The sequence below is a fragment of the Typha latifolia genome, chromosome 6 (assembly GCF_019914945.1).
Source record: "Typha latifolia isolate L0001 chromosome 6, TyphaL0001v2, whole genome shotgun sequence".
Taxonomy (NCBI): Eukaryota; Viridiplantae; Streptophyta; class Magnoliopsida; order Poales; family Typhaceae; genus Typha; species Typha latifolia.
Window position 1 is genome coordinate 8,234,046 of NC_133091.1, and position 104,606 is coordinate 8,338,651.

The following is a 104,606-nucleotide window of genomic DNA, read 5'->3' on the forward strand; positions in this document are numbered from 1 at the left end:
ATATTGAGAAATTACTCGATAAATTTGATAAAGATAATAACAATCTAGCTAGAACACCTATAAATGTGACTCTTTATCTCACAAAGAATATGTTATGAACTTACCTCAGCTACTCGATCAAACTCGGATGTAGTGAAGCAATCTGCGTAGTTAGAGAAAAATATTCGTTAAATATTCTCCTATAGCTAGAAAATTACAAAACAAGATGGATTCGTTTCGTATCTTCCTGATCTACATGTCGGATATTCATGATCTTGGCAGATTCGAACTGCAGCTAGGGCAAAAATAGGCAAAGTTATGGTGGAGGTGGAAGTGGAGATGACAGGTGGTGGTGATAGAATAGTTGCACAGGGTGCTATTGGGTTAAGGAAGAGGGCGGAGAAGGTGGTCGGGATCCCAAGGAGTAGGTAGGGTCAGACAGTCGATGGAGGCTAAGGGTAACCGGCGTCGAGGTGGCACACAGCTAGGGTTTGAGCGAGGAGGGAGAAGTTTTAGAATAGAGGAAGAAGAAAGGTTAACTCAATATTCGTTGATTATTCCAATAAGGTATCCTTCCACACATTAAGAGGCTAACCTAAACAACCAAAACTAATAAATGATAAATCTAGAAATAGTGCATTCTCGCCGAGCATGTTAGAATGGGGTCAAGCACATTTGAATGGGTAAGTTACGTTCTTTGTATGTGTGAAGGTATATAGGCATTCAGACGGCCCGTTCGAACGGGCATTTTCCGTTCTCTATATTTGCGAATGTATGCAAGAATTTGAACTGGGCATTCGAACACGATCTTCCTACATTCGAACGCAATAGCCAGAATTCTTATTTGTCAAGAAAACTAAGAAACCAAAACATGAAAGGGGTCCATAGGTCGTATCCATGCACGAGATGACTCAGTGTGGTTTGAATCACATCATAATATAGGTGAATGTATATCTCAGTTAGAATATTCTCGAATAGTAGGCAGTTTGATGTATGTCATGAATTGCATTCGTCCGAATATTGCATACTCTGAGTAAACCAAGTAGATATACAAATAATTCAAAAAATGATCACCAGAAGGCGGTAGTTCGGATACTCAAATATTCGAGATACACCACTAACTATGGATTGCATTATTCAAGATATCCAACAATACTTGAAGGATAAAGTGATGAAATTAAAAAAAATAAAAAAATAAAAAATAAAAAATAAAATAAAAATTTGGTGTTGCATGGCACGATCTCGTGCTATGCAAATGGTGGGCGCACGTTGAGGGCGCCATGTGCGCCCACAACTGCCAGGTCGGGCAAGCTGGCTGCGGTATGCCCTGCCGCCGCTGCAGCTGCCGCCCTTCCCCTCTTTCACCACCTCTCCCTCTCTCCCTCTAAATCTCTTTCCCTCTCTTTCAATATCTTGCTCTCACATATTCTCTATCTCTCTCTCTCTCTCTCTCTCTCTCTCTCTCTCTCTCTCGTCAGCGTCGGCCTACCGTCGCTGTCGCTGCCACCACCGCTGCACCTCCCCTCTCATCGCCTCTCTCTCTCTCCCTCTTTATAGGTCTCTCTCCAACTCTCTCTAACTCTCTCGCACTCTCTCTCTTACCCTCCTCTCTTTCTCAATAACCTCTCTCTCTCTCTCTCTCTCTCTCTCTCTTTCTCTCCTCTTATCGACACCGGCCTGCCGCTGTCTCCGTCGTCGCCATTGCCGCCGCCGCCGCTACGGCCGAGGTGAGCCTCCCTCCCTTCCTTATGTTATTTAGTTAATCTAAATTAGATTTTTAGTTTAATTTTTCAAGAATAGATATATTTAGTAACATGGTAAGTGTAATTAGTATAATTTCAGTTAATTATAATTATAAATATTTGTACATAAATATATTTTTAACTTCATATATTTTTATTAGATTAATACAAATCTTTATAATTAGGTATATATATATATATATATATACAACTTATTATACATTATTAAGCATGTAATATAATAGTAGGCTTACTTATTATCATATTACATGATTAAGTAAAGATTATTTTATATGCAACTCTTAATTTGTTTAGTAAGGGTAGTAGTGACAAAATAATTAAAGTATAATTATATAATATTATATAATATAGGTGCTTGTATTTTAAATTATATTATTGTATATGAAGCTCTTTTATGTTTTTTTATCAAAAGAGATTGACTATTATATACTTAATATATAATTAGCAAACTATGGTTTTATAAATAAACCTACAATTAGAATAATAACATACTGATATTATTATAATTAAATATATGATATAGATCAAATTATTTAATAAAAACAAAAGAAGAAATTTTAAACCTAATAAATCATCATATGTTATATATTATGTACTTGCATGTTTGGCCTCTGGCATGATTATATAACTTTATCTAGAGATGATTATAGTCGAGCATATTTTTATCATGCATCTAATTAGACTGATCTTGGATATGAGTATGATGATGATAAATAGGGATTATGAGAGATGATTATACTGTTATAATGTTATGTCTAGTTGATCTGTAGCATGAGTATGCATGTGTTGACTACATGATCGGAGACTATATTGCATTGTTTTTCTCCTGATTTCTATTCCACCTAAATTCCTATTATGCATTGACTTGTTATTGTACTAGATATATGCATATGATCTGTTATTTAGAAGGAAAGCATGAAATATGATTGATAGGATAGTTGATAGAAAGCGTGAGGATACCCGAGTGGGCGCGAGGGTTAGGACGCGCTTGGTGGATGATTGATCGCTCAACATAGTCGCGATCTTATGACCTTACGTCTAAGGTCGTTAGTCTATTTGCGCAGCAGACATTCGGACACATGCCGTTCTCTAGGGCATATGTGGCAAGTTATCCTCACGAGATTTCTATCAACTAGAAGGGTGCTCGGTCTAGATAGATGTTGATACCCTTAGCGGATGGCAGGGTATGGTTATATTTGAGATACTTCCTGTGGATGGCAGAGTATGCTCTGAGCCTTCAAGCATGATGTTGAGACCGGGTACCGGTGTTGATTGTGCACAAGTGGTCTAGTATGATGATGACATATAGAGCTGACATTGATGACTAAGATGGTGAGAATTGCATATGATTTTATTCTAATCTGTATACCTGATTATCAAATGGTCAATTTACATCATATATGGTTGCATTTGATATCATAGCATAGTCATAGACAGCATGCATCATGTGTCATATTTGAGAGAGAGTTATGATGATACTATGACATGGAGATTATTTATACATTGTCGAGGATTATATATTTTATCAGTTATGACATGTTATCTACTTTTCATTTATATATTATTGATAAAACATTCATATACTCATTCATGACATCATGCTCTTTCTGATTCATATTATCTAGTACATGATTTACTCTCTATTTGACATTACTAATTCGGGGTAAGGTCTATTCACTAAGCCTTTTGCTCATGACTTTCTTATTTCTTTTCTAACCCCCTTAGATATGTGGTACGTGATAGCGATTTGAGATATCTTGAGGAGATATTTTAGAGCGAGGATGAGGTGAGCTATAGACGTGAGATGGTATAGAAGATAGTTTGACCAGATATTGAATTGTATCATTATTTGATATTTATATTTTATGTATCAGACGGTGATTTGTATAATACATGTCAGATTATAGTGTACTTGTGTATTAGTTGTTTAGTTGTATCTTGATGGTTTGTTGTGGCCTGTGTGGGTCCTGTCAGATTATGTAGTGGTTTAGTGTATATTATTGTGGGCTTGGATATTCATATGTTAATAAGTTTATTTGGTTGATAGTATGATTTATTTGGTGTTGGATTATGTGAGCATTGATATGTTAGTAGGTAGTATTTTATGATGTCATGATTGCATGTGTAGAGGAATGTATTTGCGTATGACGGGCCCGCCAGTCTTGTCACGTGCACCGTGTGTGCCATGTGGGCGCGTGGGCGTGCACGTGCTTGTGCCGGGCGGGGGCGTTATAATAACATCGTGGATCTATTAACAAAGGGCTTAATAAGAGATCAAGTGTATTATTCATCGAGGGGAATGGGTTTAAAACCTACCACCTAGAATAATAACATAACAGCAACTCAACAAAGTTGACTAGAGATCCTAAGATCTAGGTTTAAAGGCACAACTGAGTTGTGGGAGCATTCTTTGAAATCATTAAGGAATTATCCTATATCTTTTCCTATGATGACATAGTAATAAACTTGTACTAAGTGTTAGGATAAGCAATACTCTTAATAAGGCCACCTATGTGAGTGTGAAGTGGGCTCACTTCTATGAGATGACTAGGCTAAATATCTAGAGCACCCAAAGAATTATTGGGCGCATCCAAGGCTAAAACAGACACAACATATAGAATCGACCTATATTGAAAAGAAGTCATGTGAGTATTATTGTCTTAGTTTCTATAAAAGCTGAATAATTCAAGACATCATGTTTAATGGTTAGTGAATAAATTTGATAATACTTCACTAGGGAAAGTTCAAAGCTAAAAACTACCTATACTGATATGGTAACTTTCAATCAAGCTTGCATTTCAAATGCATTTACGACCAATTCATTCATGTGGGGGATTGTTAGAAATCTCATGTATTTGACATGAATATTTATAAACTTTGAGCTAAGTTTTAAGTGGGGACCACACATTATTAATGATAGATTAATGGTGGAATTAATTTAGCTCAAAGAGTACTTTATTGTCATATATTCACTTATTCAAATCTATGAAGAGAAGTAAATAAAATTAGCTCTAAAGCGGGTATCATGGTAATATAAATTAAAGAGAAATGAGTTTAGTACCATATTGGATATTTCATAAATTTTCTTAATTTCTTTACGTCCAGATCGGTCCAGATCTAGTTTGTAATATTGGTATTATAGCGGAAGTTCCTCGGACAATAGTTAACACGCGATCCAAGACGAATAAGGAGTTATCAACCATGGAGGACCAGGAACTGAGCTCCATTCTTGTGGGGGTTTCCTCGGCGCCACCACCACTACTAGCAACTACTAGCACTGAGCCACTTGTGTGGGTGAAGGCATTGATAGAGTCCATCGACTCGTTGAGAGAATCGTTGAAGGAAAACTTGAAGGAGATCCAAATCGCCATCAAGGATTCGATCTAGGCCTTAATGGTGGTACTCATAGCCCAGCACAACCATCTAGCGTCGTCGGCCATGGCGAAAATCAACCCCCACGGCAAGAATAATCCAAACCATGAGGGAGGGGATGGGCTGGCCCAAACTGTGGCCTTGACCCTTCTTAGGCAACTAGGGAGGTACCTCAACCACTACAAACACAGCCGTAGCGATGCTAGAGCAACCAGTCGAGATGAGTTCTAGGTCATCTTCCCCGCCCACGGTGGAAGCTCAACCAATGGACTTGCCATGGCCATCGCTGCACCAGCTCAAGCTTGAGATTGAGTTTAGCCTTCCACTATCGCTTGCCACTGCTCTACTATAGCGTGGACTTGCCAGATAGCGACTATCGCTGGCCACCTACCCTGCCCAGCCACCATCAAGGCTATAGCAGCCTATGGCGGCGCCCCTAGGTCGAAATCTAATTTTAGGCCTAGGGTTAGGGCTAGGGCAAGAGCATCAAGGTGATGAAGTGCACGATTTTTGAGGTAGGCTAGATTTTTGTGAACTGATTCAACCACCTCGTGCAAACTAGTTTGGAACCTATAACAAGACCCTAAGCATGAGTGTGAGCCCGAGGATGATTGGTGGAATGACTAGGTGAGCTTGTGCCATCGGATTGAGATGAATCTACATGCAGCTTGGGCGCGACATGAGCCGGATCGCGGGCCCATGTCCCACGTGACTAGTCTCAACCATGAGGTCACTTGGCTCGTGATGATAGACCACACTTTGGGATCCAAGCTTGGACCATCAAGCTTGATTTCATAAAATTCTCTAAAGGAGACTCTATAGAATGGATCTATCTAGTATAGTAGTTTTTTATGTACCATGGCACGCCCAACCACTGAAAGGTCAAGCTAGCTTCATTCCACTTGGAGGGCCTCATGATTAGGTGGTACCAATTGGCTGAGTAGACTCAACCATTCAAGTCTTGGCAGGATTTTACAAATGCAATTTGTGCTTGGTTCGATTTGACCTAGTACGAGGACTTTTAGGCCATGTTGACTAAGTAGACTCAGTCAACAATAGTTTGAGCTTATCAAGAGGAGTTCGAGCAGATGTGCAACCGGGTTACTAACTGGTTTGACTTAGCCATGAAGAAAGAGTACCTTCATTAGTGGGCTCAGGCCTGACATTCATGCTGAGGTCAAGGCTTTGAGGCCCACTACTTTTGACAAGGCCTTCTCCTTAGGTGTTCTGATAGAGTTCAAGATGGATTAGTTGAACCAGATCCGAAAGGAGGAGAGAAGAAAGACGGCCCAAGCCCACGACCCACTAAAGACTACATCTACCCCGACTCAGTCTACGTAGTTGGCTCAGCCTAACTGCCAAATGATCTTGTTTCGCTTTGTACCCAATGACTTAGAGAGGAAAGGCTTGTGTTATCATTATGATGATCGATTTAACCTCGGCCATAAATGCAAGCGCTAGCTAGCCCATGTTATGTTCTTAGGTAGACTCAAAGATGATACAGCTAAGTCGGCTGATTAGCATGACAAGCTATATGAGTACAAGAAAGTGCGAGATTAGTCACCTTGAAGACAAGGTGTTAGAAGCATGGTGGATTGTTATGATCCGACCACGTGGGTTAGGTTAGTCGAGTCGGTTAAGTCGAGTCGAGTCAATTTGAGTTAGTTAGTTTTATTATATTATTTTAAATTTCAAATAAATCGGATAATACGCATGTGGATTCAATTCGCTAGGATTTTATCCTATAAAGAGGAGAGAATATGTGTTGATAATTATCATTGAATGAATCTGAGTTTAGCCACATTATTATTTTTAATTTTATCTTTTACTATAGCCGTTAGATCACCTTTATCTTTCAAGGAATAGATCATAGCCGTAGAAATATTCCAATCTTCCAAACCCTAGCCATCTTCCTCCACTAGTAGCCACCCTACCTTACGGCCATCCACTACCACCCTTAGTCATCCTCACCCTCCGACAACCGCCTAATGTCAGATATTTACCATTTTGCCCTATTCTGACTTTGCTCCACTTTTTAATCATATTTTTTCATCTAGATGTCCAATTGACGTGAAACTAAAGCTAGTAGAACCTTATCTCATGAGGCTACCACTATCTAAATTTTTATAATTTTCTTACATCAGGATCAATCTAGATCTAGTTCGTAACATATATAGTAGCTATGTAGTGGTAATGTAGTGTGTGGCAATGTAGTAACAATATAGTGCGTGGCAATGTGTGGTTATACAGTGTGTGGCAATCCAATGGCTATGCATTGCATCGCTATACAGTGGCAGCATAGTGGTTTATGTAGTGCGTGGTAATGTGTGGCAATACGTGGCTTTGCTATAGCAATGAATTGGTTATATAGTGCGTGATGGTGTATGACAATGTAGTAACAATGCAGTGGCCATGTAATGACTACGTAATGGCAGTGTGTGGCAATGTGTTACTAGAAAGTGGTTATGCAATAGCTATGGAGTGGCAATGCGTTGTAGTACATGACATTACAGATATTTATTTGACACGATTGTTTTTCAAAAATAAAGGAAAGAGGAGAGATAGAAGGAATCTCAATTGTAGTTGACATGATGTGTAATTAAGTGATATCTAATCTACGGACAATATATTAATTATATGTTATTATTAAATTATTTTTTAGAAAAATTGTATGGAATAAGGTGAGAGAATAATAAATTACTATATCAAAATAAGCTAAGATATTGTTTAGTTACTACACTAGAATAAGAATACTTATTCTTGAATAAGACTTTTTATTTCACAAGTGAATGGGAGCATAAAGAAATCAAGTTCAAATAGTCGAGCGAGGTCGGGGCGTAAATAAATCAAGTTCCAATATTTAGGAACTATGAGCTTGTTTTGGCTTGCTTTAGTGATGTCCTTTTAATATATTCTAAACTTTATGTTTAGTATTCATCACAGAGTAGATGTTTGGATTTGTAAGCTTCATCCGACAGGGATAGCTACCTCCAAAATTGCTTACTGCTTTATGCGTAATCCCCTCAGGCTTGGGGATAACTAGGATTGTTGGAAAACATTTGGTATCTTCGTATCCCTTCCAAAATCAAAATGATTTTGTGGAAATTTGCTTGGGCTAAGTTGCCCACCTAGTACTAGCTAAATGCAATTAGGCTGGGACTAATGTTAATTGTACTTTTGTTCCCTTGAAGCTGAAACCAAATCCCATTTATGTTTCCACGGTCAGGTGGCCACCACCATGTTGGATCTTGTGAGGTACCATTTTTCGGTTAACCTTAATTTTTGTATTAATTGGGATTCTGGTCTATGGTTTGACGAGGGAGCCAGGATGTTAGCTAAGTCGAGAGCTTGGTTGAACTCTACTTGCTCTTATCATATGGCAAATTTTAGAATTGGCAACAACGTTATTTTTAATAATTGTTCGTTTGGACTCACTCTCTTTACGAACGAAGACTTTGAGAACCAGTATGTCTGCCTACTGAAACCTAACCCTCTAAATCCTATCTGCTGGGAACCTCCACCTCACAACTGGATGAAAGTTAATTTTGATGGCTCTTTTGTAAGCCGGGAGCTTGGAGGGCGGGTTTTGTGGTCCAACAGATTAATCTCATAACCATATCCACATATGGGTATAGTTGTACATGAAGTGAACATGATTATGTTCTAGAACTATGAACATGACTCCATGGATAATTCATTAAACATAAAACTGAGGTCCAACTACTGCATTTGCAAACAATTCCATGTAGTGAACAAGCTCTCCTTTTCATATCCAGGTAATGTCATCTACTGATAGGTTTTATTTATCATTATAAGCACAACTCAGTACAAGAGAATACTAATGACACGAAGAACAACCACATTGCAAGAGATCTAAGAGAATGGCTTCAGACGTAAAACCCTTGGGGAGAATGAATTTATTTAGTCAGTCAACATTATATATAATTAGTACATACCTCCAATGTGAGGTTAATAGTATAGATCCTTTGAAGGACCAGCCCAAGAGAGGATTGCAAATTTTAACTGAAAGATGTGTTTAGTTCAGCAACTTATGCTTCTCTGCATCTTGAAACAATCAGCATAAGTATTTTATGAACAATGATTTAGATATGGCTAAAGCATCTCCTACAGCTTCAACAGGATAGCGATCTTTGTCAATCTGCCAATTGTTAGAATAGGATATCCAATTTTTCCTCCATTCTTCTAGTTGGAAATCTTTTTTCTCTTGAAGACTGTGTGTCAGATAACTGAAATAGAGCGAAGCCCTTGGAAGGTAATAATCCTTTAGCAGCCCACTCCAGAACTTGTTAGCTGATTGTGAGATGCAACGAAAAAGAAGCAAAATAAAATAAAAATGGTAAGCCATCTCAATGCAATTAATTATAATTGGCAATTATTAAAATGGTGTATTATTACCATAATCATGAAGTTTACTCTGATTTGTCCTTGTGTTATCATACCACATAGTCACTTGTGTTCTTGCGTTCCACTCATACTGAAAAACTGAATCCAGTTATGAACCTTCTACACATGTAGTAATGTCAAATGCATGTAGAAGAAAAGGAAACTCACTTGTCTTCTCTCATTCTGATTTACTGCAAGTCTTTTTGCACTCTCTAACCATGTTCCCAAGAGAAAGTTGTCATCAGAAGCTAAAAGTGTGTCAATATCCTCAATAAGGTTGATAAATTTTTGGCAATGAATATGCAAACTAGATGCGTCATTTCCTTGGTAGGCTCTCATTGCATCTAAATAAACTTGGTTTGCTAATTTTGACAGAGCTTGTCTCGTCAAGTCAACTAGATCATATCTGGCAGCAGTCACAATTAGAATTCAGTAAATATTATCTCACATCCAGTTACCGGTAAACATTAAGCAAACATGACTGATTGCAACACTTGAAATAGTTGATTATAGACATATCATCATTTTTTTTTGGATTACTAATCCTATCATGAAACATTCCAGAGTAGCAAAATCTGAAACTTCAGATGCTATGACATGAAAGGCAGGCTATGCAACTATATAGGTAACTATCAAGATTTAAATGTGCATACATGATAATATTCTTGAAATCAGGGAGTTGGTGAAATTTTACCTATATGTTGAAGTTTCTGAAAGATCATTTCCTGCATCAAGAAATAACTGAAGAGCATTGATTACTTCCTCTGTTGAATACCAGATATGTGGGTGTGGCAGATCAGACGAAGTCTCTCTTAAAGAGATTCTAAATTTGTTTTCCACAATTGGTAGATCTTGGATCTGTCTTTTAGATGGTTTAAAACTCCTTACGAAAGGACTGGTGTCTGGAAATTCGACTATGTAGTCTTTATTATGGTCCTGCATCAAACATATATGAGGTAAGAATTAAACAAATTAGAAAGCTTTTATTATAACAAACTACTTCCCGAGTCAAAGAGGACACATTTTCATGGAGGATAACAAATCTTAAATAAATGTTATAAACTAGGTTCTATATGATCATAGATCATATTAACCCTGATGTATAATTAGAATCATTGATATCATATGGTTTTGTAGATGTGTTAGACTAGAAATTGCAGACCTGTTTAGACATTGATCAGAGTTTGATTGATGCAATACTAAGTAAAAGACTTTGTGAAGTATGGCCACTATAAATCTATAATACGCACCTATTTTGGCCTTAGGTGACGTTATTACTTGATTTACTGTTCTAAAAGAGACTGTCTATTTAGAGAGGCTTAAATATCACACTTTTGAACTCAATAATGTGATTGGTTCATATTCCAGCAGTTTGTAGTTCATATATTACTTTTTCTATTGCTTTGAATTTCCTTTAGTAATTATACAAAGCTTAAGGTATTAAATTATATTAGTTTAATTTATCAATACTTAGCCAAAATAGAGGAAAACATTGTCTCATGAGGTCCAATGTTTTTTCAGTTTGCTTAATGTGTCTGCAAGCAATACCAGTACATATGTATTTTTCATTTTAAATTGCCAAATATACTGTATAAATATGAAAGATGAATTAACGCATCATGTGACTTATAGGTCAGCTTGCAGACAAATGCATAGTGACACAGACTGTTACAAGGACACATGTGGAAAGGAAGTTTTAAGTAGCCTAAAGATAGTGGTGATTTTCTTTATAAGGGAATTTTACAAATCATACCCTATATTTTATCTATTTATTGTAGTCCAACTTTCTTTTTCTTTATAATTCTCATTTAACACCCTCTGGTAATTTAAATAGTACCAGCAAAAGAATATTCCGTTATAATATATAAATAGATAAATTACCCATACCTTTTTTAAAGGAGGGGCAGAGAGGACGAAAAATAGTAGTGAGAGTATTTTAGTAATTTGATCGATATTAATTAGTCAAAATAACGTCATAGTGTTAAATGAGAATTATAGAGAAAAAGGAAGAGTTGGGTTACAAAATCGTCAAAAATAGAGTGTGAATCACAAAATAAGTAAAAGGTAATGTGTAATTTGTAAAATACCTTCTTTATAAAACCATACAACCCTTTTTTCTACATCAAATTTGATACCAAATCATAGGTTTCCCACCATGTCTTACAAAATGGTTATAAGATTAGGATAAAGGATACTTTGTAGGCGCTCGATAAATGTCTACTTGAGAGTTAGCTTGTAATATTATGGAGGCAATATTTGTTTGAACCCTTGCATGTTTAAGGTATATAACTGTATTTGGTTTCCAACACTCTACAAATGTTGCAAATTGTAATATATGAATTGTTCAATATATTTGTATTTCCTGAACAGCACATCTTATGCATAAAATTTGTAATAAAGAAACTAACACTTTGTGAGTCGGTAGATAAGTGCAATCATCAGTTTTAAGTTATTAAATGTCTTTGGATCTGAGATCTAGGAGGTTGCAATGCAGGTGGAACATGAGGAATGTAAGAACAGAAAAAAAAGGGTCGCACGTGTTAGAGAGTTGCAGATTCATCTTCAAGAGTTGTTCGATTTGAGTTTTATTTGTCCGAGTATCACCTTGGGTGCACCAATTTTGTTTGTAAAAAAGAAATATGGATTGATATGTCTTTGCATTGATTACTGTGAGTTAAATAAAATCACAGTGAAGAATAGGTATCCACTACCCCAAATCGATGATCTTTTTGATCATCTGTAAGGCTCTCAGGTCTTCTCTAAGATTGATCTGAGATCTAGTTATCACTAATTGAAGATCAAAAGTGATGACATTGCAAAGGCAACATTTAGGACTCGCTATGGCCATTATGGGTCCTTAATGATGTCTTTCGATCTCCCTAATGCACCTACAACTTTTATGGACTTCATGAACCAGGTCTTTAGACCCTTCTTAGATTAGTTTGTTGTGGTCTTCATCGATGATATACTAATCTACTCCAAGAGCAGAGAAAAGCATGCGGAATGTTTGAGGATAATACTTTAAACTCTTTGGGAGAAAAAGCTTTATGCAAAGTTTAAGAAGTGTGGATTTTGGCTGGATGAGGTTTTCTTGGGACATTATTGGCAAAGATGGAGTCAAGGTGAATCAACAAAAGATAGAGGCTATCAGCAAATGGCCGAGACCTATTTCAGTATCTGAGGTACGCAATTTTTTTGGATTAGTAGGCTACTACAAAAAGTTTGTGGAGGGATTTTCACGAATTGCTTTGCCACTTACTCACTTCACCAAGAAAGGGGTAAGATTTAAGTGGATGGGTGATTGTGAAAATAGCTTCCAAGAGCTTAAGCAGAGATTGATCTCAGCTCTTATCCTTTCACTTCTAACAGAGGGCGATAACTTTGTGATTTATAGTGATGCATCCTACCAAGGTCTAAGTTGTGTTTTGATGCAGCAAAGAGGGTGATAGCTTATGCATCCGACAGCTTTAAGGTTTACGAGAATAACTACCTTACTCATGACCTTGAGTTGGCTGCGGTAGTTTTTGCACTGAAGATTTGGTGTCACTAACTTTATGGCGAATCATGAGTTTACAATAAACACAAGATTCTCAAGTATATCTTTATTCAGAAGGAGCTTAACTAGAGGCAGCATAGGTGGCTAGAAATGATCAAGGATTATAATGCCAGCATCAATTACCATCTAGGGAAGGCAAATGTGGTAACTGATACCTTGAATAGAAAATCATTAGAGGAACATTTGGCAACACCCATGCTTCGAGATAAAGGTGACATCGTATCAGGAGGGAGCGGTCATATGTAGCCAGCTAGTAGTCAGACCTACATTTTTGGATCGCATCCAGACTGCGCAATTAAAGGATGCCAACCTCAAGAAAATCCTGGAAGAATTAGAGAAAGGAGAAGCTTCCGGCTATTCAAGATCAGATGGAGGATTAGTCAAGTACCAGAATGTTTTTGTGTCCTAATCTCCCTCAAAGTCTGAGGTGACTCTAATCTCCCTCAAAGTTTAGTAAAAGAGATAGAGTGCGTTTATCACATAGTGACATCTCCTAATGACTCTAATCGGATCAGCTACGAGGAAAAAACTTGAGTGCTATTTCAAGATGACTTCTAGTTGACGTGAATCCAAAGAGTATAGACTCAATTGAGACAAATTTTCAGTATGTTGGAACTGAGCATGTTATGAGATATGATTTTTTACCTTTCTATTCTTTTGGTTTTTATATTTTAGACTATTTGTTAATTCAATTTGTTTAGAGACACATTAGTGATGACATTGGTTATTTTCATTATTATTAGGTTGAATTATATAAATCAAATTCTTGTTTTCGTTCATTCTTGTCATTGTGTACTTAGAAAGTATTAGTAAGGTCTTGTGTAACTCAAGCGTATTGAGGTACATGGCTGGTGATGATTCGAATTTTGGGTCATAACAAGGAATAGAAAAATGGTCCCTCATTCTTCATCAATAATGTTAGAATTAATGCTTACAACTTATTCTAGATATAAAACAACAGAACCTAAGAATTTTTCGGTAATTCAAAAGATTGACAATGAAAGGACAAAAATCACTCAACCATAATAAGAAGAGAAGAGGCAGTAGGAAGTTGAATAAGAATGTTTTCTACTGCAAAAATGGCCGATAAACAAAAGGATGGATCATATTTCATTTGGGAAATTTGCTCTTAGCAATACACATTTGCCAATATATGAAAGCAACTTTGAATCACTGTTGCATAATACTAGAAAATTTCTACACTCTAGTGTGATATAAACTTTGGCTTCTAAACATATAGCAAAATCGAAATTGATTAGTTAAGTAATTTTGAAATCTTCCAAGTACACACTAAGAGCAATGATGGCCATGTTGATGGTGGCATGGCACCTGACACGGGACAGAATGTGCCAATGACACTATTGCGAATTGAATCATGCCAATTGGCACAGGTCACGTGAGGTTCGAAATGAATATTATTAATCGAAGCAGATCCATTAGAGTAATAAATCTAAAATATTCTATAAGGTCTTTTTTTATCATGTGACAAACATAATATGGCATGCGGGGTCATTTTTTTTAACTTTTTTCTATTTCAATCATATTATAGAGTATTAAATTATATTATGGAGTAGTCAATCATTAATAATATTTTTAATGAATATATTCAATCATTTTATATGTTGAATAATGTTTCTATTTAACTATTGCAATATCTTTAATAAAATAGATTATTTACAAAAAGGATCTAGAAATAAAAGACTCTAATGTAGGCTATAATACATATATTTAAATAAAAAACTAAAGATTGACATACAGGAGACTCAAAAACATCTTAAAATACCCTAAATTTTTATTAAAAATATGCCAAAGATGTGCTAGTGGCATGAAGAGGCGTGCTGAAAGCATGCCGACTAGGGATTGGCACGACATGTGCCTTCTACACTGCCATCATTGATCAAGTTAAATTCATTGTGAATCCTATGATTAACCCTTTTCAAAGTACCGACATGATATTTTAATACATTTTAGATGGCAAATGGGGAGAAGTTACAAAAACATAATCCAAGCAAATGGTGATGAACAAAAATATCAGAATGTGTGGTCAGAGGTAAACTAGTCCAAAGGTCATTTATTGCAGATTTGCAGTACATGTTTGTATTCTACTCTTAATAGTTAAAGCTAGTAATATTTATCTCTATCTTCAATCAAAGATATTTTGACATGTTAACTAGAAATACAGAGTATAGAAATAATAAATCTCATGATAGCTGTTAAAGTGTTATATAGCGTATGCTTTTGAAGTAGCAGTTATCTAAAATTGTGAAGGTAGGAAGTTCCGAATTCAGATCTGACATACCAATCTGCCCCATTTAACACTTCAAGATATTATTTGAAGTCTTGAACATTCCCACTAGTCGTATTGAAAGTCTTGAGCTTATGCAGAAGGGTAAAATGTAAGAAATAGTAATCTACCATCCATTAATATATCATGATGTTGATGTAATGGATAGTAAATGATTATTATTCATGACAATCCATATGGATGATCAGCATGATAGACCATGGCTTTCCTTTTCCGTAGGGCATAAATAAGGACAGGCATGAAACTTAACGCGCTAACAATGCCATGCAAGCACATTGCAATGTAAATCACAATCATTATTGATGATGAATATGTGCAGATTGACTGGAATGAATTTAACGAAATGGTAAAATACCAGATGATATGAAGATGACAGAAAAATATCAGTGACATGAAATTAGTCATCTATGTAACCATTTTACTCGTACTAGGGAAAAGGAAAATTTGCATACTGCTGTAAAGGAAATTGTCATGAGTAATACTCATACCGCAATGCCATCTGTGCAATTGTATATTGTATGGTACAGAATTTTCCAAACTTTCTGGATGTCAAGATTGGCTTGACCATATCGCCTATTTGAGTAGTTTTTCAGCCACTCCTACAAGATCAGGAATAAACTTTTGTCTGTTACCTGTACTGTCAGAGTATGCTGTCCCTCGCAAATTTAGTGAACAAAGATTAGAGTAAGATCACAATGTTGAGGGTTGAAGGACAAATTTATTGTCGTTATATATTGATGTACATCTACTCAAAAGTTTATCATTAATTTGTGATTTAAATGCACTTATAAGTATTATAGAATTACACAATAAACAAGTCTCACCTTGTCCACGAGAAACTTCTTTTATTAATCAATCCATTAATGATATATAAGACTGGACTATGGCGATTTCAGTGAATACTAAAAAATATAAAAAAAAACCAAGCAACATCCTGTTTCAGTGAATTTCTTGGAATACTAGATTAGATCTATTATATTATTCAGCCCTATAATGACCTTTTATAGAAAACCCTAAGCTGCTCTCTAAGTGAACTAACCTAAGTTGCTCTGTAGAAAACTAGTTAAACTGAAGCATTGCGTGACATCCCGTGCTGATACTTTGTTGACACATCACATGCCAGTTCAGCACATTGGCATGTCTTCATTTGCTGGCATAAGACTAATACGAAAATGCTACATCAAATACTGTCAATAATCTTCAAAGTTCAAAATTATAAAATCTGGATTCAAACCAACTCATAGAGTTAATTTAACGTAACACTACACCAATTTTGACCTTTCTTTTTTCGGTAAGATATCTATCCGACACTTTGCTAGGGGTTTTTACAAGGTTTTGAGTTTTGACCGATCCTAAATAGGATTGGCCAAAACAGCTTGGGATTGGCCAAGCCGATCCCGATCATGGCCAGGGTATACCGGATCCATTTCGGTGGTCGATCCCAGCCGAAAAGGGTGGGAACGGGTCGGATCCAACCCCGAGCACATCAATAATTGATGTCCCCCCTGCCTCTCTTTCTCCCTTTTCTCTCTCTCTTCTTTCTTTTTCTCTTTCTCTCTTTCTCACCGGCGACCTCAACTCCAGCAACCTCGGGTGAGTTTTTTCTTTCAGTTTCTAATTCCTCTCATTCCCTCTCTCTTTCTCCTCATGCAGTGAAGCAATAGTAAGTGTTGTTGCTGCTGGGGTGAAGCAGCAATAGTTGGTGTTGCTACGGTGAAATTAAAAATGCAAAGAAACACATTAGTAGGGCTATTTCTAAATTTTTTTTCTACAACCATATTTTTTCAATGTAGCCGATAGTACTTATTATCATACGATGGTGGATGCTATACAATCAGTAGGGCATGCGTTTCGTTTCCTAGTTTAAATGATATTATTACTAAATATCTTGACTCAAAGGTAGATGAGTTTCGTACTTATATTGAGATATTCAAACAGTATTGAAATGAATTTGGTTGTACATTGATATATAATGAGTAGAGTACACAAAATAGAAAAAATATAATTTATTTCTTAGTGTCTTCTGGCATGGGGACAATATTTTTCAAGTCTGTGAATGCTACTGCTCATTTAAAAAATACTAATTATATTTGTCAATTAATAGATAAGGTGGTACAAGAAATTAGTGATAAAAGAGTAGTCCAAATAGTTACTAATAATGGGGCCAATTATAAAGCTACTAAAAATTTAATTATGATAAAAATACCTTATTTATATTAGACACAATGTATTGATCTAATGTTAGAGGATATTGCAAAAGAGTTTAAAATTGACATAAACATAAATGAAGATCAGAGGTTGATAAATTTTATATATAACCATGGTTGGGTTCTTTACTTAGGCAAATGACTGGTGGCAGGGAGATCATTAGACCCAACGTCACTAGATTTGTTACTCATTTTTTAGCTTTTCAGAGCATTATGTGCAACAAGAATAATATTGTAAATGCTTACATCACAGGAGTCGTCTATAAAAATTAAGAATATGATCTAAAACTAAATCTTTAGGTGAAACTTTAACAAATATGGTTCTTAGAAATGCATTTTGGAATGATATTATAATTGTCACCGTAGTATTTGAGCCTCTTGTAAAAGTATTACGATTTGTAGACAGTGATAATAAGTTTAAGATGGGTTTCTTACATGAGGCAATAGACATAGCAAAAGAATCAATTAAAAAAAATGTGGGCCAAAGTTATATGGAGTGGTGGAAGATGACTGATTTTAGATGGAATAGACAACTACATAGAGATATACATGCTGCTGGTAGTCATGCTTTTAATTTGTATTTACTAATTTACTTTTATTTATGAATATTTAAAAATTTGAATACTTACAAATTTTAAATTTCTACAAATCTAAGATTTCAATTCTCTACTAATGTCAATAATAATAGTGAAGTCTTGTTGGGAGTTAAGAAGGTAATCAGTAGGCTTGAGCTCCATATTCATAAACAAATCATTTGCAATAAAGAAGTGAGTAATGATTCACTTAAATTTTTTAATTATTATTTGTTTCAAGTTTTTAACTTTCAATATAATTAGTATGTAGTAATATATTTCTGATTTCAGATGGATAGATAGATTGAGAACGGAGCAATTCGGTATTGCTAAAGTTGCTGCAACTATATCTCATAAAACTCTAAATGAATGGTGGTCTATAGATGGGAGAAGGCATCAAATTTGATACTAATAGTAAAGAAGATTTTAAGTCAAGTTGTCTTCATCGCAGTATGAAAGAAATTGGACTATTTTCTCCTTAATCCACACTAAAGTATGCAACCGATTAATAATGGAAAAATTGGAAAATTTAATTTTTTGTCATTATAATATGAGATTGAGATAAAAATTTAAGAATAAAGGTAGAAAATGAATAACTGATTGATTTAAATCATATTTTTTATAAGGAAGATCCGTTAACTCTATGGATCAAAGAAATGGTGTCAGAACTGAAAAAAAGATTTGATTTTGGGTTGGGCCTTGGCCAAGCCCAATTAGTAAGAGAAGAGAAGGTGGGTTGCGGGCCAGCTGCAGTCCAACCTAATCCAATGGGTTTTATTCAACCCATTTTAGCCATTTAATTTAGTTTTAAAATTCAGAAATTTTATTAGAGATAGATTAAAATTTATGTTATTTCTTTATTATTTAAAGGTGGTGATTTTAGCACGTGGACTAGAGATTAGAGATTTCATTTGTCTTATCTAGACTCAGGTGAGTGGATTTACTCACATATTTGTTCATTATTTCATACCTTTTATTAGACCATATAATTCTTTGTGTGCAAATTTATTTATTACATTTTTTGTGTGCAATTTAATTATTATAATTCAATGTACTGCCATACTTTATGCAAATTGCAAATTTTTATGGGCAAAAATATAACTAATATTGCTATGACTTAGAGAACAGTCTCAGTATAGATCGCTTGCGACTTTCCCTAGTGACTTAAGTCTAACTGAAAGTCCAAGGGAAAGTCCTATTTCAGATTACAACGGTAACTTTTTTAGGTGACTCTAGCAGGGTTACAGAACAGTCCCAAGATAGATCGAAAGATTTCCTGAGATGACTCTAATCTCTCTTAATAGTTAGTAGAAAAGATAGAGTGTGCTTATCATATAGTGACATCTCTCGATGACCCTAACCGGATCAGTTATAAGGAAAAAACCTAAGCATCATCTCGAGATGACTTCTAGCTAATATAAATCCAGAGAGTATAAACCCATTAAAGACTATTATTTTTGAGAAAAAATTTAATATGTTGAAACTGAGTAATGTTATGCATAGGGACCCCACCTTCACTTAGGACCTACCCCTTTATCTTTCCGTTCCTTTGGTCTTATGATTTAGACTATTTGTTAATTCAATTCATTTAGAGACATTAATCATGACATTGATTATTTTCATTACAATTAATTTAAATCAAATAAAGCAAATTCTCTTCTTTTATTTATTCTTGCCATTGTACACCTAGGAAGTATTAGTAAGGCTTTGTGTATCACAAGCGTATTGAGGTACATGGTCGGTCATGATTCTGATTTCGAATCTTGACATAAAGAATAGGTTATTAGATAATAGAAATAACCCATAGTTAAATGAGATATTAGAGGAGACCACAACAAGGGCAGAGACTGGTATAAGTCGTTCAACAGCGAGAGATAGTATACCTACCAATATTAGTCATAATCCTGATGATATACCTGGTGGTTAGATCATCTCATCTACATTTGCTAAGAAAAATTAAGGAGACATAAGGATTGAAGATAGAAAAACTGAGGATATATATACATATTAACGACGTCGTTATAAAAATGTTGCTTCTTATGATTATGATACATAGCATTTATTATTTAGAGCTATCACAAGATCCATATGCTAGTTATTATAAAATATTAAAAGCTATTATTCTATAATAGATTACGCTTTTAAAGCAATTGGTGAGTTGACACTATTTTGGCTAGGAAAGGTCTTGCTCCTAGTCTTGATTACTAGGTCCTTCTCTCCCTCATTGTATCTTTCTCCTCTTCTTTACCTTCTTAGACATCAATTGCACCTCATTGTCGATGCTTGGTGTGGTGAGGCGTAGGGTACACGGAGCTCACTCTTTTTCATAGGGAGCTCAAGCTCTACTCATTCCTCCTTGTTGGTTTTAGCCACGACGAGGCAGGCTCTAGGTGGAGGGTGAGGTTTTCGATGGTTTGAGGGATTTAGGGAAGTTATGCTTCCGTCGCCAGTTTGCCTTTAAGCAAATTGTTGTTTAGTTCACTTAGTTATCTTTTGCAAGTTGACTGTCGGTGACAGTAATCAGTGTTGGTGTTGGTGGTCTCGCTACACCTTCCTCTTGATGCCTTTTGCGCCTGTCGCACCATTTGAGCTGTGTCTTGTATTATTTTCTTTGTTTCTTTTGAGTTTGATACAATATATCAATGTATCTCTTTATTATGTTGTTGGTGATTACCAAGTTATAGGGTGTGTTCATGAGTCATTGCACGATCTTCTCCTTTTCTATTATGTGTCAAGCTTGTATTAGTTTCATTAGTATTAATGAAGTTCTTCAATGTACTTTTCCCTAAAAAAATGCCAATTTTGATCCAAATTGAATGAATTTCACATATTAATGAAGTTCTTCGCCTACTAGCTTTTCCCTATATTTTAACTAGTACATTTCATAAATTCAGCACCAAAAAGCTAGGTCTATGTAGAATGATTCCTACAAATGAAAGCTAGATCTATTATTTATACAACCCAAATTAATTTGTAAAGTGTAAAAGTAAAGAAATTATTAGAATGAAAGGAAAGTCCAATCTCATGGAAAACCTTTTTTGCTCCATTTCAGTTAATTTAGGTGATTCCTTAAACATGTATTCTTTATGTTTTAGGCATGCGCCAATCCCAATCAATTTCAATTGATGTGGATTATTATCAACCAAAACTCTGAACCATGATTTTCAACCATAAATAGTAATTTATTGTTGAAATTGTGCAGTTGTATGTAAGAAAGATATGGTTTTCTCAAACATTTTTGCCCTAAAATAAAACTAAATCTGAGAAAGGAAATTCTTACATTATTTGAGAAGATCTCTACCTTTTAACTTTTACTTTTGACCGCTGTTGTGCCTTCAACTCGTTTTCATATGTCCAACAAAATTAGATGTGTGATAGTAACATTGATATCATATGACTAAAGACCTCTATTTATGCACAATAACAGGCTCTAAAGAGCCTTAAGTATCTAATTATGTGTGTCAAGGCACCAGCAGCACGCCATAGTGTACCTACATTTAGTATGAACATATAGCATGACTGAGCAAGCATCAAGTCATCAAAGGCCCAAAATATAAAAAGCATGTTCCTTGGAGATGTAGAAACATCATATATTGTTCATGAAAAGCATGTACTGGTTACTGAAATTGCAGAACTAAAAAGAGAGATTCGTAAATTAACTATGTGAACTATAACTGTTGATTAGTTGGATATCTAGGAACAAATTGTGGATAACGACACTGGAAATGGAAATAATTATGATTAAAAAAGAGAATGATCATACCCTAGTGCCAGTGGATGCTTAAAATTTACCTCAACTTGAACTTTTTGTCTACGAAATGCCATCTCAGACATAAGCTCATATACAACTGGATTCTGCTCTATCCCTTCCATGCACATGCCAACACCAACCTTCAGAATGTACAACAAAAACTAAAATAAAATAAAATAAACCATATAGTATGTAGGAAGAAGACCAATAAGGACATGTAATAGAAAAATTATAGAATTTTATAAGAACTTTAAAGTCTAAATTCTATAACTTATGGAATTTGCATTTGATTTGAAGTAATGGATACTATCTATAAACTATAAATGTCACTAGTACAGGATAATGTTTTCAACCAATTAAATTTTTTTTTTTTTTAAGAAAAGTGGGAACTTTATAATGTCTCAATTAAACTGATGCCGTTGAGATTCGAACTCGGGAGCACTCATATACAATTGTGCACTGCACATGCGCACCCGTCACCTTTCTCTTTCACCGTCATGCAATGAGGAGGCCGCAAGTTTTTCGGCCGAATCCAAATCGAAATCAAAATTCAATCTCTCTATAAATAAAACCCTAATTTAACATTCTCCCCTAATTGTAGCTGCTCTCTCCTCATCCCTCCTCTTATCTTCTCCTTCTTTTATTTACCGTTGGAACCACTTTGTGGGATTGGATCGAGCACCACCGGATTACCGCCGGAGCAATTGGAGACCACTCTTCTCTCTAATAAGTCCTCTCCCACCCCTCAAAGTTAACTAAAGTTTAATAGGTTAGATTATAAATACCTAAAATTTTTGGGTGTTGTGGCTTAGTTGGCAAATCGGGTTGGCCAACAGAATTGGGTTGTTGCCATTCATGTTCCAAAGCTTTGCACCGTTGTCCTCATGCCGTAGGCGTACTTCTTTTGAGCCCTCTTGGCTCAGTTTGTTATAGAAGACAATTCCATGGGTGCTGGCCATGGAATTGGGCCGTCGGTTATTGACAACGGCTTCTCCTCCACCTTGTGTGGTCGACTTGGTTGGGTGCGTGGCAGGGAGCTTGCGGTGTGGCCGATGGACTGCTGATGGCTGTGATCGCCGATGGTTTCTACCTCTCATTCTCTCTCCTCTTCTCGAGGAAAAATATAAGGTTAGGAGGAAGAAGATATGGTTGGGCTTGGGCTCAAACCGAGCCAGCCTAATTATTTCGAGTTCGGATCTGGATTTCTGATCCAACAGACTTGAACCAAATCAATAAGTCATGGACTGCAGACTAAATCCCAGCATAGTCCATGTATATTAGTGGGTTTAAGCCTTAAGCCCAAACTATTTATTAGTTGTTGTGTGGGTTGTAGGCAAACCACAGCTCGGCCCAACCATTCGAGCTTAATCTAGCCTATTTGAATAATCTAATAAGTTTTAAATTTCAAAAAGCATGACATTGATTAAATTAAAATATGTTATTCATGTATTATTAAAGGTAGTAGATCCGCAACTTGAGTTTTTATTCAAAATCGACCCAATGACCCGACCCACTCGAGTCGTCTTCCTCCTCAAGCCAGCAAGGGCTAGGGCATCCATGTCGCGATCGGCGAACTCGAGCACGATGAGCGATGGTGAGATCGGTGATGGCGACAACGACGACGACAATGACGAAGCGCTACTAGTCTCCTCTTTTTCTCTCCCTCTTGCGGCACGTGCCGTCCATGATACAACATAATATAAAAAGATGATAATACATGGAGTATAATACTACATGAATAATAATACAAAGGAATCATTGTATGAAATACGAGATGATATTATATGAGTAAATTCACTCACCTAGGGTCCATGTGGAATAGCTCAACTCAATAAGTAAAAACTCTTTATATACAATTTGTTTGGTGTTATTTGCTTACTTTGGCTACTCTCCAATGATCAACTCTGACAATGGTAGCTCCAACGAGATAAGGATGTAACGAAAATAAATTTAGATGAGGAAATAGGAGATGATGAACTTCTCATCTAGGTACTGAAGAAGTGATACAATACAGTTGCTACAGTGCCTTCGCTACAGCCTAGTTTATTTTGTCAGTACTGTCGCTATCGCACTGTTATAGTACTACCGCCCAAAAACTTTCTTTTAAGGTTTTCCTTTTTTTTCTCTCAGCCTCCCTTTTAATAGATCAGAGATATAAGAGTACTACTAGGATAACAATTCTAATCTATTTTCTTACTTAAAGATAACCTAATAAAAAAATATTAATTCGATTTAATCTAAATCCTAAAATATAATGGATAATACTAAGTTCGTCATTATCTAAATGATTATCTCTAATTTCTTATTTATTTATTTTCCAAATTCTGGGTTGTTACAGTTTCTCTCCCACAGTTATTTTTGCGTTTTAGAAATTCATATTAAGATTTAGGGGTTTCAAAATGAAGTTATTGCTTCATTAAGATCTGAGGCCTCCTTATGGAAAAAAAGCTATTGCTTCATTATGATCTGAGGCCTCCTTGTTGCAGTTACCTTTGCACCTTATAGCTATAAAGGCATTTGAGGATAAAAGCAACACGTTGTCAGGCTACTCTCTGAATTATTATAAACAGGAAGCAGGAAAATATGTTTTCTCAAGTATTGAGTTGTTATTTATCATTTGGAAACTACTGTTTTATATCTTACTTGTAAACTCATAGCTGGGTTATGACAACTGAAGTTTCTAGTGAGAAGATAAACGGAAACACAATTTCGTAAATTCTTTTCAGCCTTTATAATACACTATTAAGTATTAACTGAAGTAACAAATACACTAACATTTCCTTTGGTGAAGTAACACAACAGCATACCATTGTTGAATTCCCGCTCATACGAGCATCAATAGGGCCAGATGAAATTGCGTCAAGTATGCCATACATTTCAATATTACCACCAAAGTTGTGTAACATACACCTGATAAGTGAAGTAATTCGATTAAGAAAATTTTGAAAACGCATTCAGTGTAAAGATGAAAGATATTAGATTTCTGATATATGCCAAAAAGGAAAGGAAAAAATATTAAAATACGATCTAGACGTTCTACTATAAGCACCTAATTGTTCAGTTAATAAGGATACATAACACTAAGAAGCAGGATGTACCAAACATATGGAACACCGTAGAACTGAGAAGATCTTTTCCATATGGGTTTGACATCAGCAAACAAGTCCAGGACTATCATCTTACCGATAGGAACTGAATGCAGAAGTGCCTGCAAAATTGAAAAAAAGGAAAATATTATCATTTAAATGGAAGTCTCATTCATATTCAAGTGTAACCAAGGTTTCCAGTTTCGGCCAATCCCATTCAGGATCGGCCGTTTCGATCCGGGGGACATCAATAATTGATCCTGTCAAAACTAGAAAAAAAAAATTTTGGGGTTGAGAGAGGAGGGTGCACGTGCAGCCCCTCCCCTCTCCCTCTCCGGCACGTGACTAGGCGCAGAGAGAAATCGCGCCTAATCCGGATTGGATTAGGTCTGGATTTCCCTTCTAATCTATAATTAAACCCTAATCCTCTCTCTCTCTCCTCAAACCCCCCCCCCAGCCTCCTTCTTCTTCTCCTTTGTTTTCTTATTTGCTCTCACCGTCGGAGTTGTTGCTGTGGAATCGGATCACCGGAGCATCGCCGGAGGAAATTAGGACCACCACATCCCTCTAGTTTAAATTTAAAGAGATAGATTAGAAATACCTAATTTGAGGAATTCGGCCTCGTCGGCAAATCAAGCCGGCCGGCGGCTTCGGGTCGCAATCGCATCGTCACCGGAGGCTTCGTGCTCCAAGCCAGTGTCGGTGATGTTTTCTAGGGAGCCCTCGTGGCTCCAATCGACGCCGACCCTCGGCGTCGGCCGTCGGTGGTGAGTTTTCCTCCACCTCGTGAGGACGATGAAGAGAGAGAGAGAGGGAGAGGAGAGGTTGAAAGTGGTCGAGAATGGGTCGCCGGTGAGGGGTCGCTGGTGGTCACCCTCTCCCTCAGTCCTCTTCTCGCGTCGGTCGCAAAGGGGAAGAAAGGGGTTGGCTGGGCTCGGGTTAAATCGGAGCCAACCCCTTTTTCCTTTTAAGTCGGGTTCGATTCGGGTTTGGATTTCGGATCCGCAAACTCGACCCGAACCGAACCACTTATTTGGTGGGCTGCGATTTAGCCCGAGCCCAATTCAATTAATTTGGCTGGGCCTCGGCCCAACTCGATTTAATTGTTTTTTTTGATCGGGGACGGCCAACAAGAGCCACTCCAATCCAATGGGTGGGTTAAACCCATTTTAGTTTTTCTTTTACTTTTTTTTAAATCTTAGAAATGTTGTTATTATTCAAATTAAAATTTTGATTATTATTTATTATTTAAGGTGGTGATTTTTAGTACGTGAGCTAGAGATTTGAGATTTCGGTTGTCTTACCTAGACTCAGGTGAGTGGGTTCACTCACATGTTTATTTTATTGTATTTTGTATCTTAGTCAAACTATGTAAATTTTCTGTGTGCAATTTATTTATTTCACCCTTACGTGTAAAAAAATTAAATTGTTGCAATTTTTGTGTGCAAATCTATTTATTTCATCCGTACATGCGAAAATGTAATTGTTCTATTTTCTGTGTGCATTTAATTATTATATTCAGTGCATCACCATACTTCGTGCAAATATTAAAATTGTGAAAAGAAAAATGAGACTAGTATTGGTACGACTTAGAGAACAGTCCTGATATAAATCGCTTGCGATTTTCCGTGGTGACTCAAGTCTATCTGGAAGTCCAGGGAAAAGTCCTAAATTAGATCACTATGGTGACTTTCTTAGGTGACTCGGCGGAAAAGAGAACAAGTCCTAGGACGAATGAGAAAATTTCCTAGGTGACTCACTTCTCTCAACGGTTAGAGGAAAAGACAGAGTGTGTTGATCACAAGATACCCTTTGATGACCCTAACCGGATCAGCTATGAAGAAAAGTCCCGAGCGTCATCTCGAGGTGACTTCTAGTTGATGTGGATCCACAAGGTTTAGACCTATTGAGACATATGACAGCATAAATATTGAAAAGATATTAATATGTTGAAACCGTGCAAGGTTACAAGTTGTGACATCTCTCCATTGTTATTATTGTTATTATTTAGAGAGTATGCCTATTGCATATCGTCGTGGATATTGTTGCTTTTAGTTTAATTTATTCAGCATTAATATGATTTAAAATTATTTGGTTAGTGAGTGGATTCCACTCACTGAGCTATAGTTGTTGGCTCATGGGTTCTATTGTTTTTGTATTTGTTTATCTATTTCAAGTAATAATCAGCGGGGCGACTGAGCGAGATATACCCGGACTCCACCTCCACTTAGGATTCACCTATTTACCTTTCTGCTCTTTTAGATTTTATGCTTTAGATTAGAAGTTTTATTTATTTAGTTTAGAGACTCAAAAACTTTAACATTGTTTTATCTTTATTGCAATTAGTTATACAATTTAATAAAGCACATTCTTATTTTGTTTATTTATTTTGCTATCGTACACGTAGAGTATTAATAAGGCTTCGTGCATCTCAAGCATATTGAGATGCATGGCCGGTCATGATTCCTATTTTGGGTCGTGACAGATCCCCCCACCCACCTGCCTCTCTCTCCCTTTTCTCTCTTTCTCTTTTCTTTTTTTCTCTCTTTCTCTCTTTTCTTTTTTTCTCTCTTTCTCTCTTTTCTTTCTCTCTCTTTCTCACCGGCGACTGAGTAGATCTCCGGTGACCTCGACCTCCGGCGACATTCTCCAATGAAGATTCGATGACCTTGATCTCCGATGGCATTAGGTGAGTTTTTTTTTCAATTTCTAATTCTTTTTTTTTATTGTGCACACTGCATTTGCAGTAGGTGCTACTGCACACCTACAGCAGCACCAGCAGTGGTGCTGCAGCAGCACAACACCAGCACCTGCTGCAGCAGCAGCACCTGCTACTGTTTATGCAGTTATGTTGCTCAGCACTTGCTGCTGCAGGTGCTGCTGCTGCTTATGCTGCTTAGCACCTGCAGCAGCAACACTACTGGGTCTAGTGTTCCGCCTCATAAATTTTAAATTAGTTAAAATATCAATGACTCCAAAAGAGAAGTCATATGATACTGATATTAGATGGCAACATTGCAGCACTAATGGGTAAGATAAAAGACATGTTAAATGCAACTGGTATGGAAATAAAATGAGTGGTGGTGTCAGTCGTTTAAAAAAACATTTAGTTGAAAGATAAGGAAATGTAGCAGCTTGCACTCAAATGTTCTTAGAAGTTAGAAAGCAGATGTTGGCTCATTTAATTGGCAAAAAGAAGGATAAAACAATCTACACAACAAAAAGAGTCAATGGTTCGTGAAAATGTGATGCATAATCCTATATACATTGATAATGATAGCAGTGAACAAAATGAGGATGAGGAGGAGAGACACATAAGGAGGGCATTGAAAGAGAGCAGAAATATGTAAAGAGAAAAAGTCATGCATAATCCTATATACATTGATGATGAGAGACAGATGAGGAGAAAAATAAAAGAGAGCAGAAATATGTATAGAGAAGAGCAAGAGATGAGAAGAAGCACTAGTGGTAACTTTCAAAAATCTAGATCAATTAATATACGAGGAGAAAGACAATATGGGGGCAACAGTTTTACTCATAGGACTCCTAGTGTTACAGCAAAAGTCTGAAAATATTGGACCAATGGATACATATCTTCAAAATAAAACGGGCGGTACACATACTTCCATCAAGACAGCTCTCAAAGAAATTAAAAATGCAAAGAAACACATTGATAGGGCTATCTCTAAATTTTTCTTCTACAACCATATTCCTTTCAATATAGCTAATAGTCCTTACTATCACACTATGGTGGATGCTACTAAATATCTTGACTCAGAGGTAGATTAACTTCATACTTATATTGAGACATTTAAACGGTATTGGGAAGAATTTGATTGTACACTAATGTGTGATGGGTGGAGTACACAAAACAAAAGAAATATAATTAATTTCTTAGTGTACTCTGGCATGGGGACAATATTTTTGAAGTCTGTGGATGTTACTGCTTATTTCAAAAATGCAAATTATATTTGTCAGTTGATGGATGAGGTGGTACAAGAAATTGGTGAAAAAAGAATAATCCAATTAGTTACTGATAATAGAGCAAATTATAAAGCTACTAAAAATTTACTTATGATAAAAAGACCTCATTTATATTAGACACCATATGCTGCATATTGTATTGATCTAATGCTATAGGATATTGCAAAAGAGCTTAAAATTGACATGGTCATACATGAAGGTTAGATGTTAACAAATTTTATATATAACCATGGTTGGGTTCTTAATATACTCAGGCAGATAACTGGTGGTAGGGAGATCATCAGACCCGGCGTCACTAGATTTGTCACTCACTTTGTAGCCTTGGAGAGCATCATGTGCTACAAGAATGATATTATGCGGATGTTTATATCACAGGAGTGATCTATAAAAATTAAGAATATGAAACCTAAAGATAAATCTTTAAGTGAAATGCATTTTAGGATAATATTACAATTGCCACCACAGTATTTGAGCCTCTTGTCAAAATATTAAGACTTGTAGACAGTGATGATAAGTCTAAGATGGGTTTCTTATATGAGGCAATAGACATAGCAAAAGAAACAATAAAAAAATATGGGTCAAAGTTATAGGAAGTGGTGGAAGATGATTGATTCTAGATGGAACAAATAATTACATAGAGATATACACGCTACTGATAGGCATGCTTTTAAGTTTTAAGTTTTAATTTACTAATTCATTTTTATTTATGAATATTTAAAAACTTGATTGCTTACAAATTTTAAATTTCTACAGGGTATTTTCTTAATCCAAGATATCAATTCTCTACAAATGTAAATAATGATAGTGAAGTGTTGTTGGGGTTATGAAGGTAATCAGCAAGCTTGAGCCCGATATTCATAAACAAATCCTTTGCGATAAAGAAGTGAATTATGATTCAATTAAATAATTTTCTTATTATTTGTTTTAAGTTTTAACATTCAATATAATTAGTATACAATAAGCCAATAATATATTTCTAATTTTAAATGGAGAGATATAGATTGAGAGCTGGGCAATTCAGTACTGCTAAAGTTGCTGCAGCTATTTCTCATAACACTTCAGCTGAACGGTGGTCTATCTATAGATAGGAGAAGGCACCAAATTTGACGACAATAGCAAAGAAGATTTTAAGTCAAACTGTGTATTCATCACAGTGTGAAAGAAATTAGCAAGGATTCGAGTTTCGGCCGATCCCGATCCAGGCCGAAACCACTCGCTTCTTTGCAGCAGCGGCGGCGCTGCGGCCACCTCGCAGCAGATGACCATCTGCTGTCACTGTCATTCTTCCGACAAAGAAGAATGACAACTACTGCCGGCGCCGCCAGCCAGCTAGAGAGAGAGAGAGAGAGAGAGGAAGGGAGAGTGAGGGAGAGAAAAGGAGAGAGAGAGGGAAAAAGCAAGAGAGAGTGAGAGAGAGAGAGAAAATGAAAGAGAGAGTGAGGGAGAAGGAAAGATTAAAAAAAAGGGTATGAGAGAGAGGAAAAAGGAAGAGAGAGTGAGAGAGAGGAAAAAAAGAAGAGAGAGAGAGAAAATGGAAGAGAGAGTGAGGGAGAAGGAAAGATTAAAAAAAAAAAGGTATGAGAGAGAGGAAAAAGGAAGAGAGAGTGAGGAGAAGGAAAGATTAAAAAAAGTTGAGAAAGAGAGAGAAAAGATAAAAAAAAAAAAATGTGGGAGAAAATAGATACTTTAGACTAACAATTAGAGGGATAGAAAAGAAGAGAGGAGAAAAAGAGATTTTTACTTTTTAGGCTTTATATGTGAGTAATTATTATTTCTTATTTTTTTATAATTTTTTCTAAATTTTTAGAAATTTCTCTAATATTTTTAATAATATTTAGAATTTTATTTAATTAAAATAGTCCGATCCGATACAGGCGGCTGATACGGCCGATACGGCCGATACAGCCGATACGTATCGTTTTTTCGGACGGCCGATCCCGATCCCGATACCGATTTTTGGAACCTTGGAAATTAGACTACTTTCTCCTTAATCCACACAAAAACACGCAACCGATTAACAATGTAAAAATTGGAGAAGTTAGTTTTTTGTCATTATAATATGAGATTGAGGGAGAGAAATTTAAGAAAAAAGGTAGAAAATGAACAACTGATTAATTTAAATCATGTTTTGATGAAGAAGACCCCTTGACTCCATGGATCAAAGAAATATATGACAGGTTATTAAATGACAGAGATAACCCATGGTTAGATGAGATATTAGGAGAGACCACAACGAGGGCAAAGGCTATAGAAATTTACAAAAACCAGCTCGGTATACATCAAAATTTTAAGTTTTTAGACTTCATATGTGAGTAATTTTTGTTTTCTTATTTTTCTATCATTTTTTCTAAATTTTTCTGTATTTATTAAAAAATTTAGAATTTTATATAATTAAAAAATAATCCAATCCAATACGGCCGATACGTATCATTTTTCTGGTCGGCCGATACCGATCCCGATCCTGATACTGGGAACCTTAAGTGTAACTAGAACAAAGGGATCCTAAAATCCATCATAATGAAGAGATCTGCTGCAATCCATCCATTCCAAGGTGACGAGCACAATGAGAAGTGAGAACAGGTATTTACTAAATCCTTCTGAAATTTCAATATTGTTCTTATTTTTTAGTATTTTCACTCTTCATATTATTATTTGAGATTTTAGAAATTTTCTACACTTTATATCACTTTTAAGAATTTAAGCAATTAAAAGATAGTCCAAAACTGAAATGGCCAGTTCAGTGGCGAACTGATATGGCCAAAATGAATCATATTTTTCCACTGACTGATACCAATATTCAGAACTTTGGAAAAATCCATCAGGGATGCATATATGAGTAGAATTAACTTTTAGAAAATTGATCACATTGATGTAAGCATTCAAATAACATTACAGATAATTACCGCCTCCGTATGAAACTTAAATGTAACTGCAGTTGCAGGCATATAAGAATGAAAAGCAAGTCATAAAATCAATGCTCACTAAAAGTTACATTATCTGAAAATGCATCATCTTTGTTTCATATTTTCTGGCAAGTAGGGCAATCAAATTATCAAAATGCTATTAAATAATTTTACAAGGTGATGGCTAGTCATGCTAATCAACATATTAGCCACATAACAGGCCACATGTGTGTAGGCATGATGATCCATAAAATGTAATAATCTGAACTGAGGTAGGAGTGAGTAGGATGATATGGCTCTGTTACTATAAACTGATGTAGGACGGATTTAGGAGAAAAGATTGAAGGAAGATGACAGGTAAAAGAAAAGAAAATATAGATTTCAGTAGTGAAACAGCTATTAGACTAGAAAAAAGAGAAATGAACAAACAGAAAAAGGTTTCAGATCTAAAATCTGATAAGAAAAGGTTGAAAGTTGCTACAGTTTTTGATGGTACTAACTGCTATAACTTCAAAACTAAACTAAGCCCTTTTTCTGGTTTTTATAATGATCTTAAAACAGAAACAAGCAAGAGACGAAATTAACAGAAAAGGGAGACAGATGAGAGAATTGATGAGAAAAGGTCAAAAATCCATAATCACTGGGGTAGGGCTTCATACCCACAGAATTTGCCACCACACCAATCTACAGTTCAAACGAAGGATGAAGAAAGAAAACATCTCTTCTCTTTATATCTTTAAAACAAAACTGTGGCTTTGTTACCAAAGACCTCCCTCCTGTTTTTTTAGTAAAGGATGGATAAGAAACCGCGAACATACTCAAATTCCTAATTGCATTAGGTCAAAACAGACCTTATATATATAGGTATCAATAAAACCTAACAAAATATTGAATATTTGACTCAAAAGGCCTCAAATTGGGACTGCTATCGGCGCACCCCCTGCTATGTACTGACCTAACATCGGCAAAGTAACTATCAGACAGCAAGCCTTATGTTGATCAGCACGACAATCCATGATTATGATTACTAGCATGGTTGGAAAAGTCATATCTATTAGCAAAGATTACAGCATTTGATAACAAGGACAGCATTTTACTAACTTTATCACTGGTGTGAAACCTAAAAGGAATAGTTTCAATTTGGATTACATGGGTCACATACTCTCATTTGAGGTGGCTCCCAAAAAGCTGCATTGGAGGAAAATAGCCAACCCTGCAAGTAAGAAAGTGAGTTGGAAAGTAATAATATATCAAAACTTTATCTACGTTCCACAAAATGAAAAATGAACATATTTAATATTGTTTATTTTGCATGTCCTGATGAAAAAACAATGCATCTTGAATTTGGCATTTTGAATCTTTTAATAACCTGGAGACCAATATAATCATGGAAAAGTGATTGATTGTTTACAGTATTTTCACAACACTTAATTTAGAAGTGGATAAGTTCTACACGCTCCAATAAGAACTTATTGCTTCAAGCATTTATTGAATACATACTCATTTTGCATTTTCAAACCTTTGAATCATCGTGGCAAAGAAGACTATTTTTGAAATATGATATTTTTAACATTGCTATTATGTTTCCTTTGCATTTTTGTAGTGTGTCATTTCAATTTTTCACGAGATTACAAAATTTAATTTTAGGCAAAAATTCAGATGCAAAATTGAGTAAATTCATTAGAAATAAACCATTAAATAATATTCACATTCAACAATTCCCTCGAACTAGTTCATTTATACTATTTTGCATATTTCCTGAATTTTCCAAATGTAAGCTCAAACTTGCCAAATAACAAATTATTCAAGAAGCAAACAGGACCCTTCCTGGATCAGATTGAATTGTAAATTGAATGTGTGGTCTCATGTATACTACTAGTCTGCATGAGCAAATACTGTTTATCTTTTTCTTTTAGAGAAAGTGGACCAACCCAATTTGGTTTCATCAAGAATCACGAAAGGTAGTATTATACTATAAGAAAGAGCAGAGAGAAGGGCAGGGCTAGGAGAAAGCAAAAGCAGCAGAAGCTGCCACAAATTAACAGAGAAAGTGAAAACCTCAAAAGGCATGTGAGAGGAAGAAGGGAAGAATGCAAGAACCAAAAATTAAAAAAAAAAAATCTAGTTTAGATTTTGAGAGAGGAGGGTACACGTGCTCTGCACGTGCGACCCCCTCCCCTCTCCCTCTCCGACACGTGACGAGCCAGTTGCAGATATCTCGCCGAATCCAAATCTAGTTTAGATTTTGATTTTTGCTCTAGAAATTAAATCATAAATCCTCTCTCTTCTTTACCCCAGCCTCCTTTCCCTTCTCTTCTTCTCCTTCGTTTTCTTATCGTCGGAGTCACGGCATGAGTTCGAACCACCGGAGCATTGCCGGAGTAATAGGGGTCCACCACACGACTCGTCGATAAGCCCTCTCCCATCCCTCAAATTAAATTTAAGTTTAATAGATTAAAATAAAAATACCTAATTTGTGGGATTTCGGCTTCGCCGGTGACTCACGCCGATCGGCGGCTTCAGGTCGCTGTCTCTCCTCCACTGGAAACCTCTAGTCGTTGGTCTCGTGCGATGGGTGTTCGCCATGGAGCCCTCGTGACTCCAGTTGTCGTCGGCTTTTGAGTCGGTCGTTTGCAGTGGGTTCTCCTCCACCTCGTGAGGACGACGAAGTCGCGAGAAAAAGAGAGAGAGGGAGTCGAGGGGCTTGAGGTGTGGTCGTTGAACCATTGTCGGCGGGGTCGCTGGCGGTCACTCTCTCCCTCAATTCTTCTCTTCCTCGTGTCGATCGCAGAAAGAAAGGGATTTGGTTGGGCTTGGGTTTAACCCGAGCCAACCTTTTTCTTACGAGTTTCGAGTTCGGGTTCGGGTTTGGATTTTGGATCCAAAGACCCGACCCGAACCACTTAAATTGGATGGGCTGCGGGTTAGCCCATAGCCTAATCCATTATTTTGGCTGGGCTAAGAGTTTTATTTTTTGGAGTGGGTCGGGCCAGCAGTAGCCCAGCCCAATCCAATGGGTAATTTAACCCATTTTAGTTCTTTTTAGTTTTTAAATTTTAGAAATATTGATATTATTCAAATTAAAAAATTTATTATTATGTATTATTAAAGGTGGTGATTTTTAGCATGTGAGCGAGAGATTTGAGATTTCAGTTGTCTTGCCTAGACTCAGGTGAGTGGGTTTACTCACGTATTTATTTTTATTATACTTCGTGCCTTTATCCGACCATGTAATTTACTATTTGCAAATTATTTATTTCATCCTTACGTGCAAATTTAATTGTTACATTTTTTGTATGCATTTAATCATTATACTCAGTGCATCGCCATACCTTGTGCAAATATTAAATTTTAGTGAAAAAAAATGACTAGTATTGGTACGACTTAGAGAACAGTCCTGGTATAAATCGCTTGCGGTTTTCCGTGGTGATTCAAATTTATCTAGAAGTCCAAGGGAAAGTCCTAAATCAGATCACTACGGTGACTTTCTTAGGTGACTCTGGCGGAGTTAGGGAACAGTCCTAGAATGAATAAGAAATTTTCTAGGTGACTCTAACTTCTCTAAACGGTTAGTGAAAAAGACAAGATGTGTTGATCACATAGTGATACCATTTGATGACCCTAACTAGATCAGCTATGAAGAAAAGTTTCGAGCATCATATCGATGTGACTTCTAGTTGATGTGGATCCACAGGGTATAGACTCATTGAGACATATGACAATATAAATATTGGAAAGATGTTAATATGTTAAAACTGTGCAAGGTTTCAAGTTATGACTCTATTGTTATCATTGTCATTATTTAAAGAGCATACCTATTGCAAAATTGTTATGTATATTGTTGATTTTAGTATTTTTATTCAACATTAATAAAATTTAGAATTTCTTTGGTTTTCGAGTGGATTCCACTTACTGAGCTATGGTTGTTGGCTCATAGATTTCTTTTTTTTATTTATTTATTTATCTATCTCAGGTAATAGTCAGCGTGGCGACTGAGCGAGACATACTCAGACTCCACCTCCACTTAGGATCCACCTATTTATTTTTTCACTCTTTTGGATTTTATGCTTTAGATTAGAAGTTAAATTTATTTCGTTTAGAAACTCAAAAACAATGACATTATTTTATAATTATTGTAATTAGTTTAAATTTAATAAAGCAGATCTTCTTCGTTTATTTATTTTTGTCATCGTACACTTAGGAAATATTAATAAGGCTTCATGTATCTCAAGTATATTGAGGTGCATGGCCGGTCATAATTCCTATTTCGGGTCGTGACAAATAATGTTTGCTCACTATACCCAAATGCTAGAAAGGGGTTCAGCTACCACAAATTAACAGAGAAAATGAAAACCTCAAAACACATGTGAGAGGAAGAAGGGAAGAATATTTGACCACTATACCCAAATGCTGGAAAGGGAAAGGATGAAACCCGAGGGAGTATGCGCTGATCTCTTTATCTGCAGTTTCTCGCTTTCCAAATCATCCACCAGCACATGGCAAGTGTGTTGTCCCACATTTTTCTGTGACCTCCTGGAAGTAGGAGTTCCTTAATTGAGCCAGTAGTCCTAAAAGGAATGATGTTTGACTATTGAGGACGGATCACTAGGACCTCCAAGGATGTGTTTGCATGGTAGGAAGAAAATATGCCTGATGTATTCAGAGTCCCTTGTTGGACAAGGGCAGATTAGACAACCATCTGTCCCCTTAAAACTCAGGATGTCTCTTGTGTGGATTTTGCCAAGGGTACCCAACCATAGGATCACCCTTATGTACAGAGAACACTAGTTACCCACAGCCAGCTTGCCTATTGACACAAGGTAGCCCCAACCCTTGGGATCATGGCGAGAGAGTTACAGGAAAAATCCTCATTCAAGGTTAACCTCCACTTAATGGAGTAGGAACTATCCGGAGAGAGACCGACTAAATCAATCAGTTGATTTCCTTGAATTCTTGCACTTGACCTGATAAGTGAATCTCCTCGGCCAGCACATGGAGCACATCTCTATCACCATGATGTCCTTTTGGCTAGAAAAAGGATCTGCGATCATAAACAGGAAATGCATCTGTCTAACCAAAATCTAGTACAGGCCCCTCTCCTGCAGAGGTGCTCAATGCCAATTGAGTAAGTTTTGCTGTTTAGAGAGCACTACTTACAAGATTGAGCAACCAGAAGGAATTTCCTGCAATAGGTAGAAACTAGAAAAACCCCTTTCCATGGATTCTTGAATTTTGCTTATGTTGCCACCACCAGTGCCACTTAAAGTCCTACTTGCTTACCTTTCTTTGTTTTGTGCAAAGCTAGAGTTAGCCTCAAATATTCACAGAAAATTGAGCATAGAGCTGGATTATCACAGCCTCCTAGAAGAATGCTATTGAAACCCATTGACCATTGTGTATACCCACATTAGTAGTTCTAAGAACTCCATTCTACAATGCCAATTTCCTGGGTTACCTTATCTCTCAATTTTTATGCATTTCGATGCTATGGAAATTGTAATTAACTTGAAACCTTTTTAGATTTAAATTTTAGATAAAGAGAATCCATCATTGGACAAAACTTGTCCGCACTCATTAGGCACCTGAACCAAAAATATATTAGCATTATCTCTAGTGATATTCACTTAGTTTTTATATTAAATGTACTAATTGTTAACTCAAATAAATCTCTATTTTGTTCCTAATGGTAATTACTCTATTTCGAGGATGAAACTTATTTTAACGGTGATAGCATGTGGAGACTGTTAATCTTTGATAAATCATAGCTTTATGTCTTGTGGTATACACTGAGTTACTCATCTCATTTAGATTTTAAACAAGAGAGTGTATAATTCTACTTGTTCTAATTTCATTATTAAGCTCTAAGCGAACTAGTTAAACTTGAAAATTATAATGCTAATAGTTCCAACTCTTTCTCTTTGTATTGCTTCTTTCACTAAGAGAAAAAAATAAATTCTTTTAAGTATGAAATCACATTATTATATCTAAAGGAAGTAGTTAAGCATGACAAAAATCAAAAGAATTGTTTTATTTTCTAAAGGAGATCATACTATGGCAAACTAGATTTCTTGAATTAATGACTAGATTAGCACTAATGATTTGATTAGTGAGTTAATTGAGTTTAACTTCTATGGTTAATTGAGTTATCAAAGTGAGTGTTTCATTAATTTAGGACTCTATTCTTGTTAGGTTTTAGTGTAATTCAACAAAACTAGGTTGCTTAATTGCTTACCATTTTAGGTGACACTTGGTATGTGAAATAATGAACACCTTACGCTATTTTGCTTGGGAGAGAATAAGAACATTTAGGCAGCTGATACGAACCGACTTGGGGTCAATCTGAATCGCAGTTAGTTCTACACAGTTGAGGGAGAATATTCGCCGAATATTTTTTGGAAATCAAAAAATTACGAAACTAATTGGAATAGTTTCGTAACTTCCAAATCTAGTTTTTGATATTCAGACCCTTCTCATATTAGGATGATATTAGGGCCTAATCTGGACGACAAACCGACAGTGGTATAAGTGGACGAGGGAGATTAGAAGCTGGACGATACCGTTCCGACAAGAGAGGCGGCGTTGGTTGGTAAAGAGGGAGGAGGGAGATTGAGGTCGGCAGCCAAGTTGAGAGGGAAGATACTAAGATGCAAGACAAAAGCCAATTAACCTTTCATTCATGCATATCTCAGATACAAATCATAAGATCTTATTTATAGAGATTAAATCTAAACAGTCCTAAACAACTTAATTAAACTAGTATTTCTTATCTATCTCGGATAAGTCCATCATTTCGTTGCCGATAGATTCCGAATTTGGAGAAGTAGTGAATACCAAAGATGGCAATCTTATCCAGCTGGTTTGATATTATTTGGATGTATGTAGAATATTCTACGAATATTTTTCCGAAACTACGTAGAGCTGGATTTAGCTAATTAAATAAAATCCTAATATATTTAGACTCTAACTAAATCAAATAAGCAAATACGATAACAAGACTCAATCCATTGAGCCCAATGCCCCCTTGATGTGATCCAGGCTAACCCGATTCGCATCAATTTACCACGCTTCCGACCACCTTGTCTTCAAGGTGTCCATGGTGGTTTCCAAACCTTTTGTGATTGTCGAATCCTTTCTTCCAATATTTGAGCGAAGTCCGAGTTCATCTTCTCTAACCCGGGCTTGAACACATTCAGTCCTTGCAAGTGGTTACTCTAGGTCTAAAACACAATGAAAGTTTGGAGACAAATTTATAATTAAGTTGATCGAATCAACTTGGCTTGAGTCCGTCTCATGCTAGAGATTAAGGCGACGTTGTGGCTAGTCCTATCCCTTTCTACTATAGTGTAGTAGTAGCGGGGAATGTGACAATTATTCTTTAAGTCATGACACTAAAGATACGAACTTTTCAAGTGCTAAACAACAATATTCGAAAATTAGTTGACAGCATAAAAAGATTTGCCTTTTATCATTGTAATATAAAAGTTATCAAGCATTTCAAGTGCTAAAGAATGATATCCTAAAATTAGTTGAAAGCATAAAAAATGTCACCTTTTAGTAATTGTAATGTTACAATTATGCAAGCATTACCAGTAAAGAAATTGTTTTGCTAAAATTATTTGATAAGTAAATTTGATGGACAAGTATTTAATCCAAGTATTTTGCAAACAACTTTAACTAATGTAAAGATGGAAAACAATATTAAAGGCACTACACCTGCATTAACCATATAGCATCCTTGTCACCCTTTGACATAGCCTCATAGACAGCAGCACCAAGAGATGAGATATATGTTGGATCATTAGTAGGTGGGGAGTTCTCATTAAATGTGTCACTGTAAATGAAGTTGTTAATTAAAGTTATACATAAAAAAAATGTTTACACCAAGCAATACAAACATCACTCAGAAGTAGAAAATCATAGAACCAACAACTAAATCATGATGTAACATAGTTTTCTTGGATTTGAGTCTGTTCTCTTTTTACATTCTTTGTATTTGTATCTTCCTGTTTTTTCTTTTAGAACCACCCTCCTGTAGTTTGCTTCTTGATGCAGTCATTGGTGTGTTTAATCTAGAGAAGTCTGAGATATACCTTTCTTTAATCCAGGTTCTGTGATGCTTAAGTTTAAGAAGTTCTTAGCCGTGGGGTTCAAAGTATCTACAGCTTGAGCCCACCACGTATCCTTCATAGAGTCAAAACCCTCCTTGGAAATCTAGACCTTTCAAACCGGAGAAGCTTTCTTGTGGCAGGAATACAAAAGGGAATTCAAACATATAATGGTATCAATTGGCATGAGATTGGAAGAACAGGCACAACAGAATTGAGGCACTTATCTCCTGAATCTAAAACAAAAGATCTATCATGTAATAACTGGAAAAAAGAAAAAGAACAAAAGAAATCAAGTGCATTGCATGTGATCCACCTCCCTCTCCTCTTGCCCATTATGCAACGAGGAGAGCATGGTCACATAATCTGATAGGTACGGAACATCCTCTTTGATATCTGGATCGGTTGCAGAAAAGCAGTCCACGCAACTGAGGGAAACTATTCACCAGATATTCTCCCACAGTTAGAAAATTACGAAACCAAGGGTGATCGATTCATAACTTCCTGATCTACATTTTTGGTATTTACGCCCTTCGCAGATTCGGACTGCAACTAGGACGAAAATACGCAAGAGTGGGGTAATAGTGGTGGTGACGGGTGGAGGTGATGATAAGGTCATGGATGATAATGGAGATTAGGGTGGATGGTTGATATAGTTTAAAGGATAAAGATGAAGGGGAAGAAGTGGCCGAGATTCCAAGGAGGAGGAAGGACTCGACATATGAAGGAGATTAGAAGATAGATGAGACCTTGCCAACGGTAAAGGTGGCTAGTTGGTGAAGAGGGAGGAGGGAGATTAGAGTAGAGAGATAAGAGAGAGGATAGAAGAGGATAGAAATCAAGATTCATTCATCATAATAATTTTGATTGCCATCCACACCTTTTAAGAGGCTATCCAATAAGCCAGAATAATAATTATTAACCCTAAAATTAGAGAACTCTCGCCAATTGCGTTCGAACGCGGTCGAATTTGATTGCCATCCACACCTTTTAAGAGGCTATCCAACAAGCCAAAATAATAATTATTAACCCTAAAATTAGAGAATTCTCACCGATCGCGTTCGAACGCAACAATTGCGTTCTCTGTCAATGCGAACTGATGCAGGCGTTCGAATGTGCCCCCTCTCGTGTTCGAACGCGACGTACAGAAACTTATTTTTTTGAAAATAAACAACTAATACAATAAGAGAAGACTCCAGCAAAATGTATCAACCCACCACGCTTTCCCTACCTTGTCCTTAAAGTGCAAAGTCGGGGAAACGCTCCAAGTTGTCCGTCTCCAGCTCCCATGTCGCCTCGTCAAATGGTTTGCCAAGCCACTCGACTAGGACCTCCATCTCCAATCTGGTACAATGACGTCATCGGCGCCTCGCAAGTACACGAACTGGCTCCACAATTACTGTCTCCTCCAATGGCTCCGGTAAAACCGATCCAACAACCTGGTGATCTCCAATCCGCTCCCTCAGCAATGAAACATTGAAGACCGGATGCACTCTCAACCCCTCAGGCAGCTCCAAGCGATATGCAACCGGATCGATACCGGACCGAAGTAGCGATGTGCTAACTTCTAGTTTCGCATCGGGCGCAAGATCACCTATCGGTACGGTTACACCCTCACGAACACTCAACTGTCGATGTCGAACTCCTGCTCCTGATGGCTGCGATCATAAACTTGCTTCATGCAGTTTTGAGCAAGTTTAAGATGGGCACACAACCTCCTAAATGTGGCGTCTCTATTCATCAATGCTAAATCCACCTCCGTCCGATCCGTAAATGTCACAGGGTCATAGGCGCGTAATGTCGGAGCCGTACGCCCATACACCATCTCGAACGGAGTCATGCCAATACTGCTGTGGTGGGTAGTGTTATAAGATCTCTCCCATAAAGCACCACAAATACTACTCAATGCCTCGATTGACCACCTCGGTTTGGCCGTCCGTCTGTGGATGGTAGACCGAACTGAAGTTCAATTGAGTCCCCTGCAATCTGAAAAACTTCATCCAAAAGTCGCTCAAAAATACACGATCACGATCGGAGACAATCGTGCGTGGTATGCCATACAACCTAGCAACATCTCTCACAAAAATTAACAACCGACTTGGCTGAGAATGGATGCGACAATGCAGAAAAATGCGCATACTTGCTCAATCTGTCAACCACCACAAAAATAACGGAGTAGCTAATGTGGTTACTTTTGCCCTTTGACTTCACAAGCACGGACAAAACTCCTCACATCTCATCTTAGTCCTAGCCACGTGCAACTCTATGATAGCCACTATAAGTCCTCAAGACACCCTCATGACCGGCCTATGGAGTTTGGTGGAAGTGCTCCAACAATTTCTATCGCATTCCGTCATTTGCGAGCACCCGGATACACCCGCGGTCCAGCAACTCCTCTATGACCGGAATAGGATACTAGTCCTTGATGGTGATAACATTTAGTGCCCGATAGTCGACACAAAAATGCCCCGACCCATCCTTCTTTTGCACCAATAATACGGGCGATGAGTAAGAGCTATGGCTTGGTTGTATGAGGCCTTGCTCTAACATCTTGGCCACCATCTTGGAGATAACTTCCTTCTGCACATGTGGATATTGATACGGTCTCATGTTCGCTGGTGCAGCCCCGGGCACAATCTCTATGCAATGGTCCGTCGTTCGCTTCAGCGACAACTTCTTTGGCTCCTCAAACAGTCCAACAAATTTATCCAATAAATTAGACAAATTAATTGTAATACCTAGACTCATTTGAGGCTCATCTCCTATTAGTCCTAACTGAAGAAGGTAGGCCCAATCACTCGCACAAGGTAACCCCACCATCTGCTACATTGCTGGAATCGGCAGGGACCGAACGCCATCAAGCCGCACCTCTTTGTTTCCTTGCTAAAATTTTATCAACATACTCCGAAAATCAAATGTGCCGGGTCCCAATCTCTGCAACCACTAAGTGCTAAGGACAATGTCCACTCCTCGCAGCGCCAACGGATACAAATCCACAATGATGTTATGTTCTGCCCAAAGCTTCATGCCATCTCAAATGGCGACCTCAAACCCTGTGGTCGGTTTAGCGTCCAAGCCCATCTTCCTCACCAATCTCTCGTCTAGAAAGTTGTGTGTACTCTCGTAATCGATAAGAATGTGCACACAATGTTTTCTAACGAGTCCGTCCACCCGCAATGTCCTCGGCGCGGAAGTACCCGAATATCTATGCATCGATATCTCAGTTTAGATATCTTCCTCCGTGCCCTCCTCCACGTCCTCCCCATGGACCTCCCATGTATACACTCCATCACCAACCACCTCATCGTCCCCTTCGAGACCATCAATAAGCATTACACTCCTAATCGATTTGAAACACCGATGACCGAGGGTGAAACGTTCATCACATCGAAAGCAAAGCCCCTTCACTCTTCGCTACTCCACTTGGACAGATGTGAGCGTTTGAAAATGGGGTCTTATGCCTTCTCTAACATCGGAAGAGGGTCTCAAGGGTGGTCGTGCCCCAGTACTAGCAGTCGCTACTTTTGAAATCGTAGAATTTTCAGCCGGCATTCTCGTCGCAAATTGCCCATCTCGGTGCCTTCGTTACTATTTTAAGACCCTTGTGTTTTTGCTCCATCCTCACAGCCTTCTCAAAAGTCTCCTCCAGGATGGTAGGACAAAGAGCACGAACATCCCCCTGAATCTCCTCCTGTAGCCCTAAAAGTAAATATGCTCATCAATGTCGATTCGGGTCAAGGTGGCTCGCAATGACTACTAACTTTTTCAAATTCTACTTGATACTGCAACACAGTTGTCCTTTGAACCATCTTGCTTTATATGGCAGCAAAATCTTCATACACCGCTGTCCCAAATCTGCGTGTAATCCTCCTATAAAATTCTGCCCAACCGGTAAATCCTTCAACTCGAATGGCCGATCGATACTAATGCAACGCCGTTCCTTGGAGGTGAAAGCTTGCCATTGTCACTTTTGAGTCCTTCGCTGTCCTTTAACAATCAAAATACTGCTCCACTTGAAACACCCAATCCGTCGGATCCCTGCCTTGGAATTCTGGGAAGTCCAAGCGTGCGGTTCTCCCCCGGATAACGTTGTCGGGCTCACGAAAGATCCTTAATTCAAGTTTGAACTGCTGTGCTTATTGCTCTCCTTCTTTGAATCCTCGAACACGCCCAACACCATCACCGAAGGGATCGATATCATCGTCAAAATGCCAATCTTCTTCACCGCCGAAGTGCACCGGTGTCGCACGCCTCTCAGGTTCCACCACCGTTGGCCTCGGGTTGTGTATCAGAGGTGGGGGATATTGTGTAGGAATAGGTAAAAGAGGCTCATTGACATTAACATGTCGTGCTTGGACCTATGGGGTGTCGGCTCGGTGTGGTTCCACCGCTGGTCCTTCTTGCGGCACCGATCTTCGTCGAGGAGATGACAAAGCCAATCGGTTCATGACATATTCCTTCAAGCATTATGATCATTCCGCATTGCGTCCACCCGATGCAGCAATGTTTGGAACATGCTCCTAAGTTCATCCGCCAAGCCCATCTTCACACCCATGAACGTCGATTGTTTCGGTCCTACCGTGGCCGCACCAACTGAATCGGCTTCTCGGTTAGGGTTTTCATGGGTTGAGTCTTCCATTGTCGGTGTGCCCTCTATTAATCTCCTTGATGATGCTATCTTCCTTGTCTCCCCCATTAATGAAGGTTCGTGGTTCACCGGGCTTTGACACCAATGATAGGTACGGAATGTCCTCTTCAATATATGGATCGGTTGCAGGAAAGTAGTCCACACAACCGAGGAAAAATATTCACCGGATATTCTCCCGTAGTCAGAAAATTACGAAACCAAGGGTGATCGATCTATAACTTTTTTATCTACGGTTTTGGTATTTACACCTTTCGCAAATTCGGATTGCAACTGGGACGAAAATATGCAAAAGTGGCGTAATTGTGGTGTTGATGGGTGGAGGTGATGATAAAGTTATGGATGATAATGAAGATGATGGTGTATGGTTGATATAGTTTAAGGGATAAAGATGAAGGGGGAGAAGTGGCCGAGATCCCAAGGAGGGAGGACTCGACAGACGAGGAAGATTAGAAAATAAATGAGACATTATCAACGATAGAGGTGGCTGGATCGTGAAGAGGGAGGAGAGAGATTAGGGTAGAGAGGTTAGAGAGTGGATAGAGAAGGATAGAAATCAAGATTCATTCATCATAATGATTTTGGTTGCCATCCATATCTTTTAAGAGGCTAACCAACAAGCCAAAACAATAATTATTAACCCTAAAATTAGATAACTCTCGTCGATCGCGTTCGAAATACTAGATCCCCTTCCTTCTCACACCCCATCCTCCTTTTTCTCTTCTTCTTTTCTTTCCCTTCGAAGCTTGCATCGTGGGATCAAAGTGTCATAACACTATCGGAGCAAAAGGAGACCACCACGCAACTCAACGATTAGTCCTTTCCCACCCCTCATATTTAAATTAAAATTTTGAAAGAGTAACTTATAAAAACCTAATTTTGTTGTTCAGGGCTTTGTCGGCAAAATATGCCTTTGGTCTCATATCGTAGATGCATTCCATTAGAGCTCTCGTCGCTTAGATTGCCGTCAAAGGGAAAATTCTCAACCGTTGGAGTTGGAAGGCTTCAATCATCGCCATCGACCTTCTCTCTCTTTGAGCAGGTGACTGCGATGGCGAGAGACCTTCAAGTGCAATCAGTGGAGCACCAATGGCATATCTTCCCATCCATATCTCGTTCATTGAGAACTGAAAAAAAAAGATTTAAGAGAGAAGAGCGTGCAATTGAGCTGCACGTGCAACCCCCTCCCCTCTCCGTCTCTGGCACGCTATGAGGCGGCCGCAGAAATATCTGCGAATCCAAATCCAATTTAGATTTGAATTTTTACTCTATAAATTAAACCTTAATTCTCTCTCTCTCTCCTTAACTCCCCCGAATAGTATTGTCGGGTTTGTGAAAGATCCTTGGTTCAGGTTTGAACCTTTGTGCATGTTGATCTCCTTCTCTAAATCCTCGAACACGTCCATCACCATCTCCGAAGGGATCAACCTCATCCTCAAAGTGCCAAGCCTTCTCATCAACGAAGCGCACCGGTGCCGCACGCCTCTCGGGATCCACCACCGCTGGTCTTGGGTTTTGTATTGGATGTGGGGGGTGATGTGTAGGCATAGGTAAAAAAGGATCATTGACACTCACATGTCACACCTGGACCTATGGGGTATCGGTTCGATGTGGTCCCACCGCTGGTCCTTCTTGAGGCACCGATCTTTGTCGAGATGACGAAGCCAATCAGTTTATGACATATTCCTTTAAAGCATTATGATCATTCTGTATTGCTTCAACTTTATGCAGCAATGTTTGGAACATGCCCCTAAGTTCATCCGTCAAGCCCATGTTCACACCCATGGACGTTGGTTGACTCAGTCCTGCCGTGGTCGCTCAAAGAGAATCGGCTCATGGTTAGGATTATCGTGGATTGAGTTTTCCCTTGTCGGTGTGCTCTCCATTGTTCTCCTTGTTGATGTCATCATTTTGTTTCCACCATTAATGGAGTTCTGAGGTTCGCCTGGCTATGATACTAATGATAGGGTCTACAATACCAATTTGATAGGCTCTGATACCAATGATAGACTACGAAACAATTCCCTTAAGATCTGGATTATTTGCAGAAAGCATGTCTGCGCAACCGAGGGAAAATATTCACCAAATATTACGAAACCAAGTGGAATCGATCCATAAATCCCTGATCTACGTTATTCGTATTTACGCCCTTCGCAGATTCAAATTGCAACTAGGACGAAAGCATAATATATTGCGGATGATGGTGGTGGTGACGGGTGGAGTGGAAGTTAGGGTTGTGGATAATAATAGAGATGAGGATGGATGGGTGATGTAGTTTAAGGTATAAAGACGAAGGGGAAGAAGTGGTCGAAATCCCAATGAAGAGGGAGGACTCGAAAGACGAGGAAGATTAGAAGTTAGGAGAGACCATACCAACGATAGAGGTGGTAGGTTGGTAAAGAGGGAGGAGGAAGATTAGGGTAGAGAGAAGATAGAGAGGCAAGAAACCAATATTTCAATAGCATTATGAATTTGACAGCCATCCACACCTTTATAGAGGCTAGACAACAAGCCCTAATAACAATAACTAACCCTAATCCTAGTAGAATCCCACCGATCGCGTTCGAATGCACAAAAGGCGTTCTCTGTATATGCGAACGCGATACAGGCGTTCGAACGCGCCCGACCGCGTTCGAACGCAGCCTACAAGAATTTAATTTTAATAAAAATAAATAACTAATGCAATAAGAAAATACTCTAACAAGGTGTATCATATTCATATTTTGTGTTTTCTGTTTTTGCGAACCTGATGTAGGCATTCGCAAGGACGTTCGAACGCGACCCCTTCCGCGTTCGAACACGACCTACAGAAATTTTATTTTAATAAGAATAAATAACTAATGCAATAAGAAAATACTCTAATAAGGTGTATCACATTGGAAATAGAATTTTGCATAAGACACAAATTTTAGTTCTACAGGAGGATCTTAGGCATGGATGAGCATGTACAAATTATCCTCTTATTACAGTACCTAATGGAACAATTAATCAGATCACCTATAAAATAAGTCTACTATAGGAAAATCATGACCCTAGTTTCTCTACCACATCTGGAGTTTCTAATAGAACTTGAGAAAGGTTTTTTTTATTTGTAAAATCATGTTGAGAAAGGTCTTTTTTATTTGTAAAATCATGTATTTGTGATGGTTTTTCCAAGCATGTTCTTGTTGCTTACTATAGCTTATCATTGTAGAGATTGCTTTAGCATTCTAGACCTTGATTACTTGCACATTTAATATTTGCTAATATTCCTAGAGATCTAGTGAATAGCAAGTAGTGTAGCACACTGGGCTTGTAGATTCTCTCATCATAGAGAATTTAAAGCTGCCAACACATGAGATATGTCGAGTGGCACGAATCATTACGACAACGAAGAAGGTATCTAAGAGAAAGGTAGAGTGAAGTGGAGGAAGACAGAGGGATCATGGAGGAGTGACAGGAGGTGGTGTGAGAGAGAGAGCAAGGGAGGATAAAGGTCAGAGATGAAGTGGTGGAGACAAGGGTTAGGCATCGCATCAAGGAGAGATCAGGATGAGTAGGCATCAACATCATCTATCATTCATGATGCCTAGTTAGACTTGGGTGCTGATCATGTAGGCCAAACACGAGACACCCATACCAAAACCCATTTAACTTAAATGGGTTTTAATGCAGGTTGGTCATATTTAAGCTCTACGGATCCGGTCAGTTCCACTTTCCATCTCTTTCCTTTTCTCCTTTACGTGATATCTAAAGTTCTAAACCTATCCACAACCCTCTAAGTCTCAGACCACTCTCCTCTATCTCTATTTTCTTCTCTTCCCCTCCTATCACCTCCCCATTACTCTATCGCCTCTCCCTCCGCCTTTCTCTATCACTTCTGTCTTTTGTGCCAGCGGCTTGCCAGCATGAGATGTCACCTAACACAGTGAGTGTAGGCAGTACTTACATCCATGATTTACCTTACGAGGTTGTAATTTAGACACATGAAATTGGAATAAATGAAAAGTTTCCATAGACATGAAAAACCGAAGAGAGTTTATTCTCTGTTAAAATCAGTTGGTCATAATAAACATGATTTAGTCACTCTGTTCTGTACAATCTTCTTTTTTCTCATCATTGTTATCTGTAAACACTGACCCAAGTGAAGCAAGATCAAAAGGAGCAGACTGCTATAGTGAATAGATTGAGTTCGGCATAGATTTTACCTTAGGGTTAATAGGGAAATTACCAGACCATATCAATTAGAGATTTATAACTGTCCCAATTAAAAGAACAAAAGGCTCGAGTATGCAAATATAACTGCATTTCAGCATTTGTAAATTGTAACTGTGCAGATTTTCCTTCATAAACTGTCATAACTAGGCCAAACCTAACAATTATTAACAGAGGGTAGAAAATGAGAATATCTGTGGACAATCATGGATCAGCTGCCTAGTGTTGACAGAGATGCAAATTGTCAATCAAGCTATTTTCTACCCACTAGACTATCTGCTTGCAGCTGAAACTAGCTTTCTACCCATTAAAGAAGTACATGAGCTGGGCCCAATATGTCATGATGACGGTGTTAGAACATTCAGAGGAGCTTTCCTTAGTACAAGATGACCAGGAAGAATGCACCTCTGGTGTACCAGTTATCCTGTCCATGTTAAACTCTGGGTAGACAAGTGTGCAGCAGATAGCTGCTGAAAGCATCTAAGTGAACCTGCCCCAGATTTCCGATAGTGACATCTATTGACTAAGGTCAATGTGGATTAGAAGAACATTGAGTTTCAAAAACTTAGAGTGACTGTAATTTCCAAAATGTATATAAAAAGAAAAAGTAAAAAGCAAAATTACCAGTTGTAGATGTTCGTTACATCACCATATTCTGCAGATTTTTGCAAAGTAAAAGAAAAGGTCAAAAGGATAGAACGGCTCATTAAATATGGTAGGACAATGAATTCACGACATAGTGCCATAAGAAGTATATGAAAGTTCCAAATTGTGCCAACAACATCAACTATCCTATTAGGATTAGGGGTATCCCAATCCGATAGAGAATGACCTATCGTAATCCAATTTAGATAACATCATTAAACAAATTCAAATAACACTTTCTTTGCAATATATAATTCAGATACATGTTATACTGCAGAATGAATTATATGATACAACTTCAGCCAACGGGCTAACTTGATAAGGGCTGGAACCCCTTAGTCTATTTAGATTATTTGATTTTGCATTTTAGTCTTTATGTTTGGAGTATTTGCTTTCTGGTCATTTGCTTATGTGTATTAGTTATTGCTTAGGTGGACAAGTTGTTGCCTATATGGATTAGTCGGTCTCAAGCCTATTTGATCCCGCTAATCAAGTCAGGTTCAGGTTTATTGCTTATTAGAGTTGTAATCGATTAGACCTAGATAATCTTCGATTGATGTATTAGAGCCGGTTCAAGTTGGGTGGACTTAAGCCGAAGTAGGCTAGGTTGACTAAGTCAAGTCAAGCTAGATAGCCACCAATCATGTTAGTGGTGTGCTCCTAATCGTGATGGGTTAGGAATTCGATTCAAATCGGTTGATCCAAGCTAGCATAGCTTGGCCGACCTAGTCGATTAGGGAGCCACTATATTATCTATGGTGCGCCCCTAATGAATATAGAACGAATTGAACCACTTTGCCCTAATCATCTTTCTTTCCTTCTCCTTTGTTCTCTCCTCCCATGGCACCAGCCACCACCTCAGTTCCACCAACTCTAACCCTAGTCGACTGGCCAACCACCCTAGTCCCTTAGGGGCGCAACTCGCTCCTCCCTTTCTATTCTCTCTATCGTCGTCCCTAAATTCCAGCATCACCAACCCTACCGGGTGCCATCCTATAACTACCGGCCTACCACTACTATCTCTCACCTAAGAGTCCATGCCTCCACCTATGGATCCCAAACTAGTTTGGACTTTAATCCCGCAGGTCTGTCTCTCTGATCTTCATCCACTGATTTGATGATATCTCCAAATCTAGCCATCCAAATCACAAGATATTTGAGTCGTTGGAAAGCTCTCTTCGAGAGCTACAGCATACCCATTGTTCCTTGGACAAATGCTTCCGATGATGACAACTAAATCCATGTCCTCGCGACAAGACGAGGAGATTCTACCAGCGAAAGAGGAAACGGTCGACGGAAACCTCCACCCTCGGAGCCACCCGAGCAAAACCGAATATGGAAGAGCCTAGCATTCAAGCTATGTTGGCATCGCTTTCGGAACAACTAGCGATGAGCAACCAGATGATCATGGACTTGCTACGAGAGATGCGGTAGACAAGAGAGAATGAAAGATTAGTTAGAATTACCGAGGAGGCCTTGCGAAACCAAACCTTGCTAACAACCTCCTGACACGATTCTGCACCAACAGTCACCCATTACTAGTCCAGCCCCTTCACCAGCAAAATCCCAGGCTGCCACACCTCTTTGGGCAGAGGCCAGCGGCATTGGATTTGCTTGGACACACCACAGGTGAGCCCGTTGGGCATGCCAAGCCAGAACCTCGATGGGTCAACTTAAACCGAAGGAAGGACCAACCGCCAGTTAAGGTGCATCCACCAGCTATGGAGTTTGATGATGATCTAGATGAGCAAGTGGAGATGCAGCTGCGGAGCATGATCCTACCCATACCAGCCCCAAGACGAGCTGGCATGACACTCACGCCTGCTCGACTTATGGGGCCGGTAGCACAGCCCCTTGAAGAGGGTGAGCCATGGGTAGATCTTGAGGAATTAGCAACTTGGCAGCTAGAACAGCATATTAGGGGGCCACCGAGGCATACATCACCGCCAAGGGAGCCTTTGTTGCCCCAGCTAGGAGTGGCTAGAGCAGCAAACACAACCTTCCAAGAACCGACCAACGACAAGCGTAGGAATTAGTTCGGTTTAGAGAACTCCGATGAAGATGACGACAGGCCAGACGAGCAAGACATGGAACCACATCGAGCTGAGGTAGAAAGGAGAGATCATCAAAGAGCGGAGCCACATCCACCCAAGTCAGACCTGGACAGGAGTCTGATCGGGAAGGCCACCATGTGAACCAAGGTCGAAAGCTTCACCACTGAACCGAAGATGGCGGAAAGCTTCACCGCTGAACCGAAGATGGCTGCTGCTGGTTTGGGATTGAGGCACCCCTTCGGACCTTAGGTGGTAAAAAATAAGGGACTAGGTGGTCAAACTCGAGCCCAAGATGGACTAGGAGTGGAAGCTAACCAACAGAAGGTGCAAGGCATGGTCGAATGAGCTACCATCAAAGACGACAAAAGAGCTCGTGATATTTTCAGCACCAACTTTTCCTTTCTTTCAGTGGCTGAGCAAGGCAAACAAAGAGGACGTTGACCCAATGAAATTAATGGCTAATCTAACCACAGATCCAAACAGCAAGCTAAGGCTTACACTCAAGGATGGACTCACTTTAGACCACAGCAAGGAGATTGTTTCAACCAATATCAGCTTGTGGGTGGAGTCAATGCAGTTAGGGTGCGAAGGCAAAGACAGACAGACAACACCTTGCACTCCATGGCGGGGCTATCTAAGTCACTAAGGGCACATATGAAGTTGGCAAACGAGATGGAGGTCTCACCCAAGGTCAATTCTAGACGCAATCATATGGAAGCACGAGACGGACTCACACCAAGTTGATTCGGTCGAGTTGGACATATATTGGTATCCAAATTCTTTTTATATGTTAAACCAGAATAGAGGCCGCATGAGAGGACCAGATGTGATTGAGTTCGAGTTTGGGGAGGTGGGAACGAACCTCATTAGACCAATGCTAAATATACAGTTCCACAAACCCGAACCCGAACCCAAGCTTGAAGGGTCCACAGAACCACACCAAAGTTGATGCTGTTGAATTTCAAGACGCGATATGGTGGATTTGGCCCAAGTTGAGTGCCCAAGTGAGGAGGTCAAACCAAACCAAGAATATGCAACTTGAAGACGGGCTCTTAACGGACATCGACACAACCCAACCAAGACCCAAGCCGCTGATGCCAACGATTGTGGCACGGCACGGACCATATCGACCACTGGCTAGCACAACACGGCACGTGCTGTAAGAAAAGGGGAGAAAAAGGTAAGGAATTTTTCACCTTCACCCTTCACCACTTGCCGCTCATCGAGTCGCTGTTGACACTCAAACCCTCATCAGGTGCCTAGCCCAACGAAGAAAGAAGAAAGGTTGAGAGAGAGGATCGGGTCAATCGATTATAAACTAATGTTACGGAGCGACGATCGACAATCGACGACGACGAGGTAAATGGCAAGCGGTGAAGCTACTAGGAGGGGTGCCATCCACGTGCCGATACGCCACTCGCACAGCCATCCATGGTTGACGCCCTATCGCACCTACCAAGCTCGAGTGAGCTTGCTTCATTCTCAGCCTGTCCATTTCCCCATTTTCTAGACCAAAGGAGAGCTAATGAGGATAATCCAAAGGAGGTTCAGTTGGAGGAGTTGCCAGAGAGAGTCCAGCTCCAGCCAGTTCCTTGAGTTAGACCCGAGAAGACAATCAGCCGGGCTTATTCAAGCCAACTGCAAAGGTTGAACCACCTTTCTGATTTCACACCTTGAGGTCAAGGTGATGGAAGCGTGCTGGAATGATACGGCTTCAATCAACTGTCATCTCGGGCTGACTTGATAGGGGCCAAAACCCCTTACTCTATTTATATTATTTGATTTTGCACTTTATTTGATGATGTCATAATTATATGAGCACAAGAGTGTATCTATGCGTGACGGGCTCCGCTCAAATTATCGCGTGTGCCGCGCATGCCGTGTGGGCGCGTGGGAGTGCGTGCTCGTGTCGAGCGGGGGCGTTACAACCTACCACCACCATCCCTCACATAAGAGTCCGTGCCTTCACCCATAGATCCTCAAACTAGTTTGAACTTTAATTCTGTAAGTTTATCTCTACGACCTTTGTCCACTGATTTGACAATATCTCTAAATCTCGCCATCCAAATCATGAGATATTTGATTCATTAGAAAGCTCTCTTCTAGAGATACAACATATCCAATTTACATGTCGATCCAACGGCTAGATCGTCCGAATATCTCTCGTTTCTATTCAAAACTGGTTGCAAGTTAGATCAAACCTCTTTGAGGGGAGATCGTATCATTATAGCTACACATTGTATTCTACGAGACAAGAAGAAACTTGACCAATCATGTATTTCGATCTCTAATCCTTTTGTGGTTAAATGCTTTCAATGCTTATTCATGTGGATAATAATTAATAGATTGAAGTAGGATTGTAAGTACAAGTTAACACCTTTAATTTGCTGCCTGACAAAAGCCGCCCCCATCTCAACAAATAAAGGATCTGATGGATCAAGAAGATAGGTGCAGCACCACCTTGGATCACCATCCACAGTGTTCCTGGAACAAAGGCATAGAAAAACTTGCAGCAGTATACACAAACTGCTTTGATATAAGAAAAACAGTATAGACAAACTGCTTTGATATAAGGAAAACAGCTTTGGATTCTGTGATCTTTTGCATCTTAGAAAATATAACACATCAGAGAGATGAGAATCTATAGCAGTCATAAGACCTACAATGGTACTAACTATGTTGTTCATACAAGTAATTACTTTAATTAGTTTTGAGAGAGATTCTCACAAATTGAAATCCTAGAATTTGAGAATGCAACAAAAATATAGAAGTATAGAACATATATTTACGCAATAAGATTTTTGTTGTTACTCATCTTACTCAGCAAGAGATTCACAAGAAAATCCAAGAACATATTTCATAATGTCAATTGAAGGCAATCATAATGCAAGTTGCAACACAAAATAATTGCCATGAATTGATACCACTCCATAAATAACCTTGTTATTATAATTACTAAAATTGTCACAGCATAATATCACATAGCATATCACATTTTTAAAGTACCATTTACCCTATAAGAACTTTGAGGTGTATCAGTCTTCTCTAAAGCCTCAAGGTTGTTCTGTATCACTAAATTGACTACAATTTTGTCTCATGTACAAGTCTTCAATAACAAACCATTTCCTCCACATTTCAGAAATTCTTTTCATCAATGCCTTAATCCTGATTACTACCATTTTAACATCTGAAAAAGAAGTTTCAAAACAGCAGAAGGATCTGCTGATTGCTGAACGACTTAGTTGTCTTTCTCAGTTCATAGCACATAGCACTAGGAGTAAACCCAATGATTGCACTAAGAATAAGGCTTTACCATCGGCTGCCCTTTGGTTGTCAAATTCAAGTCATCAAAACCCTGTAAGTAAGAGTGTTTAAGGTACTACATCTAGCTCGCACCAAATGCACAGGCAGGAGCATCATACACTAGGACATCCTTTTCTTTCATGAATCAAAAATATCTGAGAGGACTGATGGTGGTGGTCATTACATCTGAATCCTCCCATCGTCTCCACCCCGTAGGAACTACGACATCACCCCAAGAACGCCTTCGGCATCCAGGGGTCACAGACCGGCCATAAACCCTGTTCAATAAGTGGAACACATTAGCTGTCCGCTCTCCGGTTGGGCAGTAAGGGTCGGAGAAGAGCAATCACTCATTCTTAAAACCAACACTAGCGATCTCCTTTATCGTCTGAATCACATGTTTCTGTAAGTTGAGGAGGACACGACATGACCAATCATCTTACCTTGAACTATCAAGGATTTGTTAGAATTTATCAGCATGACCATTGCAAGTGCAATGGACTTTTCATAATTCTGAAGCAATTTTAGATATGCATTCTTTATTATACAAAATGAACCATGTATTACAGCCATGTATTACAGAAAGCTTAGAAGTATCTTATTTAGTGTCTTTCAGCTCCTAAAACTTCATACTGTTTTACCTCTTCATGTCAAACATGCCATTATTGTCATCACCTTCCCAACAATAAGAGCTCTACAAATGACTCAACATTGAGGTCCTTCAGAACATGTTCGAATTCTTAGTAAAAGAAAAACAAAAGTCAATATGAGATTAGTTAAGAATTAAGACTAGTATATTATGTGAATTGGTAGAGTGTGACTCTAGAGAGGTCAAGATATAATGTCATACAAAGATTTTAAAATTTCAGTAGTACTCATGGGCAAACAAGAAAGCATAAGAAAAGTGAACTTAGATGCTCCATGACAGATATTTTAGCTGAGTAAATATTTTGGGAGCCATGATAGGGGAAAAATTATCAAATAAAAGGCTTAACAGAAGTACACATTTGCAGCACTAGTTGCTAAACAGGAAATTGTGAAAGTAACTTTCTTGGGAAGCCAATGATTATCCATCAAATTAATATCAATAAAAAGAAAAAGAAAAGGATGACAAAATACCAATCACCAAGCCTGGTTATCTTTGCAGAGGGAAATATCTTTGTAAAAACAGCTGGTACGTTGCCAGAGAATGCAGGCAGAACTGAAAAAGATGCAAGAAAAAAGTAGGTAAAATTTTGATGCAGCAGTAGCAGATGATGCTTATTAGAGCATACAGGAAGAACTAGATACTTTGTTTTAGAATCAAATTAGTGCATGGATCTCAATTAGATGAAAAATAATTAGATATGTACTATATGTTATCTTGGCAAACTAAAGTACCTAAGGATTATGATGGAGACTATTGCCCAGACTGTTTTCTGACAACAATGTAAGTTTCTTCACATATAGGTCAACATGATAATGATGAAGACTATTTGCCACTGTTTTTTGACAACGTTGTAAGTATTTTTACATAAGTTCAATACGATATGTGCACTGTGCAATATAAGGGGAACCACAGCACATATAATTTTCACATAGAGTCCAATACGATAACAATGAGGACTATTTGCCAGATTGTTTTTAACAGTGCTGTAAATTTCTTCACATAGAGTTCAATATGGGGATGTGTACTGTGCAATATAAGGGAGAAACCAAATGTAAGTTTAGTTCAATATGATGATGATGAAGACTATTTGCCAGACTATTCTCTGACAACATTGTAAATTTCTTCACACAGAGTTCAATACGAAATGTGTACTGTGCAATATAAGAGAGTACCACATCCTTGCAGTTTTACAGCAGAAAGAAAGGGTTGCTTTCTACGAGACCAAACAAAAATTATTAAGTAGTAATGCTAGGGAATGTTGAGCAAAACCAATCAAATCTAGGTTGGACACACACAACTGATTCTACCACCAAAGGAAAAAAAAAATACAAAGAAACTGGCAGCCAACAGAATGAATCAAGCATTTAAAGTCATGGAATATTTGCTGATAATTACTAAGCAAAAAGTGGAAGTATAGGGAAACACAGTTAGGAGTCACTAAATCAATCTAAACCAAAACAAAGAGAAGGGAAAGATAGACTCTTCAAATAGTAACTATTTTGGTGCCGACACTACTTTAGGCACGTGTACTCACATAAAAGCAAGAGAATAGCCTATCCAGCCAGCTAGGGCCGATACTAATCCGTTTTGGCCGATCCCATTGAGGATCAGCCGAAACTGGGAACCTTGCTTTTTGCATTATGGGCATTCTAGTCTTTTGTCCTTTTTTAGGGTTTACTTATATAAAGGCTTGTTATGCTATCATTTGAGGTTAATGAACATTTGGAGATTTTTGAGATTGCCTTTTTTTTTCTTTGTTGGTGGATTCCAACAACCTATTAGTGGATTTGTTCTTTCTTCTTCTCTATTGATACTATCGTTCTACATCATATTCAGTGTGAAAATTACCCCAAGTCTACTTGCTAAGGAAGATCTCTAAGGGGAATAATATCAGCCACTTCAATTGCATGTTATCAAGAGACCTAGCATACAAAGCCTGATTTACTTTAAAACGTAGGCAATAAATAGAAACTAAGACATGCTCACAACAACTATCACAAACACGTGATTTTTACATGGAAAAACCCTTCATGCAAGAAAAGAAAAAAAAATAATGGATTTGACGAACCAGATCAACCTATTGCATAATCAAACAACTATTTAGGCACTAATTACAACCTCAACAATGCACACATAGTGGTAAGTAGCCAGCTAGTCACCCACGGTGAACTCTTCCTTTATACCAATAGATTGCCTCCAGCTTGGTATGATTTCAGCTCTCCAAGGTCATCTTCGTTGAAGCTCCGGTGTGGATGTGACCTTGGATATGGTGATGTATCTTCTCTCTTCCTCTTTGGTGGCTCCTAAGGTATCTTTGACGTAAGAGAGATCAATGATCAAGTCGTCAAAGATTTCCTTGTAGTTTGAAGAGATCAAGTGAGATGGATGGGTCAAAATCTTCAAATAGCTATGCTAACCCTTCTCAGCATAGTGTCGGTGTTTGAACGCTTTTACTATCATACGAACGCTGTTGGGGTTTGTATTTTCTAGCATATGAACACCCTTCGAATGCCATCAAACGATCATCAAACACTGTCTGAACAATGGTTGTGGCCTTCCTGTGACTACTGGATTTTGTTCCAACATTTGTATGTTGTTCGGACGCTGATAAACGCCATTAGAATGTCGATATATGTCATTCGGACATTGTCTACAAAACTGAATTCTAAATTGAAACTTGGATTTCATGTCTTCAAACTCAGGAGCTCAATTCAGATCGGGAAGCGGTGCTATCCATTGCGAAAAGAGGCACCATCCATTCGGAAACATCTAAGCAATGAGTGCTTTGATCATGTACAGTAATTCTAAGATAGTATAAATGTATTGAATGCAATTTGTGTCTGCCATCTAAACAAAAACACCAACAAATTCAGTGGAATAATAAAACTATCAAGTTATGTAGAAGCCCATTAGAGGTGAATAACTTTAGGCTATGAAATTCAGAAACCAAGGCTAAAGTGAATCACTTAAAGGGAAGGTTCACCAGATCAGTCTGGTGGTGAGAACGTCCCTTCCACAGTTAATTGAAGGAAGTCAAAAAGGTATAGGTATTAAAGATGAAAATAAGGATGTGCATACATATTAGCGACGTTGTTATCAAAACGTTGCTTCCTATGACTATGGTTTAAAAAGTATTTATTATTTGGAGCCATCACAAAATTCAGATGTCGGTATTATCCTCCTCGGTATCCTCGATATCCTAAGTATTCTCCTCAATATCCTTAGACACAAGATTCATATATTAATTATTATCCTTCTCAAAGACAACAAGATCTATTTGATATGAATGATATGATGCAATCACTCGTTAAAGCACTAGGCCCTAGACATTATTATTTATAAACTTATAGTGATTACGATGACGATGACCATAGGGATTTACGAGAGCCATCTCAATTTTCATCGAAGTTGAGTAAGTTAGTACTTTTTTTAACTTTTAGGATTCATAAGTGAATAGTTATTATTTTCTTATTCTTTTGTCATGTTTTCTAAATTTTTAGAAATGTTCTTGCATTTTTAGATAATATTTAGAATTTTACGTAATTAAAAGAGTCCAATCAGATCCGATCCCGACAACCGATAGGGCCGATTTGGCCGATACGTATCGTTTTTTCAAAAGGTCGATCCTGATCGAGATCCCAATTCTTCAAACCTTGCTTAAAGTTTGTTTGTTTGTTCGTGTCTAGTAGAATCTAGTTGCATGTCTGACTATGATGCCCAATCCGCTGTTTAGATGCTTCCCTTGGCCTTTTTTCAATATAACACTATTTTAGTAAATACTTTAGGAAATAGTATCAGTTTCAAAATAATTATGGAAGTAACGACTGGTGCACGGTATCTGCCCACGGGTGTGTTGATTGCTTTCAGCTCCATTGTAGGAAGCAACGACGCTTGTGGTTGTTTTCTAGGGAGTGGAGAGGGTCTATCATCATGCCTGGACAGCGGTGGGTGTGGCTGAATGGAATTGCAAATAGACATGGTTGCGGCAACCCTAATTAGCGATTCGATGGTAGGTCCGGATTTGCCGTTGTCTCTAATTTCTTGATGCACCTTCATGCTCTCCACAATCATCGCCTTCCACTCGATGAGGATAGAACACCTTTTAGATATCAAGGACCTAATGCCTAGATTATTTAAATTCCATCTCGCAACCATGGCTCTAGAGGTAGGCTTGTCGAGGAACGTTAGCTCTGATAATAATTGATGCGAACCGGCTTAGGGTTACTCAAGCTTGGATACTAGGCTGTTATGACCCAGCCAAGGGTGACAATCAGTCAGCCCTAGACAGCAAATAAGGACCCTTGCAGGCTTGGAGCTTTCTAGAGGTGTGGACCGAAGTTGGTGGGTGCGCACCAATCTCAGGCTGGCGCTCAAGTGTTTTATGATAGTCCAGAAGCGATGCGCACCAATTATCGCCGATGCAAGCTAGTGAGCATAAAAAGGCTGATCTAATGATCTATAGCAGCTAATGATCTATAGCAGCTAATGATCTATAGCAGCTGAGACTTTATGAGGGACTTCTAGGGATTGTAGGAGACTATGTGTGGTGTTCAAAGTAAAGCAAAGGTCATGGTAAGGCATAGCTTGGCGATAGGTTATAGGATTTAAATATGGTAGATGGTAGATGAATTAGGGTTAGGGTTGATGTAGATGATGGTGCAATGAAGGTAATGGCTCTAGTAGGGTGCGCACGGTGAGAAAAAAATATTGTTGTGGTAAAGGAAAAAGCCACTAAGAGGAAATGGAGGACTTATGTGACGACAGAGAGAAAGCAAGAGAGAGAGAGGGAGAGAGAGGAAGATATATTATAGAGAATAAAAAAAAATCATAAGCATGCCTAAGATATAAGCTATAAAGCCCTACTTATAGAGAATAAAACAAACCGAATAAGAACAAGCAATTAACTCCATCTAAACTAGCTACCAAATCTCCTCAAATTGTAACTCTGTTCCACCCGAGATAGAATCAAGATCTAAAAAAAATCTGAGTACAAAAAGTGTAGATGATGACATCACCGATCTAATCCATCAGGTTTCATATTATTTGAACATCATATTAATATTTCTTGATTATTTTCCTAGAACAGCACAGACTATAATTTCTTACAATTCAAGGATTTAAATTAATTATTTTTCAAACTCAAATCTAACTTAGACCGTGTCGACATGAGTGTTCAAGAAAATCTTGACTCATTGTGGCTTCACAAAGTGAAGAATTTATTGAAAAAAAAAGACAAATAAAAGGAAAAGAAAAATCATATTGAAAAAACGTAAAAAAGAATTTACTAGGAATCCTATTTCTCTTGAAATTTTAATTAATATCAGAGCATATTTAGGGATTCGCTTTTTTTCAATTAATATCATAGCATATGGCAATTCTTATAGCACAAGTTGTTGTGAAGAATCCAATACAACTTGGAACAAATTTAACCTTCCCTATAATACAAGAATTGGAACTCTGCTACTATAGTTAGGATTAATTACACATAGACCCCTTATACAATTGCTCGTTCTCATATACTCCCTCTCTTTTGCACTTTGATACCGTCGACTATCCAAAATCTCATGAATGCCCTTTTGTTTGTTGCTCATTTGGTATTTGCATCATGAAAATGTCGCATGGTTGTCAAACAACCAATTTTAGTTGTGAGCATGGATTGACATGCCGACATATGTTAGAACATACCTTCTTAGTCCTATGGAGGAGCCGGAGAAGTTCCGTTGTTGGGTGGAGAAGAGGCTCAACCACCATCGTGGATATAATCCCTTATTGTAAGTTACTATTTATTGATACATCACTTAAGTTAGGATCCATTATCATTTAAATTAGGATCCATTAATATATCACTCAAGTAAGGACTAATATATTACTTAAGTTAGGATCTATTATCACTTAAAATTAGGATCCATTAAGAGAGTTTAGCCCATCATCTTCTTCACCTTTTCCTCTATGGCTAAGGAAACCTAGCAGCGGCGATGGCAGGCTGTGCTAACTCTTCTTTCAAGAAATTACATATGATATTCTAGTAGGATCTATTAAAATATACTTGTTAGCAAGGATTGATTTGCCATACCAAGCCATAAGCCAACCGTGGCATGTAGGAATAAGGATACGGGGGAGAAAGATAAAGGGTGCAGGAATAAGATAAGAGAGTACCATAATTTGCAAGGGTTCATCATGTCTTTAATTAGTTTAGGGAGAAGAAAAGACCACAGAGCCCTATCCAGACAAAGAGACAAGAGTTAGGGCTTTGTGGCTTGAACAAAGACAAGGAGAAGTTATAATATTAATAAGTTAAAGGATTAAATCTGCAACATACATTTCTTTAAACAGTCACACGCATACCCATTTCTTAAAATCCACTTACTTTGATAGTATTTGAGACTAAAAAACAACAAGATTTGACTCCAAAGATCGTGAGCATGTGACAAAATCTGTTTTCATTTCAGACAATTAGATCAGGCCCTCCCTAATTATTTAAAAGTTGGGAGGCTTAAAGACCCACCTCAGCTGGTTAGGTTTACAAGGGACATGAGGTAGTGAACTTGTTAATCGGGTGGACTATGATGAGAATGATGAAGCTGAGGATGAACATGAATGAAAAGGATTGCCTCCCTCCTACTCCATCACCCTTGGATAGCAATGGAAAAGTTGGGAGAGACAATTCCATGCTTAGCATTGTTACAATCTGGCATTGGTAGTGATGGCACGGCGAAACGTGCACTCTATAGACATGATGTGTCATCTCAGCACCAGTCCCTAGATATGTCTTCTATCTTAATCATCAATTAGGAAATCATATAAGTAGCAAAAGCACAAATAAATGAAAAAATAAGGCAGTATGATCAGGAAAGATGGAAGTCATACCAGGAGCCATTCCAAGCTCAATCATACGAGATAGGATACGTTTTTGTAATTTTAATTGTTCATCCAACCAATTTTGAGAAAGTGGTCCTCCCCACCTATGAGATGAACAAGCAAATAAAAGATGTTAAACATAGTTGGAAACTACTACACAGAATACCCGTAAAAATATTTACACTTGGATTTTCACAAGTTCCTTTGATTCTGATGATGACCTTTTCTGATTTTGATAACAATTTTTCCAATTTTGCTCACAAGATTCTAGTGTATTGTTCTCATGGAAATTGGTGATGGCTCTCTTATATTTACTGAATGTATTAATGTACCTCTTTCTTCTCCTCAGCCAAGCAATGACTAAGAAGCTGATTCCTGCAGCTTAATTTGCTTGGCTTAACAAAATATACAAATCCAATCAACCCTATGTTACCATGCAATTCATTTCTTTCAATCTTAAGATGAGACTAACAAACTACAATGGTTTTCCTTTTTTTATTTCTGGAATATTTATAAGGTTCTTGAAATCCAGGACAAACTATAATGATTTTCCTTATTACCCTTTTTGGAAAATTTATACTGTTCTTGAAATCCAGAATGAATGTCAAAGTATACTGAAAAGTGCTATATGGTTCTTTATATTCTAACATTCCAGCTCACATGTGGACTCGAGACATCAAATAATGATGAACCTTCAACCGACTACAAATTTAACAATCAATGCATCACAAATTTGAGGCGTCAATCTGTAGGGAAACATCATCAGTTGTTGACATGTGAACAAAATGACCTTGTTTGCATCTTCTTCAAATTGTAGAAACTCCAGACAAGGTACCACGTAGTGGAAGCATTTGATGTAGGAGCATAGAGGCCAATGGAATATTCTAGATTAGTCATTAGAGAGTTGATAGTTGGTCTTTTGATCTCTTTATTGAATTAGGTCTAGTTAAGTTTAGGTTAATTTTCTATTTGGCATTTCGTATGTATTTTTCAGAACTTTTGTATTTGAGTCTGGCTTGCACTCAATTTAAAGCCTCTTGGGTTAATAAGTTAGTATTTGGTTAAATTTTATTACAACCTATATGGGTAAAGTATATTTTGATATAATCCAATTAGGAACCTAAGTCTGGTTAGGGTTTTTGACCCACCCCTTATTAGAAAATAGGATGGAAGATTTCTGTAATGATAATTCCATTTTGTTTCAAATAAATAAAGAAAAAAGAATGTTCTCTTTTTCTTCCTATGCGTGAAGTGTAGATTGGTGTGACGCTAAACCTTTCAGTGTGACCCTTTTCATCTAATCTACTGTTTTTCATTCTTTCTTCTCTTTATTGTTTTCTTCCATAATTATTGTCTTTTTTCTGTCAATATCATTTTTCTTTTCTATGTTTTCTTTGACTCTTTACTGCTGAATCAAAAGAATTTTTTGTTTTGGTCACCATAGCAGCATTCCACCAGGTACTATAGCGGTCGATACAATAAATAATAATCATTCCTCATCTTTGATCTTCGTCTTGAATCCTTCTTTCTGCTGTATTTGTCCTACATCGATTTGATACTAGAGCTATATGTTTGATTGCCGTACATCATATAAACTATTACATGAGTAAAATGTTAGCATTATATTAGTGCCTCATATGCCAAAGCATTTCTATTATATTCTGTTTCTGTACAAGACAAATGTGGATGTAATTACTATCCAAATTTTTTTTATGTCATTGTATAAAATATATGGTAGCAAATAAATTAGTTTAACATGCAAGCAAATAATTGTATTCTGGAAAGAAAGAGGATATATCCTGTTGTTTAGAACAATTTCACCAACAATAACGCCTATCATCCATACTTTTCTAGTGACCTAAACAAGGTGGTGCACATGATATGTGAAAAGAAATGATCTAGCCCATGTCACATGAGAATCTTGAATGTTCAACAAAAATTTCTATGTCAAAAATGAAGCAATTAATGATAATTTGGCAACCCAAACTTTACAAGATGTAAAAGCAACTGTGAAAGTTTTAAAATCACCATTGACTAAAATACAGAGCTTAAAATTATCAGCTTATTCTTGCTAAATCTGCATCTGTAAAACTAAGATACATAAATACTAGACTTCATTGCTTCACATAGATATAGGATAACATGTGAGAAACCGACTACGTGGATATAAGTATTAACTAACCCATGTAAATTCCCCATTCGAGCCCAAGCAAGGAAGGCTGGACCACCAAAAAAGTCACCCAAATTTTCACTGCTAACATTAAAACCCTGAGATAGCATACCTTAATCAGCAAATTTACATGTAGGAAAATGGGGGGAATAACATAATGAGTTCACAGCCCAACTCAGTGACATTTTAAAAATTGAATATACAATAGAAACCATTTTAGAGTACGCAAATAACCACAATAACCAAATGAAGCTTCAATGCACAAATCCAATACATGTAGCCTAATTAAAATCATGTCATACTAGGATATATCTGAGTATCTAACATATAAAGTATAACACAGGTAACATCAGCCCATTGATAAGCCTATCCTATTTAATATCGGGATTTCAAATATCAGGGTATTGGCCCCACTAATAGGGCCCACCCCTATTAACCCCTGGGGCACTAGAGTTCACCCCATTTATACTACAAGACACCAGAATTTTGGGATTCCTACCCCTATGACCACATGTTAGTATTCATCTACTAACCAACCGATATAATGCATATCAAATGACTCAAATAATGGCTTTCAAGCCTATGATCTAACATATCTCTTTACAAATGCTTCAAATATCAATTTTATTTTGAGCATAAAATTAGAAAATATAGTATTTTCATAAGTATATAATCTCTGTAGCGCATTCATGCAAAGCAAAGACAGTCATATGTAAAACCGAATTTTTGCAAAACATAAATGGCAACATTTGCATTGAGCAAGAAATGTAACAAGTACCATATAAAGAACTCATACCAAATCTAAATCCTATTGCTCAAAGATGTTCACGAGACATATCATTTGATTATGAATAGCTATTCCACTCATTCATAAGATATAAAATATATTTCATTTCAGCTACATACATAAATTAGAAAACCAATTCTATTACCTTTAGATAATCAAATATTCTACTCCCAAAACATTAATTAGAAGAGCCTTTGAATCTTAACATGAAATGTGCAAACAACATAACTTAGGCTACTATTCATGCACTTCAAAATCTGTAGTTAATGTCTTCTGATATTGTAATAGTTTTGCTAACTTATTCTATAAGCCCCATCGCTTCTATTCATTTTGGATACCATGTTTTCAAGTAGAAGCTAGTCTCTCTAACTCACAAAAAATAAAACTCTTTTTAAAACAATACTCTTTAACAATTTAACTCTTACTAGACAAAATCAGGATCCTTTGGACAACTCAAATCTTAAAATACACCATATAATCATTGATCAAGAACTAAAAAACTCCAAATTAATCATCTATTTCAGACAATACTAGATACGGAAATATATCTATTCATAGATAAGGGACCCAAAACGATGGTTCTAAGTTTCGGCCAATCCTAATCCAAGGTTTCAGCCTGGTATCAGCCGATACCTGATCCGTTTCAGGTAAGGATTGACCGTATCGGCCAAAACTGACCAAAACCAGGAGAGAGAAAGGGAGAAAGAGAGGGAGGAGAGTAAGAAAAAAAAAGAGAAAGAGAGAGAGAGAGAGAGATAAAGAGAGCTCGTTGGAGGGAGTATGAGAAAAAGAGAAAATACCTCGTTAGAGCTCGTCGGAGAAGTATCTCCGGAGAAGAATCAAAGAGGGAGAGACCGAGAGAGAAGGAAGTTGGTGAAGGAGAGGGAGAGTTAGTGGGAGAGAGAGAGGAGAGAGAACCAAAGAGGGAGAGATCGAGAGAAGGGAATCGATGAAGGAGAGAGAGAGTTAATGAGAAAGAGAGAGTTAATGAGAAAGAGGGAGAGGTAGTTGGAGAGAAAATTAATAAAAGAGAGAGTGGGAAAGAGTTTGATAAGTGAGAGTGAGGGAGAGAGTAAGATTTTTTTATTTGTATTAGAGAGAGAGCGAGTGTAAGTGGTAGAAAGAGAGATAAAAATTAAGACAATATTTATTATTTTATTTTTGGATTTATATATGAATAATTTATATTTACATCTTATCATTATTGTTTTTTTAAAATGTTAGAATTTTTCTATGTTTTAAAGGTTATTTCAAAATACAAACCGATACAGACGGCTGATACCACCGATAATTATCGTTTTTTTGGACGGCCGATCCCGATCCCAATTTCAATACTTGAAACCTTGCCCAATACATTGTTGTTTTTCATAGCTTTCAGCTTAAAAGAGAATACCAGTTAATCAACTAGAAAATAATATATATATATATATATATATATCAGCTTGCAAACACCCATAGCTAAAATCAAGAATTGTGTGAGCTGTGCTACTTTAATTATCACATCACTAGCCTCTAATAGTAAATTCCTCGTGCAATTTTCAAGGTTGAAAAATGAGCATATTTGCTTGGTTAGTCTACTACAACAAATATCACCGAGTATCCTCGAACTAGTGGTAAGCCCTCTATAAAGTCCATGAATATGTCCTTCCACACACAGTCCAACACAGGCAAGGGTTGTAAAAGCCTAGCTAGCTTCATCATCTCCGTCTCCATCTTCACCTGTTGGCACGTCTCGCAAGCCCTCACATGTGCTCTAACGCTTTTCTTCAGTCTAGGCCAGGTACAACTTTGGGAAATCATCTTATAAGTCCTCAAAACACCCTCGTATCCCTCATTTGGAGTGTGATGGAAGTGCTCCAACAATTCGGTCTGCAACGATGCATCTTCAAGCACACAAATGCACCTACGATCGAGTAAAAGCCCATCTCGGTCTTCCAATTCGAGGTGGCTCTCCGGATTAGCTCTACTTTCCTACAGCAAACCTCTCACATATGGATCAGTATTAGCTACTCTTTGTAGGTCCTCGAGAAAGGGAAAAGGAGTGGAATAGGCTGTGAGTTCAACTTCATTTGGTTGACGCGATAAAGCATTCGCCACTTGATTCTCCATTCATTTTTTGTATTGCAACTCATAATTGATCTTAGCAATTTTGCAACCCATTGCTACTGTGCCGACGTATGGATACATTGTTCTATAAAGTACGGAAGACTCCTCTAGTCGATACGGATGATAAAGCAGTGTCCAATTAGATACGGCCTCCACTTTGTCACCTTGTGCAGAATTGTCAGCATCTCTCACTCGTATATCGAAAGTTGCTGTGATTTTCTAGATAATGCTTTGCTCAAAAATACTATACGTCTGCCCTCTTACATGAGAATAGCACATATTCCCACTCCGGATGCATCGCATTCAATGATGAAGCTCTTGGTGAAATCGGGTAGCACCAAAATCAGCACCGTCATCATTGCTGATTTTAATGCCTCAAAAGTTGTCGCAGCTTTGTCGCTCCATTCAAATACATCCTTCTTTAGGAGCTGTGAGGGGTGCTGTGATCTTCCCATAACCAGCCACGAACCTCCTATAATAGCCCATCAAACCGAAGAATCTTGTAAGTTCACGCACAATTTTCAATTGTGGCCACTCGATCATACATGCAACTTTGTTTGGATCGACAGCCACACCTTCAACTGAGATTATATGACTAAGGTACTCCACATTTTTTGCTTCGCCCACAAGCATTTGAGCATCTTCACCTTCGGCGAATTGGCCTATAAAATCTTCAACGCCTTACATAGATGTCGTAAGTGCTCCTCAAAATTCATGTTGTACATTAAAATGTCGTCAAAGAAAACCCAAGACTTATCGTCATAGGAGAGGTTTGAAAACTTCATTCATTAACCCTTGAAAGGTCGCTGGAGCATTGGTCAATCCAAAGGGCATGACCAAGAACTCATGGTGGCCATCATGAGTCCAAAAGGTTATTTTGTGCACATCGGCTAAATCAATTCGGATTAGGTGATAACTAGCTTGAATATCTAATTTGTTGAAGTAAAAGGCTCTCTTTAACTCATCCAGTAGCTCCTTTATATATCGGTCCTTGACGGTAATGGCATTTAAGGCATGGTAGTCGACAGAATAATGCAAGCTCCATCTTTCTTCCGAACTAGTAGAACTAGCGATGAGTAGATGCTCTGGCTTGGTCGGATGATGTCTTGCTCCACCATCTACGTAACTCATGTTGTAATCCCTTCTTTTTAGACATGCAGGTACCTATAAGATCTCATGTTGGCCGGCTCAACCCCCTACATGATGTGATTTGGACTTCACCGAGTCATCTCGAGCATGGATACACCCTATGGGAGTCTTTTCTTATTGTGTTTAGTTATTTATTTCAGAAAAATAAGAATTCTATATGTCGCATGGATACCTTATGGATACAGTGAATTGTCTCGAGCATGGATACATCGGCAATTGGGTGTTTGTGAGAGTACAACCGTATCGACAGGTGACCTTGGATCCGATGCGTAATCAAAAGTTAGCACATCGCTACTTTGATCTGTTTCGGGTGTTAAAGCGTATCGGTCCGGTTGGATATCATTTGGAATTGTCGGAGGGGTTAAGAGTACATCTTGTCTTCCATGTTTCATTGTTGAGGGAGCGGATTGGAGATCATCAGGTCGTTAGATTAGTTCTACCGGAGCCATTGGAGGAGACAGATTGTAGAGTCAGTTCGTGTACTTGCCAGTCGCTGCCAACGTCATGGTACCAAATTAGAGATAGAGGTTCTAGTTGAGTGGCTTGGTAAGCCATCCGATAAGGCGACATGGGAGTTGGAGACGAACATCTTAGAGCGTTTCCCCGACTTTACACCTTGAGGACAAGGTGGGGGAAGCGTGGTGGGCTGATACACCTTGTTAAAGTCTTTTCTTATTGCATTAGTTATTTATTTTTATTTAAATAAATTTCCTGTAGGTCACGTTCGAATGCGGAAAGGGTCACGTTCGAATGCAGAAAGGGCCGCGTTCGAACACCTTTGAGAATGCCCGCATCAGGTTCGCAAAAACAGAGAACGCGAAATGTGCGTTCGAACTCGATCAAGCGCATTCGAATGCTGCGTTCGAACGTCTGCATCAGGTTCGCATCGACAAAGAACGCATTTTGTGCGTTCGAACATGATCGGCAAGAGTCCACTAGAATTAGGGTTAATAATTGTTATTTTGGTTTGTTGGCTAGCCTCTATAAAGGTGTGGATGGCAGCCAAAATCATTATGCTATTGGAATATTAGTTCTTGCCTCTCTATTATCTTTCTACCTTAATCTCCCTCCTTCCTCTTCACCAACCTTCCAGTTCTATCATTGGCAAGGTCTCTCCTAACTTCTAATCTCCCTCGTCTGTCGAGTCATCCCTCGTCTGTCGAGTCATCCCTCTTCCTTGGAATCTCGACCACTTCTTCCCCTTCGTCTTTATCCCTTAAACAACATCACCCATCTACCCTTATCTCCATTATCATCCATAACTTTAACATCCACTCCACCCGCAATATATCATGTTTTCGTCCCAGTTGCAATTCGAATCTGCGAAGGGCATAAATACGAAAAACGTAGATCAAGGAGTTACGGATCGATTCCACTTAGTTTTGTAATTTTATGACTACGGGAGAATATTTGGTGAATATTTTCCCTCGGTTGCACGGACTACTTCCTACTATCAATTCAGATCTTGAAGGGATCGTTCCGTAGCCTATCCATTGAATAATCCGCATGTGGATCCGATCAGTTAGGGATTTTTACTCCTACAAATAGGAGTGGACATGTGTTTGATAAGATCATAGAATGAATCTAAGTTTAGCCAAATATTTCTTATCGTCTTTATCTTTTTTACTTTAGCCGTCAGATTGCCTTTATCTTTCTAGGAGTAGATCATAGCCGTAGAAACATCCTGATCTTCCAAACTCTAGCCACCTTCCTTCACCAGCAGCCACCCTATCTTACGGCCGTCCACCACCACTCTTAGTCGTCTGCCACCCTCCAACGACCACCGCAACGTCGGTTATTTACTGTAATGCCCTATTTGACCTTGCTCCGCTATTTTAACCATAACTTTCCATCCAGATCTCCGATTGACTTCATTCCAAAGCCATTAGATCCGGGACTTCCGATATTACTATCCCTCAAAATCTCAGGATCATCCTACGGATGGATCGCTCCAGATCTGGTTTATAACAAAAGAGGATTATGTGGGCCAAGCATAATTTGTCAAAGATAAGATTCTTGATAACCTTCAATGAGAAAATGCTGACTATATACTGGCTTTTATAGAATCTATTTAAGTGGTATCGATCATTGTAGACAATGACACACATTGTTTTAATATATGAGAGGTAGGATACAATAAAGACAATCATATATAGGAATAAAAACAAAAAGGAAGGCGATGAGTACCTCTCTTATTTAGTAGTGCATAAGATTCTAAATAATAGGTAGGACAAAAGCAATACACTACTCTATTATTTAACATGTTCTTTAAATCCAAGGTGATTTTAAGACTTTGAATTATACGCTCACTTTAATGTCTTGTCTTTGTTTCACTATTTTGACAATCATATTATACCTCATCATGGATTGAAGAGGATCTAAATCGTGTACCTCTGCATAATGGCATGGAAATTCTCGGATGAGGAACAAATGCTTAAAGAGATTCTCTTAGAATAGGGAGAGAAGAAAGAAAAATTATATATGAGAAGTATGCCAATTTCTCTAATTTTACTAGAGGTTTTGCCGATTATGATTTTATTAATAGAAATTATTTTGATCCAAAAATGTGGTGGATTGTTCATCGTACCTCTGCACCTACACTTTGGTTACTTGACAACCTAGCTCATCTTCATGCTGTGAGAGAAATTGAAGGCTTTGAAGCGCATACTTATTTATTCAAACGGTGAAGAAAATAAGATAACTCACAATGAGCTGAAGATTTAGTATGTGTACATACTAATCTTTGCCTTCTATCAAGATAGTCTACAGAATATATGAAAGGGAAAACCAAGATGTGAGACATAGGTAAAGATGCCTTTGACATTTTTGATGGTATGAGTATTAGAACATGCCGATAGTTTAATTGTCAAGTGCATTTGTTTATGAAAAGTACAAGAAAGCATTATTCAAATAACACATAATTAAATAGACATTACCTTTCATCCAACCAGAATTTTGAAGAAAATAAATATTCCATGTAAATTTTATACATGCAGTCTTTTTACTGATGATAACCAACTACTTGTAATTAAAATCTTCACAGATGTTAGTGCATCTAGAAGGTCAGTACATTTAACAAAAAGAACTAAGAAAGGCATTTTGAGAAGAATAAAACTCTTTATTTTACCTTAAATACTTTTTGCCAAATGGCCTCTTGTCCTGTGAATGCCAAAGGCAAGTTAACTCCTTGGAGAACCATCCAATCGATCTCTTTCTCCCATCTTTTCCAATCCCACCAGACAAAAGAGTCTACAATGAAGTGCACAAGGAGAACAAAAATTGACATCTTAAGATGAATATAAAGGAGAACAAAAATTGACACTGTAGTAGACTTCTACATTCACTAGTGACAAATTTCATTGACTGCTGTTTTCATAAAAGCTCAACACAAGATGGAGAGAGGGGGGGGACACTTTTCTCACTCTAGATGAGTTTTTACAAATCCCTAGGTGCACTAAATTGTTACAAAGTTCTTAAACTTTAAATTCTAACAGATTATAGTCCAGACCAGATACAAAATGAAGGACAGGCCAGACGCTTGACCTACGAACTTCTTAGGTCTTAACGCCCCAAAGAGAATGCATGGCTACATGCTGTAAAAGGATAATTCTTAACCCTCGTTCCTAACCTTAGTTATAACAAAATTCCTTTATAGATTATTTTGTAATTACTGAAGACCTACAAGCAAGGATTTTATTTTATCGACCTATCGAGTACAATCTTCCTTTATAGATTATTTTATAGACCTATTTTGTAACTACTGAAGACCTATAACAAAATTCTTGACCCTCTTTCCTTATTGAACACAGATATCTCTATAAGATTTTATTTTTTATCATTATCTCCTGAATAGAATAGTGAATAAGATATTAATCTTGGATCCTTTGAGTAGATCAAATTTACCTTTTCTTTCCTCCTACATCACTAAGCCACCATAACCTGCATAGTTGCAAGCCGTGGGGGTTAAGTGTCGATCAGCTTGTATCATGCAGACAGAATATGTGTTGCCATTCTTAAAACTTTGACTCCTATCATGGAAAGCCCTAATTTAGTTTCAATTTTTTCGCTTCATATATTCATTGTTGGATTGCCATATTTACCATCTTGAGAAAAAATTGTGACTTCTTTAAGAATGAAGTGTACATTCGCTCAACCAGATTACATCTTTATTTTGTCCAAGAAGACGCTGTGAAGCATGGACATAGATACAAGATATACAGACATCAATGATTGGGAAACCTAGGTACAAAAAATCAAAAACAAAGAAATTATGCTAATGATATGCAAGATATGTATACATATATACATATCAACGATGGCCGTGCTGACGATAGTGCCGGTCAACACGAGGCGTGCCAAGCGGCACACCCCGCCATGCGAGTGGCATACCCCTACGTGCTACTGTCACGCATTTAAATTATTTTTAATAAACTTTTTAGGATATTTAAAGATGTTTTTTTGGTCTTTGATATGTCAATTTTTAGTTTTTGATTTAAATATATATATTAAAAGTTTAAAATCTACATTATAATGTTTTATCTTTAGATTATTTTTGTAAATGACATATTTTATTAAAGATAAAGTAATAGTTAAATATAAATATATTCAACATATACTATGATTAAAGACATTTATTAAACTAATATTAATAATTGAACACTCCATAATATAATTGAATACATAATATTAATCAATAATAGTTTAATAATTAAAATTAATATCTAGTTAACGTAAAATGACGAGGAGAATTAAATACTTCATTTGTCGGCATAAAAATAACATGAGAATGTTGAATTAAAAACTGTCAATATTTTTCAAAACTCATTCACTAATAGTATTGCTCATCGTAATGTCTCACATAGTCTTCATACAAATAGAAATTTTATAATTCTCCTATAATATGATATAAATATTGAACATGCACAAAAATGGATGACACCGGCACAGGCACAGACACACTATAAATATATACAGATTGATATGATGGTAATTATGATGAACTCATATCATTCTGTGAGTGCATCTCTCCTAATATCCTGCTACCTACAAATTCAAGTCTTCTATAAAAAGAATTTTCAATGACAGAGACGCATGTCTCATCTCCATTATCACCGCCACCAGACTAAGTCTCATTATTATCACTAACACCATCACCATCATCATCATCATTATCATCATTATCATCAATTTTATCTAAGCCTTCTAAATGATCAATTGGTCAGTTAATTTAATAATGACCGATGAAAATAAAAAAAAATTTAAAAAATGGCTCCACATGGCACAATGGTTGGAATGGAGCCATGCCGAACGGGACACAGCCATGCCAACCCGACACAGTTCGACACAGCATGGGTGCCCGTCAGCACGGCTCGACACGGGTCGGAACGAGGGTGTGCCACTGGCACACCCCGTGCCAAGTGCCATGCTATTACTGGCACGGCAAGTGCCGGTCGGCATGTCGTGCCGACCGACACGACCATCCAAATACCTATACATATAAAATGTTCTGCATATGAATACTTTGAGGAGTTCATGTAGTCATGGTAGTTCATAAAAGCACATCCTGAATATCCATCAAATCATCCATTCAAGCCAACGGATCTAATAAACTCTATATTACATTAGTTACTAGATGTAAGATAAAAAAGCAAATTTGTTCTGTAAATCATAATCTAAGCTGCCTTTTACCCATAAAACATGTCTCTTGCAATGCAAATAAGGTCAACATTTTTCATAATTGAAGCCTTGTAGGAAACATGGATCTACCTAGAAATGAAATGTAGTAATCTCGTTCAGTTTGATTTATCTTCATAGAACTATATAAAGTATCCGAGATACAAAAATGAATAATCCGACCTTATGCACAATATTAATTTTGTTGTAAAACATATCAAATTACCCAATACATATTTAGAGAATATTTCCAACAGGGTATCTGACACACCTAAAACATGGAAGTATCAGTTTTTCCCAGAGTAGACAAAATAATTATCTTAGCTGCAATTTATGGAACTAAAGACTCATAAACTCTAGATCAGACAGGACTTTTAATTCAAAATTTCTCTAACCAGAAGGATAAATGTTTCAAACTGTACCACCATGAAATTGGCTTAAGTATTCACCATTTCACATACTCAATATGGGGACTTAGAGAACTAGAGAACAAGGAATTCTTCACAGAACAGAAACTGGCAAATTATTAAAATTCCTAAACATTTTTAACTGAATTCTGTTTAAAGTTGTCTTCCTATCTCAGGACCAAAAGTATGACCAATATTTTGTCTTGATCATGAGAGATATAGAAGTCAAAACTGACCTAATATTTACACAATACAGTAATTAAGCAATGATTAACATGATAAAATACAAGAGAAGTATGTCAAAAACTTACAACTAGAGGTGACAACATTTTGATAGTAACTCCAAGGAACTGGACGATCAACTTTCACACCCTGGTCTTCTACATGTGGAAGGGAACCAGGTGATGGGACAGAGGCCAACTGAACTCCACCAGTCTTATCCCATGAAATATGAGCACCACACCAGTACTTTAAGTACCAATGAAGACCAGATGAAAGTTCAACTGCTGTTGAAGCCTGAATCCTAGAAGTCAACAACAAAAGGGATACAAATAAACAAGTGTTCCAGCATAAGAAGGAAACACACAACTGCTCAATATTTTTTTTAAAGTTAAAATTGTTTAGACATTTGGACCAACCCTCCCAAGAAAAGAGTCATAATAGACTCAAACTATATGCATATAATACTCTAGAAAAATTCACTAAATATCAACCCTAATGTCCACCACGAGGGAATTTCGATCCCATGACATTTGGTAGGACTAAACCATTAAACTACAGTAGTGACCTACAACTATTCAATACTAGTGTTGTATTGAAATGAAAGAGAGTGAATTCATCATCAGAAAAATACTTAATAAATGCATATGTATGAGAAAAATGCTACTCCATTGGACTGCAAATAAGCAGAGGTCAGCCTGATAAGTGTGGAACAATCTTACTTGGAGCTCACCCTAGCTATGGAATAAGTTATGATTTGGCTTGGACTAGTAGAACTTAGTTAAAGCTCGATCAAGCACTAAATAATATAACCTTTATTTTAAAGCATAAACTAGAGTTGAACTTTGCTTCAAGAACTTCAGCAATCAAATTAAACTCAGACGATGTGTTGGCTTGCAATAATCTCCAAAGCTCCTATAAAAATGATTCAGAAACTACAATTCAAGAGGGAACAACAATTAATGCAAGCCAACATAAAATGCATACAATATCTCTGCTGCATCACCGCTTGACTTGTCGATATTACTAATCCGAAAGCAACTCGATTCCCCGCAAATTCCCTACAAAGGCACTTAGATACTATGAACTCAGTTTCAATACCATGATCACCAAGGGTGTAAGAGACATCACCCACCTTGGAATCGATCTCGAAGCGGAAGCTTGAGATGTGGGTCGGAAGCAGCCTCTCGAGGACCCTTGCCGCAGCAGCCTCTTGGACCGAAGGAGGAGCTCTCTGGCTTTCCATTTTTCTGAGTAGATCCTCCATGCTTGACTTCCATGGCGATGATGCAGGTAGAAGGAGAAGGAGCAAAAGGAGATCGAGAAGCAGACGATGGTAGGCTCTCATCACTGAAGAGTTTGGTCAGTTCTCTTCTCCCAGTATCATGGACAGAGGATCGAAGAGGGATCGAAGAGGGATCGAAGAGGGATCCGGAAGGTGGATAGGCTGCTACTTAGACGTGATCATCTGGCGATCATCTGGCGGGGGGCCGTATTTGGGCCCGGCTTTTCAACCCAATCGGGCTTAAATATTGGCTTAAATATTTGTTCACCGCCACCCACCATTCACTCGGGTCAGGCCGAGTTTGGACCGGACTAGAATATTCTAGCCTGTTACCGCCCACTAGCCCATTACATATTGGGCTTGGGTTGGATATAATGGCTCTAACATAATGCATTAAATATAAAAATTATTATATTTTATTGGGCCGAGTTTAATGGGCTTATATGAAGATATTTTAGTTATCTTTCATAAAAACATACATATGTATTAATATATAGTTTACTAAATATCCAATGTGGGACTAAAATAATTATATAAATATGTATACATTATGGGTTGGGCTATAGATGAGAGTAGTAGATCGGGCTTTTGGGCCCGGCCGGGCAGGCAAAGGTTTAGCCCATGCCGCCCACTACCATATCGGACTCGGGTCGGGTCGGGCCTAAATCGGGCTCGAGTCGGGCCAGGCCTAAATCAGGCTCGAGTTGGGCCGGGCCTAAATCGGGCTCGAGCCGGGCTTAGCTCGGTTAAAACCGGTGGATTCAGGCCGAGTTTGGGTGGGTCGAGCCTAATGATCATGTCTAGCTGCTAGAGAAAAATAGACATGGGTGGGCCCAGTACAAGGATGTGCAGCATGAGATTTAGTTCTGAGCCCCAACATCCGCATAGAAAAGAAACATCCCATAGAAAAGAAAGGACTAGCAAGAAAAATATGTCTCCAAGAGACTAGGTGGCATCAGTTTTCACCTGAGAGAACTAGAGAGAAGAAGATTAAGATGAAGAGGTAAAGAGATCGAGGAAGAGGTAAATGCGAATAATCCTTCATACCCTAGATTAGGTCTCCACATATATAAAGACTAACCCTAAATTAAACTGTGACACCCAAACCCTAAACACGTGCATGGCACGAGCCCATACGACACGTGCGTAGCACCAAACCATTTGGTTGGATACTAACAATCAAATAAACCTGTAACAACATCATAATTTTATCCATAATATCTAGACCAAGAATAACTCAAGTCTAACTGTCAACATCATACAGATAACCCTATCTGGGCCCCACACAGGCCACAACACATCATCAAGAGTTTTTCACAACTACATAGACACAACAAAGGTATATGCATAATTATACAAGTACAAAGTCACCTGCTAAAATATAAGACAAGGATACAGATACACTTTGGAGAAGGTCTACTGATATATTAAATAAGATAACTTATCTGGCATATAACACTAATCACACTCTACTCCTCACTCACCGGCAAGACCTCTAAGGGAGAATCCTACTCCTCTCGTTCACTTGGGTTTTTGGGAAAGGAGAAAACAAAGAGAGTCATGAGCTAAAGGCTTAGTGAATAGACCTTACCCCGAATCAGTGATGTCAAACAGAGAGTAAATCAAGTACTGGATAATATGAATCAGAAAGAGTATCATGTCATGAATGAGTAAATGGATGTGTCCTTAATAATACATAAATAAAACATATATATAACATGTCATAACTGATAATAATACATAATCCTCGACAATGAATAAATAGGTCACCACATCATATGATCATCATAACTCTCTTTCTAATATGACACATGATGCATGCCGACCATGATCACGTTATGATATCAAATGCAATCATATATGATGTATATTGACTACTCGATAATCAGGTATGTTAGATAATAATGAAATCATATGCATTTCTTAACATCACGATCATCACCGACATCCCGGTATAATATCATTATACTAGACTACTGTGCACAGTCAACACTCGGTACCCGGTCTCAACATCATGCCCGAAGGCTCCGAGCATACTCTGCCATCGGCAAGGAGTATCTCAAATATAACCATACCCTACCATCCGCTAAGGGTATCAACATCCATCCAGACCGGGCACCCCACATAGTTAATAGAAACCTCGTGATGATAACTCGCCACATATGCCCTAGCGAACGGCATGTGTCCGATTGTCTGTGCGCACATACTCAACTGATCTCGAACATGGGCCACGAGATATCGCATATCAGCGTCCATAATCATCACTTTAGGCACCCCTAACCCTGGCGCCTACTCGGGTATCCTCATGCTTTCTATCAGCTATTCTATCAATCACATTTCATGCTTTCCTTCTAAATGTCAGATCAAATGCATATATCCAGTACGATAACAAGTCAATGCATAACAGGAATTTAGGTGGAATAGGAATCAAAAGAAAATAATGCAATGTAGTCTCCAACTGTATCGTCAACACATGCATACTCATGCTAATCTATTACATGCATACTCATGCTACAGTTCAACTCGGTATACAATTATAACAGTAGAATCATCTCTAATCATCTCTATATATATCACTAATGTACTCATATCCCAAATCAGCATAATCGAATGTATGATAAAATATGCTCGACTGTAATCATCTCTAGATAAAATCATATAATCATGCTAGAGGCCAAAACATACATGTACATCATAAATACTATAAATAATAAATACATGCATGTACATCACGACGGCGGCAGGGGCCCACCGCGCTGGCTGGCTCGGCCAGGTTGGTCGGGCCGGCGCTTGGGGCGCGTGGCGCCCATCTTTGCTGCCACTGCATGGCATGAGTTGTCGTGCCATGTAGTGCAGTTTTTTTTTACTTGGGCTTGGGTTATTACATAAACAATGTCTTAAAATGACCTAAGTCAGAATGGTAATATGTGTTGGGCGTTTGAACATCCTATCGTGTGTTCTAACACATCAATGAAGATTGCTCTCAGGTTTAGACATTCGAATATTGTTCGAACGCACCAAAAATAGGTGCTCTTGGCTTGTGGCATCATAAGGTGACAATCTCATTTGACTAGCGATCCAAGGGTGTATTCCAACTCCCAAAATGGGTGTGAGTCCAAATTTGCCCATGGATCTTGGTTCTGACTCCTAAGGTGAGAGCTAGGTCTAATGCAGAACATTAAGGTTAAGACAGCCTTAGAATCCCACGATTGGATTTGCTTGGGCTTTGGAGGGTTGGTAGATCATGGATGGAGGCACAAAGCTACCTATGCGAATGGTGAAATAGAGGCCAAGTAGGTGTTGGTGGTTGGCCTAGGTGATGGGTGGTATCGAGGTGGTGGTGAAGGGTGGATAATATATTTAGTGATAAAAAGAAGAAGAGAGGAGGGAGAAGGTGGACCGTCACCTAGAGATAGGTGGCACTAATCAGTCAAAAGGATAGGCAGCAAGGCGACGTGGGGTGACTGACTGAACTTGGATGTGATACGACTCGGTCAGATTGAATCCATTCGTGGCATATTGGGTTCATTGAGATGAGTCTATTTATCTAGTTTAATTTCTTGCATTTCTTTTTGGTAGCTTCCCTATTAGTTGAGCCATAAACTCCAGTACCTACTAAATATGGACTCAACTTGTTAATTAATTAATTGAGTCTAGACTAGTTAATAAATTATTTTAGTCGAGTCATAAGATGTATGGAGAACCCAAGCTCGACTCGGGCTAGTAGAGTTGAGTTGGTTGATCAAGTTCTGATGAAAGTCGGTCTAGGGTGGATAAATATATTGAGAAAACCCTAATTTGATCTTATCTGATAATTACAGTGGCATTGCTGCCCCTATCTCCCTCCTTGCTCTAGCCGACTGATACACTTAGTTAGGATCTTTTCTTATTGTCTTAGGTGTTTATTTTTATTAAAATAAAATTCTTATAGGTCGTGTTCGAACACAGGAGGGGTCGCATTCGGAAGCCCTTGCGAACGTCTGCATCAGGTTCGCAAATACAGAGAATGCATATTGTACGTTCGAACGTCTACATTGCGTTCGTACATATAGAGAACGTCTTTTGATGCGTTCGAACGTGATCGGGCACGTTCGAACGCGATCGGGCACGTTCGAACGCGATCGACGGGAATCCTCTAGAATTAGGATTTCATGTTGTTTTAGGACTTGTTGGCTAGCCACTATAAATATGTGGATGGCAACCAACTTCATTATGCTATTAGATTATTAATTTTTTGCCTCCTATCTTCTCTCTAGACTTCTTCACCACCCTTCCACCTCTACAATTGGCAAGGTTTCTCCTAACTTCTAATCTCCCTCGATTGTCGAGCCACCCCTCTTCTTTGGAATCTCGACCACTTCGTTTTCTTCGTTTATATCCCTTAATCATATCCACCATCCACTTTCACCTCCATATCCATCAATAACTCTAACATCCACTCCACCCATCACCACCACCATCACCCACGTTATTCCGTATTTTCGTCACTGCTACAGTTCTAATCTACAAAGGGCATAAACATGAATGTTGTAGATCAAGAAGTTGTGGATCTAACCCAATTGGTTTTGTAATTTTCTGACTACTAGAGAATATTTGACGAATATTTTTCCATGATTATATGGACTGATTCTTATAATACATCCAGATCTTAGAGGAATCTTTGTGTAGCCTATTCTTTAGTTCCAGATCTTATCAAATTGGTATCGGAGCTTAACACCGATGTGCCCTCTCTGTAAAGTGCCCCCCGGCACGAGCACATGTACGCTCATGCTGTAATAACCCAGATCTAATAATAATAATAATAATAATATATAAATTAAATTAAACTGAAAAAAAGAGACAAAAAGAAAGAAAAAAAATTTAGTGTTGCATGGCACGAGTTCGTGCCAAGCAGATTGTGGGCGAAAAAGGTCTCCCCTCTCTCTTTCTTTTCTCACCTCTTGGTCTCCCCTCTCTCTTTCTTTTCTCACCTCTTGGTCTCCCCTCTCTCTTTCTTTTCTCACCTCTCTCTTTCGGTCTCTCTCACTCTTTTCTGTCTCTCAAACTCTCTTTCTCTCTCTCTCTCATTGCTATTGTTGTCAACCCACCGCCACCATCGCCGTTGCTGCCGTGCTCCCAATGCTGGTGAGCCTCCTCCTTTTTCTCTCTCTCTCTATCTCTCTCTCCCTCTCTCTATTTCTCTCTCTCTCTCGCTCACTCTCTCTTTCTCTCACTTGGGCTCAGGCTCGTCGGATCGTAATAGGATGGGTCAAACGAGCAAGGAGAAGGGGAGAGAGAGAGAGTCAAGGCAGAGTTTCTAATAATCCTCGTGATATGATTCAGACTTCACCCATGTCGTCTCGAGCATGGATACACTTTAGGGATGTCTTTGTTTCTTATTTTAGTGTTTAATTTTTTTTTAAAATAATTTTTTTGTATGTCGCGTTCGAACGCGAGTGGAGTGCGTTCGAACGCGCTTGTGAACGCTTGCATCGGATTCGCACATCTAGAGAGTGCGAAATATGTGTTCGAACGCGGTCGACGAAAATCTACCGTTTTAGGGTTAATAATTGACATTTTTGAATTGTTTGGTTAGCCTCTAAAAGTGTGGATGGCAACCATAGAAGATGTGGCGCTTCACTGGTTTCGAGCAACCAATGCCAATGAGGCTATAGAAACTTGGGCTGACTTTTGCGCCGATATCACGCGGCGATTTGGAGTGTCGAGGTATGAAGACTTTGATGCTCTCCTCTCAAAGACGGTGCAAAAGACCCCGGTTGGGGCATACCAAGAAGAATTTGAGACGATAAGTAGCCGATGCCAACCCCCATGGACGGATCAGCACTTTCATCTCTGGGCTGCGGGGAGACATACAAGTCGACGTGAGGGCTTTAAGGCCAAGAACCTTAAAGGAGGCTTTCGAAGATGCAGTGCTCATGGAAGACAAACATCGAGCCATGAAGTTACACCTAAAACAGAACTGGATGAGCCAAGAAAGTCATAATTAAGCTCAACCAACCAGAGCGGTAGGAAATGTTACCTGCGTACCAAGAACCGCTACTGCAATGGTGCCTCCTCGAGCACCCCTGAAGCACTCACAAGATGTGAAGTATGCGCTCAGAGGTCCAGGATGAGCACTCACACCTGCTCAAGTGGAGGAACGAAGAGCCAAAGGCCTATGCTTTCATTATGATGAGAAGTTTGTACCCGGGAATCGCTGCGCTAAACCGATGGGATCGGTGATGCTAATCGATAGATTGGAGGAGGCTGAGGATGAGATTGCAGATGAAGATAAGGGTGTGGCTGGACAATAAGGAGTAGTTGAGAATGACCTGTGGAGGACATGAAGGCCGAGATTTCCCTCCACGCCTATTCAGGGCCAAAGACTTTGCGGGTGAATGGTGTAGTCAAGAAAATCACACTGAGAATCTTGATCGACGCCGGGTCCACCCACAACTTCATTGACAAGAGGCTCCTTAGGAAGATTGGGCTTGAGCGGGAACCCATGAAAGGGTTCGATGTGATGATTAGAGATGGCACCACATTGCAGGCAATATTCTATTTGTGGAGGTGTGGAATTGAAGGTGCAAGGCCAAACTTTCACATTGGATCTTTATCCGTTGGCCTTGCGAGGTGCCGACATTGTCTTGGGACCCAATGGCTTCAAAGCTTGGGGCTAGTAACATTTGATTTTTCAAACTTCACACTTACATTTCGGAGGAATGGTCGAAGAGTGCTGCTGGATGGGAACCAACCACGGCAAGGGCCGACGTTGCAACCATTATTGGGACTTCCATGTGCAAGGGACCGAGCTCTACTCTTACAAATGGTTGCTGCTGAACCAGAACACTATCGAGGGAAATACCCACTGACATGCAAGAACTACTGCAGGAATTCAAGGATCTCTTCGAGGAGCCCTAAGGACCGTCGCTGACCTGTCGGCATGACCATCGCATTCAGATCATTCCAGGGGCTGAGCTAACAAATGTTCGGCCATATCGATACCCGCATGTCCAGAAGGAGGAGATCAGCAAATTGGTGGTGGAAATGCTCGAGCAAGGGATTATTCAACCGAGTAGAAGTGCCTTCTCATCGCCAGTGCTGCTGGTTCAGAAGAAAGACAGGAGTTGACAATTTTGCGTTGACTACTGAGCCTTAAATGTAATCACTTTCAAAGACTGATACCTAATACCAGTGATTGAGGAGTTGCTGGATGAACTTACATCGACTTACTTTAGCAAACTTGACTTAAGAGTAGGGTACCATCAAATCTGCGTCGACCCGGAAGATGTGCACAAAATAGCGTTCTGAACTCATGATGGCCACTATGAGTTTCAAGTCATGCCGTTTGGGCTCACTAATGCACCAGCCACCTTCCAAGGGTTAATGAATGACCTTTTTCGCTGACTCTTGCATTGGTACGTGCTCGTCTTTTTTGACGATATTTTAGTGTATAGCAGAAATTGGAGCGAGCATTTGCAGCATGTACGTGAGGTGTTGAATATCTTGCGACAAAACTAGTTAAAAGTCAAGATGAGCGCCTTTGGGGAGAGCCACGAATGGAGTACTTGGGACATATAATCTCAGCGAGAGGAGTGGAAGCCGATCCAAGCAAGATCAAGAATATGGTGGACTGGCTGATTCCCACTAATCAGTAGGAATTGAGGGGATTCCTTGGGTTGACGAGGTACTACCGGCAATTCGTTGCCAACTACGGCAAGATTACTGCCTCGCTGACCTTCTTACTCAGAAAAGGAGGGTTTCAATGGACGGGCAAGGCGACGGAGGCCTTCGAAGCATTGAAGACAGCCATGTCTACCGCATCGGTTCTAGCACTACTAGATTTTAGTAAGTCCTTTGTGGTGGAATGCGACCCTTTGGGTGAGGGCATTGGAGCTGTTTTGATGCAAGAGGGCATGCCCGTGGCATATATGAGCAAGGCATATATGCTATTTACCTACGAGCACGAAATGCTAGCAATTCTACACGTCGTCACCAAATGGCAACCCTACTTGATTGGCCGACGGTTTACTATCCACACGGACTAACATAGCTTACCCTACTTTATGGAGCAACGTGTGCACACCCCAGCGCAGCAACGGTGGGTCACGAAACTCCTTGGGTATGACTACGAACTAGTCTACAAAAAGAGGATCGAGAACCAAGCGGCTGATACCCTTTTGCGCCAACTGGACACAAGTGAGCTCGCCTCCTTTTCAGCACCAACCCTTCCTCTATTTTCAGATATGTAGGGAACCAATGCAGAGTGATAAATCATGGAGGAGCTTGAGTCAGAGTTCAAAGATCGCTACCCTAATTTCAAACCTTGAGGACAAGGTTGCGGAAGCATGGTGGATTGATACGATTCGAACTTCACCGATGTCATCTCAAGCATGGATACACTTTAGGGGTGTCTTTGTTTCTTGTTTTAGTGTTTAATTCTTAAAAAAAATAAGTTTTCTGTATGTTGCGTTCGAACGCGAGTGGAGTGCGTTCGAACGCGCTTGTGAATGCCTGCATCAGGTTTGCACATATAGAGAGTGCAAAATATGAGACCCTATTAGTGGTATTAGACCCACCCCGTAATCTGAGACCCTATTAGTGGTATTAGAGCCACTGATTCTCAAACAGATGACCACCACAAGAGCAATGACCAACTGATGTGCAGCCATGGAGGTGCCTACGGAAGCTAAGCATCCCACACCACGCCCATGGTGTTCGCAGATGGAGCTAAGGTGAGTCCGAGCACGACTCTGATTGGCCCGGCGCCCTCCATGTATCCAACCTTGGTTTCCCTCTTTCAGCGAATGATAGACCTGCAACATACACAACAGGAGGAGATGAGAGGCATGAGGGAGGAGCTACAAAACCTTGCAGCCACCATGCACACGCTGGAAGCCCTAGCGCCTGCAATTCCTACCCTGCCAAAGCTGCCTCAACCGGTTGCTATGGTCTATAAAGAGGCACCAAAGGACCGCGCTCATATCTAAATCCCAACCGTGCTGAGGTGGTCGTTGGTTGGCCGAATCGGGATGACCCCAGTTTGTGCCGTGAGAGGGATGATCGGAGGCATAGAGAGTATGAGGTATATGTCCTACATCCTCTTGCTATTAGGCCTAAACTCGTGTTTGACATGGGGTGCAACAATCCCAGTGCGGAAGAACGACAAGACTCGAATTCCCTAAGTTTCAAGGAGGTATTAAGGGATCACAGAAGATGCCAAGGTGTTGTTGGTGAGCTTTCATTTAGAAGGCACCGCATTGCATTGGTACTAGTCCGTGAGCACCCACCAGGTGTTCAACCGATGGTCGGCATTCGTAATCACCTTATCTAGGCGCTTTCAAATAGCCAACTGGCTTTGAAGATTATAATGCCACCTTGTCTAAGCTTGTCCAAAAGACGCCGGTTTCTGCATATAAGGAGGAATTTGAGCGTGTTGGTATTCGATGCCGACCACAATGGGTGTAGGAAATTCTGGTCAGCACCTTCATTTCTAGGTTGTGTGAGGAAGTATAAGCTGATGTACTCTCTCTCCCTACGGCCTAGGACCTGAGTAAGGCTTTTGAGGACGCAACCAAGATGGACCGGAAGCATCAAGCTTTGAGGAATGCGACCAAACCCAGCTAGAACAGTAGATATATGTTGAGGACGACCGAGGCGGTCGGTGGGCCAGGGGCAGCTTTTAGGCCACTAGCGGCCACGGCAGGGCCAAGGGTGATTCCGAGAGCTATACCAGGAGTTCAAGGAGGTGGAGCACCCCGTGATGTTCGTACTCTCACACCTGCATAAGTGGAGGAGTGACGAGCCAAGGGGTTATGCTTTTGGTGCGACGAGAGCTTCACTTTGGGCCATTGTTGCACCATGGTAACAGGCAATGTTATGTTGATCAACGGGTAGGAGGAGGACATAGAGGAGAGTGTTGGTGATGACTTGGTGGCTAAGGAGGCCGAGGGCGTGTATGAGGAGTTGGATGAGGAGATACCAATCGAGATCTCCATGCACGCATATTTTGATACTTGCGCTCAGAAGACCTTGCAAGTGGACAGGCTAGTCAAGAAATTGTGTGTGCGCCTCCTCATTGACACTATGAGCACACACAATTTCTTGGACGAGCGGCTTGTGCAAAGGATCAAACTTGAGGCGGAGCCTACTATTGGCTTTAAGGCGATGATTGGTGACTACACCTTCAACATATGCCAGAGTGTCTTCATTCAGGTACAAGGCCACAACTTCATCGTGGGCTTGTATCCATTGGTTCTCTGAGGAGTTGACGTGGTGTTGGGTACATAGTGGCTGTAGAGCCTTGGCCCGGTCACCTTTGACTTCTTATAGATGCGGCTTACATTTCGGTGAGATGGATGGGTAGTATGACTTGATAGGGTTTGAACATGGCCGAATCCTAGCTTAGGTATACGCAATGATTTAGAGCTTTTGTTGGTTGAATTTGCTGCCCTTTTGAGGGACCACAAAGACTGGCTCCGTGAGACATGTTAACCACAGGATTGAGATTGTTCCAAGGGCAGAACCGGGTAATGTTCAGCCCTACCACTATCCTCACATTTAGAAGGAGGATATATCGAGATTAGTTGCTTAGATGTTGGAGCAGTGACGTGATGATGTGATTTGGACTTCACCGAGTCGTCTCGAGCATGGATACATCTTATGGGAGATTTTTCTTATTGTGCTAGTTATTTATTTCAGAAAAAATAAGGGTTCTGTATGCGGGTGTTCATATCGACAAAGAACGCAATTTATGCATTCGAACGCGCAGATCGCGTTCGAACGCCTGTGTACGAATGCCCGCGCGCGAACGCCTACATACGTTCACATCAATAAAGAATGCAATTTGTGGGTTCAAACGCGCTCGACCCCGTTCGAACGCGATCGACCAGAATTCACTATTTCTAGGGTTAATAATTATCATTTTTGGCTTGTTTGGTTAGCCTCTTAAGGTGTGGATGGCAACCAAAATAGGATGATCAATGAATTAAGTTTCTTGCCCTAATTTTCTTCCTATCCTTCCCTCTCATTCCCTCCTCCCATGGCGGCAGCCACCACCACGGCGTCGCCACCTCTAGCCTCCCTCGACTGGCCACTCACCCTAGTCCCTTAGGGGCGGCCCACTCCTCCCTCTTCTTCAAATCTCTCTCTACATTCACCCTAACCCTTTGCACCATCCATAATCTTCCCCCACCACCTTCCTTATCGGTGCCACACTATACCACCGGCCTACCACCTCCATATTCCACCTAGGATCAGGTGCCCCTATCCACGGATCCAAAATCATGTTCTGATCTGAATCTTAAAGATCAGACTCCCCGATGTTCACCCACTTATCCAAAGATATCTCCAGATCCTGCCATCCGAATCACCTAAAATTATATTAATTGGAAAGCTCTTCTTTAGACTACAACCTATCAAAATTTCACGTTGATCCAATGATTATGTCTTCAGGAATCTCCTTCAAATGTATTCCAGATCCTGCCATCCATTTTTCATTTATGTATTATTGATGATACATTCACATATTCATTCATGGCTTGATGCTCTTTCTGATTCATATTATCCAGTACATGATTTACTCTTTGTTTGACTTCACTAATTCTGGGTAAAGTCTATTCACTAAGCCTTTAGCTCCTGACTCTCTTTGTTTTCTCATTTCCAATAACCCAAGTGAATGAGTGGAGCAGGATACTCCCTTAAAGGCCTTACCGGTGAGTAAGGAGTAGAGTGTGGTTAGTGTTATATGCTAGATGAGTTATCTTATCTGATATATTAGTGAACATCCTCCGAAATGTGTATGTATCCTTGTCTTATATTTTAGCAGGTGACTTTGTACTTGTATAATTATGTATATACCAATGTTGTGTATATGTGGTTGTGAAAAGCTCTTGATGATGTGTTGTGGCTTGTATGGGGCCCAAGTAGGGTTATCTGTATATTGTTGATAGTTAGACTTGAGTTATTCTTAGTTTAGATGTTGTGGATAAAATTATGGGGTTGATACAGGTTTATTTGATTATCGGTAACTAACCAAATGGTCAAGTGCCATGCGTGTGCCATGTAGGCTCATGCCATGTACGTGTTTGAGGTTTGGGTGTTACAACTCACACCTGCTCAAGTGGAGGACCGAAGAGCCAAAGGCCTTTGCTTTCACTGCAATGAGAAGTAGCTGAAGAAATTATGGTCGAGATCTCCCTCCACACCTATTCCGAGACAGCCGCACCAAAGACCCTACGGCTGAACGGTGTAGTCAAGAAGACCACGATGAGAATCTTGATCGACACTAGGTCCACTCACAACTTCATTGACGAGAGGCTCCTTCGAAAGATTGGGCTCGAGTCGGAACCAACAGATGGGTTCGATGTGATGATCGGAGATGGCACCACATTGCTGGCTGGTTTTATTTGCGGAGGCATGGAGTTGAAGGTGCAAGGCCAAACCTTCACATTAGATCTTTATTCGTTGGCCTTACGGGGTGTCGACATCGTCTTGGAGACTCAATGGCTTCAAAGCTTGGAGCCCATGACATTCGATTTTACAAACCTCATGCTTACATTTCGGAGGAATGGTCGACGAGTGCTGTTGGATGGAAATCAGCCGTGGCAAGGACCAGCATTGCAGCTGCTGTTTGGACTTCCATGTGCAGGGGACCGAGCTCTACTCATGCAAATGGCTATTGCTGAACCAAAAAATCCACCACCTAACCCACTGACATGAAGGAGTTACTGCAGGAATTCAGCGACCTCTTCGAGGAGCCCCGAGGATTGCCGCTGATCCGTCACCATGACCACCGAATTCAAATCATCCCAGGAGCTGAACCAACAAATGTTTGGCCATATCGGTACTCCTTTGTCTAGAAGAAGGACATCAGCAAATTCATGGTCGAGATGCTAGAGCAAGGGATAATAATCCAGCCGAGTAGGCGTGCCTACTCATCTCTTGTGTTGCTGGTTCAAAAGAAAGACGAGAGTTGGCGATTTTGCATCAACTACAGAGCCTTGAATGCGATCACTATTAAAGACCAGTACCCAATACTAGTGATCAAGGAGCTGCTGGACGAACTCATAGGGTCGGCTTACTTCAGTTGGCGCAGCGGGCCCCGCCGCCGCCAACACCCTCGACCTCTCTCTCTCTCTCTTCTCTTCCCTCTCTCTCTCTCTCTCTCTCGGTCCCTCTCTTACTCTCCTCTCTCTTTCTCAAACTTTTTTTTTCTCTCTCTCTACTATCGCCACCACCCCGCCAGCTTGCCGCCGCTGCCACCACCTCCACTAACGCCAGTGAGCCTTTTTGCTCCTACTCCTCATCTCTCTCTCTCTTCTTTATTTCTCTTTATCTCTCAAGTTCGCCAAAATCGAGCCCCCCCGCTAGCTGGGCTCCTCCTCCCTCCCTTCCTTTCTTTATCTCCTCCTCTTCTTCTTCTTCTTCTTCTTCTTCTTCTTCTTCTTCTTTCTTCTTTTTCTTTCTTCTTCTCCTCCCACCTTAGTTGCTATCTCCTGGCTGTAACAGTATTGGGTATTGGATAAAATGCATATGATTTGTCATTTATAAGAAAAACATGAAATCTAATTGATAGGATAATTGGTAGAAAGCATGAGGACACCCGAGTGAGCGCGAGGGTTAGGGCGTGCCTGGAGATGATTGATCGCTCGACATAGTCGCGATCCTGTTGGCCTTACGTGCGAGGTAAGTAGTCTGTGTGCGCAGCAGACATTCGGACACATGCCGTTTGCTAGGGCATATGTGACAAGTTATCCTCATGTGGTTTCTATTAGTTAGTTGGGTACCTAGGTCTGGATGATGATGATATACTTAACGGTTAGCAGGGTATGATTATATGATTAAGGTGCCCTTAACGGTTGGCAGGGTATGCTCTAAGGATTGGATTATGAGATCGGGTATCGGATGTTGACTGTGCACAATGGTCTAGTATGATGACGATTTTCAGAGGTGACATTACTGTCTGAGATGTTGAGAAATGCATATGATTTTATTATCATTTGATATACATGATTTTCAAGTGGTCATTATGCATCATATGTGAGTTCATTTGGTATAATAACATGGTCATGGTCGGTATGCATCATATGTATCATATTTGAGAGAGATTTATGATGATATATGACATAGAGATTTATTTATTCATTATCGAGAATTCTATACTTTTATCAGTTATAACATGATATCTACCTTCCATTTATGTATTATTGAGGTCACATTCATATACTCATTCATAACATGATGCTTTTTCTGATTCATATTATCCAATACATGATTTACTCTTTGTTTGGCATTACTGATTGGGGGTAAGGTATATTCACTGAGCTTTTTTCTCATGACTCTCTTTATTTCTTTTCTAACCCCCTTAGATATATGGTGCATAATAGTGACTTGAGGTATCATGAGAAGATATTTCTAGAATGATGAGGTGAGCTATAGGTGCGAAATGGTATAGATAATAATTTGTATAGAAATTGAGTTATATCATTGTTTGTTATATTTGTACTTTATTATACCAGACGATGATTTGTATAATACAGGTCGGATTATGTTGTACTCATGTGTTAGTGGTTATAAGTTATATCCATGATTATATAGTAGTCTAGTGTATATTATGGTGGACTTGGATGTCCATATGTTAACAAGTTTATTTGGGTAATAGTATGATTGATCTTTGAGATGGATTATGTTGAGTACAGGTTTATCTATGCGTGATGGGCCTTGTTTGTCCTATCGCATGCACCGCATGTGCCGTGTGGGCACATGGGCAATCACGTGCTCGTGCCGGGCGAGGGCGTTACAATTCAGGTGATATTAGAGCCTAGGTTTTAGGATGATCTGACAAACCATCAAGTACACTAGTTGTCGATTTTGTTTCGGGTTGCGCTAGTAGTCGATCTTGATGAGTTTGATATTAATTGATTGAGATAGATGCCTGAGTTATAATGTTGAGGTTATTAAGTGTAACACCCGGTACCCTAAACACGTGCATGGCAGGACCCACACGGCACATGCGTGGCACCTAACAATTTGGTTAATTACTGAAAATCAAATAAACCTGTATGAACATCATAATTTTATCCACAATATCTAAACTAAGAATAACTCAAGTCTGACTGTCAACAACATATAGATAACCCTAGTTAGGCCCCACACAGGCCACAACACATCATCAAGAGCTTTTCACAACTACATATACACAATGGTGGTATATACATAATTATACAAGTACAAAGCCACCTACTAGAATAAATGACAAGGATAAAGATACACTTTGGAGGATGTTAACTGATACATTAAATAACACAATTCATCTAGTGTATAACATTAACCACACTCTACTCTTCACCCACTGGCAAAATCTCTAAAGGAGCATCCTGCTCCACTCGTTCACTTGGGTTTTTGGAAAGGAGAAAACAAAGAGAGCCATGAGCTAAAGACTCAGTGAATAGACTTTACTCTGAATCAAAGAATCCAAACAAAGAGTAAATCAAGTACTGGATAATATGAATCCGAACGAATCATCATGCTATGAATGAACATATAAGCCATTCCTCGATAATCCCAGATTTATAGTAAATGTCGTGTTATAACTGATCAAGAACACAAACTCTTGATAATGTATAAATAACCTCTATGTCATAGTATCATCGTATCACTCTCAAATATAACACACATGATGCATGCCGACCATATCATGAAATCAAATGCAATGATATATAAATTATGAAAATTACTCAATACTCATATAAGATTCTCAATATCACAATCATCACCGACATCTCGGTATAACACCATCATACTAGACCACTGCGCACAGTCAACACCCGGTACCCAGTCTTAACATGATGTCCAAAGGCTCAGAGCATACTTCGCCACCTGTAAAGATTATCACAAATATAACCATATCCCGCCACCCGCTAGGGTACCAACATTTATCCAGACCAGGCACCCTCCTAGCTGATAGAAACCTCATGAGGATAACTCGCCTTATATGCCCTACCGAATGGCATGTGTTCGAATGTCTGTTGTGCACACAGACTAACAACCTCAGACGTAAGGCCAACAATATCACGACTATGTCGAGCGATCACTAATCTCCAAGCACGCTCTGACCCTCGTGCCCACTCCGGTATCCTCACGTTTTCTATCAACTACCCTATCAATCATATTTCATGTTTTCCTTCTAAATGACAGATCATATGTATATATCTAGTACGATAACAAGTCAATACACAACAGGAATTTAGGTGGAACAGAATCAAGAGAAAAATGATGCAATGTAGTCTCCAACCATGTATCTAACACATACATATTTCTGATAGTCTATCACATGCACACTCATGCTAGAGATCATCTTGGTATAAAATCATAACAGTATAATCATCTCCAATCATCTCTATATCAGCAATGTACTCATATCCTAGATCAGCCTAATCAAATGCACGATAAAATATGCTTGACTGAAATTATCTCTAGATAAAGTCATATAATCATGTTAGGGGCCAAAACATGCTTGTACATAATATATAATATATCTTAATTTGAGAAAGGCACCTAGGGGATAAGACTACTCACCACCACTGCAATTACCAAATAACCACTCGTTCATGCTACTACGACAACAACCATGTCTCGATAGCTAAGTCCACGGGGTCTTGAACAGGGGGGTAGGGATATGAAATTATTTATAACAAATAATATGAGTCTTTCTATTAATTAAAATTAACCCGGCTAAAAGATAATTTCTTGTTGTAATCATGTACTTTCCATTTCTATATTTGTTTTGTTATTTATTAAACATAATTGTATTATTTATTAGTGTATTTAAAATATAATTATCTGCCTATTATTCCCTTTGATAATTGAGAAAAATAAGAATTAAGTTACTGCAAATAATTACGCAAGAATATACGTACATAACCCTAATAATTACTATTATCTATCTAGGATTAATATAGTAATTTATGTTGCAGGTATTTTTAAACATGATCTAATTAGATTTATTTACTAACTATGATATAATTAGATTTAATTCATATAAATTAAATACATTAATTAACTACGCAGGGTGCAATCCGAGAGGAGGAAAGAAGGGAAGGAGGAGGAGGAGGAGAAAAGAAGAAGAAGAGGAAGGAGAAAAGGGGAAGACGGTTGGGCCGCAGGGGAGGGGTACGGCCGCTGGAGGTGGCCACTTAGCGGCCGGCCTCTCGCCGGCGGCTCAAACCTCCGACGGTCCCGAGAGGAAATCGAGAGAGAGAGAGAGAGAGGGAGAGAGAGAGAGAGGCTCACTGGTGGATAAAAGGGTCGACGGTGGCTCTTACTGCCAGTCGGTGACTGCTGGTGAACTAGAGGGAGAGAGAGAGGGAGAGAGCTAGAGAGAGAAAAAGAATATTAGAGAGAGAGAGAGAAGGTCACGCGACGGTAACGAAGTGGCCGGTGGGTCGGGTCCCACCTCCATGCGTCGCCGCGACGTGGAGACGTGTGGCTCGATGGAGGTGCGTGGCACCCCCACCGCTGCCATGGTATGCATGGCATGCTGGGCACGAGGCCGGCCACAGCATGGCCGGTCGTGTCGTGCCCAGCAAATTTTTTGTTTTTTTTATCCTACTTGGGTTGTTACATTAAGTTTGATGCTTGATGATATTAATAGATATAATTTTAGATATTGGTATATTGAGAATTTATCTGAGCTACTAATGAATAAGAAGAAATGTTACTAAATCTTGTATTGAGGTTATTGATGCTGAGGTGTTATAGACTGTGGAGCATAATATCAGAGATATAGATATGTTCATATGATGTGATAAAGTGTATAGATTTGTAAACATGTGGAGATATGTATTTTATGCAGAAGGATTATTATGAGTAGATTTGAGGTTATTTTGAACAGATATTGCATATTTTGGATTTTGATTCTTTTATGGTACATTTGGGATTAGGGGATGATGTAAAAATGTATAGGTGCATGCAGGAAGACCATTTTAAATCTTTATGTGAATTTTAATCATTGATTATAGTTGGATGATCTTATACTGTGAAAATATGTTAGTTGATATGATATGATTGGGGATTGTAAAATTTTAGGATGATTGATATGATAGATTTCTTTACAAGATGCTTGTGTTAGTAGTTATAAGAGTTTTGATTGCACTAGCAAATAGATGTTTAACGTCTCTATTGCATTATTAACTTGATGATTACAAAGAGGATAATAAAGATAGGAAATATTACATGAACTAAGATTATGGATTAGGAATAATTTTAGTAGTTGAGATTTAATATAATTTTTGGATGATATGAAAGTGAGATTAGTTTAGAAACTGCTAATTATGTGGATATGATTAAGTGGAAGAATGATAACGAGATGAACCGTATAGGGTCATAGTAAATTACTAAGATGGTAGCACTTGATATACCTTGTATGACAGTGGAAAAATGCATTACCAGTTTAGTTTTGACATCGATTTAGAGAATAAAAATATGATAGCATGTCGATTGTGTGTTTTTGATGATGTTGGATTTGAGTCGAAAATATGTAGACTTATATTGATTACATGGTACTGATGATGTTGTAGAATAATTTTGAGCAATGTTATAAGATTAAATTATTCAGTATATGTGGTGGACTTTGTTTGGAGGATGTAATAGAATATTAAATTGAAACTTTTGAGGAATTACCAGGTTTATGTGATTATTTATTAGAAATGAGATATGATGATTTTTGACACGGTTATTAAATTGGGTATTATGATATTATATTGATGATAGAACTAGAGAGGTATGTAGACAAAATTATATATAGAGTATATGACAGATATGACTATGCATTATGAATGATTTGGAAGTTGGATTAATTGCTTCATAGGATAGATCATATTCGGTGTATTGACGGATGTTTATTATATTGCTAGACGATAAATAGGTAGTGATGTATAGAAAGTGATTATATTAGCATTTCTATAACTTTTGACTTATGTGATAAATTATTACAAGAAGTTATTGAGCGAGATTTTTAGAATGATGAGATTGATCTTAATAATTGTAAAGTTTTAAGATAAAGATATCTGATTGGGAGATGATGATTATAGGATTGATAATTCTATTATAGTTTGTGAAATTTTGATTTTTAATAAATTACAAAATTGAGGATATGAGTTGATTTAAAATAAAAGAGAAGATATATTACTAAGTTTGATAATTATTATTCTTGGGCGTCTTATTATCCATATGAATAAATCGGTTTCAGCTATTTTATTGGCAGATCAGATCATAATATTATGAATAACTCGGGAGATTGATCTTAGTAGCTTATTAGTTCATGGACATTACTTTTGTGGATTTATCTAAATTGTATGTATGTACTTTTAAAGATTGAGTATGATGGATTAGTAAATACTTAGAACTGTATTAGTTACTTAATGCTATGTTGATGTCATTGAGTATATATGTTAATAGCCGTTGCATATGGATTGATATTATGAATGGAGTGCTATATTGTCAAGTTATTAAAAAGATTATTGGATTATTTGGCAGAATGTACTAGGAAGATATTGCTTTAGCAATGATTATTGAGTGGATCATGATTCGATTGGAACTATATGGATCGAAGAATAGATAGTTCGGATACGGAAATCAATTGATAGAAGGAACGCTATAAAATTTTATCATGTATGTTTATTGAGGTAGCTTGAATTTAATCATTCAAATATTGTAGGTTAAAAAGAAGGATCATGTTAGGAATCAGAAGGCTGTATAAATTTTATTTGATGTTATAATATATTAATATTAAAGGTTGGATCAGATGTGATGTATGTTATTTTGAAGAATGTATTATGAATACAAGTGATATTGTAGTCTTTTATGGATAGGAGTAATCTCTTATATTGATTTTTTGTAAAATAAATTAAGCATTTGAGCAGTACACTTTTACATAAGAGAGTTCGTATTATTGCCTAAATTTTATGAGCATATCGGATGATGGTGAGTATGTTTAGGTTAGTGGCATAATTTTTCTAGGAAGAGAATCATGAGTTAAATATCTTAGATCTTTTTGAAATAATATATATTTACCGTTCTACCCAGTATTAGTGATAGTATTGAGGTATAATAGTTTAAACATGTTTGAGTTCGGAGTATACATTTAGTAGATTGGAGATAATTTACTTAAATAGGTTGTATTGTATTATCATAGGTGATTATGACATTACGTTGTTATATGGTTGCAGTTAGTAGAAAAAGTGATAGATTTGGATAGGTTGAGGTATTTTAGAGTAGAACATAATGCAATTAATAGATGACAACACTTTTTATATTGTAGAATCTATGTATGTTATTTCTTGCAAACTAGTGGTATTATCGATGTCTATGGATATATAGTATGATTACCTGACTGATGTAGATTTAGGAATTTATTCGTATGTGGAAGTTACTTGTGGTTGTCTAATGTTAGGAGTTAATGAGTAAATTAGTAAACGAAGCATGAGTTATGAATCTGAAAAAGTGAGATTATACAATTGTCAATTTGATTAGAAGGTAGTGGAACTAGATATGTTGATTTTCTTGCAATACCAGTGTGATTTAAATTTTGGGGTCGAAATTGTTATAAGGGGGAAGGAAAATGATGGGTTCTTGTACCAAAAGAAAGGCTACGGAACGATTCCTTCAAGATCTGGATTTATTAATGGAATCAGTTCGTGCAATCGTGGGAAAATATTCGTCAAATATTCTCTTGTAGTCAGAAAGTTACAAAACAAAGTGGATTAGATCCTTAGCTCCTTGATATACAATTTTCGTATTTATGTCCTTTGTAGATTCAAACTGAAACTGGACAAAAACATGAAAGAATGTGGGCGATGATGGTGGTGACAGGTGGAGTGGATGTTAGGGTTATGGATGATTATAGAGATGAAGGTGGATGGTGGATGTGGTTAAGGGATATAGACGAAGGGGAAGAAGTGGTCGAGTTCCCAAAGAAGAGACAGGAATCGACAGTGGAGGGAGATTCTACAGGAATTTTATTTTCTTTAAAATAAATAACTAATGCAATATGCAATAAGAAAATATCCTAACTAAAAGTATCAGAAAATATAACAACCTATCCTTAAAAAAATATTTCTTGGAACGACGGATGTGGTTGGCCATAGTGTGGCTGGCCTCGTGCTGAGCTTGTGTGTTTGTGTTGGGGGGGGGGGCTGGTGTGTGAGGAGGGTGCTGCACGCCCCCAGTCGTCGGCCTGGCCAACGTGGCCGGGCTAGCTAGTGCGGTAGGCCCCACCGCCATCGCCAACATCCCCCGACGCCTCTCTCTCTCTCTTTTCTTATTGCATTAGTTGTTTATTTTTATTAAAATAAATTTTTTGTAGGTCACATTCGAATGCAGGAGGCGTCGCGTTCGAACGACCTTGCGAATGCCTGCATCAGGTTTGCAAATACAAAGAACGCGAAATGTGCGTTCGAACGCGGTCGGGTGAGTTCGAATGCTGCGTTCGCACATATGGAGAACACGACGGGAATCCTCTAGAATTAGGTTTACTTATTATTATTAGGACTTGTTGGTTAGCATCTATAAATATATGGATGGCAACCATATTTATTATGCTATTGGATTATTAAATTCTTGCCTCCTATCTTCTCTCTATTCTCTCTACCCTAATCTCCCTCCTCCCTCTTCAGCATTCTTCCACCTCTACTGTTGGCAAGGCCAATCCTAACTTCTAATCTCCCTCGACTGTCGATTCCTCCCTCTTCTTTGGGATCTCAATCACTTCTTCCCCTTCGTCTATATCCCTTAACCACATCCACCATCCACCTTCATCTCCATAATCCTCTATAACCCTAACATCCACTCCACCCGTCACCACCACCATCACCTGCGTTCTTTCATATTTTCGTCCTAGTTGTATTTCGAATATGCAAAGGGCATAAATACGAAAATTAAAGATAAGGGAGGTAGGATCTAATTCACTTCGTTTCGTAATTTTCTGATTACAGAAGAAAATTTTACGAATATTTTTCCATGGTTGTGCGGACTGATTCCTATGATAAATCCAGATCTTGAAGGAATTGTTCCATAGCCTATCTTTTGTACAAGAACCCATTAATTTAGTATCAGAGTCAGGCAAACCTCAGACCTCCATTAATGGTGGAAACAAGGAAGATGACATCAACAAGGAGACCAATGGAGAGCACACCGACAAGGGAAGACTGAACCCACGACTACCGTAACCATGAGGCCGATTTCTTTGGAGCGACCACGACAGGACCAAGTCAACCAATGTTCATGGGTGTGAATATGGGCCTAGTGGATGAACTTAGGGGCATGTTCATAGAGTTGATGCAATGCAAAATGATCACAATGATCTAAAGGAATATGTCATGAACCGATCGACTTCATCATCTCCTCAACGACGATCGGTGCCTCAAGAAGGACCAGCGGTGGGACCACACCGAACCGATCCCCACATGTCCAGGTACGACATGTTAGTGTCAATGATCCTCTTTTACCTATGCCTACACATCATCCTCCACCTCCGTTGCAAAACCTAAGATCGACGGTGGTGGAACCCGAGAGGCGTGCGGCACCGGTGTGCTTTGTCGATGAGGAGGAATGGCACTTTGAGGATGATGTTGATCCTTTTGGTGATGGTGATGGTCGAGCTCGAGGATTTAGAGAAGGAGATCAACATGCACAAAGGTTTAGACCTGAACCAAGGATCTTTCTCAAACTCGACAATGCTATTCGGGGGAGAACCGCACACTTGGACTTTCCAAAATTCTAAGGCGATGATCCAATGGACTGGGTGTTTCAAGTTGAACAATACTTTGATTGTCAAAGGGACAGTAGAGGACACAAAAGTCCAGATGGCAAGCTTTCCCCTCCAAGGAACGGCATTGTATTGGTATAGATCGGTTATTCGTGGTGGAGGATTTACCGGTTGGGCTGACTTTTATGGAAAGATTACATGCAGATTTAGGACAGCGGCATATGAAGATTTTGCTGCCACATTAAGCAAGATGGTTCAGAGGACGACCGTATTGGAGTATTAAGTAGAATTTGAAAGAGTTAGTAGTCGTTGTGAGCCACCTTGGCCTGAACCAACATTGATGAGCATATTTATTTCAGGGTTGCGGCATGAGATAGAAGCGGATGTTCATGCTCTATGTCCAACCACTCTTAAGGAGGCCTTTGAGAAGGCCGTGAGGATGGAGCAAAAACATAAGGCTCTCAAGATGGCAGCAAAAACAAGTTGGGGCAACCGAGATGGGCGATTTGAATCTAGAACGCCGGTTGGATATTCTGCGGGTTCAAAAACAGCGACTGCGAGCACTAGACCACGACCACCTTTGAGACCTTCTTTCGATGTTAGAGGAGGCACAAGACCCCCCCGTTTGAACTCTCACACCTGCCTAGGTAGTGGAGTGAAGAGCAAAGAGCTTTTGCTTTTGATGCGATGAACGTTTCACCCCCGATTATCGGTGTTCTAAACCGATGGAGAGTGTGATGCTTATCGACGGTCTCGAGGAGGATGATGAGGATGTTGATGATGGAGAGTGTCCAGAGGAGGTCCATGAGGAGGTCGTTGAGGTGGGTGTAGAGGAAGATATCTAAGCTGAAATTTTGATGCATGCATATTCGGGTACTTCCACGCCGAGGATGTTACGGGTGAACAAACTCATTAGAAAGCATTGTGTGCACATCCTCATCGATTCCGGGAGTACACACAACTTTCTAGACGAAAGGTTAGTGAGGAGAATGGGTTTGGATGCTGAACTAACCACGAAATTTGACGTTGCTATTGGAGATAGCACGAAGCTTAAGGCGGAGAGCTTGTGTCGCCGGGTCGATATATGGGTGCAAGGACACGATATGATTGTGGACTTGTATCCATTGGTGCTGTAAGGAGTGGACATTTTCCTTGGTGCTCAATGGTTACAGAGTTTGGGACCTGTCACATTTGATTTCCGGAGCATGTGGATGAAATTTAAACGAGGAAACAAAGATGTGCAGCTGGATGGTGTTCGATCTTCGTCGATTCCTGCAATGCAGCCTATGATGGGGCTACCTTGTGCGTATGATTTGGCCGATCTTTTTTAGTTAGGAACAGTAGGAGATGAACCTCAAACGAGTTTTAGGTACTACCATTGAATTGTCTAATTTATTAGATAACTTTTCTGGACTGTTTGAGGAGCCACAGGAGTTGCCACTGAGGAGAGCAGCGGACCACCGCATAGGGATTATACCTGGGGCTGCACCGGCGAATGTGAGGCTATATTGGTATCCACATGTGCAAAAGGAAGTTATCTCAAAGATGGTAGCCGAGATGTTGGAGCAAGGTCTCATTCAACCAAGTCATAGCTCATACTCATCCCCCATGCTATTGGTGCGAAAGAAGGACAGGACATGGCATTTTTGTGTCGACTATCGAGCACTAAATGATGTTACTGTCAAGTACCGGTATCCCATTCCGGTTATCGAGGAGTTGTTATGCGAGCTTGTAGGGGCGACTATATTTAGTAAGCTTGACTTGAGGGTCGGGCATCATCAAATTAGAGTTCACCCGACGGATGTGCACAAATCTGCATTTCGGACTCCGAACGGTTAGACGAGTTCCGGGTGATGCCTTTTGGTCTCAGCAATGCTACAGCTACGTTTCAAGGCCTAATGAATGATATTTTCGGCCTCTCTTGCGAAGGTATGTCTTGGTATTTTTTGATGACATTTTGGTGTATAGGAGGACTGAATTGGAGCATTGGCAGCATTTGGAGGATGTGCTGAATTTGTTGAAGTAAAACCAATTAAAGATCAAGAAGTCCAAGTGCCTATGGGGAGTACCACAAATATAGTATGTAGGCCACATCATTTCAGCGGATGGTGTAGCGTCGGATCCTCAAAAGGTTGCATGTATGACTGCTTGGCCTATTCCTTCTACTACCACTGGATTGAGAGGATTTTTGGGGCTGACTGGATATTATCGACGCTTTATCGCCGGATATGGCAAGATCGCTGCTTTTCTCACTTCTTTGTTGAAGGACTCTTTTAGATAGATGGATGAAGCCACTTCAACCTTTGAAAAATTGAAAACAGCAATAACGACGGCACCCGTTCTAGTGCTACCAGATTTCACCAAAGAGTTCATTGTGGAATGTCATGCGTCGGATGTTGGCATACTTATGCAAAGAGGATATCCCATAGCCTTTCTTAGTAAGGCTTTGTCACAAAAATCTTAGCAATTATCGACTTATGAGAGGGAGATGTTGGTAATTCTACATGCGGTGACAAAGTGGAAGCCTTATTTGATCCATAGACGATTCATTATCTGAACCGATTAAATGAGCCTTCCATACTTTATGGGACAGCGTATACACACTCCGGCACAGCTGCGATGGGTCACAAGATTGCTAGGATATGATTATGAAATCCAAAACAAGAAGGGAACGGAAAATAGAGCGGCGAATACACTATCGCGCCAACATGATATCGCCGAGCTTGCAGCCTATTCATCTCCTACTTTTCCCTTTTTTGACGAGCTAAGGTATGCATGTACATCTGACCCATATATTTTGAGATTGTTGTAAGATGTGATGGATGATCCGGAGCGCCATCCAGAGTTGGAAAATCGAGGCGGGTTGCTGCTAGACCGTGGATGCATTCGAGTGCCCGCAAATGATGGATTGTGGCAGAAATTATTGGAGCACTTCCACCATACTCCAGAGGCTGGTCATGAAGGTGCCTTGAGAACTTATAGGAGGATATCTCAAAGTTGCACGTGGCCAGGATTGAGGCGGGATGTGAGGATTTTTGTACGTGCTTGCGAAGTCTGTCAAAGTGTTAAAACAACCACATTGAAACCGGCCGGATTATTACAGGCTTTACCTATACCGAACCGTGTTTGGGAGGACATTTCTATGGACTTCATTGAGGGTCTTCCGCTGGTACGTGGTTATTTTGTTATCTTTGTGGTGGTTGACAGATTGAACAAGTATGCACATTTTTTGGCATTGTCACATCCGTTTTCAGCCAAGTTGGTGGCTGAAATTTTTGTTAGAGATGTTGCTCGGTTACATGGCATGCCACGCACGGTTGTCTCGGATCGTAATCGTGTATTTATGAGTGACTTTTGGACTGAGTTTTTTAGATTGCAAGGGATTCGGTTGAACTTCAGTTTGTCCTACCATCCACAGACGGACAACCAAACCAAGGTGGTCAATCAAGGCATTGAGCAGTATTTGAGGTGCTTTGTGGGAGAGATGTTGAGATGATGGTTGGAGTTCTTACCGTGAGGTGGAGTTGTCTTATAACACCGCCTACTATAGCAGTATTGGCATGACTCCATTTGAGGTGGTGTATGGACGCATGGCTCCGACGTTACGCGCTTATGATCCAGTGGTATCTGCAGATCGTACGGAGGTGGACTTAGCTTTGATGGATAGTGACGCCACATTGAGGAGGTTGCGTGCTCATCTTAAACTTGCTCAAAATCCCATGAACAAGGTTATGATCGTAGCCACATGGAGCAGGAGTTTGACATAGGCAGTTGGGTGTTTGTGAGGGCGCAACCGTATCGACAGGTGACCTTACGTCCAATGCGAAACCAAAAGTTAGCACATCGCTACTTTGGTCCGTTTCGGGTGTTGGAGCGTATTGGTTCGATTGCATATCGTTTGGAGCTGCCGGAGGGTCGAGAGTGCATCCTATTTTTCATGTTTTATTGTTGAGAGAGCGCATTGAAGATCATGATATTGTTGGATCGGTTCTTTCGGAGCTATTGGAGGAGATAGAGATCATAGAGCCAGTTTGAGTACTTGCTTGACGCCGATGATGACATGGTACCAGATTGGAGATGGAGATTCTAGTTGAGTGGCTTGGCAAGCCATCTGATGAGGCGACATGGGAGTTGGAGACTGATATCTTGGAGCGTTTCCCTGAGTTTTCACCTTGAGGGTAAGGTAGAGGAAGCGTGGCCTAGTTAGGAGTTTATTTTCATTAAAATAAAATTCATGTAGGGTTGCGTTCGAACAGAGGAGGGATCGTGTTCAAACGCCCTTGCGAATGCCTGCATTAGTTTCGCAAATACAAAGAATGCATATGCGTTCGAATGTGGTCGGGCGAGTTTGAACGCTCGTTTTTCGAACGCCTGCATCACGTTCGCACATACAAAGAACGCCTTTTGTGTGTTTGAACGCGATCGAGCGCGTTCGAATGCGATCGACGGGAATCCTTTTGAACTAGGGTTACTTATTGTTATTAGGACTTATTGGTTGGCATCTATAAATATGTGGATGGTAGCCAAATTCATTATGCTATTGGATTATTTAATTCTTGCCTCCTATCTTCTCTCTATTCTCTTTACCCTAATCTCCCTCCTCCCTCTTCAGCATCCTTCCATCTCTACCGTTGGCAAGGCCTCTCCTAACTTCTAATCTCCTTCGATTGTCGATTCCTCCCTCTTCTTTGGGATCTCGACCCCTTTTTCCCCTTCGTCTATATCCCTTAACTACATCCACCATCCACCTTCATCTCCATAATCCTTCATAACCCTAACATCCACTCCACTCGTCACCACCACCATTACCCGCGTTCTTTCATGTTTTTGTCCCAGTTGTATTTCGAATATGTGAAGGGCATAAATATGAAAATTATAGATCAAGGAGTTATGGATCTAATACACTTAGCTTCAGAATTTTCTGACTACAAAAAATATTTGATAAATATTTTTCCACAATTGCGTAGATTGATTCTTGTGATAAATTCAGATCTTGAAGGAATCGTTCCGTAGCCTATCTTTTGGTACAAAAACCCATCATCTTCTTCTTCCTTTCTTCTTCTCCTCCCACCTCAGTTTCTTTTTTCCTTTCAAGTAGGTATTTTATGTAGTTAATGCAATTAGTTTAAATAGAAAATTAATTATTAGATAATTATAATTAGTAGAATTAATAGTTATTATATTATAGACACCTAATTGTACATATTATTACATATAGTATTACTTGCATATAATAGATTAATACTTAGCTCAATTAATTATAGTCATGAGATTTATAAATATACCCTTCATATATATACATATATATAAGGTATTCCTAGCACCTTATTGATATATATACTATTTTGTATAAAAATAAAATGCTAAACCTTAATAATTATTTTTATATGACCGTATAATAAGTATTTTATCAGTATTTAGTGATTATTAAAGTAAAGAGTAAGAACCGCAAAGACTAACTATAATTATATTTTATTTATACCTATATTTTTATAATTATATACTTAGACTACTTTTATATATATAAAAAGAAAAGAACAAACATTTTATTCTTATTTCATAACTAGCATTTTATAATAATAGCATATTTATATTACTAGAATTATATCTATAATTAAATCTAGATATTTAATAAAATATAAAAAGAGGAATTTCGAACCTAATAAATCATCATATTTTTATATAAATTAATTCTGATTAGATAAACGACTAACATCATAATACTTAAATA

The 104,606-nt window shown here is 38.8% G+C and overlaps 1 protein-coding gene across 1 annotated transcript; it reads right to left on the minus strand.

Annotated features, from left to right (window-relative positions):
• Positions 1–9,000: 9,000 nt before the first annotated feature.
• On the minus strand, positions 9,001–76,357 carry LOC140790361 (alpha-N-acetylglucosaminidase). The gene is made up of 19 exons (XM_073140413.1): positions 75,982–76,357; positions 75,834–75,907; positions 74,939–75,150; positions 71,675–71,796; positions 64,518–64,603; positions 62,345–62,439; positions 55,948–56,029; positions 53,903–54,009; positions 49,451–49,481; positions 39,596–39,713; positions 33,045–33,095; positions 25,008–25,117; positions 24,717–24,819; positions 21,951–22,049; positions 15,868–15,978; positions 10,213–10,454; positions 9,687–9,924; positions 9,531–9,609; positions 9,001–9,425 (listed from the first exon to the last, which is right to left on the minus strand). Exons 1-19 carry the CDS (start codon positions 76,192–76,194, stop codon positions 9,190–9,192), a joined length of 2,409 nt encoding a protein of 802 aa, XP_072996514.1. The 5' UTR covers positions 76,195–76,357; the 3' UTR covers positions 9,001–9,189.
• Between the last annotated feature and the right edge of the window lie 28,249 nt (positions 76,358–104,606).

Excerpts from the sequence above, each read along its gene's own strand:
- LOC140790361 (XM_073140413.1), bottom strand. The coding sequence starts at position 76,194 with ATGAGAGCCTACCATCGTCTGCTTCTCGATCTCCTTTTGCTCCTTCTC. Across the intron at positions 49,482-53,902 it reads TGTCAGGCAGCAAATTAAAG|AATATGGTGATGTAACGAAC; the intron begins GTGTTAACTTGT and ends AAAAATCTGCAG. Across the intron at positions 33,096-39,595 it reads ATGCTATATGGTTAATGCAG|GGTTGGCTATTTTCCTCCAA; the intron begins GTGTAGTGCCTT and ends TCTTACTTGCAG.